At 47.2% G+C, this 141,676-nt stretch overlaps 2 protein-coding genes, 4 non-coding genes and 1 pseudogene across 14 annotated transcripts; 4 read left to right on the forward strand and 3 right to left on the reverse strand.

Moving 5' to 3' along the window:
* Positions 1 to 16,567: 16,567 nt before the first annotated feature.
* On the reverse strand, positions 16,568 to 55,855 carry CILP (cartilage intermediate layer protein). Of its 3 annotated transcripts, XM_030814572.1 has the most exons (9): positions 55,827 to 55,855; positions 51,777 to 51,859; positions 28,352 to 28,444; positions 27,462 to 27,731; positions 25,971 to 26,150; positions 24,953 to 25,267; positions 24,051 to 24,159; positions 22,549 to 22,706; positions 16,568 to 19,663 (listed from the first exon to the last, which is right to left on the reverse strand). In XM_030814572.1, the coding sequence occupies exons 3-9, from the start codon at positions 28,431 to 28,433 to the stop codon at positions 17,295 to 17,297; spliced, it is 3,483 nt and encodes a 1,160-aa protein (XP_030670432.1). In that variant the 5' UTR covers positions 28,434 to 28,444; positions 51,777 to 51,859; positions 55,827 to 55,855; the 3' UTR covers positions 16,568 to 17,294. The 3 variants fall into 3 exon arrangements, with proteins under 3 accessions (XP_030670432.1, XP_030670431.1, XP_030670433.1); XM_030814571.1 differs by lacking the exons at positions 51,777 to 51,859; positions 55,827 to 55,855 and adding an exon at positions 30,373 to 33,711; XM_030814573.1 differs by lacking the exons at positions 28,352 to 28,444; positions 51,777 to 51,859; positions 55,827 to 55,855 and adding an exon at positions 26,898 to 26,990 and having other exon boundaries at positions 27,462 to 27,512.
* On the forward strand, positions 49,541 to 49,647 carry LOC115835585. Its single transcript, XR_004030626.1, has one exon. It is a non-coding gene; the product is annotated as a U6 spliceosomal RNA (small nuclear RNA).
* Positions 54,725 to 107,277, reverse strand: PARP16 (poly(ADP-ribose) polymerase family member 16). Of its 7 annotated transcripts, none has more exons than XR_004030541.1 (9): positions 106,643 to 107,277; positions 90,989 to 91,126; positions 86,604 to 86,810; positions 83,933 to 84,104; positions 81,727 to 81,868; positions 80,319 to 80,400; positions 78,474 to 78,550; positions 68,730 to 68,841; positions 54,725 to 55,103 (listed from the first exon to the last, which is right to left on the reverse strand). XR_004030541.1 is itself a non-coding variant. In XM_030814577.1 (6 exons), exons 1-6 carry the CDS (start codon positions 106,814 to 106,816, stop codon positions 80,262 to 80,264), a joined length of 915 nt encoding a protein of 304 aa, XP_030670437.1. In that variant the 5' UTR covers positions 106,817 to 107,277; the 3' UTR covers positions 79,430 to 80,261. The 7 variants fall into 7 exon arrangements, 3 of the variants coding, with proteins under 3 accessions (XP_030670437.1, XP_030670435.1, XP_030670434.1); XR_004030542.1 differs by lacking the exon at positions 54,725 to 55,103 and adding an exon at positions 55,881 to 55,919; XR_004030544.1 differs by lacking the exon at positions 78,474 to 78,550 and having other exon boundaries at positions 80,319 to 80,397.
* On the reverse strand, positions 105,857 to 105,987 carry LOC115835744. The gene has a single exon (XR_004030767.1). It is a non-coding gene; the product is annotated as a small nucleolar RNA SNORA24 (small nucleolar RNA).
* Positions 107,278 to 116,950: 9,673 nt separating the features above from the next.
* On the forward strand, positions 116,951 to 117,066 carry LOC115835809. Its single transcript, XR_004030818.1, has one exon. It is a non-coding gene; the product is annotated as a U5 spliceosomal RNA (small nuclear RNA).
* A 685-nt stretch (positions 117,067 to 117,751) lies between these two features.
* On the forward strand, positions 117,752 to 123,324 carry LOC100587516 (annotated as a pseudogene).
* Positions 123,325 to 125,588: 2,264 nt separating this feature from the next.
* LOC115835808 lies at positions 125,589 to 125,704 on the forward strand. The gene has a single exon (XR_004030817.1). It is a non-coding gene; the product is annotated as a U5 spliceosomal RNA (small nuclear RNA).
* Positions 125,705 to 141,676: the final 15,972 nt, after the last annotated feature.

Raw genomic sequence — 141,676 nt, forward strand, 5'->3', positions numbered from 1 at the left:
TTTCCTTTTATAAATGAACTGAGGTCCTCTAACACCCAATTTAAATTCTTTTCATCCCACGCCCACCTTCTTTTTCAATTGTGTCACATTTTCTTCTCATAAAAATAAAGAAGAGATTGTTCGCCAAAACCTATAGATTGCTGTAAGCAAGCTGAGTAAGTGTTGCTAAATCGAGGCTCAGGCTAGGGGAACCACTCCAGTAAGACTTCCTTTTCCCTGTCTATTCTAGGGAATTGACTACGCATTCATTCAGTCAACAAACATTTATTAACCACTAGTTACATGCCAGACACTGGGGAAATAGCGCTGAATTTTTAAAAATTTTCCTCCTCTCTTGGAGCTTCCAGTCTAGTGGAGAAAGATAAGACAGTAAGTAAGTAAAATATACCGGTAGTATGATGACATGGGAATATCCTTATATTGTTGTGTAGCATATCCTTATATTATTTCCAGAATCATTGGATATTTAATTTTATTTACAGGTTGATGTGTGTTTAGACTTGTATTCCCAATTGGACTATGAGCTCTTTGACGCAGGTACTTAATTATATTTGGGGCCGGGTGCAGTGGCTCACGCCTGTAATCCCAACACTTTGGGAGGCCGAGGGGCAGATCACTTGAGGTCAGGAGTTTGAGACCAGCCTGGCCAATATGATGAAACCCTGCCTCTACTAAAAATACAAAAATTAGCTGGGCATGGCGGTGGGTGCCTGTAATCCCAGCTACTTGGGAGACTGAGGCAGGAGAATCACTTGAACCTGGGAGGCAGAGGTTGCAATGATCCGAGATTGCGCCACTGCACTCCAGCCTGGGCGACAGAGGGAGACTCTGTCTCAAAAAAAAAAAAAAGTATGTATATATATATATAACAAACACAAAAAAAAAACACACACACACACACACCACACACACACACACACACGGGCAGAATCCATAGGAGAAATTCAGTAAATACTTGATTAAGTACTTATCTTCCAGCAATACGTTTGCTTAGCAGAATCATGGGATGGTGTCTTCATGAAATACAACACATGGCCGGGTGTGGTGGCTCACGCCTGTAATCCCAGCACTTTTGGAGGCTGAGGCAGGGAGCAACCTGAGGTCAGGAGTTTGAGACCAGCCTGGCCAACATGGTGAAACCCTATCTCTACTAAAAATACAAAAATTAGCAGAGCATGGTGGTGCGTGCCTGTAATCCCAACTACTCCGGAGGCTGAAGCAGGAGAATTGCTTGAACCTGGGAGGCAGAGGTTGCAGTGAGCTGAGACCACACCACTGTACTCCAGCCTGGGTGGCAGACTGAGACTGTCTCAAAAAAATAAATAAAATAAAATAAAATCCAACACATAAGCAAGCAAATTACAATGTACAAAGAGGTGAGTGTTAATACACATAAGTTCTATAAACGTAAACAATGATTAATCCAATTTTTTGGGTTCCCAAAAGGAATTCCCAGAGGTTGCCTGATTAGCAGAGTATAGACTTTGCCCTAGAAAGTACAAAACAGGGAGCTGTACACAACTTAGTTTAACTTTTCCTCAGCAATGTGAACAAAGGTCATGTAGCTTTGGTATGAGGCTGGTGATGGTTTTATCACACAGGCCGCAGAAATTGGGTAGTTTCAATGCATTCCTCTAAAACTATGCTCTGTAGGTCAGAATTTACTGATAGACTATTGGGATCAGCACCCAATAAGCATGGACTGAGACACTAACTTTGTGGTAGGCTCTTTGATGTTATAAGTCTTGTAGTGGTATTTAGACCAGAGAACTTGTACCATGGGGATAACCAAGACTTCCCAAGTGGTATTTGAGCATAGGTGGGGGTCAAGTTTAAATAAAATAACATCCATGTTAGAAATGGTTCAGATGTTGAAGATCATTCTTTAGGAGCCACTTGGCTGTTTGGCAAAGGAGCATGTTCTGTTTTACAAGTGTATATTCTCTGACCTGAATTTCACAGGTTGGAAGAGTATCCTTGCTGCATGGTGTGTGGCAGAGTAGCCATGAGATGGAGCAGAACTTGGGGTCTGAGCAAAGAGTACTGGGGCTCCAGAGGCTCACTGGACTTCTCTCTCACTTGGCACTGCATAGATAACCTCTGGTCGGGTTCCTATCAGGCCATCCTCTCAAGTTATGAATTCAAAAGCACAGAGCCGGCTGGGCGTGGTGGCTCACACCTGTAATCCCAGCACTCTGGGAGGCCGAGGCAGGTGGATCACGAGGTCAGGAGTTTGAGACCAGCCTAACCAACATGGTGAAACCCCATCTCTACTAAAAATACGAAAATTAGCTGGGTGTGGTGGCGTACTCCTGTAATCCCAGCTACTCAGGAGGCTGAGGTGGGAGAATTGCTTGAACCCAGGAGGCGAAGGTTGCAGTGAGCCAATATCGTGCCATTGCACTCCAGCCTGGGCGACAGAGCGAGACTCTGTCTCAAAAAAAAAACAACAAAAAACCCCAGAGCCATCTGAGATTATCCCTGTGAGAAAATGGATCCTCCACCAGGAAAGTGATGGCACATACTTGTGGTCACATCAGCCCTTCCACATCACACCTACTTTCAGCTGTTTTCTGACAGATTAATGACGCTTTAAAAAGAAAGTCAAGTGCAGTTTTCCAGCTCAAATAGTTTACACTGGAGGAGTTAACTCCTTGAGTTATTTACTTTTTGCGAACTACATAGCTGAAGGCACATAACTTTTTTTTTGAGACAGAGTCTCCCTCTGTCACCCAGGCTGAAGTGCAGTGGCACCATCTCAGCTCACTGCAACCTCCGCCTCCCAGGTTCAAGTGATTCTCCTGCCTCAGCCTCCTGAGTAGCTGGGATTACAGGCACGTGCCACCATGCCCGGTTAATTTTTGTATTTTTAGTAGAGGTGGAGTTTCACTATGTTGGCCGTGCTAGTTTCAAACCCCTGACCTCAAGTGATCCACCTGCCTCAGCCTCCCAAAGTGCTGGGATTACAGGCATGAGCCATTGCGCCCAGTCAGGCACATAACTTTTTATGTCTTCATTTTATATAAAACTCTTTTTCTTTTGTCTTTTTTTTTTTTTTTTTTTTTTTTTTTGAGATGTGTCTCACTCTGTGGCCAGGCTGGAGTACAGTGGTGCAATCCTGGCTCACTGCAACCTCTGCCTCCACGGTTCAAGCAATTCTGCTGCCTCAGCCTCCTGAGTATCTGGGACTACAGGTGCGCGCCACCACGCCCAGCTAGTTTTTGTATTTTTAGTAGAGACGGGGTTTCACCGTGTTGGTCAGGATGGTTTTGATCTGTTGACCTCATGATCCGCCCGCCTTGGCCTCCCAAAGTGCTGGGATTACAGGTGTGAGCCACCATGCCCAGCCCTCTTTTTCTTTTATACTTGATTTTACCTCCCAGCATTATGAGTTGCTACAAGAAATATTTTAACAAATTAGAGTCCATGAGTCTTAACTCACTCAATATTAGCCCTGAATTTTTTAGATGAGGAAACAGGCCTATTAAAAAGGCAGAGACTTGACCAGGGTCACATAACAAGTGAAAAACAGAGAGAATAGAGCTGGAGTCTTCTGGCTTTAAAACTATTTCTCAAGCTTTTCTTTTTTAACCCAAGACTCCTTTTGATAAACATAAAAATCTCACTTCTCGGCCAGGCGCGGTTTCTCACACCTGTAATCCCAGCACTTTGGGAGGCCAAGGCAGGTGGATCACCTGAGGTCAGGAGTTCCAGACCGGCCTGGCCAACATGGTGAAAACCCATCTCTACTAAAAATAGAAAAATTAGCCAGGTGTGGTGGCGCACGCCTGTGATCCCAGCTACTCGGGAGGCTAAGGCACGACAATCGCTTGAACCCAGGAGGCAGAGGTTGCAGTGAGCTGAGATCGTGAGAACGCACTCCAGCCTGGGTGACAGAGCGAGTCTCCGTCTCAACAACAACAACAACAACAAAAAAATCTCGCATGGACACAGGAAGGGGAACATCACACTCAGGGGACTGTTGTGGGGTGGGGGGAGGGGGGAGGGACAGCATTAGGAGATATACCTAATGCTAAATGATGAGTTAATGGGTGCAGCAAAACAACATGGCACATGGATACATATGTAATAAATCTGCACATTGTGCACATGTACCCCCCCCCAAAAAAAAAAAAAATCTCGCTTCTCCTCTCCTCCACCAGAAATTCTGGCACATCCTCTCAGAGTCATCATTCTTTTGGGAATCTTTGTCTCTGAATAAAGACATTTTTTTTTTCATGGCCAAACACTGCTCCTTCATATCAGCAGACATTGATTATCCCTGGAAGGATATAAATATAAATATTGAGGAACTCAATATTTTAAAAGATAAGGACCTGCATCTGTAGGTGGTGTGAACTCAAGATAATATTAACACATCGTATTGAACTTTATAACTTACAAAGGGTTTTCACATCCACTTTCTCATTTGATTATTACAACAACCAAATGAGATACTGTTATTATCAGCATTCAAGTTTTGCAGCTGAGAAAATCAAGACACAGAGGGTTTAAGTGACTTGCCCAAGGTCACAGCAGAACCAAGACTTAAATCCAAATCACCATATGGGTTTCCATTACTTCTCTGTATCTTATTCCAAAAGCTGATGAGATTTTAGGGGTCTGCAGAATCTCTACCCCCTACCCAGGAACATCTCACATCAAGAAATAAAAATCTGCCCTCCTATTAAGGAAGTGACCCACCATCCTTCCTTTTCTTAAGAATTACTTTGGTTGTAGCCGGGCGCGGTGGCTCAGGCCTGTAATCCCAGCACTTTGGAGGCCGAGGCTGGCGGATCACGAGGTCAGGAGTTCAAGACCAGCCTGGCCAACCTGGTGAACCCCGTCTCTAAAAATAAAAAAATTAGCTGGGCGCAGTGATGCATGCCTGTAGTCCCAGCTACTCAGGAAGCAGAGGCAGGAGAATCGCTTGAACCTGGGAAGCGGAGGTTGCAGTGAGCCGAGATCACACCACTGCACTCCAGCCTGGGCAACAAAGTGAGACTCTGGCCCAAAAAAAAAAAAAAGACTTACTTACTTTGGTTGTTTGTTAAAATACATTAGGCCCCTCTCCTAAAGGTTTTGACAAAATAGTCTGGAGGAGGGCTCAGGAATCTATTTTTATTGCTGGATGCTAGAATCAGGAGATGCTGAGGTTTATTTGCAGAAATGATATGTTTCCACTGTGCTGACAGAAGTCTGGGCCTTTTTTTCTCAAGGTCTCTTTTAGGCTCCTTCCAACTGCTACTACTTTCTTCCTCAGGGAGTCACTGCCCAACCTTGGTATTGTAGGGTAACCAAGAGGACTATAGCGAGGCGCTCATCATTTTCCTGGGCCTGTCTTTGGGGGCTGGAGGTAACCTTAGATAGCATGAGGTCCCGCTTGTCCCCAATTAGACTCCCTCTTGTTCCTCATCCTGATGTTCAGGGAGATGGTCAGCAGATGGTGCTAACTTACCACCCTTCCCTCTTTGAATCCTGTGGGGGCATTCTTAAAATTAATCCAGTGGAACTTTCAGTGTATCAAATCTTGAAGACAGTGCTAGAGAATTCTTGTTTGTATTTACTAAAGGGCACAGATGTCAGGAGTAGAAGGACTGGTGTGTGAATCCCAGCCGAGTTCCTTAACAGCCATGTGACCTCTGGTAAGTAAGTTAATTCCATAAGCCTGTTTTTCAACTATAAATTGCGGTGCTCTTGACCTCCTAGAATTAATGTGAGGAATAAATGATCCCTTGGCACTTGCTATAGTGAGTAGGTGCTTACTAAGTAATAAAGATATTTTCCTGTGCAATGTTGTGAATTATGGCTTTCCCTTTATGCCTTTAAAAATTCCTTTAAATAAAAAATCAAAAATATAAATAAACAATGAGTTGCATACAAAATTTAAAAATCAAAAAAATAAAAATAAAAAATTACTTTTTTGGTCATGCTTCTTAGCCAGCTAGTTGAGGATCTTACTCTATTCAGAATACGTTAGCATTGTGAGGAACTTGCTTGATTTCAAATGAAACACTTAAAAAGAGATGAAAGAGAGAATATGAACTCTTGGCTTATAAGTCCTTTCCAACTTCCAATTCATGTGCATTAACCATAATATTAGATAATAAAAGTGATTAACAGTTATACTCACCCACTGGCTGGGGCTGGGACTACAGGCGTCCGCCACCAGGCCTGGCTAATTTTTTGTATTTTTAATAGAGACGGGGTTTCACCGTGTTAGCCAGGATGGTCTCGATCTCCCGCCTTGGCCTCCCAAAGTGCTGGCATTACAGGTGTGAGCCACTGCGCCCGGCCCCAGCCAGCAAATTCTTACATCATGGTTACTATGTACCAGTAACTAATATATACTATACTCATGTTCAATTGATCCTCATAACAGCTTCATGAGGTACATTTTAAGTCTATATAGTTGAGGAAACAGAAGCATATAGAAGTTAAATAACTTATCCAATATTTCACTGTAAGTAAAAGAACCAGGTGGTGTGATTCTAGAGTCATGCATTTAACTACTGTACTATACTCTGTAGGACTCACTATTAGATCATCCTGGATGAAACACACTTCTTATTGCATTGTTGGGCCCACAAAAAGTAATAAAATTCTCCAAGAACATGCATGCAAACTCTTATGTTACTACATAGAATTAACATTTATCATGTAAGTGTTCTAAGCAATCAAAAGTAAACTCAGGAATTGAGGTTTGTTGTTGTTGTTATTTTTTCAGAGATGGAGTCTCTCTCTGTCGCCCAGGCTGGAGTGCAGTGGCGTGATCTTGGCTCATTGCAACCTCTGCCTCCCAGGTTTAAGCTATTCTCCTGCCTCAGCCTCCTGAGTGGCTGGAATTACAGGCATGCACCATCACACCTGACTAATCTTTGTATTTTTAGTAGAGACGGGGTTTTACCATGTTGGCCAGGCTGGTCTGGAACTCCTGACCTTAGGTGATCCACCTGTCTTGGCCTCCCAAAGTGCTGGGATTACAGGTGTGAGCCACCCCTGGAATTTTTTTTGTTTTGTTATGGTTTTTTTTGTTTTGTTATGTTTTTTGTTTTGTTTTCTTTTGTTGTTGTGTTTTGTTGTTGTTGTTTGTTTGTTTGATACGGAGTCTTGCTCTGTCGCCCAGGCTGGAGTGCAGTGGCCTGATCTTGGCTCACTGCAACCTCCGCCTCCCGGCTTCAAGCGATTCTCTTGCCTCAGCCTCCCAAGTAGCTGGGACTACAGGCGCGCGCCATCACGCCCAGCAAATTTTTGTTTTTTGGGGTGTTTGTTTGTTTGTTTGTTTTGACACAGAGTCTCGCTCTGTCGCCCAGGCTGGAGCGCAGTGGCGCATCTCCACTCACTGCAAGCTCCGTCTCCCAGGTTCACGCCATTCTCCTGCCTCAGCCTCCCTTGTAGCTGGGGCTACAGGTGCCCGCTACCAAGCTCGGCTAATTTTTTGTATTTTTTTAGTAGAGACGGGGTTTCATCGTGTTAGCCAGGATGGTCTCGATCTCCTGACCTCGTGATCCGCCCGTCTCGGCCTCCCAAAGTGCTGGGATTACAGGTGTGAGCCACCATGCCCAGCAGGAATTTGTTTTACGTGAGCAAGCAATTAAGCAATTAGAGACTATCAAAAGTGACCAGATAGGCTGGATGTGGTGGCTCACACGTGTAATCCCAGCACTTTGGGAGGCCAAGGCAGGCAGATTGCTTGAGACCAACCCGAGCAGCATAGTGAGACCCAGTTGAAAAAAAAAAAAAAAGTTAGCCAGGTATGGTGGTGCACGCCTGTGGTCCCAGCTATTTGAAAGGCCGAGGTAGAAGGATTGCTTGAGCCCCAGAGGTCGAGGCGGCAGTAAGCTGTGATCACGCCACTGCATTCCAGCGTGGGTGTCAGAGCAAGATTCTGTCTCAAAAACAAAAAGTGACAAGATGATTTTGAAAAAAATCATCTTCCCCACCTAAAAAAAAACAATTGAAAATGAAGAACCTAATTGTTACAATTACATGGATACATTTAATTAGTATTTTACCCAGCTGAAAAGAGAGTTCATGGATTAAACAACAGATCTAAAGACATTATCCAGAAACAAGGAGATGGAGTATATGAAATTATAAGAGTTGTGGAGAATAGAATGAAAAGGTCTAAGATATGTCTAATTATAGTTCCTGAGAGAAGAGCAGAGAAAGTAAGAGAACAGGCAATATTTAAAGAGTCTAAGAATTTTCCAGAACTCATGAAAGACATATATCTACTTGTAATATGTATATGAATTCATTTCTGTAATATGAATTCATAATACAGAAAGTACAATGTTTATCAAGCAAAATAATTAAAATGAAATAAATATAGTCAGATTTATTTCACAATACGAAAGACAAAATATCTTTAAAAACTGTCAAAAGAATAAAAGAGGTCACTTACAAGGAAATGACAAGTGGACGGCAAAGTGGATGTAATGTTACTTAACACTAACAGTGGAAACTAGAAGATAACTGTCAACCTAGAGCTGTGTAGTGGCAAAACTATTTTCAAGCATGAGGACAAAATAAAGGACATTTTCAGATAACTAAAAACAGAACAAAGTTGGAGGACTCACATGTCCTAATTTCAACTTATTACGAAGCTACAGTAATCAAAACAGAGTGGTACTTCATAAGAATAGACATATAGAGCAAGAGAAAATAATTGAGAGTCCAGAAATAAACCCTCACATTTACAGTCAATTGCTTTTTATCAGAAGTGCCAAGATTATTCAGTGGGAAAAGAAGAGTCTTTTCACTAAACCGTGGCAGGTCAACTGGGTATCCATACGCGAAAGAATGAAGCCAGATCCTTTACCTCATACCATATACAAAAATTAACTCAGAATGGATCAAAGACTAAATGTAAGAGCTAAAACTCTTAGAAGAAAATATAGGGCTAAATCTTCATGATCTTAGATTAAGCAACAAGTTTCTTAGACACTAGAAGTATAAGCAACCAAATAAAAAATATATTAGACTTCATCAAAGTTAGAAATTTTTGTGCTTCAAAGAAAACTATCAAGAAAGTTAAAAGGCAACTCACAGAATTGGGGAGGGGGGAGGAATTCTGCAAATCATGTATTGATAAAGTCCTAGTATTCAAAATATATAGAGAACTCTTACAACTCAACAATAAAAAGACAACCCAATTTTTAAAATGGGCAAAGGATTTGAATGCACATTTCTCCAAAGAAGATTTACACATGATCAATGAGCATATGAAAAAGTGCTCAGCCGGGCACGGTGGCTCACGCTTGTAATCCCAGCACTTTGGGTGGCCGAGGCGGGCAGATCACGAGGTCAGGAGATCGAGACCACGGTGAAACCCCGTCTCTACTAAAAATACAAAAAAAAAAAATTAGCCGGGCATGGTGGCGGGCGCCTGTAGTCCCAGCTACTCGGAGAGGCTGAGGCAGGAGAATGGCGTGAACCCGGGAGGCGGAGCTTGCAGTGAGCCGAGATTGCGCCACTGCACTCCAGCCTGGGCAACAGAGCGAGACTCTGCCTCAAAAAAAAAAAAAAAAGAAAAAGTGCTCAAGGCCAGGCACGGTGGCTCACACCTGTAATCCCAGCACTTTGGGAAGCCGAGGTGGGCGGATTATCTGAGGTCAGGAGTTCAAGACCAGCCTGGTCAACATGGTGAAACCCTATCTCTACTAAAAACACACACACACACACACACACAAAAGAATTAGCCAGGCATGGTGGTGGACACCTGTAATCCCAGCTACTCAGGAGGCTGAGGCAGGAGAATCTCTTGAGCCTGGGAAGCAGAGGTCACAGTGAGCCAAGATCGTGCCATTGCATTCCAGCCTGGGCGACAGAGCGAGACTCTGTCTCAAAAAAAAAAAAAAAAAAGAAAAGGTGCTGAAGATCACTAACCATTAGGGAAATGCAAATCAAAACCACAATGAGACACCACTTCACAATCATTAGGATAGCTATAATTTTTTAAAAAGCAGAAGTTACCAAATGTTTGCAAAGATGTGGAGAAATTAGAACCCTCTTACATTGCTGTCGAGAATGTAAAATGGTGCAGCTGCTGTAGAAAACAATTTGGCAGTTCCTGAGAAGTTAAACAGAATTACTATATGACCCAGGAATTCCACGCCTGCATATATACCTAAGATAATTGAAAACATACGTTCAAACGAAAATGTCTGCATGAATGTTCATACCAGCATTATTCATAATAAGCAAAAGGTGAATACAACTCACATGTTCAACTAGTTAGATTAAATGTGGAATGGTCATACTCTGGAATATTATTCAGCCATAAAAAGGAATGGAGTAGTGATACGTACTCCAACATGGATGAACCTTGAAAACACGCTAAGTGAAAGAAGCCAAACATAAATGACTACATATTATATGATTCCATTTATATGAAATATCCAGAACAGGCAAGTCTATAAAGAAAGTAGCTGGCAGGGGCTGTGGGCAAAAGGGATAGGGGGTGACTGCTAATGGGCACCTGGTTTCTCTCTGGGATGAAAATATCTGGAATTAGAAAGTGATGATGGTTGTACAACCTTGTGAATATACTGAAAACCACTGAACTGTACATTTTAAAATGGTGAATTGTGGCTGAGTGCAGTGGCTCACACCTGTAATCCCAGCACTTTGGGAGGCCAAGGTTGGAAGATCGCTTGAGGCCAGGAGTTCAAGACCAGCCTGGACAACATAGCAATACTCCATCTCTAAAAAAAAAAAAAAAAATCAGGTGTAGTGGTGAAACCACTTTTGCAAAATTATGACTGAGACAGTGAAAGAGATCTAACTTAACTGACTCCTCCTTGCTTCTAACCCCAAGCTTTCCTTGTTCATTCCTGGGCATAGGCTGAACTAACTTGGGGAGAAACAGTATATAGTTTATAGTTTAAAACAAAGATGGTAGCTTTCCCAAAGCAGACCTCCTTCTTGCCTGGGGGCTAGATTGCCTCTGTAGGACTGACATTAGCCACAAGATTAGAAATTATGGTTTAGGAGTCATGCAGCTGGAGGCTACAAGATTCTGATCCTCCCTAAACTGCTCCTAAGATCAGTGCTTGAGATATTTTGCAGACCCTGCACTTGAGGGATCAGCTGGCACCAGCCAGATAATTAACTGGCTCATCTGATCTTGTGACCCCCCCGCCGACCCAGGAACTGACTCAGTGCAAGAAGACAGCTTCGACTCCCTATGATTTCATCCCTGACCAGTCAGCACGCCTGGCTCACTGGCTTCCCCCCACCCACCAAGTTGTCCTTAAAAACTCTGATCCCTGAATGGTTGGGAGACTGATTTGAGTAATAATAAAACTCTGGTCTCCCCACGCAGAGCTAGCTCTGCTTAAATTACTCTTTATTGCAATTCCCCTGTCCTGATGAATTGGCTCTGTCTAGGCAGCAGAGAAGGTGAACCCCTTGGGCAGTTACCGTGGTGCACACCTGTAGTCCTAGCTACTCAGGAGGCTGAGGTGGGAGAATAGCTTGAGCCCAGGAGTTCGAGGCTGCAAGTGAGCTACAAGGTGCCATTGCACTCCATCCTGCATGACAGAGCAAGACCCCACCTATAAATATATATAAGTAAATAAATTGTGAATATTATGTGATGTGAATTATATCTCAATTTTAAAAACCTGATGGTTCTGCCAACAACAGACTGTCACTAAAATAATTTCTAAATGATATTCTGAGGGAGCCGGGCGTGGAGGCTCACACCTATAATCCCAGCACTGTGGGAGGCTGAGGCGGGCGGATTGCCTGAGGTCAAGAGTTTAAGACCAGCCTGGCTAACATGGTGAATCCCCTTCTTTACTAAAAAAAAAAAAAAAAAAAAAAAATACAAAAAAATTAGTCCGGCGTGGTGGCGCACACCTGTAGTACCAGCTACTTGGGAGGCTGAGGCAGGAGAATCACTTCCACCCGGGAGATGGAGGTTGCAGTGAGCTGAGATCACGCCACTGCACTCTAGCCTGGGCGACAGAGGGAGACTCCATCAAAAAAAAAAAAAAAAAAAAAGATATTCTGAGGGGAGAAGAAAAATGACCTTCAAAGCAAGAGCTGAGATGATAAACATATAAAATCTAAACAAATACTGTATAAAATAATCATAAATTTACTTTGAAGAGTGAAAAAACATAAAATAGTGTTTAGAGTTAAAAATGCTGTTATGCATAATAATTCAAGAGAAAGCACTAAAAGAATAGAAATAATGTAAAACTTTTAATTTGATAGACCAAAGAAAACTGGAATAAGAAAAATATTAATCCAAAAGCTGACAGGAAAAGAGAAAAAGTGGCCAGGCGCGGTGGCTCATGCTGATACTGCCAGCACTTTGGGAGGCCAAGGCAGTTGGATCACCTGAAGTCAGGAATTTGAGACCAGCCTGGTCAACATGGTGAAACCCCATCTCTACTAAAAACACAAAAATTAGCCAGGTGGGGTGGTGCACGTCTGTAGTCCCAGCTACTCAGGAGGCTGAGGCATGAGAATCGCTTGAACCTGGGAGGCAGAGGTTGCAGTGAACTGAGATTGTGCCACTGCACTCCAGCCTGAGTGAAACTCAGTCTCAAAACAAAACAAAACAAAAAGGGATAAAAATAGAAAACACCAATTAAGATGGTAAAAACAAGTCCAAATATATCTGTAATCGCCATATGAATTTACTAAATTCAGTAGTAAAAGATTGTCAGGTTGGATAAAATAAACTAAAATCCAGCCATAATGCTGCTTACAAGAAACAGATCTTTAAAAAGGCACAAGATTAAAAGTAAAAAGGTGTACTTGAGCAAATACTAAAATAAAGTTGGAAGCTATGTAATTAGACAAAATAGGCTTTCAGACAAAGCATTATAGGAACAAAGAACATAACCATATAATGTTGATTAAACTCACAAGAAGGTGTGAAGAATTAGTACTAAATATGCACCCATTACAATAACCTCTAAATGTATAAAACCCAAACTGAGGACTCATAGGGAAAGATTGCCAAGTAGAAGATTTCAACAAACCATATATTTACTGAACAGAACAATTAAGCTTGAGTTAATGGCCTTATGTGGAGCATTGCACCCCAGTGATTAAAGAATACACACTTTTTTCTTTTTTTGAGACAGAGTCTCATTCTGTCACCCAAGCTGGAGTGCAGTGGCCCGATCTCGGCTCACTGCAACCTCTGCCTCACAGGTTCAATCGATTCTCCTGCCTCAGCCTCCCAAGTAGTTGGGATTACAGGCCCGTGCCACCACGCCTGGCTAATTTTTGTATTTTTAGCCATGTTGGCCAGGCCGGTCTTGAACTCCTGACCTCAGGTGATCTGCTAGCCTCTGCCTCCCAAAGTGCTGGAATTGTAGGTGACAGCCAAGGCGCAAGGTCTTAGGACTGCCCTTTATGCCACACCCCCACCACGGCCACAGTTGATTGGGCTAGAGGCAAACTGCCGCTGGGCCAACCAGATTGTCTCTCCAAGGAATTTGATTGGACAGCAGGATTGCCCTCTATTTCCCACCCCTGCCATGGCCACGGTTAATTGGACTAGAGGTGGAGCCCCAATTCAAACTGGGCCAATCAAATTTGGTCTTCAAGACAGAGCTATTCATTGGCTTGAGATGTAAATAGGGCAGCCACCTTCTGTGAGCCCAGAGGAACAGAGAAAGCATATCTGCAAGCAGAACCAAGGGTTCCTACAGAAAGGAAAGACCACACAGTGAGAGGGAGAAACTGCAAGGTAGACTGAACAGAGAGAGGGGCCAAGAAGAGAGAGAAATTGGCCGGGTGCGGTGGCTCATGCCTGTAATCCCAGCACTTTGGGAGGCCGAGGCGGGCGGATCACTAGGTCAGGAGATCGAGACCATCCTGGCTAACACGGTGAAACCCCGCCTCTACTAAAAATACAAAAAAAAAAGTTAGCCGGGCATGGTGGCGGGCGCCTGTAGTCCCAGCTACTCGGGAGGTTGAGGCAGGAGAATGGCGTGGACCCAGGAAGCGGAGCTTGCAGTGAGCCGAGATCGCACCACTGCATTCCAGCCTGGACAACAAAGCGAGACTCTGTCTCAAAAAAAAAAAAAAAAAAAAAGAAAAGAAAAAGAAAAAAAGAGCATGTAACCCAAGATTGAATTAGAAATTGAGAGAGCCAAAGCCACTGAGCATGAGAGAAGACAAGATAATTGAAACCAGAGAGAGTGATTACCTGTATTCTGATGGCTCTGCAGTTCTTGGTTCCAGTCCTTCCTGAGGTTACCTGGCACCCCTGTTACTTGTAATCAAAAGACTGCCAGTGCACAGTCCCACCTCTATTCTTTGGCTCTAGCCAACACCTTTACCTGAAACCCCATCTACCTCTAATTTTGCATAAGTCCTCTCAATCCTTCCGGACTCTGTTATTGTCCCAACATCTTGGTGGCATTTTTCTCTTATCACCCCAGCTGCTAGAACTCTTTGAACTTGAGAGAACATTGTTTGAAAACTCCCTTGTTTGTAAACAGAAACAACCTGATCTGCTCATCTACCTGCCTGTTCCCTTCCTCCATGCCATACGGTACCCACCTTCATAGAATTCGCACTCAGTAACTGGGTGATCAGTAGGCTGAGACTGAAATGCTAGGGCTTTCCTGAGATGAGCATTTTGTCCATCCAGTGTGCAGACTCCACAGGGGAACAACCGATGAATCAACAGTGGTTTGATGAACTGAAAGCATCCTGGGAATGGTGCTATTAGCCTCACTGAAAATCATGAAAAGGGCTTTAGAAATCCTTCATTTGTAGGTGAGTAAATTGAGGTCCAGGGGAAAGTTACACAGCTAGCAAGGAGCACATTTGATTTTGGAGGCAAGACTCTTAGGAATTAAGTATCATGAGTTCAACTCAAGAATGCTGGCTAGGCTGGGTGGCGGTTCACACCTGTAATCCCAGCACTTTGGGAGGCTGAGGCAGGAGAATCGCTTGAACCCCGGGGGCAGAGGTTGCAGTGAGCCAAGATCGCACCACTGCACTCCAACCTAGGCGAAAGAGAGAAACTGCGTCTCAAAAAAAGTGTTCCCTTGTCTGAAAGAGAGGTATCTGCCTGCGAGCCCCACTCAGCCTGCAGTCCCTGGTTTTGCACATCTGTTTCTGCTTGTGCCTCTTGCTCCTGACAGCCAAACCATTAGCAGGCCAGCTCCTAGCTATCATTCAGACCTCAAATTAGATGTCACCTTTTCTAAGAAGCCTTCTCTGACCACTGCTTCCTCAAAGTCTGATGCCACGACATGTAGTATATTTTGTACTACCTCATAAAAGCTTGTCTACTTGCATACATGGTTTGGCACTCAATAAATGTTTGGCGAGTGAGGGAAAGAGTCAGGCATCAGATGTTGTGTGCTGGAGTCCATTTATTCAGGCCCTCAATTGAGAACAGCAAGGAAAGTGCCCTAGAGTGGGGAACCAGTCAGCCCACCTTCCCCAGCACCCCCTCCCTGTGAGTTTGAAGGGAACTGGTGGTCAGGTTGAAGCAGCAGGCACTCTGGCTCCTGAAGTGGCTGGGGCGACAGTGCTGCAGATAGCTGTACACTGACAACAGGGGCAGTCAAGCCTCCCCAAGCAGTCAGTGAGAGCTGCTTCCTGGGAGCAGTGGGACAGATGTGGAGTCTGGAAGTGGGTCAAGTTGCAATCACAAGGCCACTAGTCCTCACTCCTGCAGATGCTTGCTTTTTCTGTGGTTATTGTGATGTGCTCAGCTAGAGAAATTTCTAATTGATTACAAACCAAATTCCCAGGAGCCGGGCAGATGGTGATCCAAGAGTACAAATCCAGCCCAGGCCAGAGATGGGTAAAGGAGCTGCACTAGGCTGGCCAGGGCATCAGGGAAGGCTTTTTGTCCTGATTGTAAACAGTATCCTCTCTTCTCCCAAACCCTTTGGCCTCTTGCCTGACAGATTCTGGAGGGGTTGGGATAGGGGCAGTGAGTGCATCCTATCCAACCCCACACCCCACTACCCTGACTGTAGTGCCGCTGAGATTGCTCTGGCACCACCTACGGGCCTCTGATTTACTATTTTAAACCAAATACCTTTTCCAAAACCAAAACTCTGCCCGTTTGGACCACTTGTTTTGCTCCAGGGACAGGGTCTGTAACACACAACAGAGATCTGGTGTCTGGAAAAGTTGAACATCTTTAGAAGAGCATAAAGAAAAAAGTAAAAGCCCATCATTTCTGAGTGAGGCCAGCCAGCCCAGCTGGAGAAGGCAACAGGCTGTTGGGGGAGCCAAAGGACCACTTGGCCAGCTTGTCAGACCCTGGGCCAAGCCTTGTATAAGCTCCAAAGTATTGGAAAGAAGGAAAGAAAAAAATCGGGACGTGTTTTTAGTCTTGCTCAGGAGCCCAGAACATGCTCACAACTCCAGGAATCTGCTTTTTTCTGCAAACGGAAAATGTGATCCATGAGAACAAACTTGACTGCTGGAGTGTGTGCCTATGTTGCCCTGCCCTGTAACTTAGGGGGCCAGGACTTAGACCACCCGTGACTGCTTTCCAGAGTCCCCTGTACTCCTCTGAGCAGCTGGCTCACTTTAATAGTTAAAAGACAGGACAGTGGCCTCAGAATCCAAATACAGAATATGCATTTATTGACATCTGCCCTGGGCTACACTGGGTTTCTAGCAAGAACAAAAGCGAATGCAAAGGGAAACATACAAATACAATTAGCAACCTGGTGTAATTGTGGATACCAGGAGATGTTCTTTCCAGACTTGGTAGAAGAACTATGATTACCCTATATTTAATAGCTTAACTTTGAATGTGCACTAGAATTCCAAATTTAGCAAAGAAATAAGTTATTTACATTTCAAGTAAAAGTATTGTATTTTATTTCTTTATTTCACCACAATTTATATGTATGAACTATGATCAAGGCTTGCTTACGTCCTGTGGAGCAAGGCCAAGAAATATGCTTTATATTGGTTATTTGATCTTCAGCATCAGATTATCACTATTGCAGAGGTGGGCAAAACCATGCAAAAAGAAGAGGAAGTATATTTGCATTAATGGCATTAAATGAAGTACAGTTGAAGCTAAAGTTTTACCAGTGGCCAATTTCTGTGTGTTTCATTTAAAGAACAGTTTCACAAAGGGGCTTTATTGTGCCATTTTGGGGGCCAAGTGCCAATCAGTATCATGGGACAAAGTAAGTAAAGGCATGAAGAAACAAACAAGCAAATTGCACGAAAACAGATGTGCTTAAATTAACCAAGTGACAGTTTGTGTGTCAGTCTTACAATGGCTGTCACATGAAATGAGGGGAGAAGAGAGTGACGTACCACAAAACTTAGTTGATCAGGGGCTGTTGAGCAACTGTAGGAAATCTCAGAGAGGCCACCGCTCCACGCTGGCGCTGGCCACCCCTGCTTGCTCGCTGCTGCCTTCTTGAGGGCACTCTTCCTTGGACAGTGCCTGCAGCAGGGGACCGCGCTGGGGTGCTTTGGAGGTACTGGAAGGCACTCTGGCGGCCTACTTGCCTCTCTACACAGTTGAAGGTGAGGGCTACTCCCACATTGCTCTTCATGATTCTGGAGGAGCCATCGGATGTGCCATCAAAGCACCGGCCAAGTGCGATCTCCTTGGCTGTGCGAGGGTCCTGGTCAGTGACAGTGTAGATGCCATAGTTGTGGCCCAGTGGGTCCAAGGGTGCCAGCATGGTGTACTCACTGGTGTCATTGTTGACTGCAAGTGGCAAGTGGTTGACCAGGTACTCATGCAGCATGGGGTTCACACTGGCTCGACGGCAGCTGCCCTGGGGGATGACCTTCACCAGGGTGCGGTCCACACGGTCCTGATCATAGAGCATCCCACTGCACTTGAACTCCAGACAGGCAGCTGAGACATTGGGCTGGTCCCTGTCCCGAGTGCTCCTCACATCTCGGATTCCATACAGCTTCCCCACTGTCCGCCGATGAGTGCCCCCCATGTTGCGGGATCGCACATTCACTTCCAGTGGCCCCACAATCTTCACCTTGATATAGCAGGCCCTGAATTCCATCGGCTTTGGCCACCATGCCAGATAGTCTTCAGTCCAGCTCATAGGGTCATCTTCATTGAAGGGGACTGTGTTGTAGTCATATCGATCCCCCTCAATCTGGTAGAACCGGAAGTGGGCTGCACTGGGCGGTGCCTCTTCACATGCCCGGAGGTTCTCAAAGGCATAGATGGGCCCATTGCTCTCCTCAGCTGAGTTGGGCCTTGGCTTGGCCATGCTAATCTGGAAAGCTGTCTTTTTAACCCGTGGATCCTCATGGTCCGTCCGACGGTAGTTGAGCTTGTTGAGATAGGGCTGAGGGACGCCAATTGCATTTGGGTTGAATTTAGGAGAAGACTCCACTGCTTGCAGTTCCTCCCCAGCCAGGCTTGCCAAGACATAGGCAGAGTAGGCATCAGGGGACTGGTCATCACAGAAGGCAGGCACACAGGCCCCATTGGGGCCTGTGATGACACTGTCAAAGCGGCCCCAGGCCCTAGGGTTGGACAAGAAGCCAGTTCTAGGCTCCAGGTTAATCACAGAGATCACAACCCCCTGGATCTGCTCACTAGGCAAGAACCTCTCACTCCGGTAGGCCCTCACCTTAACAAAGCACCGCCTGCTTTCAGGAACATCCAGGTTAAAGAGCCTCCTCTCACGAATCTCCATGTTGCCCACCAGAAAGGTTCTGTCTTCTCTTTTGTTCCTCCTTTGATTTTCAAATTTGAAGTCCCCTTCCTCCTCCCACAGCCCTGTGTCTGGATTGAGTGACCAGAGTTTCACTGTGGATATGTGCTCTGGCATCTTGACCTGGGTCGAGTCGAGGTGGACCTTCACTTTGCCAGCATTAAGTGGCTCTGAGGTGACCTCATCTCTGAAGTCCACAGAGAACATGCCATACGTCCGAAGGGGGAAAGTGTCTCCTTCGTCATTGATGAAGTTCAGGTCACTCTGGGCAGCTGTGGCTGTGGAAATATTCCGGGGATCCAGGAAGGTCACACTGGCCTTCACTTTTCCTGTGTAGGGCTCCCCATTCTGCCTGTAGAAACTCCTGGATGGAATCTCCAGTTCAGCCATGGGGTCTTCACCAACCATTTCCCCCAGGGGGATGATGTTGGTCTCCATGGCTTCCAAAGTGATGGGCTCTTTCCGACGAAGCATCTTGATTTCATGGAACACGGCACTCCCCTTCTTGTTGAAAGGTAGCACTTTGGTGGTGTTGACGAACTTCTGCAGCCTGTCCACAAATGTGAGCACCAGCCTCTCAGTGTCCTGGGGGACATGGAGGGTGAAAGTGCCCTTGTAGCCAGTCATGCTTACACGGCTATTCCCCATGTACACATGGCCAAAGCGCATGGGCTCCCCATTGTCAGCAGCACTGACACGGCCCCGCACGATGCTCCGAGTTTCTGTACACCGCTGGCAGCTGCACTCCTTGGCCACCTTGGTGGGTAGCGTGTAGCCACTGCACTGGATCTCTTTCTCCTCTGTCTTGGAGATGCCACAGCAGTTCTGCACAGCATCACGGCACCTGATCCCATTATCCTGCTGCCCTACACAGGTCTTGACAGGGCAGCGTCCCACGTCATAGTAGAAGGAGTTGGTGGCTTTCTGAAAGCAATCATGGGGCAACCGGATAAGATAGCTCTCAGGAACTGGGTTGCAAGGAGTCTCGTCAGGTGCTGTGGAGGGAAATGGTGTGGAAATTACGATGTAAGTTTACATCCTACACAAAGAGTACCTCAACCTCACCTCTCTACAGTATTCTGTGGTTTTCAAAGGACTTGTATATCCGTGACTCTCATTCTCACAGAACTCTCTGAGGGAGATGGAACAGCTATTATTGGATTGAGTGACCAGAGTTTAGGAGAAGACTCCACTGCTTGCAGTTCCTCCCCAGCCAGGCTTGCCAAGACATAGGCAGAGTAGGCATCAGGGGACTGGTCATCACAGAAGGCAGGCACACAGGCCCCGTTGGGCACACGGGGAAACAGAGTTGGTTGATGAGACCACTATAGTGGCGGTTTGTCTCAATGGAGGGGTCTCAAAAATTTATGAAGGTGTTTTGAGTTATCACCAAAATTGGGGATGCTACTGGCATATTGTGGGTAGGGGCCATTGATGTTCTATGTCCCGCAATGCCTGGCACTGTTCTACATAAAGAATCTCTGTGTTGTGAATGACTTTCACATATCCCGCCAGACATTCATGTAGGTAGAAAACCTGTTTAAAGTGATCAGAGCTTTGGCCGGATGCAGTGGCTCACACCTGTTATCCCAACAATTTGGGAGGCCAGAGTGGGTGGGTTGCTTGAGCCCAGGAGTTCGAGACCAGCCAGGGCAACATGATGAAACCCTGCCTCTACAAAAAATACAAAAATCAGCTGGGTGTGGTGCACATGCCTGTAGTCCCAGCTACTCGGGAGGCTGAGGTGGGAGGATTGCTTGAGCCTGGAAGGTCAATGCTGCAGTTAGCCATGAATGTGCCACTACCCTCCAGCCTGGGCGACAGAGCAAGACCCTGTCTAAAACAAATTAAAACATCAGAGCCTAGTATCTTTTACATGGCTGTAACCATATACTGAATTTTTCAAGAATGCAGCTACCATATAAATTGAGCTAAGATTATACTTTGTTTAGCTCGGAACAATACCAAGAATTGTTCCTCATCTCAGGAAAATCACGTTTCTATAACACCATTACCTAAGGACTGTGAATGCCAGAATGATACCTCCAACCATCAGCATTTGTAGCGGTCATGTTTATGGTGACCCTGGATTTAAGTGCAAGTGGCTAACTTCTTGGTTTGTCTTCTCGTGTCAATGTGCCCAAGCATTTAGATATGGGAATACACACTATTTTGTATTAAAATTAAAAAAATTTATCCTTTGTTTTATAGTTAGGACCATGCACATATACATTTGGAAATTATATGTAGTTATCTGTAAATTTAACTTCAGAATAATAAAATGGTATTAAAAATTACTGTAGCAAACAGGGAGCCTTGATGTGATGGGTTGGGACCACTGCTGAGGGCTCCATATCTCTGCCAACGTCCAGAGTACTCTGTGTCTTGTCTGCCCTGAGGTCCGTTGCTCAACTTTTTAAGAGTCTGAAGTAGTCCAGGATCCTTCCAATACATTCTGTCCTTTTCTGCATTTTGTTTTGTTTAGGCCAAGTACTAAGCTATCTTCCTTCCTACTCATTTTCTAAAGACAGGCCCCTGATTGGTCTTTGGCCTCTAATCTCTCCCCATCCAGTTCTCTTCTTGAAGCCAGCTCTAGATCACCCTTTCTTGTAAAGCCCCCTCAGTTCCCACTTCTATATCTTTACCCATGCTGGCCCCTCAATCTGGAACACCCTCACCTCCACATACACAATCCCTGCCCATTCTTTAAGACCAGGGGTTCTAACCTTGGTTGCAAATTGGAATCACATGGGGAGGTTTTAAACTATGCATGTCCAGGCCACATCTCAGACCAATTAAGTCAGACTCTCTGGAGGTAAGACTGAGGCATCAGTATTTTTTAAAATCCAGTCAGGTCATACCAATGGGCAGCCAAAGCTGAGAACCATTATTTAAGCCCCAGCTGGAAAGCTGCTCCCTCAAGTAGCCATCCATGGTCACTCCCACCTGGGAGGTATCTACCATCTATTAGAGTTCACAGCTCCTTATATCCTATTTTAGCTGCATTTTTCTTTTCTTCTTCTTCTTCTTTTTTTTTTGAGACAGTCTTGCTCTGTTTCCCAGGCTGGAGTGCAGTGGCGTGAACTCGGCTCACTGCAACCTCTGCCTCCTGGGTTCAAGCGATTCTACTACCTCAGCCTCCTGAGTAGCTGGGATTACAGGCACGTCCCACCATGCCTGGCTAATTTTTGTATTTTTAGTAGACGCAGGATTTCACCATGTTGTCCAGGCTGGTCTCGAACTCCAAACCTCAGGTGATCCATCCACCTTGGCCTCCCAAAGTGCTAGGATTACAGGTGTGAGCCGCCACACCTGGACTTAGCTGCATTTTTCTATCTTGTTTGTCTCTTATTTACATGTCTTCACTCCTCCTCAAATGATGGCTCCATGGTGGTAGGATTCAGATCTGTACCATCGTTATGTCCTAGAGGTCCTGGCACTGTGCACAGTGCAGAAAAACCTGAGCTTGGCCAGGCACGGTGGTTCACGCATGTCATCCCAGCACTTTGGGAGGCCGAAAGGGGTGGATCACTGGAGGTCAGGAGTTCAAGACCAGCCTGGCCCACATGGCGAAACACCATCTCTACTAAAAATATAAAAATTAGCCAGGCGTGGTGGTGCACGCCTGTAATCCCAGCTATTCAGGAAGCTGAGGCAGAATCACTTGAACCCGGGAGGCAGAGGTTGCAGTGAGCTGAGATGGTGCCACTGCACTCCAGCCTGGGTGACAGAGTGAGACTCCATCTCAAAAAAAAAAAAAAAAAAAAGAAAAGAAAAGAAAAAAGAAAAGCCTTAGCTTTTACTGCATAGTTATGCACACCGGGGTGCTCAGCCAGCCCTGTTGCAGACCCAGGGCCCCCAAGGACCCAGGCAGGCTTACCTATGACAATCAGCTGGGCAACCTTGGACTTCACAGCCCCAGCATCACTCTGGGCCTTGCAAAAGTACTCCCCAGCCTGGTCCTGCTGCAGTTTCCTCAGCACCAGCTTGCTCTCATGCTTGTAGAGGGAAGGATCCAGCAATGTGTCATTATGATACCTGCAAGGGATGGAGAGGTGGAACCTGAATGGGCAGTGGGAGGGCAGGTATTCCTGGAAAAGTGCCAGGAGCAGGCAGCCAAGAAGACAGATGATGAGTGGGTTCCCACAAATGTCAATATCCAATATCACCTTTGACTTGGCTCATCCAAGAGCACTAATTGGGAAACAAGGAGCTTGGTTCTAAGTCCCAGTCCTACCACGTACCTGGCTGGGGATGCTTGGACAACCTCCCCCGCTCCATCCCACCAATCTGTGCTTCAGCTTTCTGGTATATAAAATGTCAGCAATGACTTCTAGCTGACTTCACAGGATTGTTGGATGGGTCAAATAAGACAGTGGCTATAAAATGTTTGTGAAGGATAAACGACTCACAGCCATAAGGGATTCTGCCCTTGTTTGCATTTTTTTTTTTTTTTTTTTGAGATGGAGTCTTGCTCTGTCGCCTAGGCTAGAGTACAGTGGCACGATCTTGACTCACTGCAACCGCCACCTCCCAGGTTCAAGCGATTCTCCTGCCTTAGCCTCCCGAGTAGCTGGGATTACAGGCATGTGCCGCCACACCCAGCTAATTTTTGTATTTTTAGTAGATATGGGGTTTCACCATGTTGGCCAGGCTGGTCTCGAACTCCTGACCTTAAGTGACCCACCCTCTTCGGCCTCCCAAAGTGCTGGAATTACAGGCATGAGCCACCATGCCTGGCCCCTTGTTTGCTTTTATTGGGAAAAGCAGGACCTGGGAACTTTGTTCTGTGTCCTGATGATATACAAGTCTAGACCCCAAGACCAGAGATGCTCCAGGGGACCCCAGCTTTTTTTTTTTTTTTTTTTTTTTTTGAGACAAGGTCACACACTGTCACCCAGGCTGGAGTGCAGTGGCGTGATCACAGCTCACTGCAACCTCTGCCTCCTGGACTCAAGTGATCCTCCTACCTCATCCTCCCGAGTAGCTGGTACTAGAAACACAAGCCTGCACATCTGGCTAATTTTTTACATTTTTTATAGAGACAGGGCTTTACCATGTTGTCCAGGCTGGTCTAGAGCTCCTGGGCTCAAGCAATCCACCTGCCACAGCCTCCCGAAGTGCTGGGATTACAGGCATGAGCCACTGTGCCTGGCCAAAGGGTTCCCCCAGCTTTGAGGGTACAATGAGAGAGCTTGCTGGTTGTCTGGCTCCCAACCCCATGGCTCCCATTTGTAAGTCCCAACATCTGGGCTCTGTACCACTGCCTTACTTGTAACTTTATTCTGTTGGTTATTGTTCTTATTAATAAGTCCAGACCCAATGCAAGAAGCTGTGGTTTTCAAGAGGAGAATTGGGCAGGGTAGCTAGCAGAATACGCACCAAAAATACTTGTCCGGACTGGGCTTCCCTGTGGCCTTACAGCACAGGGACACGCTCTGCCCGGCTCTCCGTGCTTTTGTCTCAGGGTTCATCACCATGTATGGAGTCTCTGGGACAGAAGATGAGAAATAGCATTTTGGGTTTGTGTGTGTGTGTGACAGGTTCTACAGAGCCTTGCTCCCTCAGGGTCTTTGATGGTGTGAAAATTGTAAGGCTTCGCCCCTACCCCCAGCCCATCTCCATTGGTCCTAAGGGAATTGGTTCAGAGTGGAGTCTATCCTTCCACACCCCCCATCCTGGGACCTCTCCCATGGCCTGTCAAGCAGCATCTGGGTGGGTCAGTGGTGAAACAAGGGGACCTTGTGTCAGCCAAGATTCCTAGGCACTACCATTGAGACAGAACTGACTGTTTTGAATAGTGCAATATGCATGTTCTGCTGCCTCTGGCAGAATTTTCTGGCCATCCTGCACCATTTCTGAACTTCCCAAGCCTTTCTCTCTGTGACCTCCAAACCTCACTATATTGTATTGACTGTTAATAAGGTGGCCAGGGAAGACCTCATATATTTGAGGGAGCAAGCCATGCCAATATCTATGGGAAGAACATTCTAAACAGAATACATGCAGCAAGCATAAAGGACCTGAGGCAGGAGTGTGCCTGTGTGTTTGAGGAGCAGATAGGAGCCCACTGCAGTTGGAGTAGAGTGATTTGGTGTGGAGCGAGTAACAGGAGAGGTGAGCAGAGAAGAAATAGAGGGCCAGATAATACAGGGCCATGCGGGCCATGGTAAGGATTTGGAGTTTTACTCCAAGTTAGCTGGGAAGCCAGCTTTTAGCACTATAATCCCTTTATTTAAAAATCTGGACCTTCTCACCAGCCCTACCCCAGAGAATTTAGTTACCTGCCCTCACAAACTCTGCCTTGATGGTGGCTGCCTTCAGGCTAGTCTTGGGCATTGTGCGTACAATGGGGGCAAACTTGACCTTTGTGATCTTCAGGATGCTTTTGCCATCAGGGCACAAGCCAGGGATTCGGAATCTCCCATCACTGTCTGTCTGGGTCAACAGCTTCGGCGTCTTGGTCAGCAGGTAGACAGTGGCCCCTGAGGCTGGGGCACCTCCAGGAAGGGAGACAGCCCCATGAAGCATGAAGTCCTGGCACATGCAGGCATCACAGTCAGCATTCACCTGGCCCATTGGGCAGGTCAGGTCACAGGCTGTGGGACAAGGGGCCATATCAGCAGGGATTCTATGGATTCTGGCATTCCTTCAGCCACATCACTGATCACTTCCTCTCCTCCTTGGCCTTTGCTACCCTCCCTTATCAGCCTGCATGACTAACTCCTACTCATCCTTTAAAACTTACCCCAAGGCCAGGCATGGTGGCTCATACCTGTAATCCCAGGACTTTGGGAGGCCAAGGTGGGTGGCTCACCTGAGGTCAGGAGTTTGAGACCAGCCTGGCCAACATGGTGAAACCTCATCTCTACAAAAAATACAAAAATTAGCTGGACATGGTGACACACACCTGTAATCCCAGCTACTAGGGAGGCTGAGAAAGTAGAATCGCTTAAACCCAGGAGGCGGAGGCTGGAGTAAGCCAAGATTGCGCCATTGCACTCCAGCCTGGCCAATGGAGCAAGACTCTGTCTCAAAACAACAACAACAACAAAAACTTAGCCCAAAACACCTCCTCTAGGAAGCTCTCCTGGATTCCCCCAGGCTATGATAATTGACCCTGCCCTGTGTTCCTGTATTATCCTGTATATCTCTCATTAGGACACATAATAGATGCTCAGTTAATAGTGGTGAGTAAGTATATGAAGGAATCCATCAGTCTCAAACTGACCCTCTAACTCCCCGCTCATTCTTTAGCCTCACCCACCACACCCTGCCCAGTGCCAGGAGGGAGAGTGGTACCTGCACAGTCCTGGCCCATGCAGTGCTGACCCTCTTCGGTGGCCTCACTGCACAGCGACACCGTCTCTGCCAAGCAAGTGCGTGTGCGAGTCTGGACCCCAGTCTGACCACAGGCAGCTGAGCACTTGCTCCAGGGAGACCATGGGCTCCAGATGCCCTCTGTGTCTCGGCGCAGGGATCCTGCAAAGTGAGATCAGCAGACACGGTCTGATTTCCCTCTTGAGGGGACTCTGTCAGGAAATCTGACCCTGAGGCTGTTTCTTCTCTGGTAAAGACAAGGTTTCCATTTATGTCATAGATGTCACTGATATTTATATTTACTGCAATGATTTTTCCAACAGATGGAAGTCAAAATTCTTGAGGAAGTGAGGTCTCTAATTTGCACAGAGGCACCATATGGGCTAGGGGTGGCCCTGAGCAGTGCTTGTTGGCCAAGCACTGGGACTTTGATATGCTGTCCTAGGATATGCAGGGATAGCACCATCTTTCTTCTTCACCAATGTGGAAACAGCCACATTCTCCTATGGAAGGACTCCCTGGGAAGTCAGGGACCCTTGGGAAGTCGGGGCCTGCAACATGCAACGACTTGGACAAGAAGTCCCTTTCTGCCCACCTTCCTCACCTCCGGCCTGAGGCCTGTGTACAAGAATGGGGTCTTCACACCTTGCTCAGATCAGCCTGAGCTCCCACCCCAGATGACCACCCACCCTGAGCTCCCACCCCAGATGATCACCACTGGCGTCTGGGCCTGGGGGATCTTGTGGCACCCTAAGGGAGAAGATCCCCATCCAAGAAGGGAGCAGGCCTGCTCCCCGTAACATCTGTATTATCCGTGGTGGGAGGGGATATAAATGCATAGACTCTGCAAACACGGACATGGTTCAACCCCAGCTCTGCCTTATCAGCTATGGAATCGTGAGAAGTTACCTAGATTCTCTGAACCTCGTGTAACTTGTCAAGATGGAGATCTCTCAAAGGTCAGTTGTAAAGGTTGAATAATGTGGATAACTAGCACAGTATCTGGCACATAGGAACAAGAATAGAAACTAACACTCAGTGAGCATTTACTTGGGTTAAGCCTCTGCATTCATACCATTTAATCCTCATTAAAAACCCCTATGAAGACTTACTATTACCCAGGTGTCACGTATGAGAAACCTGAGACAAAGAGAATTTCAGAAAATTTGTCTAGGGGACACGTCATATTGCAGGCTCAGAATTCAAACCCAAGCAGCCCCACTTCAGAGCCTGTGGTCTTCACCATGGTGCCACTCAAACACAATAAAATAGGTTGAATAGAGAGTACCCATAAACACAAAACACAATTGGGAAGGTTCTGGCACTAATGGCACTACTTGGTTATTATTAGAGAGTCCAAGCACACGCATGTGTGTGATGCTGAGAGTTCTGGTGGCCAGAGGCAGGATCCCCCTCTCCCTGAGTCAAGGCTAGTGGGAAGTAGCGGGTGGGGGTGGGGGTGTTCTGGCTTACCTGGTGGGCAGAGGAAGCGTACGGTGTAATTAGAACAGTTCTGGCCAGGCCGCTGCTCCCTGTTGAGGCACCAGAAACCCTCACGGGGACTACCATGGACCACCTGGCCAGTGCTGCCCGCAGGTGTCCAGTCAGTGGTCCGAGCCTCTAGCCGCAGGGGACGGGCACATACACGGTCCCCATAGTAGAAGCGAATGGCGTCCAGCCGCTCATAGTCGCCCTTCCCGCCTGGGTAGTCAATGTTGAACCACGTTGTCCACTCACCAGGGCCTGAGAGACATAGCCAAATTGTGGAGGAGCTGTGATCCTGGTGCGCTCCAGTTCTCCTTTCCCTCTCACCCACCCCCAGCTGGCCTCAGGCCCTGTCACATTTGTCTCTCCAGTATCTCTCCGATCCCCTCTTACACCTGCCACTGCTGAGGCCTCCATTCAAGCTCTCATCAGCCTGGCTGAACCATGTCAGTCACTTTCTACATCAAGGCTCCTCGTCAATGTCATTCACACCCATCTCCAACCCTGCAGTCAGGGTAAGCTTTCTTCATGTGGCTCAGGCCACATCACCTCCAGCTGTAAGATCCTCTAGCTAGGCATTCAGGGTGCTGGTGAGCTGTCCCCAACCATCTCTCCATACTCATCTCCCCACTCCCTTCCCACCAGCCTGTGCTCTGGCCCCAGCAAGCTCCACAGCATTCCTGAAAGGTATCAGGCAGATTCCTGATTCTGAGCTGTCTTATATACTAAGTTCCTCGGCTGGACAGAGATGGAGGCCAAATGCTTGTAAAAGTGGGTTTCCATGGAACCCTGACATCATGCCCTGGCTTCAGAGATCCACTTAGGAAGCTCGTTAAAGGCTGCCCCTCCAGCCCCTCCCTGCTTCAGCCACAACTCACTCTCCAGGGTGTCGGCAGGCTTGGCAAAGATGCTGGGGTTCCTCTTCCCAGGCTGAACTCTTCTTACCGACTGGGTGAGCATCGTCTGTCTCCCTGAGGGCCAGGAGGAGAAGCTAAGTGAGAGGCCAGGACTGGAAGTTACAGCATTCCTCAAGATGCAGGGAAACAGTGTGAGGTAGTGGATGGAGCATGAGCACCGGGCATGGGTTCAAACCCCGCTCTGCTACTTACTGCTGTGCAATCTCAGAAAAGCTTTACTCCGCTGAGCCTGTTTCCCCATAAAATAGGAATGCACTAATAATTGCTGCATCCTAGGGTCCTGGTGCGTTATTCAGGTGATAATGAATGTAAAGAGACCTGGCTTGTAGTGCACACTCAATGAATGGTAGCTCCCTTTTCACTCTTGTTCTAGAAATGGATTATCAGATGCTCCTGAGCAGCCAGTGGCCTGGGACTTCTGCTTTCGTGTCTGCACCTAACCTTCTTGGCAAAATGGAGCTTTGTTTTCCTCATCTGTAAAATGGAGATATTAATTCCCACCTCGCAGGGTGATTCAGTTGGCATGAGGATTCCATGAGCTAGAAAGTAAAAGCCTCTGAAGTATATGCAGATTGACAGTGTGAGCTCCTGAGGCTCTGCCACTTTCTAACTGTGTGACTTTGGACAAGTTACTTAACCCACCTGACCCCATGTTCTCTCATCATAAAATAAGGATAATAGTAGCTCCTGCCTTAGAGGATTGTGAGGATTAAATAAGCTCATTCATAAAATCCACTTAGAACACCTAGCACATAATGCATGCTGAATAAGTGTTAGCAACTTCTTTTAGCTCAACGCCACAATAGATGGCCATTTACTTTCCCTTGGGAGTCCACCCTCCCATAAAAGACTCCTATGGCCTAATTGGGGCAGTGGTCCTCAATTTTCCATACGAGGCTGGCAGGGACTGCCTGAGGATGGGTACAGGGTCCTCGGGCCACAAGCAGTTCCAGCTGTACCCTACCTGAGGCTGGGTTGGGGTCTCCAGAATGGGAAGGAGAATGTGGAGCAGAGGGCTGCAGAAGCTTTGACAGGCAATTAACGCTTACTCCAGGAGCCAAATCAGAATTCTCTATGCTGCTTAATTGGGGTGATAGGAGCTCTTTTAATCAACCTAATCTGATCTCCCCTCAGATGGTTGAATGTTAATCATCTTCATAAGCAGCAGCTGTCAGGGTGGAAAGAGCAAGGCAGGAGGCAGGCACACACAGGGGTTGGCTCCAGGCTGAGACAGCCTTTGTTCCTGCATTTGTAGCCACAAATACTGCAAGGCAGACAGCTTTAAAGGAGGGTTTTGAGCTTCTTTTTTTTTTTTTTTTTTTTTTTTTTGCTTTACCTGAGTATGTGCTTAGCAATCAGGAGAGGAAGGGGAGGAGGTGGGAGAGAGTGTGCAGGGGAGGGCTGACGCTTAGATGCCTTGGGAAGTCTTCTGTTCCACCAGAAAAATTCTTTCTACCAGTTCCTCCCAGAGCTCAGTATCTCCAGAGGATGCAGTCAGAGGGCAAGGAGACCGGAAGGGGTTCTGGTGTGTCTGTGAAATTTGGCAGCAGGGTCTAAATGAAATTGAGTTTTGGGCCAAAATAATTTTCATAAAACTAAAAACAGACCAAACCCCAAACCTGCTTCTGAGATTTCACTGATCCCCTGTGATTCCCTATTACTTTGGCTGCCAGGAAGCTCAGAGCTCAATTTAGTACTCGGGGGCTAAAAATAACCCTCTTATCTTTTTTTCCTCCCTCTGAATGACTGCTCATCCCTCTTCTCATATAAAGGTTCTGTTTTGTGAGTTTTAATAATGGGAACAATCTCAAGTTTTGGAGAAAAACAAACAGGGTATAAATTATGAATAAATCCATAAAGTGGCCTCAGTTTCTTAAGGCCTTGCTGTGTCTTGAGGCAGATGCATAGTTCAGTCCCAGACCAGACACAACCTCACTGTGGCAAGTGGAAGATTTGGGAGCCAGCAGATACTTAGCCTATACCCAACACAGATGTGACTTCCAGGACCAGGAAGGAGAACACCCAGGCCTTGGTCCCCACCATCTTTCCCCCAAGCCCCGTGGGAACGTGGCAAGAGGTAGGTGAGGATGCTTCACAGAGTCGCTGACTCTGGAATGCGGTCCCCTGGGAAGTTTCTCAGATCCAGTGACCTGTAAAGAAACAAAGCTTGTCAGGTTTCATATTTCTGAATCATCGCTTATGGCTCAAGCAGAAATACTTCTTGACCTGTCAAGGAGGGAAAGGTGGACAGAATGATATGAGAGTGACATCTGCCTGAGTTGTGAAACCAGGTAGCTTGGGAGGTGCAGAGGCTCAGAATCTGAGTTCATATGAGGCAGACTAGGTTCCATCCCTGGGGGTAGGCTCCAGGGCCCCACATGGAGATGGGGCACAAGGACAAGCAGGGGCGAGGAGGTTCCTTGCCAATGAGGAGAGTCCAGGGCTCACCCCCAGCAGCCTCTTGGTGACTCATTAGTCACTTCTAAGACCCAGGCCTGAGGGGCATTTGTTTTGCCATCCTTTGATGGAGTTCACACTCTCGCACAGGCGGGTACGTATTAAGGCCATGAAGACTTGGCTCCGACTCCACTGGCCTCTCATAAGGCAGGCTGGCTGGAGGGTGCAGATGCCTCGGACATACCACCTCCATGAACACATTCCCAGATGTGCACGAGCTGCAGCTGGAACACATTTCTGGCCTTTTTGTTTGGGGCCTGACTGGGAGTTACACAGCCAGGAGCCAGCTGACGGAAAGCAAAGGGGATGCACTGTGAGAGGCCAGGGCTCCCCAGTAACTGCTGAGCATGGGTGAGGAACTGCAAGGGTCAGGAGAGGAAAGCAGGCCTGGGACAAGGGCAAGGAACCATGGGGCGTGCGTGGCCCAGGCCGCAGCTGAGCAGAACATTTTTATGTCTCCCCAGAGCTCCGGCCAGCCCAGAATCTGACTCGTTTCTGGGGATTCAAAAGTGGTTCCCTTCAACATCCTAAGTCCAGGGTGTGGTAGGAAAGGGAAGAGTCCTCCTCTCTAAAAAATACACATATCTGAAAACACTTGGATATTCCAGGGGAAGAGCAAACCAGTCCCATGCTGCAGACCTTCTAGCTCTAAAAACACTAGCCCCACCACTACCTGTTTCTCAGATGAGGGAGCGGAGTCACCAGGACGTCCCAAAGTCCTCCACATTGTGTGTATCACTCTGGGCTCCAAGCAGGGAGCTGAGCAGTCTGCTGGTCTGCACCGCATTCAGCCTGAGCCTGAGCCTGCTCCAGGGATGTCTGGAGGCTGAGGTGGCCTGAGACACCTTGTGGAAAAACCATTTCCCATCTGGCAGCCCACAGAGGTTTCTCAGCATCCCCGCCGTTTCCTCAGCATATGCCCTGATGGTTAGGCTCGCCATCCCACGCTCCTCAGAACACTTGGACAAAGCAGACTGGCTGACCGCAGGGAATAAAGCAGGGCACCCAGAGGTATGGAAACCCTAAGTGGGACCATCTGGGGGTTCCTGTCCTCAGGTGGGGGAGGAAGAGGACTTTGGGCCAATGGGGGAAAGCAGATTCCCAAGCAGAAAGGGAGTCTTCTCTGTGGGAGATGAAGGATCAGGCAGCAAAAAGTCGGGGGAGGTGGGGAGAAGGGAATGGGGTAGTCGGGGGGAGGGCAGGAGCAGTTGAGTCCAGCAGTGGGGTGCAGGGATGTGGTGAGGGGAATAGGAGTGGAGCTCACCGTGTCTTGAGCAGGACTCCTCAGCTGGGGGTCCAAGCCTTCGCCTCTCCAGCAGTCCAGTGCCGGCCTTATATAGCACAGCTGGTGGCTCAGCCTGTGGCAGCCAGCCAGGGGAAGCAGCAGCGAAACCAGATCTGAGCATGAGCCTCCCTCTCCCCTCCCCATGTCCCCTTGCAGCTCACAGAGGCCAGGATTTTATGGCTGGATACTAAGGAGGAGATGCCGCAGGACCTGGTGATGGGCCGGGTGGGCAGCGGCCTGGGGTATCACAGTCCAGAGCAGAGAGAGGGGTCAGGAGGTGGGCTGGGCACTGGAAACAGCCCTGGGAAGGGGCCACGGGGAATTCTATATCTGAGCAGCATTTCATGGCCCAGGGGATGGTGTGCTCTTGCCTAAGCCTAGCTTGCTGCTGCCCCACATTCTCCTGGCCCCGGCTCGCCCACACAGAGAAAAGACTTTGCTGGTCTTAGCACATACTCCAAACACTCTTAGGCACATAGGCCACCTTGGCCTCTCAGCTGGGTGTGTCTGGTCTGAGTTGGGCAACTACTCAGCTTCTCTGACTTCTGAGGGAACACTCAGGGAACCTCAGAAGGGATGAGGGACAAAACAATTGTGGGGCATAGGTTGTCAGCTGGTGAGAACAGTTCTTCCTTTCTCCCCCCACCCACTTCCATCTGAGTGCCTGCTGGTACCCACTGAGACCCCAGGGCTCTAGCATGTGGACTCTTCTGAGACCCTGATGCTCATATATGTGCATGCGTGTGAGTACGTGTCTGCCTTCAGGTATAGGCATCCACCAGCATGTGAACAGCCAGTCTTACCCATAGGGGGCGTATGCAGCTGCATATGCTTTAAGGCTTCACACCCCCACTCCCGGCCCCTGGCCCCAGCATGAGGTTATCTGTTTACACAGACACTGGTTCTCTAATTTTAGCATGTGTTAGAATCACCTGGAGGGCGGTTAAAGCAGATTTCTGGACCCCACACCCAGAGTTTCTGATTCAGTGGGGCCTGAGACTTTGCATTTCTAACAAGTTCCCAGATGATATTGATGCTGTTGGTTCATGGATCACATTTTGAGATTGACTGGTCACATTGATAGAGCCCCAGTTGAAGGAAGAAGATGAAGAGCGAGTGTACTAAGGACCACAGTGGGAGCTTCCCAGGTCCTGCCTCACGTAGCAGGCTCATCTAGCCTGGGCTGGGCTTCCTGCCTCATGCCAGCAACTGGAAATGGAGGCCTGGTCCCGTGGCCGTCCACACCAGGGTCAGCTCACTCTCTCCACATACCTTTACCAAGCTCTTATTCCCAGGCTCTAGACTGGGCACTGGGAAGGCACAAGAAAAGAGATGTATCCTTGCACTCGGAGGAAAGAGCCTCACATGGAAATGACCCCATAGTACAACAGTGCATACCCACATGCCAGAGAGCGCCGTGTGTGTGTGTTTATGCCTTTTCCTGTGTGTATGTGTCTTTCCGTGTGTGTGTGTATGTGTGCGTAAGAGCTGTTTTCTCTGAGTATTGCCTTTGACAAGATATACTGGGAGGCTGGGTGCAGTGGCTCACGCCTGTAATCCCAACACTGTGGGAGACAGGGGCAGGTGGACCACTTGAGGTCAGGAGTTCAAGACTGGCCTGGCCAACATAGTGAAACCCGTCTCTACTAAAAACAGAAAAACTAGCCAGGCATAGTGGAGTGTGCCTGTAATCCCAGCTACTCGGGAGACTGAGGCAGGACAGTGGCTTGAACCCAGGAGGCAGAGGTTGCAGCGAGTCAAGATCGTGCCATTGCACTCCAGCCTGGGTGACAGAGTGAGACTTGGTCTAAAAGAAAAAAAAAAAATCTGCTGGAGAAGAGAGTGGGGATGGAGAAAGGACGCTGAGCAGCAATGGTTCCCAAGTAGACCTGGGGCACAGATCTGATTTGCTTTATCTCCTGGAGCCCCGTCTCCCTCCCGGCCACCAGCCCTTGGTTCATAAGCCCTGTAGTTGGCCCCAGCCTGATCCAACTTGTCAGAGCCAAGCCATGACTCAGTTTCAGCCATGGCTTTGACTGCAGACGTCTGAACTGAGTGAACCCCATGTGAAATCTGATGGCCTAAGGAATAGACAGACAGACAGAGGCTGAGCCACAATCCCCAGATCAAAGGGCAGGAGAAAAATAGAAATTTGGAATTCAGAAGCCTAGTCCTGGCTGTTTCTGATTCTGATATGTGACCATGAACTAGCAAGAACCCAAGTAACCTTGGGCCTCAGGTGTGCAACAGGAGTTGGACTGAGTGAGTTTGCAGGCCCCTGCCAGCTCTGAGATTGCAAGGTTTGAGATATACAGATGCTCTTTGACTTATAGTAATGTCCCAATAAACCCACTGTAAGTTGAAAATATCATAAGTAAAAAAATACGCTTAATGCACCTAACCTACTGAACATCAGAACTTAGCCTAGCCTTCCTTAAATATGTTCAGAACACTTACGTTAGCCTACATTAGCCTACAGTTGGACAAAATAATCTAACAAAAAGCCTATTTTACCATAAAGTATTGAATATCTCATGTGATACATTGAATACTGTACTGAAAGTGAAAAACACAATGGTTGTACAGGAAAGTAGTTTCTACTGAATATGTGTCACATTTGCATCATCATAAAGTCGGAAAATTGTAACTTGAATCATCCTAAGTTGGGGACCATCTGTACTGACAGCAAACAGAGCTGGGAGGAGAGAGTGGAGGGAACGACTGCTCCTAGGTGTCTGGCAGAAGTCAGAGAAGCCAGTGTGGAGTCAAGGTCAGGAGGAAGGCCAGAGAAGCAGATATGACCACCAAGGCTGGATAAGGACAGCAAGAGAGATACACAGGAAAGGAAGGTAGTGGGAGGTAAACCAGAGTTCAAGGTCAGGGTAATCAGCTGCTCTCCAAGGCCTTCATTCTGTGGAATGCCAGGGTGGGTGACAGAGGCCTCCCCAGCCTCCCAGTCACCTCCATCTCTTTCTGTAGTGGGAGGCAGGGTACTCTATGGGTGAGGATTGGGCAAAGTGGAGTGTTTTAGACCAGGATTCCTGCCTGGGTCTCCTCATTCAGCCCAGCACTCACACTGAGGCCCTCACTTACCTAGCCCCAAGTGGTCAGTGCGTGTTAATATGGTAAGTACAGGGCTGAGGGCTGGGTTCCAATTCCACCGTGCCATTTCTGTCCACCTGTCTCATATCTTGCCTCCTCCCATACTCCCATCAGAGTCCTTTCCTGTCTCCAAGTAGGAATGAGCTGTGGGCTAGACTGGGGAAATCTGTGTCTGCCCTGACTCTGTCTTCCCAGGACTCCTTTTGTGGGGGGAAGCTATTGCTGTCCTCAGCCAGGACCCCAGAATACAGAGGGCTTCGGAGGTGGCTGTAGGTCTAGACTGTCCAAGGCCCGGCCTGGGTGGGTCAGCCTCAGCCACAAGTAGCCATCTGGGGCTTCTGCAAGCCAGGCTACTCTGCAGCCGCTCCAAGCTTCTGCCTGGAACATGCTGGAAACCCATCAATCACCCCTATCCCTGCCCAGGGGATGAAGGGACTTGGAGCCCAGCTTAGCTAGGCCACCTGTAACCCAAGCCTATAGCCAGGAGTCCACACCCTGCAGTGGGGAAAGGAGCTTGGGAACATTGGGAGGGTTCTGACCTGATCCTGGTGGCTCCAGAGGAGGGTGCTCTATCTCTGACTCTCTGACCACCTGCCTGCCACCTCCTGTTGTCACCCCCTGTGGCTGGAGGAGGCCTTGGAGGCCTGCGAGGGGACAAGCAGCTGATGATCCTTGAAGAATGGAAGCCTTGGCTGTAGTTCTGAGTGACCATCAGTGGCTGCTGCCCCACTGCCTGGGAACCCAGAAACCCAGAGTCCAGGGTGGTAGAGGGGTCTCACCCTCTGACCAAGTTGCTCTCCTCCCTCTCCTGGGTACCGTCTGTCACTGTTCTACCTCTGTGCCTTTATAATTTTATTCTCCAGCTTCCCATCTTGAAATACGGCCCTTCTCCCTCACCAGTGTGAATGTCCTTCTTCAAATCCCTGTCTCGGTGTCCTCCTTCCTGCCCTCTGTGACTACCCAGGCCCATCTTGAGTATTTCTTCCTCAGATCTCAGATAATAATACACAGTCACATGTAGATGACACTCTGTCATTTACAAGGCACATTAGTGGTGATCATCTCATCTTCAGTCTCACAGTCAATCTGTGAGGCAGGGATCAGCATGCCCATTTTACAGAGGATGAACTGAGGCTAAGAGGCATGAAGTCACTCAGCTATGGTAGGTCTTCGGCTCCAAGTTGCCCCTGTGAACCAGAGGTCTAATGTACACCTTGTCATAGGGTCCTCAGCTCAGAGGACTCACCATGGAAGTCACACCCCAACTGTAGGCTCCTCAGTGGGCACATGCCTAGAACAATCTGTCCCATCTGCCTGGCACACACACCCTGCTTCCTGTATATATGCTAATTCCAAAGATGTTCCCATCTAACATAATCCAGCTATCTACCACATTGTGGTGGATTAAATATGGCCACACATTCTTTGCAACTCTTCCATTATGAGGTGGAGCCTATTTACTCATTCCTTTGACCTGGACTGACTTTGTGACTTGCTTTGAATAAAGGACTAGAACAGAAGTGATGTTGCATAAGTTCTGGAGTTTAGGCCTCAAGAGACCTTACAGTTTCCACCATCACTCTCTTGGAACATTGTCAACCATCTAAGGAAGTCAGTCTATCCTACTGGAGGATGAGAGACCACGTGGATAAGAACTGAGACCCTGAGCCAGTGGCCAGACAGGTGAATGAGGCCATCTTGAACTTTCCACCCATGCAGTTGCCTGAGAAAGTCCAGATGAGACCAACAGAGGAATGGTCTGGACCGTGATTCTGTACAGCCAACCCACAGAATCATAAGAAATAATAAATCATTGTTTTAAGCCACAGAGCTTTGGAGTGGTTTGTTATGCTGCAATAGATAACTGATACACTAAAAGTAAAAGCTCTTTCAGTTGCAAGTAATAAAGCACAGCTCAAAATGTTTGTTTTTTTTTTTTTTGAGACAGAGTCTCACTCTGTTGGTCAGGCTGGAGTGCAGTCACATGATCTTGGCTCATTGCAACCTCCACCTCCGGGGTTCAAGTGAGTTTCCTGCCTCAGCCTCCCAAGTACCTGGGATTACAGGTACATGCCACCACGCCTGGCTAATTTTTGTATTTTTAGTAGAGACTCAGTTTCGCCATGTTGGCCAGGCTGGTCTCGAACTCCTGACCTCAGGTGATCTGCCTGCCTTGGCCTCCCAAAATGCTGGGATTACAGGCGTGATTCACCATGCCCGGCCTCAAAATGGTTTAAGCAGAAAAAGAATCTGATGGTTCTGATGATGGAAATCTTGGTAAAAGTTGGATCTAGGTACTCAGACAACATCATCAGAACTTTTCTTTTTCCATATCTCAATTGCTTCCTCTGGGATGGCTTTATTCTCAAGGAGGCTGTAGCAATCTGTATTTTCCAAAGATGGCTGCAATAGTATTTCCCCTTCCTTATGTTCTCATATAATGTAACTACACTAATCCATCATCAGCAGATAGAATCTAATCTTCCTCCCCTTGAATCTGAGCTGGCCTCATGACTTGCTTGTAACCAATAAGATAAGGTCTACTTTTTTTTTTTTTTTTTTTTTTGAGACGGAGTTTCTCTCTTGTTGCCCAGGCTGGAGTGCAATGGTGCAATCTCAGCTCACCACTCCCTCTGCCTCCCAGGTTCAAATAATCCTCCTGCCTCAGCCTCCCGAGTAGCTGGGATTACAGGCATGCACCACCACACCTGGCTAATTTTGTATTTTTAGTAGAGACGGGGTTTCTACATGTTGGTCAGGCTGGTCTCGAACTCCCGACCTCAGGTGATCCGTCCGCCTGCCTTGGCCTCCCAAAGTGCTGGGATTACAGGTGTGAGCCATCGTGCCTGGCCTTTTTTTTTTTGAGACAGTCTTAATTAGCCAGTCGTGGTGGTGGGCACCTATAATCCCAGCTACTTGGGAGGCTGAAGCAGGAGAATCACTTGAACCCAGGAGGCGGAGGTTGCAATGGGCTGAGATTGTGCCACTGCCCTCCAGACTGGGTGACAAAGCCGGACTCCATCTCAAAAAAAAAAAAAAAAAAAAAAAGTCAAGAGTCATGATATGAAGAAACCACTTTAATAGCTGTCAACCTCAGAGTTTACCCATCATTTGTTCCGTTCCAAACCCACCTATGTAACCCTTGCCATCTTGTAACCATAGCAACACACTCCAGAACAGTTGAGCAACACTAAGCAACCATAATAACTCCAATTTAGGAAATAGGAGAAAAGAAAGAAACCTTCAGCACCGCACATGCCACACTGGTTGCTGCGAATACTGCAGCCTACTGATCAGCACCTAGTCTTATAAGCGTGTGCTTACTCAGCGGCCATAGGTGGGAGAAGATTCCCAGAGAACGGGCTATGATCACAGCAGATACTCCAAAACGTGCTCAGTAGAGCTCTCCGCCCTCTGCATAACATGCTCACTGTGGTCACCCCAGAATGCTTCTCAAGCTTAAAGCAGGGTCACCTCAGTGTTCCTATGACGGATTCAGTCCAGTCAGGGCCTTATGTTCACACACAGAATCTAAAGCATCCACCATGCTTATCACAGTGTGTTCACACACACCCTAGAGGCCCCAGTGTTTTCACCACTGACTACAGAATTCATGCAATGTCACCATGACATTCAACAAATTTACCATAGTATATTCACAGTCCATAGTGTCTCCACCACACTTTTATAGTTTGCTCACATCCAGTGACATTGTAGTGTTCACCGCATGAACCAGCTGAGTTCCTATTCTATATGTGCACGTCATAGTGTTCATACAGTGCCCCCTGTATTTCTCACGAACATCCACATTCACAATTTTGTATAGGATTAGGGGGTGCACACTCACCCAGGTGTTATCTCAAGAGTGTTCATCCTCCTCTGGCTATTCACACTCACCATGGGTGTGCCCTGGGTGTTCTAGGGCATAAACTCACCCATGCACCCACCAGACTCTGCTGCTCTCCTTCCCATGACCCGAGGCCTCTTCATGACTCCCTTGAGAGGTCCCAGATGGCTCTGGGTGTGGTGTGGCTTCAGCTCTGGCCAAGATGCTGGCAGCCCAGAAAAGCCTGCAGCAGTGACAGGGGCGGCCTTGGTAAGGGATGAAGTGAGGTGGATGCTGGGTAGATGCCCTCTCTGGCTATATGTTCTCCGGACACGTGGGTATTTTAGTGGTTAGAAAACACAGCTGTGAGAAGTTGAGTGGGAGGAGCCGCCCTCTTTCCAAGAAAAATCTTCGCCCACACAGCACCTGGGCCATAAGGGTTTGGTCCCTCCCAGGTCACCACCAGGACTCTAGCCCAGGGAAGGTGAAATGGAGGTTAGAAAGGCTGGGTCGCCCTTGGCGACTGGGCCTACACAGATGGGGTGGGACAGCGGATGGGACAGAGACAGACATGTGGCCCTGCAGAGACCATTCTTAGTGGGTTTCCCTTTTTTCCTCAGAAGCAAGGCAGTCTTCAGTGTGGCCGAATCAGGGCAATGTTTTCTGTAGGAGAACGAGAGATTCAAGGGCAGGATGCTGGGCAGTGACAAGGAAGACAAACAAAAGGGAGAAGGAATTTGAATCCCACCCCCAATTTTTAAAAGTTGAAATTTTTATATTGTAAAATTCAATCTTTCGGATCTACAATTCTGTGATTTTTGACAAATACAATCATGTAACACCATCACAATTAAGATAAAAAATATTTCCAAAACCTCAGAAGTTTCCTTTGTAGTCAACCCTTCTCCCCATCCCCAATTGCTGGCAACCACAAATCTTTCTTTCACTGTGGTTTTGCCTTTTTGAGAATGTCATATAAATGGAGCCATATGGTAGGAGCCTTTTGAATTTGGTTTCTTTCATTTAGTATAATCGTCCATGGTGTTGTGTGTATCAACCGCTCATTCGTTTTTATTGCTGAGTAGTATTCGTTGCATGTATGTAGCACAATTTGTTTCTCCATTTCCCAGATGAAGGACATGTAGATAGTCTACAGTTCTTCAGTTTTTTGTTTTGTTTTTTGTTTTTGTTTTTGTTTGAGATGAGGTCTCGCTGTGTTGCCCAGGCTGGAGTGCAGTGGTGCGATCTCAGTTCACTGCCACCTCCGCCTCCGGGTTTAAGTGATTCTCCTCCCTCAGCCTCCCGCGTAGCTGGGATTACAGGCTCCCACCACCATGCCTGGCTAATTTTTTTGTATTTTTAGTAGAGACAGGGTTTGCCATGTTGGCCAGGCTGGTCTCGAACTCCTCACCTCAGTGATCCGTCACCTTGGCTTCCCAAAGTGCTAGGATTACAGGTGTGAGCCACCGCGTCTGGCCAGTTCTTCAGTTTTTTTTAAAAAATTTTATTCTTATTTTTTTGAGACGGAGTCTCGCTCTGTCACCCAGGCTGGAGTGCAGTGGCACAATCTTACTTCACTGCAATCTCCCCCTCCCGGTTCAAGTGATTCTCCTGCCTCCACCTTCTGAGTAGCTGGAGACTACATGCACCACCACGCCTGGCTAATTGTTGTATTTTTTTTGGGAGACGGAGTTTCACCATATTGGCCAGCCTGGTCTTGAATTCCTGACCTCAGGTGATCCACTGGCCTCAGCCTCCCAAAGTGCTGGGATTACAAGCATGAGCCACCGCGCCTGGCCCAGTTCTCTAGTCTTTAGCAAGTACATTTTAGCTATAATTAGTATACAGGCTTTTGTGTAAACATGTTTTTCATTCCTTTTGGGTAAATACCTATAAGTAGGCTCTATGGTAAGTGTGTGTTCAACTTTGTAAGAAACTGCTAAACTGTTTTCCAAAGTGATTGTACCTCTTACATTCCCACCAGCAATGTATGAGTTCTAGTTGCTCAGCATTCACATCAGCACCTGATATTGTTAAGGTTTTATGTTTGATTATTTGTTTTTAGCCATTCTAATAGGTGTACCGTGTGATCTCATTGTGATTTCAATTTGTATTTCCCTAGTGACCAATGATGTTAGGCATCTTAATTGCCATTCATATATCTTCTTTGATGAAGTATCTGTACAGATATTTTGCCCATTTTGTAATTGAGTCATTTCTTTTTTCTTTTTTGGAGACAGGGTCTTGCTCTTTTGCACAGGCTGGAGTGCAATGGCATCATGATGGCTCATTGCAACCTCCACCTCCCAGGCTCAAGAGATCTTCCTGCCTCAGCCTCTCAAGTAGCTAGGACTACAGGTGCACGCCACCACACCTTGCTAATTGGGTTTTATTTTTTGTAGAAATGGGATTTCATGTTGCCCAGGCTGGTTTCAAACTCCTGAGCTCAAGTTATCCTTCTGCTTCGGCCTTCCAAAGTGCCTTTTATTTTCTTATCATCGAGTTTTATGTGTACTTTATAGATTCTGGATACAAGTCCTTTATCAGATATATGTTTTGAAAATATTTTTTCCCAGTCTATGGCTTATCTTTTCCAATTGATCAATTTTTTATTTTATGGATTGTGTTTTTGGTGTTGCATCTAAGAAATCATTGCCAAATCCACAGTTGCAAAGACTTTTTCTTCTATGTTTTTGTTTTTGTTTTTAGAGACAGGGTCTTGCTTTATTGTCCAGGCTGGAGTACAAGTGGTGTGAGCATAGCTCACTGCTGTCTGAAATTCCTGGGCTCAAGCAATCTTCCCGCCTTGGGCTCCCAAAGTGCTAAGATTGCAGGCATGAGCCACCCCATTCAGCTCTCCTATGTTTTCTCTGGGAGTTTTTTAGTTTTAGGTTCTACCTTCAGGTCTATGATTCATTTTGAACTAGTTTTCATATATGATGTGAAGTATGGGTCAAGGTCAGGTGCAATGGCTCACCCCTGTAATCCCACTACTTTGGGAGGCCAAATTGGAAGAATCACTTGAGCTCAGGAGTTCAAGAACAGCCTGGGCAACATAGTGAGACCCCATCTTTACAAAAAATAAAAAAAAATCAGCTGGGCTGGGACCACATGCCTAGGATCCCAGCTACTCGGGAGGCTGAGGTGGGAAAATCGCTTGAGCCTGGGAGATCAAGGCTGCAGTAAGCCATGATCACACCAGTGCACTCCTGCCTTGGCGACAGAGCAAGACCCTATCTCAAAAACATAATAAATCAATAAGTAAATAAAAATTTAGAAAGAAGTATGGGTCAGGGTTCATTTTTTTACATGGGGGATGTCCAGTTGTTCCAGTACAATTTGTTGAAAGACTATCCTTTCTCCATTGACCAGCTCCTTTTTTTTTTTTTAACACTATGGCTTTTCAAGGCATTGACCTCAGCACAGCACCCTATTGCTTTCTCAATGTATGAAGGTCAATAGTGAGGACAAATGCCTTTCTTACCTAATTTCAGAACGGGGCTGCGTATGCTCAGGTAAGACACAGACTGTTCAGTGGAACAGCTCTTTGGGCTCTTACTGACAGCCCCTCTGCTCTCCCCAGGACTCATGTCTGAGTCCTGAGAACAGCACCAGGAGACCACTATGATTGCCAAGGACATGGCTGGGTCTAAAAAACTGCTCCTCCCCTCCAATGACTCTTCTATTTCCCAGAAGGCTCCTGAGCCAGATAGTTTTGTTGTTGTTGTTGTTTTTGTTTGTTTTGCTTTGTTTTGTTTTAGACGGAGTCTCGCTCTGTTGCCCAGGCTGCAGTGTAGTGGCGTGATCTCTGCCCACTGCAACCTCTACCTCCCGGGTTCAAGCGATTCCCCTGCCTCAGCCTCCTGAGTAGCTGGGACTACCGGCATGTGCCACCATGCCTGGCTAATTTTTGTATTTTTAGTAGAGACAGGGTTTTGCCATGTTGGGCAGATTGGTCTTGAACTCCTGACCTCAAGTGATCTGCCCGCCTTGGCCTCCTAAAGTGCTGAGATTACAGGAGTGAGCCACCATGCCCGGCCTGGGCTGGATAGGTTTTAAATCTTCTGCACTCAATTAACCAGCCTCAATCAAACAGAGGGAAAATGCCCTGAGAGTGCATCAGCTGCCTTCATCTTTCTGCTACTTCACTCATCAAAGCTGTTGTTGAAACCAGGTGCCGTGGCTCACGTCTGTAATCCCAGAACTTTGGGAGGCCAAGATGAGAGGATCGTTTACGCCCAGGAGTTTGAGACCAGCCTGGGTGATATAGTGAGACCTCATCTCTATTTAAAACAAAACGAAAGCTGCTGTTGATTTTCATTTCAGCCTGAGCCTGATCATAATTAGTGGGGAAAGCACACAGTGTGAGGTATACCAGAATTCTACCAAGACCTGGGTCCTGGAGCTGCTTAGGAATTTGAGTCAGGCTCAAACCCAGGCCAGGTCTAATTTCCAGTCCTCTGATCTTCCTGTTTTATCACAGTGGCCTTTCACACAGGATGGTAGGGAGAGTTGGTTGCTCTCTGTATTTGGTGGACCTGGATCTTCCCTCTAGGGTGCCAGGGAGATGTGGAGGCTCCACACTCTGGGAGCAAGGATGATGATTCACCCAGGCCATCCTGAGGAAAAGGGGTTTTGTTGTACAGAACTCTGAGTGTATGTATTTGTGAGTGACTGCACGAGAACATGTAAGCCTGGTGGGGTGTGTCACAGCTTGTATATGCCTATGCCCAGCTCTGATCCCCAAATGCAGTGTGACCTTAGGCATTTCACATTCCCTCTCTGGACTTCAGTTTCCTCCACAGTAAAATGAGGCGATTCAGTGGGCGGGAAAGCGCATGATAGAGTCTGCATAACATCAACTGAGAGCCTCTCTGCCCCTTGAAATCCAGATGAAATTGCTTTCAACCCCACTGTCTCATGGCCAGTGGACACCAAAGCCCTCAAAGAACATATCAATTCCAGGAAGCCTCCTCTGCTTCTCAGCCTCCTCCACTTTGGGCTCGGGCTTTCTTTTTTTTTCTTTCTTTTTTTTTTTTGTTGAGACAGAGTCTCGCTGTGTTGCCCAGGCTGCAATGCAGTGGCACGATCTCAGCTCCCTGCAAGCTCTGCCTCCCCGGTTCATGCCATTCTCCTGCCTCAACCTCTCGAGTAACTGGGAATACAGGTGCCCTCCACCATGCTTGGCTAATATTTTTGTATTTTTTAGTAGAGATGGGGTTTCACCGTGTTAGCCAGGATGGTCTCGATCTCCTGACCTCATGATCTGCCCGCCTTGGCCTCCCAAAGTGCTAGGATTACAGGTGTGAGCCACCACGCCCAGCCTTTTTTCTTTTCTTTTCTTTTCTTTTTTTTTGAGATGGACTTACACTCTGTCACCCAGGCTGGAGTGCAGTGGCATGATCTCGGCTCACTGCAACCTCTGCCTCCTGGGTTCAAGCAATTCTCCTGCCTCAGCCTCCTGAGTAGCTGGGACCACAGGCATGTGCCACCATGCCTGGTTTTATTTTTGTATTTTTAGTAGAAGTGGGGTTTCACCATGTTGGTCAGGCTGGTCTCGAACTCCCAACCTCAAGTGATTTACCTGCCTTAGCCTCCCAAAGTGCCGGGATTGCAGGTGTGAGCCACCTCGCCTGGCCTCCAGGCTCAGGTTTTCTATCCCATTCCACAACTTCGGTATGAAGCTCACGCCCTTTAGTTCCCACAACAAGCAGTCATGAGCAGTGAGCTTTTGTGGGTTGGTAGACTTGACCGAGGGACACCAGCTTTCTCCCTCCTCTTCCTCTCCGACGACTGCTCCTCGCACCTCTTTCCAGACCCTTCTTCCTCTTTTGAGCAGAGCAGCTTTGCCAGGCTCTGAAGCCCCGTTTCTGCAGATCCCCAACCACCAGGGGCCTCATCTTCAACCCCCAGTTCTTATTAAAGCATTTTGCTCACAAGAACAGCTCTTTCACTGAAAATTCTGGTACATTCTCCACTACTTTGTACATATGTGATATATGTATATGTGTAATCGTTTATGACTATAGGTGTGCCTGTACCCTAGTGTGTGTGGTGGGCAGTGGTAGATGGAAAATAATTCTGAGACATTATCCACTACCTTATGTTTGTACCTTGCTGCATATATGATGTGGGCAGTGGGAAAGGAAGCCCCCATGGGGGGAATTAGTCCGTTTGTTTGTGTCTCTGTGTCTCTTTTTCCAAATACAGAGTTAACTCCCAAGAGCATGTACCCAAACACCAGCTTTGTGCAAATTCTAGAAATATCTATTTGTAGCAAGACTCAGCCCAGGTACTACCCACTCTGGGAACCCTTCCTCCTAGTCTTGGGCTGAACTAATTGTCCCTTTTCTGTCTTGCACAGTTCCTGTATACCCCTCCAGCAAAGCATTTGTCACACTTTACTGGCATTGTTTTTTTGCCTGCCCCATCTCTACGGTGAAACTCCTAGAAGACAGGGACCATGGCTCACTTTCCCTCAGCATCCCAGCACCCAGAATGTTCAGAATGTGTGTGGACTGGGCTGGCCTGGCTTCGCACATTCCCAGTAAGATATTTCACTTTCAATGGCTACACACCCCTATGCCCACCACCCTCTCTGGAATGTGGGGTAAACCAACTTATACACCAAGGGGCTTTTCTCTTGGGGTCATCACCCAAGGACCTTCCTCTGGCCAGGAGAAGTTTGCCTTAACCCTGAAGATGGAGGCAGCCTGGGATACAGGGCGTGGGCAGCCCCCTGGCTGACCCCCACTGTACCGTCCACCACAGGGACATCCCTCCTCTTTTCCGTACTTTCTGGCCCTGGCGCGAACCTTGTTGGCGCCAGTGGGCTTTTAATATTTTCCATTCCTGGCTGGGATACAACATTTCACCTCAAAAATGCTTCCTCCCCCTCACCAAAGGGCGTGTCTTTCCAGTGAGAGGAACCGGAAACTGGATGTGGAGGTTCTGGACCCACCCGTATTCTGGGGCTTGGAGGAGCCACAGTCCAGCCCTGGAGAAAGAGGTGGCAGAAATGTCTTCCCAGCCAATGAAGTGAGTTCCCAGGCTTGCCCGAGGCCTCCTGGACCCACAGGAAGCCTGGATCCTCAGTGACAAAGCAAGGGGCCACCTGCTTGCTTCCATCTGAGACTCAGCCCCTGCCCTCCACTTGCCCTCTGACCTTGGCCAAGTGGCTTCACCTTTCTGAGCCCCCATGGCCCATCTGAACAGTGGGGATAATGACAATATCTAGCTTTCAAGGTCCTTGTGGGGCTCTAATGCTGCACATTCAGGTTATCTGAGGAGCATTAAAAAACACCCATGCCCCGCTCAGAGATTCTGATTTAATTGCTCTGGGATAGGGCTTGGATGTTGGTATATTTCAAAAACCCTCCAGGTGATTCTCACTCACAGCCACAGTTGACAACTAGTCTTTGATGGGAAAGCACTTTCTTTTTTATTTTTTTTGAGATGGAGTCTCACTCTGTTGCCCAGGCTGGAGTACAGTGGCACAATCTTGGCTCCCTAAAACTTCCACCTCCCAGGTTCAAGCAATTCTCCTGCCTCAGCCTTCCAAGTAGCTGGGATTACAGGTATGCACCACCATGCCCAGCTAATTTTTGTATTTTTAGTAGAGATGGGGGTTTCACCATGTTGTCCCAGCTGGTCTCGAACTCCTGACCTCAGGTGATGTGCCCACCTTGGCCTCCCAAAGAGCTGGGATTACAGGCATGAACCACTGCGCCCGGCTTGGGAAAGCACTTTCTAAGGTGACCTGTACAGGTGCCAGCTGCTGCTTTGATGATCAAGGGCATCATAGCACTCATTTTCCCAAAAATATGACCCCAGGGATGCCAGAAATCCCACTGAAATGTGGTGGAGGGAAAGCACTTTGAAGGGAAGTGAGGGGTCCTCCAGGTGAGTTCTGTGACTTCAGGATTCCTACCTGCACACAAGCAGGTGCCTTAGAGCCACCAGCCCTGTCCCAGGCCAGGACCCGACACACCTACCCTGCTGACCCCTTCTGCTGGGCAGGCTAGGTCCTCTCCAGAGAGCATCTGGGCTTGTAGCTGACCAACAGCCTGCTCTCCCCACCCACTCTCCCCAGATCCTGGAGAGTGGGTTGTGGGGTCAAGGTCACCTTGTTCCCTTTTTATCTCCTTCACTGCACTTGAAGGTAAAGGGCAGCAGTTGCTAAAGAATTTAACATGGGCTAGGCGCGGTGGCTCATGCCTGTAATCTCAGCACTTTGGGAGGCCGAGGTGGGTGGATCACCTGAGATCAGGAGTTTGAGATCAGCCTGGCCAAAAATGGTGAAACCCCATCTCTACTAAAAATACAAAAAATTAGCCAGGCATGGTGGTGGGCGCCTGCAATCCCAGCTACTTGGGAGGCTGAGGCAGGAGAATTGCTTGAACCGGAACCCGGGAGGTGGAGGTTGCAGTGAGTCGAGATCGCACCACTGCACTCCAGCCTGGACTACAGAGCGAGACTCCGCCTCAAAAAAAAAAAAAAAAAAAAAAAAAGAAGTTAAATGTGGGGAGAACCAGTTGTCTGTGCTGGGGGAGGAGAGGGTGTTTGGGTGCTTCGTGGAGAGAGCCAACATCTCCTTTCCTCCTCTTGAGAAGAAAGGATCTGCAGACAGTTCCACAGCCCAGAGGGAGGAAAACAGCTGAGAGCCAGGCGCCCTGGGAAAAGGCAGCAGAGAGCCCCACTGGCTGAAGATGCTCAGTCTCTCACCGTGACCAGTGTGTCCACCTGCCCTGGTGCCATATCCCAGAGTTGCCATGTTCTTACACAGAGGAAAGAATAGCCTCTGTCCAGGGGAGGCACAGCGCCTGTCTCGGGGAGCTTCACCCAAAGGCCAGGCCCCCAGGAGAGGGCCAGAACCCTAGGTGTCCTAGGCCCGAGGTTCTTCAATAAGGTTATTTAACAGACCTGGGGGCTAGAGACTCCCGTGGGAGACTTCAGCCCCAGGAGGAAGCGGCTGTTTTCCTCAGGCAAACTATGGTTGAGAAACAGGAGCTTTCTGGAGACATTATTCTTTAAAGGGTTTCTCACAGCCCTGTGTCCCAGGCTCCTGGCCAGAGGTGGAAAGGAGAGGGAGTGAGTGATGGGGAGCATGGTGCAGGGCACCGCACAGAAGGCAGGAAGGAGAGGAGGGTCAGCAGTGCCACCAGACTGAGACCCAAATGAGGGGGAGTCCAGGACAGGAGGCTTGCACAACCCACCACCTTGGGGTAGTTACAGTGCCACCCAGGCTCATTTTTCCAACTGAGGGCACACTGAAAGGAGGGTACATTGAAAAGTATGGGCACAGGGGAACTCAAGTCCCCTGGGCTGGGCTGTGGCCTCTTTAGAAGCACCTACAGCCTCAGCAAGGCCGGGAACAGGGAACTACTGAGCCTGAAAAAAACTTCAGTCTCAACAAGTCTGCCCCCAGTCCCTGGTAATGCTCAGGCTTTGTAGCCAAATGCGGATTAAAGCTGCCTCTACCACATGTAAGCTGCATTCACTGATTCATCCTACAATTAAAAAAAATCTTTTTGTTTTTGAGAAAGAGTCTGGCTCTGTCATCCAGGCTGGAGTGCAGTGGTGTGATCACGGTTCACTGCAGCCTCAACCTCCTGAGCCCAAGCAGTCCTCCCACCTTAGCCTCCAGAGTAGCTGGGACCACAAGCACACCACCATGCCTGGCTAATTTTTTTTAGTATTATTTTTTGTAGAGACAGGGTCTTGCTACTTCACCTAAGCTGGTCTCAAACTCCTGGGCTCAAGCAATCCCCGGTCTCAGCCTCTCAAAGTGCTGGGATTACAAGCATGAGCCATTGCACCCAGCCCCCTACAAATTTGTTTTGTTTTGTTTTGTTTTTCTTTTTTCATCATCTTCTTTGTGATAGTAAACAAATATTTTTAGCTTCTGCTATGTGCCAGGCCCTGAGCTAGGTGCTGGGGGTACAGAAAACAACAAAGTAGGCCGGGCACGGTGGCTTGTGCCTGTAATCCCAGCACTTTAGGAGGCCAAGGTGGGCGGATCACCTGAGGTTGGGAGTTCAAGACCAACCTGACCAACATGGAGAAATCCCGTCTCTACTATAAATAGAAAATTAGTCAGGCGTGGTGGTGAATGCCTGTAATCCCAGCTACACGGGAGGCTGAGGCAGGAGAATCGCTTGAACCCGGGAGGCAGAGGCTGCGGTGAGCCGAGATCTCGCCATTGCACTCCAGCCTGGGCAACAAGAGCAAAACTGTGTCTCAAAAAAAAATAATAATAAATAAAAAAAAAGAACGAAGTACCTTTGAGGAACTTACCCCATCGTCGGGGAGATGGAATGGTCACTATAGAACACTAAGGTAAATGTAGGGACAATAACATGCATGGGTTAATGTGGAGTACCTGTTTTGGGCCCCCTCTGGGCCATCATTCTGAGGGTGGCTCTCAGGGAAGGCTTCCTGGAGGAGGTATAATCATTTGAATTTAAAAAAACGAATGGCAGTGATCACTTTGGCAGCACATATACTAAAACTGGAATGATACAGAGAAGATTAGCATGGCCTCTACACAAGGATGACATACAAATTTGTGAAGAATTCCATATTTTAGTAAGAAAAACAGGCTAGGCATGGTGGCTCACACCTGTAACCTCAGCACTTCGGGAGGCTGAGGCGGGCGGATCACCTGAGGTCGGGAGTTTTTTTTTTGTTTGTTTTGTTTTTTTGAGACGGAGTCTTGCTCTGTCACCCAGGCTGGAGTGCAGTGGCGCAGTCTCGGCTCAATGCAAGCTCCGCCTCCCAGGTTCACGCCATTCTCCTGCCTCAGCCTCTCGGAGTAGCTGGGACTACAGGCGCCCGCCACTACAGCCGGCTAATTTTTTTTTTTTTTTGTATTTTTAGTAGAGACGGGGTTTCACTGTGGTCTCGATCTCCTGACCTTGTGATCCGCCTGCCTCGGCCTCCCAAAGTGCTGGGATTACAAGCGTGAGCCACCGCGCCCGACCAGTCGGGAGTTCTATACCAGCCTGGCCAACATGACAAAAGCCCATCTCTACTAAAAATACACAAAATTAGCCGGGCATGGTGGCATGTGCCTATAATCCCAGCTACTCGGGATGCTGAGGCAAGAGAATCACTTGAACTCAGGAGGCAGAAGTTGCAGTGAGCTGAGATCAAACCACTGCACTCCAGTCTGGGTGACAGAGTGAGACTCTGTATCCAAAAAAAAAAAAAGAAATGGTCCCAGGAGAAACCAGTAGGAAATAGGGGAAGCAGGACAGGGAAGAGGAACAGTACAAAGCAGCTACATTTTTTTTTTTTGGAACGGAGTCTTGCTCTGTTGCCCAGGCTGGAGTGCAGTGGCATGACCCAGTTCACTGCAGCCTCAAAAATCCCAGGCTCAAGTGATCCTCCCACCTTAGACTCCCAAGTAGCTAATTTAAAAAATAATTTAAAAAATATATATATATCAATAATTACTAAAAATTAGTAGTAATTATACTACTTTAATAGTGTGCTAACATCTTCCACTGTGTTGTGAATTTACCTATTTTTATTTTGCTTTCCTTACCTTTTTTTTGCTTTATATATATTTGTGTTATTAGGTGGGTATAAATGTAGGATTGTTCTTTCTGATGATTTGGACCTTTTGTCATTATGAAGTGACCCTTTTATCTCTCATAATGCTTTTGCCTTAAAGTCTATGTGGACTAAAATTAATATAGACATATCAATCTTCTTTGGTTAGTATTTGACAGATTCTTTTCATCCTCCTACTTTCAACCTTTCTGTATTCTTATGTTTTATTTAGATATGCCTTTTTTTTTTTTTTTTGGATGGAGTCTTGCTCTGTCACCCAGGCTGGAGTGCAGTGGTGCCATCTCAGCTCACTGCAAACTCTGCCTCCCGGGGTCAAGTGATTCTCCTGCCTCAGCCTCCAGAGTAACTGGGATTACAGGCACCTGCCATTATGCCTGGCTAATTTTTATATTTTTGTAGAGAATGGGTTTCACCATGTTGGCCAGGCCAGTCTCGAACTCCTGACATCAGGTGATCTCCCTGCCTCAGCCTCCCAAAGTGCTGGGATTACAGGCGTGAGCCACCGTGCCCAGCCTAGATATGCCTCTTGTGAACAGCTTATAACTGGGTTCATTTGCTTTGTCTAGTCTAGCAATCTTTGTCTTTTAACTGAGGCATTTAGTCCATTTACATTTATTAATATACTGATATGTGCATGTGTGCGCACACACATTATTTATTTATGTATATCCTATTGTTTTGTATTTTCCCCACCTTTTCTAAGGTTTCCTTTTCTATTCTTTTTGGCTTTCTTAATTATTCTTTATTTCATTTTTCTCCTTATGTAGTTTGCAAATTATACCTTTTTTTTTTTTTTTTTTGAGAGTTTCGCTCTGAGTCACCCAGGCTAAAGTGCAGGGGCACGATCTTGGCTCACTGCAACTTCTGCCTCCCCGGTTCAAGAGATTCTTGTGCCTTGCCCTCCCGAGTAGCTGGGACTACAGGCGCACCACCACTCGCAGCTAATACTTGTATTTTTAGTAAAGATGGAGTTTCACCACGTTGGCCAGGCTGGTCTTAAACTCCTGACCTCAAGTGATCTGCCCATCTCAGCCTCCCAAAGTGCTGCGATTACGGGCATGAGCCGCCACGCCTGGCCTGTGTTTTTAAGCCCATAAGACATTGTTATTAATGTTAATACAACGTTTGTTTAGACTTACCCACACATGTACCATTTTCTTTGTTCCGTGTTACTTCTTGTCTCTCATTTTTTCCATCTAGGATCACTTTTTATTTCTGCCTGCTGGTGGCAAATACAGTTTTTGTTTGTATCGTCATTATTTTTTCTTACTTTTAAGATATCTTTTCACTGATTTTATAATTATTTTAAAAAAATTTTAGTGCCAATGAATTCTTGCTTATTGTTTGTACCTACAGTTGTGTCCTCCAGCTGCTGTGCCAGCTTAGACTACACTGTCACCTACCTCCTAAAGCACATAGCAAAAGAGGGCAAGGGGGATGGGCATGGTGGCTCAACACTGGTAATCCCAGCACTTTGGGAGTGGTATTTTTCTCTTAAGAATAGGGAAATTGGCTGGGCGCGGTGGCTCACGCTTGTAATCCCAGCACTTTGGGAGGCCAAGGCGGGCAGATCACGAGGTCAAGAGATAGAGACCACGGTGAAACCCCGTCTCTACTAAAAAAATACAAAAAACTAGCCGGGCGTGGTGGCGGGTGCCTGTAGTCCCAGCTACTCGGAGAGGCTGAGGCAGGAGAATGGCGTGAACCCGGCAGTGAGCCGAGATTGCGCCAATGCAATCTCCAGCCTGGGCGACAGAGCGAGACTCCGTCTCAAGAAAAAAAAAAAAAGAATAGGGAAATTAAGATAGGCATTTTTCTTTTCAGTCTGTTGGGAGGTAGTGGTGTTTATATCTAGTTCACACATTCACTGAAGTCCCAATTTTAGGTTTTTTAGACTTCCCACCTTAGAGGAGCCCTGAGTTTCTCTCAGTAGTGTGTATTGGAGTTTGCTCCGATCAGCTCACAAGAACCAAATATTTTTCGTGCCAGTTCTTAGTACCACTGACAGCTTGAAATCTATGGTGGGAACATTTACCTAATGGAAATCAACAAAAACTGAAACACTAAAAAATGTGTGTACAACATTGTGCTTATAGTTAATACTGAACTGTACACAAAGCAGTGCTTTGTTTTGTTGGAGAGCCAGTTACTAGCACACCACTGGTTCTCTCTAATCACTCACTCCCATGAGACCACGAAAATTCAAGTTCAAGTTTACTGAGTTAAAAATTACTCACTGGACCAGGCTCAGTGGCTCACACCTATAATCCCTACACTTAGGGAGGCAGAGGCAGAAGGTTAGCTTGAGCCCAAGAGTTCAAGAACTGCCTGGACAACATAGCAAGACCCCATTCTCCACAAAAAGAAAAAACAAATAAATAAATAAAAAATGGGCTGGGTGCAGTGGGTCACACCTGTAATTACAGCACTTTGGAAGGCTGAGGAGGGAGGATCACGTGAGAACCAGAAGTTCAAGACCAGCCTAGTCAACATAGTGAGAGCCCCATCGCTACAAAAAACAAAACAAAACAAAACCAAAAAAACAGTTGGGCATGGTGGTGCCACTGCACTCCAGCCTGGGCGACAGAGCAAGACTCTGACTCCAAAAAAAAAAAAAAAAAATTAAAAAGTTTAAAATTTTAAAAAAGTAAAATGATAAAGTTTCAGTCATGCAAGATGAATAAATTCTAGAGAGTTGCTGTACAGTATTGTGCTTATAGTTAATACTGAACTGTACACTTAAAAACCTGTTGGCCGGGTGCGGTGGCTCACGCCTATAATCCCAGCACTTTGGGAGGCCGAGGCAGGCAGATCACCAGGTCAGGAGATCAAGACCATCCTGGCTAACATGGTGAAACCCTGTCTCTACTACAAATACAAAAAAATTAGCCGGGCGTCTGTAGTCTCAGCTACTAGGGAGGCTAAGGCAGGAGAATGGTGTCAACCCAGGAGGCAGAGCTTGCAGTGAGCCGAGATCACGCCACTGCACTCCAACCTGGGTGACAGAGCGAGACTCCGTCTCAAACAAAACAAAACAAAAAACAAATAAACAAAAAAAAACCAAAAAAAACTTGTTAAGAGGAGCTGGGCACGGTGGCTCATGCCTATAATCCCAGTACTTTGGGAGGCCAGAGCAGGCAGATCACTAGAGGCCAGTTCGAGACCAACCTGGCCAACATGGCAAAAACCCATCTCTACTAAAAATACGAAAATTAGTGGGACATGCTGGCACGCGCCTGTAGTCCCAGCTACTCAGGTGACTGAGGCACGAGAATCCCTTGAGCCTTGGAGGTGGAGGTTGCAGTGAGCCGAGACTGTGCCACTGCACTCCAGCCTGGGTGACAGAGCAACACTATATCACAAAAATTAAAAAAAAAAAAAAATTAAAATTGCGAATAGGTTAGATAATAAAAAATAAAAATAAAATAAAAATGTCCAAAAGGCAAAAGTCAGTTTCATTGCTCAACTTGCCTTTGAATTCGTGACTTTTTTGGCCTGAGTATTCCTTACTTTCTTGCCAGCTCATTAGTGCATTAAAACAATTTTTTTTTCTTTTATCCATAATTGTTTTCAGAAGGTTATTCAGGGTACTTAGTCCACTTTAGTACCATAAAGTATCTTAGTATCTTAACGTAGATATTGAGATAGTTGGACTAGATCAGTAGTTCTTAACATTTTTTGGACACAGACTCGAGAATCTGATAACAGAGCTTGGATAACTTCTCCTCAGGAAAATGCACATACACACAGATGAAATGTTGTATGCTTTTACTCCCCTGAAACTATCCACGGGCCCAAGAATAAGACTGTTGCCCAGGTTGGTCTTGAACTCCTGGCCTCAAGAGATCCTCCCACGTCTGCCTCCAAAGCACTGAGATTCCCTGTAGGTGTGAGCCACTGCATCAGGCTCAGAGCTAACTTTTGACAGCCTCTCCACGTTTCCTGTGCTGAGCTAAGAGTTTCCAGGAGTCTCTCCTTGGGTGAGCTTGAGTTTCTGAACCAGGGCTTCCAGAATCTCCAAGACCTCTTGGGGGAGAAGCTGAGAGTTGTCAATTAAACCTTTCACAAAGCTAAAACACATGCAATGTTCCTTCAACCAGAGCTATCCACGTTTATTCATTCAGTGTTTATTGGCTCCTGGTCCAGCTGTCTACTGCTGCATAACATATCATATGTAAACTTAGTGGCTTATATAGTAATAACAATCAATTACATATTTCTCTCATGATTCTGGGAGTAACTGGGCTCAGCTAGGTAGCTCTTGCTCCGGGTCTGTCATGTGGCTGCAGTCATCCACAAGTGCTGGAATCATCTCAGCCTTTTCAGCACATGTTTGGCAGTTGATGCTGGTTGCAGGCTTGGTTTTCAGTGGGGCTTTTGGCTGGAACACCTACATGTGGCCTCTCTACATGTGGCCTTACTCTCTCTATGTGGCCTGGGTATCCTCACAGCATGGCAGGTGGGTTCTGAAAGGGAGCATCCAAAAAGAGATTTTAAAAAATTTAAAAAGGGACTGGGTGCAGTGACTCACGCCTGTAATCCCAGCACTTTGGGAGGCCAAGGCAGGTGGATCATGAGGTCAGGAGATCAAGACCATCCTGGCTAACACGGTGAAACTTCATCTCTACTAAAAATACAAAAAAAAAAAGGGAGGGGAGAGGGATAGCATTAGGAGCTATACTTAATGTAAACGACCAGTTAATGGGTGCAGCACACCAACATGGTACATGTATACATATGTAACAAACCTGCACGTTGTGCACATGTACCCTAGAACTTAAAGTATATATATAAAAAAAAAATTAGCCAGGTGTGGTGTTGGGCGCCTGTAGTCCCAGCTACTCGGGAGGCTGAGGTAGGAGAATGGCATGAACCTGGGAGGCGGAGCTTGCAGTGAACTGAGATGGCACCACTGCACTCCAGCCTGGGCAACAGAAAGAGACTCCATCCCCCCAAAAAAAATTACTAAAAAATAAAATAAAATAAAAATTTAAAAAGAGAGTGAGCCAGGAGGAAGCCATATTACCTTTTAGAACCTAGCCACGGATGTCACACAGCATTTCTGCCACATTCTGTTAATTAGATACAAGTCATTAGACCAGCCCATATTTAAAGGAAGGTCAATTAGATTCTACCTCTTGATGGAAAGGATGTCAAAAAATTTGCCAGTCAGGCATGGTGGCTCATACCTGTAATCCCAGCACTTTGGGAGGATGAGATGGGCAGTTTGTCTGAGCCCAGGAGTTCAACACCAGCCCAGGCAACATGGTGAAACCCTATCTCTACAAAAAAAAAAAAAAAAAAAAAATTAGCCGGGCATGGTGGTACGTGCCTGTGGTCCCAGCTACTCAGGAGGCTGAGGTGGGAGGATCACCTGAGCCTGGAGTCGAGGGGGCAATGAGCCATTTCATTGCTCAACTTAACTTTGATTCACGATGGCATCACCTCACTCCAGCCTGGGCAACAGAGTGAGACCCTGTCTTAAAAAAAAAAATTGCAGATATGGTTTTTTTGTTTTTTTTTTTTTGAGACTGGGTCTCTCTCTGTTGCCCAGGCTGGAGTGCAGTGGCACGATCTCGGCTCACTGCAACCTCCGCCTCTCAGGTTCAAGCGATTCTTCTGCCTCAGCCTCCCAAGTGGCTGGGATTACAGGCATGCGCCACCATGCCCAGCTACTTTTTTTGTATTTTTAGTAGAGACAGGGTTTCACCATATTGGCCAAGCTGGTCTCGAACTCCTAACCTCAGATGATTCACCCACCTCAGCCACCCAAAGTGCTGGGATTACAGGTGTGAACCACTGCGCTCAGCCCTGCAGACATGTTTTTGTTTTTTCGTTTTTGTTTTTTTGAGACGGAGTCTCGCTCCGTCACCAGGCTGGAGTGCAGTGGCGTGATCTTGGCTCACTGCAACCTCCGCTTTCCAGGTTCAAGCAATTCTCCTACCTCAGCTTCCCAAGTAGCTGGGATTACAGGCGCGTGCTACCACCCCCAGCTAATTTTTCTATTTTTAGTAGAGACGGGGTTTCACCATGCTGGTCAGGCTGGTCTCGATCTCGTGACCTCGTGATCCACCCACCTTGGCCTCCCAAAGTGCTGGGATTACAGGCATGAGCCACTGCGCCCAGCCTGCAGACATGTTTTAAACCCACCACATCCCCTTTCTGTTTGTCAAGCACTTAGAATAGAACAGTAAATACTACAAACCATGCCCTGTGGTGCTTACAGTCTAGTGGTAGAGCTAAACATTAATAAAATAACATTACAAATAGGTACACAATTATGAACTTTGATGGTGCTATGGAAGATGATTCCAGGGAGCCATGAGAATTTATATCACACATTTTTATGACCTAGACCAGGGACCCAAGAGAGCATTCTCTGCAGAAGAGACATTTGGATTGAGATCTGGAACACCATTGGATGCTAACTCAGTGAAGTGGGTTGAACAAGAACCTTCCAGGCTGAGGGGACACCAGGCCAAGGCCCTAGGGTAGGAGAGACAGCAGCCTGAGAGGCAGCTAGTATGTCTTGAGACAGCTAGCAGGGACAGGAAGTATGAAACAAGACCGCAGTGGTGAGCTAGGGCCGGGCCCCTGGGCACTGTAGGCTGGGTAATGGTATTGGTCTTCTGCATAAAAGTTGTGGGAAGCTGGCTGGGTGCGGTGGCTTATGCCTGTAATCCCAGCACTTTGAGAGGCCGAGGTGGGCGGATCATGAGGTCAAGAGATCGAGACCATCCTGGCCAACATGGTGAAACCCCGTCTCTACTAAAAATACAAAAAATTAGCCGGACGTGGTGGCAGGCACCTGTAGTCCCAGCCACTCGGGAGGCTGAGGCAGGAGAATCACTTGAACCCTGGAGGCAGAGGTTGCAGTGAGCTGAGATTGCACCACTGCACTCCAGCCTGGGCGACAAAAAAAAAAAGAAAGAAAAAAAAAAAGAAAAAAGGTGTGGAAAGCTGTTGAAGGGTCACATACTGGAGAGTGATATGAACAGATTTACAACTTAAAGATCACTTTGGCTGCTGTGTAGATGGCCCCAGCCAGACGCTGAGTCAGGCCTGGGAGGGCTGGGAACCTCCTATCTGCAGTTCCTCCCCTCCCCATGAGACTCTCCCACATAGGCTGAAACCAGCTGCAGCCTTGGCCCTATACCTCCTTGCCTGAGATTTCAGGCTGAGCACCCTACACTTAACCTACTCAGTCCCTCCTCCCAGACACAGGAAGTCCTGCCATTTTGCATTACTCGGTGAGTCACCCCTTATTTGTCAGACAGTGGGTGTAATGGATTAAAAGGTGGTCCCAAAAGATGTGTCTACATCCTAATTCCCAGAACCTGTGAATGTAACCAAATTTGGAAAAAGGGTCTTCATGGATGTAACTAATTAAGGATTTTGAGAAGAGGAGGACATCCTGGATTATCTGGGTAGACCCTAAATTCTATGTGTCCTTAGGGTCTTATAAGAAGTGAGGCACAGGGAGATTTGATTAGAACAGAAGAGGAGGAAGTAGTGTGACCACAGAGAGGGAGATTGGAGTGATGTGGCTATAAGTCAAGGAAGGCCAACAGCTGCCAGAGCTGGAAGGGTCAAAGAACAACATCTCCCCTAGAGCCTCCAGAGGGAGTACAGCCCTGCCAATGCCTTGATTTTGGCCTAGTGGTCTGATCTTGAACTTCTGGCCTCCAGAACTGTAAGAGAATAAATCCCTGGTTGTTCTAAGCCGCCCAGTCTGTGGTAATTTGTTACAGCAGCCACAGGAAATTGATGCAGTTGGGTACTTCTCAAGCTGCTCCTTCCTGATGAGCTGTACAGGCTCCCTCTCCTTCAGGGGACCTCTAAATGTTGGGGTGCCCCGGGCTCAGTTCTCAGACTCCTTTTTTCTCTATTCTGTGTCCCTATATGATCTCATCCATTCACTTGGCTTTAAAATACCATTTATTGGCTGGACGCGGTGGCTCATGCCTGTAATCCTAGCACTTTGGGAAGCCGAGGCAGGTGGATCACCTGAGGTCAGGATTTTGAGACCAGCCTGGCCAACATGGTGAAACCCTACCTTTACTAAAAATACAAAAAAATTAGCAGGGCATGGTGGGGCCTGTAATCCCAACTACTTGGGAGACTGAGGCAGGAGAATCACTCGAACCCAGGAGGCAGAGGCTGCAGTGAGCCGAGATCGTGCCACTGCACTCCAGCCTGAGCAACAAGAGCAAAAACTCTGTCTCAAAAGAAAAAAAAATTTATTTGCTAATATCCTCAAATTTTATCTCCATCCAGACCCTTCTCCTGGAGCCCAGCCATCCCCAGAGGTAGATGAAAAGAGAACTCTTGTTCCATGCTCACCACCACATCTGTCCCTGGCCCAGGCTGCCCCAGTCAGTCCATGCTCCAGTTGGAAATGTCATAGCTATCCTGGATTTCTCCATTTCCCTCATGCAGTTTATCCAAACTGCTAGCAAGTCTTGTCTTGTTGTTTAGGTCTTATAATCTCTCTCAAATCTGTCCATTCCCCTCTGCACTGCCATCACTGCAGCCACAGCATCTCTCACTCAGGTGACTGTGCCAGCTGCCTGATGACTCCCATGTCGACTCTCATCCCCCTCCATCCCTTCTTACAGCAGCCAGGGTGATTTTTTAAGAAACAAATTAGATCAGGTTGCAGTTTTTTGAATACCTTTATTGAGGTATAGTTGACATGCAATTAATTGCACACTTAAAGCGTACAATTTGCTAAGTTTTGATATATATCCATGAAAGCATCAGTATAATAAAGATAACAACCATATCTATGTGAAGTGGCTCACACCTGTAATCCAGGCAACTCAGGAAGCAGAGGCAGGAGCATTGCTTAAGGCCATGAGTTTGAGACCAGCCTAGGCAACATAGTGAGACCCCATTTCTACAAAAAATAAAAACCAATTAGCCAGGTGTTATGGCATGTGCCTGTAGTCCCAGCTACTTGGGAGGCTGAGGCAGGAGGATTCTCTGAGCATGGGAATTTGAGGCTGCAGTGAACTGTGATTGCACTACTGCACACCAGCCTGGGTGACAAAGTGAGATCCCGACTCAAAGAAAAAATGAAGGCCGGGCACAGTGGCTCATGCCTGTAATCCTAGCACTTTGGAAGGCTGAGGTGGGCGGATCACGAGGTCAAGAGATCGAGACCATACTGGCCAACATGGTGAAACCGTGGTCTCTACTAAAAATACAAAAATTAGCTGGGCATGGTGGCTCGTGCCTGTAGTCCCAGCAACTCAGGAGGCTGAGGCAGGAGATTCATTTGAACCTGGGAGGCAGAAGTTGCAGTGAGCCGAGATTGTGCCACTGCACTCCAGCGTGGCAACAGAGTAAGACTTTGCCTAAAAAAAAAAAAAAAAGAAAGAAAAAAGAAAAAAAAGAAAAAATGAAACAGAACTATACCTATGACCTCCGAAAGTTTTCTCACGCTCCTTTGAAATCCAGCTTTCCTTCCCCACCTCCCATCCCCAGGCAATCACTGATCTGCTTTCTGTCATTACCAACTAGTTTACGTCTTCTGAATTTTATGTGATAGAAAATAGTATGTACTTTTTTTTTTTTTTTTTGAGGCAGAGTCTCGCTCTGTCGCCCAGGCTGGAGTGTAGTGGTGCGATCTTGGCTCACTGCTAGCTCTGCCTCCCGGGTTCACGCCATTCTCCTGCCTCAGCCTCTCCGAGTAGCTGGGACTACAGGCACCTTCCACCACGCCCGGCTAATTTTTTGTATTTTTAGTAGAGATGGGGTTTCACTGTGTTAGCCAGGATGGTCTCGATCTCCTGACTTCATGATCCGCCCACCTCGGCCTCCCAAAGTTTTGGGATTACAGGTGTGAGCCACCGCGTCTGGCCTCTTTTTTTTTTTTTTTTTTTTTCTTAAAGACAGGGTCTCACTCCGTCACCCAGGCTGGCTTGCAATGGCGCGATCACGGCTCACTGCAACTGCAGCCTTGACCTCCTGGGCTCAAGCAATCCTCCTACATCTGCCTCCCAAGTAGCTGGGACTACAGGCATGCACCACGACATGCTCAGCTAAAGTTTTCTTCTTTTCTTTCTTTTTTTTTTTTTTTTTTTTTTGAGACAGAGTCTCGCTCTGTCGCCCAGGCTGGAGAGCAGTGGCACGATCTCGGCTCACTGCAAGATCTACCTCCATAGTTCACGCCATTCTCCTGCCCTCCTGCCTCAGCCTCTCAAGTAGCTTGGCGCCCGCCACCACGCCTGGCTAGTGTGTGTGTGTGTGTGTGTGTGTGTGTGTGTGTGTGTGTGTGTGTGTTTAGTAGAGACGGGGTTTCACCATGACCCCTGACTTCATGATCCGCCCACCTCCGCCTCCCAAAGTGCTGGGATCACAAGCGTGAGCCACCGCGCCCGGCCAATTTTTTTGTACTTTTTGTAGGATGGGGTTTCACCATGTTGCCCAGGCTGGTCTCAAACTCCTGAACTCAAATCAATCACCCACCTCAGCCTCCGAAAGTGCTGCAAGTACAGGCGCAAGCCACTGTGCCTGGCCTATATGCTCTTTTTTATATGGCTTAATAATTTTGAAATTCATCCATGTTCATTGTATCAGTACTTTTTTTATTGCTGAGTAATAAGTATTCCATTGTATGAATATATCACAATTTTTTACCCATTCACTTGATGATGAACATTTGGGCTGTCCAGGTTTTAGCTATTATATGCAAGGCTGCTGTAACCATTCATGTATAGGTCTTTGTATGAGCTTCTGCTGTCGTTTTTCTTGGGTAAATACCTAGGAGAGAAGTGACTGGATCATGTAGTAGGTGTATGTTTAGCTTTTTGAGAAATTGCCAAACTGTTTCTATTTTTATTTTTTTGAGACAGAGTCTCGCTCTGTTGCCCAGGCTGGAGTGCAGTGGTGCAGTCTTGGCTCACTGCAACTTCTGCCTCCTGTGTTCAAGCAATTATCATGCCTCAGCCTCCCAAGTAGCTGGGACTGCAGGCGCACACCACCACACCTGGATAATTTTTTGTATTTTTTTAGTAGAGATGGGTTTTGCCATGTTGGCCAGGCTGGTCTTGAACTCCTGACCTCAAGTGATCTGCCCCCATCAGCCTCCCAAAGTATTGGGATTGAGCCATCCCAAAGATTGGGCATGAGCCATCATGCCCGTCCAAACTGTTTTTTGTTTTTTTGAGATGGAGTCTCACTCTGTTGCCTAGGCTGGAGTGCAGTGGTGGCACAATCTCAGCTCACTGCAACCTCCGCCTCCCAGGTTCAAGTGTTTCTTCTGCCTCAGCCTCCCGAGTAGCTGGGGTTACAGGTGTGTGCCACCACACCCAGCTAATTTTTGTGTTTTTAGTAGAGATGGGGTTTCACCATGTTGGCCAGGCTGGTCTTGAACTCCTGACCTCAGGTGATCCGCTCACCTTGGCCTCCCAAAGTGCTGGGATTACAAGCATGAACCACCATGCCCGGCCAGTTTTCTAAAGTGCTTATACATTCCTACCACTAGTGTGGAACTGGCTATAGTTGTTTCACATTCTTGCCAACACTTCATATGGTCAGTCTTTTAATTTTCGCTTTTTTAGTGGGTGTGCAGTGGTATTTCACTGTGTTTTAGTTTACATTTCTTATAACCAAAGAGGATCCTTTCATGTGCTTATTTGCAATTTGTGTATCTTCTTTAGCAAAGTGTCCGTTGAAAATTTTTGTTCATTTTTTACATTAGTTTTTTGTATTGAGTGTATATATTTTTATGTATTCTAGATACAAATCATTTATTCTTCATCTATTCTAAGTATATAAGGAAGTTTTTTTAAAAATATATTCTAGATACAAGTCCTTTGTTGGATATATGTTTTGCAAATATTTTCTCCCACCGAGAGCTGTCTTTTCGTTTTTCTAGTGGTATCATTAGAGAGCAAAAGTTTTAAATTTTAATGAAGTTTATAAACCTTTTCACTGATTATTAGTGTTTTGCCCGACCTAAGGTTTTAAAGATTTTCCCCTACGTCTTCTTCTAGAAGTTGTATAGTTTTTGCTCTTGTATTTAGATTTGTGGCCCACTTGGATTAATTTTTGTGTATGGTGTGAAGTAAGGATAGAGGTTCATTTTGTTTGCCACGAGATATCCAGTTGTTCTAGCACCATTTGTTGAAAATACTATCTTTTCCCCAAAGGTACTTTGTCACCTTCATAAAAAATCAATTGATAATATGTGTATATCTCTATTTCTGGATGGCCTTTTCTTTTTCAGTGTTCTATATGTTTATCTTTACATCAATACCACACTGTCTTGATTATTGTAGCTCTGTCTATAGTCTTGAAATCAATTAGGGCCAGTAATCTAATTGTATAATACTTTAAAAAATTGTTTTGGCTATTCAAGGTCCTTTGCATTTCCACATACATTTAGAATCAGCTTGTTGTTTACTACAAAAAAAAAAGATTGCTGCAATTTTGATAGGAATTATTTTGAATCTATATGCCAATTTCAGAAAATTGTAATCTTGAAAACATCAGGTCATCTGATCCATGAACACAGTATCTCTCACCACTTATTTAGATCTTCTTTAATTGCTTGCACATCTTTTGTCAGATTTATCCCTAAATATTTTGGAGTTCTGATGGTATTCTAGATTGTTTTTATAATGTCAATTTCCAAGTGTTTTTTGCTTATATAGAGAAACACAATTACTTTTCATATGTTAATCTTATATCCTGCAACTTTGCTAACCTCAGTTATTCATTTTATTTATTTATTTATTTATTTTTTGAGATGGAGTCTTGCTCTGTTGGCCAGGCTGGAGTGCAGTGGCATGATCTTGGCTCACTGCAACCTCTGCCTCCCGGGTTCAAGCGATTCTCCTGCCTCAGCCTCCCGAGTAGCTGGGATTACAGGTGCCTGCCACCACTCCCGGCTAATTTTTGTATTTCTAGTAGAGACGGGGTTTCACCATGTTGGCCAGGCTGGTCTTGAACTCCTGACCTCAGGTGATCCGCCCACCTCAGCCTCCCAAAGTGCTGGGATTACAGGCATGAGCCACTGCGCCTGGCCCCTCACTTACTCATTTTAGGTTTCCTAGATTACTTAAGATTTTCCATATACGTGCCATTTATAAATAAAGACACTTTTACTTTTTTCTTTCCAAACTATATGATTTATATTTTTCTTCCTATATTGCATTGACTAGGACCCCCAGTATAATCTTGAATAGAAGTGGTAAGAACAGATATTTCTTGCCTCATTCTCAATCTTAGAGTGAAAGCATTCAATCTTTAACCATTAAGTATGATTTTGTTGTTGTTGTTTTTAGAGAGTAGGTCTGGCTCTGTTGCCCAGGCTGGAGTGCAGTGGCGTGATCTCAGCTCTGCAATCTCCACCTCCCCAGGCTCAAGTGGTCCTCTCACCTCAGCCTCCCAAGTAGCTGGGACTACAGGTATGCACCACCATACCTGGCTAATTTTTGTCTTTTTTGTAGGGACAAGGTTTCACCATGTTGCCCAGGCCGGCCTCGAAATCCTGAGCTCAAGTGATCCACCCTTCTTGACCTCTCAAAGTGCTGGGATTACAGGCGTGAGCAGCCATGCCTTCTTGGAATATCTCTGTCTGGTTTTGGTATCAGGGTAAGGCTGGCCTCATAGAATGAGTTGGGAAGTATTCCCTCCTTTTCAATATTCTGGAAGATTTTATATCAAGTGGGTATTATTTCTTCCTTAAATGTTTAGTAGAGTTCACTAGTGAAGGCATCTGGGCCTGGAGGGTTTCATTTTTTTGTGTGTGTGGGAAGGTTTTTAACTATTATATAAATTCCAGTACATATTTATTCTTGAATGTGTGTCACACTTTTGTGTAAACCCTCAGGGCCTTCCCCTCACTCCTCCCTAAGTCCTTACTGTGACTCCCAAGGCCCTGTCTCCTGTCTGGTAGGCTCCTGCCCTCCTCTGCAGCCCTTCCACATGCTGCCTTCCCCTTAAGCAAGAACCCCCAAGAAGCTTCTTGCCCACCTCTCTACTTAGAGTCTCACTGCCTTCCCCTCACCATGTTCCAGTAACATGGCTATCCCAAGACTATGCCAAGCTCTTCCCCACCTCAAGCCCTTGGCATTGCCTTTCTCCATCTGGAAAGCTCTTCCACAGGCTCTTTGCATGGTCGTTTCTCATTCTCAATCCCCAGGTCTCAGATAATGTGTCAGGAAGGTCTTCCCTGACTTTCGTTATATCCAGGGGATGGCCTGCTGGATACTATCTCCCACAGAATCTCATTTACTTCCTTCATAATATATAATATACAGATCACACTCCATCATTGTTTACTTACTATATAAAGACATACCCAAGACTGGGAAATTTATAAAGAGGTTTAATGGACTCACAGTTCTGCATGGCTTGGAGGCCTCACAATCATGGCGGAAGACAAAGGAAGAGCAAAGTCACATCTTACATGGCAGCAGGCAAGAGAGTGTGTGCAAGAGAACTCCTCTTTATAAAACCATCAGATCTCGTGAGACTTATTCACTGTCATGAGAACAGCATGGGAAAGACCCGCCCCCATGACTCAATGATCTCCCACCAGGTCCCTCCCACAACACATGGGAATTATGGGAACTACAATTCAAAATGAGGTTTGGGTGGAGACACAGCCAAGCCATATGGCTTACTTTCAGTGCCTTAAGAGCAAGGATCTTGTCTGTCTTGTTTATGGCTGTATCCCCTGCACCCAGCACAAGATCTGGCACAAACTAAGCATTCAATGACTATTTGTTGAATAAGTAGAGTAACAGGATGGCCTACTGGTCAATCAGGCTGTACATCACAGAAGCAGTGAGTCTCCTGTGAGCTAGTTGGTCGGTCTGAGGATTTGGTCAGCCTGGAGTAGGTCAGGCAGCTGTTGAGTGGGCCACTTACTCTGTGGGGTTGGTCTGTGTGAGTGACAAGCCAATTGCAAAGCCAGGTCAGGATGTTGGGGGGATACAAGAAGGAAAAGGCCCAGGCCTACCCCTAAGAAGATTCTTGCCCACCTCTCTATTTAGAGTCTTACTGCTCCCCATTCCCTGGCCAGGAGGTGACATGGGGATGGCCTGGGGGAGTGGGGAGGCTATAGAGCCTGTCCCAAACTGGCAGCTGCTCCTCAGTAATTCTGCTGCAGCGCTTTCAAATCCCATGAACCTCACCTCGTGGCTGCAAGGCTCAGGAAGAGCCTGTGGGGGAGGCATAGAGAGGGCTTTGTGGCTTCCTCGCCACCCTGCCTCCTAACCTCCCCTGACCTGGGCTCTCTGCTCATGGAAAGTCCCCCTCTGGACCTGGCTGCCTAGCCCCAGGAGACAGGCGGTAGGGCACGTCGCCACTATCTGTTCTCTGCAGGGGCAGAACATGAGCCTGTACCTCTAGGGGCCACTCCTTACAACTGAACCCACCCTATGTGCCCTTCATAGACCAGGGGAAGCCCAGCTCTCTGGCTGAGGGAGAGGCTTTGGATAGAAGTTGGATATGGGACAGTTATTCCCAGATCGCGCCAGGAACACCCCTGCTGTGGGGTCATGGATGTGGCTAGAGTCCCATGGAGTATGTGTAGGAGGGTGTCAGAGCTGCTTGTATGGAAGCAGCTGTTTGCAATAACTGGGCCGCAGCACCCAGGCCGCTAGCAATCACCGAGCTTCCATCCTGCTTGCTGACAAACTCCATGACCAGAAGGCCCCACTCATGGTGACATCATCCCCTTGCACGCTGCTGAGGGAAATGAGCTCAGGGCGGCCATCAGAGGCGGCCTGTTTACTTACAGGGACCCTGGCTGTCAGCAGCTATTTGACCAGACATTCCCTGTCCTGGCCAGCATGAAGCAGAAATTTCCTTAAACACATTACTTTGGCCACAACCCATTGCCTGCTCTCTTGCTTTCAATTTTTTTCAAAAGGAAAATTCCTAGTTCTGGCCCCAAACAGAGCAGCCAGATATGGTGAGGGGCCATCAAAATGACTCCCAGAGGGTCTTTTGCAGTTTAAGTTACTCCCATCTCCAGGGTAATTCCTAGAGCTGAGAGACCATCAAACCAATTATCTGTGACCCATGTTGGGGATGGTCATTGGGGTGGCCAGCATGACCTCCAGGCAGACCCTCTCCTTGCTTCCCTCAGGGCCTCGGCCACCCTGAGCTCACTTCCAGAGAATTTCCCAACTCAGCAACCCTGGCTGCATCCTAAACCCCTCCCTCAGTCCCTCCAGGTCAGGGATATTTTGGGAGAGCACAAGAGCTGCCAGTTTTAACAGGCTCTAGGGGATTCCCAAGATAGTCACCCCCAGCAACCCTGACTGAGAGGCACTATCTCTGGACCGCCCCCAGCTCTCCTTGTACCTGCTGGAACTCAGCCATTCCAGAGGCCTTGAGGGCACAGGGATCATGGAGGTCTCTTGGCCTCTCAGGTGCTCTATGATTCTCAGCCACCTGAGCCAGGAGCAGAGCGATGCGCTCCCAGCAATATCAATCATGGGAGGCAGACGCCCTCCGCCTGTCTGGATGTGCCCATACTGGGGCTGGTCAGGCAGGCACAGACATGTCAGGGAGCTTGAAGACTTACCTGACCCAGCTCTGCCCTGTGGCCTGATCCTATTTAGCTCAACATCCTGCCTCACTGGGTAGGGGCTCAGGAGCAGAATCAGGTCAGAAGAGGGTGTTGAACCTGTGTTTCATAGTACTTGTCTGTACATAAGACTGAGAAGATGTCAAGGATCCACATCAGAGAATGGGGTGAAGGGAGTGGCTCACACAGATCTCAGTTGGCAACTTCTTAGAAGGTACCAAAGAAAGGGCCAGATTTTCTCCCCCACTGTCCCCACCCCCAACCACCATAGGGCCAGAATTCCCTAAACATGTGGTTTACATGAATTCAATTTGTCAACATGTCTACTGAACCCAATATTTGTAAGATATGAAAGCTGGAAAGTCTGTAGATAAGAACAGAAGCTATTATTTATTGAACATCTACTATGTGCCTGGCATCATGCTCAACAATTTTTTTTTCCAAGGCAGGGTCTTGCTCTGTTGCCCAGGCTGGAGTGCAGTGGTGTGATCATAGCTCACTGCAGCCTTGACCTCCTGGGCTCAAGCAGTCTTCCAGCCTTAGCCTCCTGAGTAGCCAGGACTACCAGCACAGGCCACCAAGCTGGGCTAATTTTTAAAAAATTTATTGTAGAGACAGGGGTCTGGCTATGTTGCCCAGGCTGGTCTCGAACTCCTGACCTCAAGTGATGCTCCTGACTTGGCCTCCCGAAATGCTGGGATTACAGGCATGAACCACCATGCCTGGCCCATGCTCAACACTTTACACACATTATTTTATTTAATCCTCACAACAATCCTGATGAGGTTAAATAACTCCAAAGGACGCAAAATCCATATGGCAGAGCTGGGATTCAAACTGAGTTCTGTCTGAACCCAGAGCTTCTAAAATTAGGCATCTCCCAATTTGACCTCTAAAAAGTAATTAATTAACCCAGGAATCAATCACGCTTCTTCTGTAAACCACACAAGGCCTATACAGTTAATGATGAGGTAATCTAACCCTTTCATTCTACAGACGAGAGGCCAGATCATGGTGAGTCTAAGCTGAGCATAGGACTAGTATCTTGGACTCTTAGGTCACTGCCCTCTCACCACCCCAGCCTGTCTACCCAGGCAAGGGAATGGATGGCTGGAAAGCTGTGAGTTCTACCCTCTAGGAAAAATATATATGAACATTCACACAGACAGACACACAGAGACGTGTTATACACAGGCGATAACACACACAGGCACTTAGACCAATGGATTTTTTTTTTTTTTTTGAGATGGAGTCTTGCTTTGTTGCCTAGGCTGGAGTGCAGTGGCACGTTCTCGGCTCTCCACAACCTCTGCCTCCTGGGTTCACGCCATTCTCCTGCCTCAGCCTCCTGAGTAGCTGGGACTACAGGCGCCCGCCACCACACCCAGCTAATTTTTTGTATTTTTAGTAGAGATGGGGTTTCACCGTGTTAGCCAGGATGGTCTCGATCTCCTGACCTTGTGATCCGCCCGCCTCAGCCGCCCAAAGTGCTGGGATTACAGGTGTGAGCCACCGTGACCAGCCGGATTGTTCTTACCTCTCTACTTCCCACAGTTCCTTTCCGTGAGGCCCTTGTCCTGGGCCCACCCTTTAGATGGCCACACTCTGGCTTTACTCTGGCCACAGACACCTCTTCAAATTCCCAGTGCCTAGTATGGGGACAATCATAGAACAAGCACTTTAAGAATGTTTAAGTAAATTAGCAAATCATAAGTCAAGAATGAGTGAATGAATGCTTCTGCACAAATAGGCATATGTGCTTTCAGAGGCTCACTGACATATTATTTATACCAAAATAACCTCACAAGTACCCCCACAAACACACGTAGGCAGGTGGTAGACTAATTCAACTATGCAAGCAGTAGAGGCCCACACTTTCCCTCAAAGATATTCATATACATGGGCTTACACAGATGTGAATACTTACATACAGGGAAACACACAAGTACATACTTTCTACCGAGGAACCAGCTGCAACCAGCAATGTAGCTGCCTACACACACAAACCCAGAAGTCACACAAACCCACACTGATCTGCTCAGCTAGACAAAGGCAAAGCTGTAGGCCCAAAACAGACTGGGAGTGAGACATTTGTCCATAGAGACTCCTGGACTGCCCCTGGATCCCACACTGTCTGCCTCCTTCCCCTCCCCCGTCCCCCGTCTGCGGCCAGAGGGGGTTCCTAGAGGAATTCCTTTTGCAGACTGGCTGAAAAAGCCGGCTCTTCCTCCTCCCCCACAGACCCAGGCCAGAGTCCTAGGTCAGGGAAACAGATGTTATACGTTGGGGGGAGCTATGCCTTCCCAAGGACTCTGCCCTTGGTCCCCAGTTGCCTCCCAAAGCCTGGCTAAGGCCAGGCTGGATGCTGGACACTGGACTCTGGACGGTGGCAGAGCACACTCAGGTTCCACTGCCCCAGCTCTACTGCCGAATAGATGATTTAGGAGCATCTAGTGAACAGCACTTTTCCAGAAGCCTTGCTTCCTCAGGAAACAGCTCGGCCACCAGCCTGATCTTCAAAACAGGCCTAGGGGACGAAAACACTCCCGCTTCTCTGCAAAAACATGCAGAGCTCTTGCTTAGAGCCCCTAGCGTCATCCTAACCACGGCATCTCAAGGCTGTAGGAATTAAAGGCCGGTGTTCTGGTCCTGCTTCTGTCTCAACTCTGTGGACTGTGTCCACTTTTGTAAAATGAGCCATTTGAGTGTGATGACTTCAGATCTAGCTGGAATGGTGTAGGAATCTAATTCCCCAGGGAGCCCCTGGGGTGAAGGGGCTCCCATCCCAGGGACAGTGGCCCAGTGGGGGCCTCCTCTTAAGTGACAGTCATATTACAAACACAGGACTTGTGCCTGGAGTGGCTTGAAGCTGAGGTGCCCAGTGCTGGGGCAAAATGGGGACTCAGGAGAAATGTCTCGTTCAACCTGGAGACAGACAGCTACCTTCCTTCTCCCTCGTACCCACTCACCAGATCCTCCAGGCCTCTGCTGGAGGTGGACGAAGGGCTGCAGCCCCACCCAGCCAGGCAGGCCTGGAGACAGGAATGCTGCTCAGCCCAGCTGGCCAGACAGGGGTGACTGTTTATTCTCTGATGTGAGGAACATCTCGGGCAATCAGGGGGATTTGGCTGCCAGCAGCCCCTGGATGCAAGGTCTCAAAAATTTCAACTTAATCAGAGCAGGCTGATGGCTTGAGCAGGCAGTGGGGGTGGAAGGGAGGGGCCATCCCCTTCCTGCCCCACATTCAGTGCCATGTGTGCCTCTGGGCTCACCTCCTGGGTCTGCAATGATGGGGCTGGGAAGGTTACAGGAGATGAGCTCAGAGCTCTGATTGAGAGGGTGTCGGGGGACTTCCCATGGTTTCCACTTCTGACATTGCAGGTGCCTTCTGCTCATAAAATAGAGCAGAGCTCACAACCCCAGCCTGAAAAGGGAACTCGTTTTCTATCCACTGGGCCTGGTGTCGGCACTCTTGTCTTCCTATGCCACCAGCCTAGGTCTTCTTTGCTCAGACAGCCCCTCTAGCTGCAGCCTTGCATCTGCTTGCCTTTTTTTTTTTTTTTTTTTGAGACAGAGTCTCTCTCTGTTACCCAGGCTGGAGTGCAATGGCGCGATCTCAGCTCACTGCAACCCCCGCCTCCCAAGTTCAAGCGATTCTCCTGTCCCAGCCTGCCCAGTAGCTGGGATTATAGGCACGCGCCACTATGCCCAGCTGATTTTTGTGTTTTTAGTACAGACAGGGTTTCACCATGTTGGCCAGGCTGGTCTCAAACTCCTGACCTCAAGTGGTCCACCCACCTCAGCCTCCCAAAGTGCTGGGATTACAGGCATGACCCATTGCGCCTGGCCATGCCTGCCTTTCTTATTCCTCTAGAGTCAGCCCCGGTTCTGCCTCTTTCTGGCCTTTTCACCTTGCACAAGTCACCTCCAAAGCTGTTTCTTCTGTAAAATAAACAGAATAGTATCTGCCTTGCAGGGATATTGTGAAGATTAAATAAGATAATTCTTCTAATATGCACATCATGCAGGAGGCACTTGATACACGGTAGTGTCCTTTTCCTTCCTCCCTTCTCCTACTGCTGCAGACTGCATCTCTGGTCTTCCTGAGGGCCAGGTTCCTCCAGTGTAGTTTACAGCCACAGCTCTGGTCAGACCTACCCATTGCTGCTTCTGGACTTTGATGGGCCCTGGGGTTTCTGAGGCCAGAAGCCAGTCCAAGCTGACCAAAGGAGGCCCCTTGAGACTGAGGCTACAGAAGGCCCCAAAACACAGTGGTGCGTGTGTGTGTGTTTTTCCCAACTCTTATTTATTTAGAGACAGAGTCTCACTCTGCTGCCCAGGCTGGAGTGCAGTGGTGCGATCTTGGCTCACTTAACCTCCGCCTCGCTGCAACCTTTGCCTCCCAGGTTCAAGCGATTCTCATGCCTCAGCCTCCCGAGTAGCTGGGATTACAGGCGTGCACCACCATGCCCAGTTAATTTTTGTATTTTTAGTAGAGACGGGGTTTCACCATGTTGGCCAAGCTGGTCTCAAACTCCTGACCTCAAGTGATCCGCAGGCTTCAGCCTCCCAAAGTGCTGGGATTACAGGCGTGAGTCACCATGCCCCTGCCTCCCATCTCTTATTTTGCACAGGTTTGAGTGCCTTGTAGGGATAGTCCAGGGGTCAGGACAGTCAGACTTCATCAATCCAGACTCACTAGTTTGGAATTCACACCTTTCTATAGTTAACAAAGGACTTACATTAAAAATAATGATGCTCCAGGATGGCAAAGGATATCAGTTAAGATCTACCCACGTTTATTCCCCGTAAGACCCAACTTACTCTGTTAAATAAAAAGGAATGTATTTATTGGTCACCTAAGTGAAAAGTCTGGCTTCAAGCACAACTGGATTCAGCACTCAAACATCATCAGGACAGCAGCTCTGCTTTCCACTGTGTTGGCATCAGTCTGAGACTTTGCATGGCAGCCAGATGGCAGCCTCTCACATTCAGGACCACTGGAAATGCAAGTCTCTTTCCCAGGATCCCCAGCAAAACTTATGGTTCATTTTGATGAGATACTATTATTATATCAAAATGAGATAGTATTTTCTCAAAACTCGTGGCTCATTTTAATGAGATACTAGCTGGGTCACATGCCTAGGTTTTTTTTTTTTTTTTTTTTTTTTTTTTTTTTTTTTGAGATGGAGTCTTGCTCTGTCACCCAGGCTGGAGTGCAGTGGTGCCATCTCAGCTCACTGCAAGCTCCGCCTCCCGGGTTCACGCCATTCTCCTGCCTCAGCCTCCCAAGTAGCTGGGACTACAGGCGCCCGCCACCATGCCCGGCTAATTTTTTGTATTTTTAGTAGAGACAGGGTTTCACCATGTTAGCCAGGAAGGTCTCGATCTCCTGACCTCGTGATCCACCCACCTCAGCCTCCCAAAGTGCTGGGATTACAGGCGTGAGCCACCGCGCCCGGTCCACATGCCTAGGTTTGAATCAATCACTAAGGCCGGGAGAAGGCAACTCACTAATTGGCTTGGGCCTGAGTCAGTGCTCCACTTGCAGAGTGTGTGAGTGGAGGGGGCAGTCAGTCAGCTTTCCAAGACCAATGAGTGGGAAAGGGAGTTGGTTCCCCAGAGAGGAAGTTGAGGTATGGTACCAGGAAGGTGAAGGAACCCTGGGTGACAAGAACAACAGATGGCCTTATCCAAAGGAAATCGATGGCCAAAGAACTAAAAGGACAAATACTTTTCTAGCCCTTTAAAAATATAATTGATGTGCTAGTTTTAAATCCCTACAGACCTCTGATAGGCAATATATTATGGGCTCATTTGGGATAGCCTGCACTTGCTCAAGAATAAAACTGCATCTTTAAAGCAGCCTGCGATCCATGCTTCCAATAAATTGAGACTGGCCTTCCTGACCCACCAGTGGGCAGTTTGACTAAACTAACCAATGTCACCAGCAATGGCTGGAAAGCCTGGCAGCACCACATGCTGTTTTCACTGGGGTCCTCCTTTGGCCAAATGGGGTTAGAGCAAAGTTTGATTCCAGTGGCCCCACCCCTTGACAAGGTCAAAGCTCCTCCTGCCCTTGAATCCCTAGTGATTTCTCTTTCTCCACCCTCTCCTAACTCATTACTAAAACCTGCTCTTAGGGAGGCTTTGTTATCAGTCATTTGCACATGTGTATGAATAAGCTTCAAGTCAACAGTTTAGCCTCTCTCAGGATCATCTGCACTTTAAATAAAACGCAAGGCGGCTGGGCGTGGTGGCTCACACCTGTAATCCCAGCACTTTGGGAGGTCAAGGTGCGTGGATCACCTGAGGTCAGGAGTTTGAGACCAGCCTGGCCAACATGGTGAAACCCTGTCTCTACTACTAATACAAAAATATTAGCTGGACATGGTGGCGCATACCCGTAATCCCAGCTACTTGGGAGGCTGAGGCAGGAGAATCACTTGAACCTGGGAGATGGATGTAGTAGCGGTGAGCCGAGATTGCACCACTGCACCTCAGCCTGGGAGACAAGAGCGAAACTCCGTCTCAAAAAATAAAATAAAATAAAATAATGCAAGGCACTGTCCTTTCCACCCCACTAACCTCAAAAGGTATTTCTGGTGACATCGCAAATGGGACTCCCTGAATTCAAGCAACAAATGTCCACAACCTTCTTTGAAACCCCCACTCATCCACAATGTCTTGTCAATGCATTTTTTTTCTCAAGTCTAATTTCATTCTCTTTCTGCTAACATTCAACCATTACCCTCTACTGTGATAGGGAAGTTTCTTGTATCCTTGCACCCCTTTATTCACTCACTCAATAAACTCTTCTCCAGCACCCCACCATATCTTAGATACTTGTGTATACAAAGACTGCCTAGTCCCTGTCCTCAAGGAGCTTGCAGTTGAATTTTAATGCAGGAAACTAGATTTTTTTTTTTGAGACGGGGTCTCTCTCTGTCACCAGGCTGGAGTGCAGTGGCACAATCTCAGCTCACTGCAACAGAGCTCTGCCTCCCAGGTTCAAGCAATTCTCCTGCCTCAGCCTCCCGAGTAGCTGGGACTACAGGTGCACACCACCACACCCGGCTAATTTTTGTATTGTTAGTAGAGACGGGGTTTCACCATGTTGGTCAGGATGGTCTCGATCTCCTGACCTCAGGTGATCTGCCCACCTCGGCCTTCCAAAAGTGCTGGGATTATAGCCGTGAACCACCGCGCCTGGCCTAATTTCCAGATTTTTAACACAAGCAAAGTCTAGCCCCGTGGCTGATATAAAGTAAGTATTCAATAAATGCTGCTTCCCCTTTTCAGGGCTGCGGTATATGGACACTACAGCAGAACACTGGAAATTTTTGAAAAACCCTTTCCATGTGGACAAGGGCACCAGCCAGAGTGGGTGGAGACGGTGGTTTCTATCTTTACTTGGGAATGTCATGATTTGTTTTGGATGCTCCAAATGTCAGGTTGGAGATGCATGCAAAGGAGAGGGGCTTATTCTAACCAGATCAGGGCTAGAGGCAGCCCAGGACACTGTCTCCATGGTGCACAGCCCCAGACAGTTTGGAAACAAACAGAAACCCATCCAGAGGCAGGAGACTGACAAAGGCAAACACAAACAAAGGCCAAGAGATGGAAAACTCATGAGGTGGGGCACAGTGGAGAGGAGGCAAGTGGGGAGAGAGACAAGTGGGGGCTGTGGAGAGGGCTTAGAGAGGGGTGTGGTCCTGTTTTTGTGTGAGCTAAATCCAGCCCCAGGGCCTAAGAATCACCATGGCAACGGGACGAATGCTGCTGACTCCATGCCAACACAAGCCTCCTGGGCTTAGCAGGAATGGGCTCAGATGCGATGGGGCCACGTTCTCAAGAAAAATGTCTGAATTGGGCTGTTTAAATCACAAACTCTCCACCCCTCTCCTGGTTTTGTAGGCAATCAGTGTTTAATGAAATGAATTAAACAGAAATGACACAGAACCACTTCGCCTACTCTACCTCTCTCTCATACACACGTGCACTTATTCCCATAGAGTAAAACTCTTTCCCTTTCTGGTAGAAACTGACAGCTCATGGGATGCTGCACATTTTCAGAAGCAAGGACCTCACCTGTGAGAGGTTCCCCCTTACAATGGCATTAGTGACAGAGGACAGATGGGGTTGCTTTTCACAAGAACTTAGGCAGCTGGGGGCCCCTATGAGGTGGCTCCAACTAAACCACTTTCACTTTTCCCAGAGCTGCTTGGCCTATGGGATCTCCCTGAGATTTTGGGTCTGTGCTAAACAGAATGTTCAGTCTCGTGTAGGGCTTGTCTCCTTCCTGCCTCTCCATTCCCAGGTACCCAGAGGTCTCACACTATCCCCTAGTACACTAGTCCTGCGCTAACTCATCCATTAGACATGGTAGGCACCGTGCCTAAGGCCCACATTGCAAAAATGTTTTCTTTTAAAATTAGAAGAAAAAAACTTTTAAGTGGAAGAAAATGGTTTAGTACATATATTCATCTTTATATCAATGTAGTAATAAAATATAATTTTAAATACTCTTTTATGGAAGAAAGGGGGCCCAGAAAGGCAAAAGTACCCAGGGCCCATGGAAGTCATAATGTGGCTCTGCCCTAGTCTTCCCTCCTGCCCACTCGAACCCTCTAGACTCCAGAGTTTTCCTTCCCCCATATCAAAACGTACCTGCTATCTCATGTCCCTCCACTAACCCTGGAGCTCCTGGAGGGCAAGACCATTCTTTATGTATCCTCTGTGCCCACAGTCATATCAGGTATTGCGTTACCATTTCTTCTTTTTGCAGGGAGGGGGGTTGGAGGTGGGATGTATGAGGTGGAGCAGAAAACTCAGAAAAAAAAAAAAAAAGACAGGGCTAGGTTTGAAACAAATGTTGCCAGAATGAGAGGCCCACTCCTCAGCCCTCCTCTGTAGCAGTGAGCTAACGTGACAGCAGTCAAGCCAAAGCAGGGGTTCTTCACTTGAGACATATGGCCAGGTCTCGGGGAACAGAGAATTCCTGGAAACTGCAAAAACTTCCCATTTATGCAGTCTGACTTCATCCACATCCGCTATACTGAACTCCACTGAAACTGTTCCTGCTGAGTTTGCCAATATCTCCAATCCAGTAAATCCAACAGACACTTCTCAGGTATAACCCTGGTTTCTCAGCACCATTTGACACTACTCATCTAGCCCTCCTCTTTGGCTTCCATGACACTTTGCTATCTCAGTCACCTCCTATTTCTCTGGTCACTACTACTGTCTCCTTTGCAGGCTCTCTGCTCTGTTGGGCCCTTAAAAACAAGTGATAATAATAGCAGCAACTGATACATATCAGTGATTTACTCTGCCCTGGGCACTACATAAGCATCAATCCTTTTAATCCTCAAAGTAATCCTAGATCCATTCTCCAACCACCAGCTAGAGTGATTTTTCTAAAAACCGTATCTCATCATTTTCTTGCTTAGAACCTTCTAATGGCTTTCCTCTGCCCACAGCTTTTTTTTTTTTTTTTTTTTTTTTTTTTTTGAGACGGAGTCTCGCTCTGTCACCCAGGCTGGAGTGCAGTGGCGCAATCTCGGCTCACTGCAAGCTCCGCCTCCCGGGTTCACGCCGTTCTCCTGCCTCAGCCTCTCCGAGTAGCTGGGACTACAGGTGCCCGCCACCACGCCCGGCTAATTTTTTGTATTTTTAGTAGAGACAGGGTTTCACCGTGGTCTCGATCTCCTGACCTCGTGATCCGCCCGCCTCGGCCTCCCAAAGTGCTGGGATTACAAGCGTGAGCCACCGCGCCCGGCCTAGCTTTTTTTTTTTTTGAGATGGAGTCTCACTCTGTCGCCCAGGCTGGAGTGCAGTAGCACAGTCTCGGCTCACTGCAAGCTCCGCCTCCCGGGTTCACGCCATTCTCCTGTCTCAGCCTCCCGAGTAGCTGGGACTACAGGCGCCTGCAACCACGCCCGGCTAATTTTTTGTATTTTTCGTAGAGACAGGGTTTCACTGTGTTAGCCAGGATGGTCTCGATCTCCTGACCTCGTGATCCGCCCGTCTCGGCCTTCCAAAAGTGCTGGGATTACAGGTGTGAGCCACCGCGCCCGGCCACCCACAGCTTTTAAAGTCTTTCAAGATCTGGTCCCTGTCTACCTCTCCAGCCTGATTTCTCATCACTGCCTCTTTTACAACCTGCCTGCTTTTAACTTCTCCAAGAACTTCAGGTCTCTGCATGTGCTGTTCCTACTGCCTGAAACACTTTTCCTCCACCTTTTAGCCTAGAACCAATTCCTCTGGGGGAAGGAGATTGGTTATGTGATTGATGCTGAAATCAGTCTGCCAGGTTCAACTCCCAGCTCTGCCACATCCTAGCAATAAAACCTTGGGCAAACTATTAAACTCTCTGGCACTGGCTGGACATAGGGGCTCATGCCTGTAATTGGGAAGCTGAGGAGGGTGGATCACTTGAGGTCAGAATTTCGAGACCAGCCTGGCCAACATGGCAAAACCCTGTCTCTACTAAAAATACAAAAGTGGCCGGGCGTGGTGGCTTACACCTGTAATCCCAGTACTTTGGAAGGCCAAGGTGGGCATATCACTTGAGGTCAGGAGTTCATGACCAGCCTGGCCAACATGGTAAAACCCCATCTCTACTAAAAACACAAAAATTAGCCAGGTGTGGTGGCATGCGCCTGTAATCCCAGCTACTCAGGAGGCTAACACAGGAGAATTGCTTGTACCCGGGAGGCAGAGGTTGCAGTGAGCCAGACGTTGCAGTGAGCTGAGATTGCACACCACTGTACTCTAGCCTGGGCAACAGAGCGAGACTCCATCTCAAAAAAGAAAGAAAGAAAGAAAGAAAATAAAAATAAAAATACAAAAATGAGCCGGGCATGGTGGCATGTGCCTGTAATCCCAGCTACAGGGAGGCTAAGGCAGGAAAACTGCTTCAACCTGGGAGGCAGAGGTTGCAGTGAGCCGAGATTGTGCCACTGCACTCCAGCCTGGGTGACAGAGCAAGACTCCGTCTCAAAAAAAAGTGGATAAGGCTTGTTGTGAAAATTAATCAGTACAGTAAGGTGCCTTGCAATGTTACATGTGTCACCTGAGTATTTTCTGACCCTAGACTATGTTAGGACTCCTTGCCAAGTATTTCCCTAAACTTTATAATACCATAAACTCCCAACCTCACTCTTGAAATGTTTGTCCATCTGCCCACCTTGCCAGGCTGTCAGCTCTGTGAAAGCAGGGGCTTTCTGACTTTGATCCTGCTCATATTCCTAGTGCCTGGCATACAGTAGGTACTCACGTTTGTTAAGTCATTAACTAGAAGTCCAACACCTCCTAGATATCATATCCTGGTGATATATGCTCTCCAGCAAACAGCTAGTTTTGAACAAGGAAGGATGGAAGATAAGGTTTTTAACAACAAGGCATATAGGGCAGACTCACACTGAGGCTGAAAGCACTCACAAAGGCAACTTAAATCATTAAGAAAATATCTTTATTTATTCTGAAATGTTCCAATAATCAATGTAAAAACTGTGGTAGTGGCTCTTTCACAACTTTACAAATTATAGAAAAATGATTTTTCCTCTTCTTTACAGAAATCTCACTCCCAAATCATACAGGGCTCTATTATGGCTACAACCCAGCAGGAAGAAGGGAGCAGAGAATACAGCAAGGAGGGCTCCGGCTCTCTGGGTGGCCAGAAGGCTTTTCCTACACATTAAAGCCCAGGCTGAGTCCCAAAGACCTGTGTCCCCTCTGAAGGAGGCTCCATCCACATGGATCTGTGGCACACTGGGGCAGGCCTCTGTCTTGAAGGCCAGTAGGCCACAGAAGGCCTGAAAGCATGGCACTCATGGTTGCAGGCCATAGTCAAGGCAGCTTTGTGAGAATGAGAACAGGAGGCGAGCCTATAGCTCAAATCCCTTTCTCTAAAACACAGCCAGGAAAGAGGCTGTGGACACTGGCCAAACAGTGCACTAGGTTTAGAAATTTCCCCTTTTAGGCCGGGCGCGGTGGCTCACGCTTGTAATCCCAGCACTTTGGGAGGCCGAGGCGGGCGGATCACGAGGTCAGGAGATCGAGACCATGGTGAAACCCTGTCTCTACTAAAAATACAAAAAAATTAGTCGGGCGTGGTGGCGGGCGCCTGTAGTCCCAGCTACTGGGAGAGGCTGAGGCAGGAGAATGGCGTGAACCCGGGAGGCGGAGCTTGCAGTGAGCCGAGATCGCGCCACTGCACTCCAGCCTGGGCGACAGAGCAAGACTCTGTCTCCAAAAAAAAAAAAAAAAAAAGAAATTTCCCCTTTTACTCAGCTCACAAAGACTAATTTGTTAAACAGCTATTAAAAAAAAAATTAGAAAACAAACATTTGGTTCCATTTCGGCTGTAATCAGCAGTTGATAATTTTTAGAAAAAGATGACTTGAGTTGCTCATTAAGTCTGTATTTTTTATCAGGCCCCTGACTCCTTTCTTTCTCATCCATGGTTTTTTGGGGAGGGGGGCAGGTACAGCTGTAGGAGAAGGCTGTTTGTTGATTTGAGAAAACTGTTAAAATGTTTTGCACTCACATACAAAGGCTGATGGAATTCAAAAATGATCCCACTGATTTTTATGAGAAACATGACTGTTCCTCTTGGGTGTCTCAAGTCAAAACAAGGCAACTGCCTAGTGATTTATAGTTCCCACATTTTCCGCCTTCCAGAAAGCATTAGAGAAAGGGCCAACCTCCGCCAGGAGAGATTGTAAACACACCACTGACAGCTTGGACACTTTGTTTTTAAATGTAGCAGGGCTTTTTCCTTTGGCCCTGGCTGAAAAGCCAACTCCCTAGGACAGTTTAAGAAGGAGCAGATGGAAGGGCTCCCCTAAAACCTAAGAGTGAGGGACTAGTAGTCCCCGTTGACTGGAGTGTGGCTGGGAACATCATCAAAGGCAATCAATACATTTAGGGCATACGAAAATTGTCCTGTGGTCCCCCAACTGGCCCCTAGGCTCAGTCCGGCTGGACATGAGGCATAGGAGGTACAGAACAAGTGACCATAAGGCACACAGTTGAGGTAGCCCCCACACCAGGCCCAGAAAGATTATCTTTTCGCACGATTCCAAAAGTGTTGGAAAGCAGAGGAGTTGATGACACTCACTATGAGCAGCAGCAGCAGATACAGGGATATCATGATGGTAAACCAATGGCTGGAAAACCAGGAGAGCTGGCTTGAAGCCCTGCTTAAGAGGGAAAAAAGAGTGGTGTTGGCAAAAAGAGAAAAACATTTTTTTTTTAAGTGTGTACAACAAGTCTGGCTCTAAGAAGACAAAATGATGAATTTCATCCTTTGCCTGAGCCATGAAATGAAGCTTCGTGCTTTCTTGCTCAAGAAACCTGGGGCTGTTTGCCCGGGCACTGACACGCCTTTCAACAGGATATTTTCAAAATTCGCAAAGACAGCTATGCAATGAGCTCATCCTGATCTTCCCTTTTGTAGCTCCTCTTTTACCATTTACAACCCATCTTGGTATCTATAACAATGACCTAGCTCAGGGTGTCTGCCCAGATGGTGGCAGGTGGCAGGTAATTTAGCTAAAGTCTTTTCACTTTTAGACACATGCAGATATAAATCCAAGCTGGGGAAATCCTCTTTGGCCCACTAGGAGATGATCTAAACCACCTAAGTGTGCACTAAAGAGATGCTCCAGGGAGAAGTGGGAAAGGAATGGAATTTTCAAGGATAAAAAGTTAGATGATTTTAAACCAAAGCATAATGTCACCTGGACCCAGGCACTCTATATAGATTTCCCAAATTTGGACAGGGGTCAGGAGGAGACTTTACTGGTTTATGAAGTCTGGAAGCATGGAAACCACTGGTGTGTACAAGCAGGAGTGGGGATTATTTAAAGTGACCCCTTTTCCTGTCGTATCTACTCACCTGCTGCTGGCCCCTGCAAGAAGCACCATCATGGATTCCAACAATGCAACAAAATCTCAAGAGTGGCCCCCAACCCTGGTGAGCCCCACACATACTCCCACACTGCAGAGATGGAACTAGGCATCCACCAAAGCTGATAAGGTCTGAAGCCCCACATCTGCTATTGAGTTCAATGCCCTCATTTTAGAGATAAAGATGAAGCATCTCAGGTTCAGAGAGGGGCAGTCAGTGGTTCAGCAGCCACTGTGGGAAGCTACTGAGCCAGCCTGTGCACAATCACACCCGGTGTCCAGTCACTGCCCTGCCTCTCAGCTTAACCTCATCGGTGGGTCTCAGACTGCAATCATGGGCCTAGTGGCTAAGGGGCCACACTGTTTGGGGCAGCCAATTTGGACTCAGTCAGTCCCTCATGCTATTTGTGTTTACCAATCTTTCTCTCTTCTCACTGGAATACAGTCCTCTTAGGGTCAGGACCACATCTTCTCCAGATCCTATCTCTCACTTCTCACCGTGTCCAGCATGGTGCTTTACATACTTGACACCTGGCGGAGGTCTAAGGCTGATACCTACAACAACTAAGAAAGCCAGCACTCTGAATACAGCCATTAGTTGTTCTCCTGGACCTTACCTCTTGGGTGGCTTCTGTGAATACACCAGGAGGTACTTCACTCGCAGGAGCTGGTTATTGGTGACCACGAAGTACTTGGGAGGGATGTCTCCCCCTTCACTATGTTTGATTCTCGCTCGTCTGCGATCTATCTCCTTGGAATCTGAATACGGAGAGTAAAACACACCTTCACTGGGGGGAAATAGAACTAAGGAAGCACATTATAAATAGAAATAAGTCAAGCCTCCTGGTGCTGAGGGGGAAGAAGGCCTGGCAGGCTGAGGAACAGACCTGTGTGTGCATGAAGCAGCACTGAAAAAAACGGAGAATCTGGCAGGCAAATGGGAGGAGGAAAAAAAGAGTAGGAAAATATAAGGGATACAAGGAAGAAAAAACAAAACTCAACTAAGTGGGGAGAACAGAAGGAAGAAGCAAATTGATGGCCATAGCAAAGAAATACGCCGGGACTGGGAGCTAGGAACAGGACTTGATCTGAACAGGCCTCTTAACAGGCATTTTATATATATATATATATATATATTTTTTTTTTTTTTTTTTTTGAGATGGAGTCTTGCTTTTGTCGTCCAGGCTGGAGTGCAACAGCGCGTGGTCTTGGTTTACTACAACCTCTGCCTCCCGGGTTCAAGCAATTCTTGTGCTTCAGCCTCCCAAGTAGCTGGGATTACAGCCGCCTGCCACCACGCCCGGCTAATTTTTATATTTTTAATAGAAATGGGGTTTCACCATGTTGGCCAGGCTGGTCTCAAACTCCAGACACCTCAGCTGATTGGCCTGCCTCAGCCTCCCAAAGTGCTGGGATTACAGGCATGAGCCACCACACCTGGCCTTAAGAGGCATTTTAAATGAACCATTCTGGATTTGAGGTTCTTAGAACATTTATCTTCCACCCTTCGTATCAAGACTTGTTTTAAAACAAACAAACAAAAACCCTTTTCTTTTAATAACACAAAAAAGTTCTACAAAAAACTAGGAAGACCAAAGCTGCATGACAGCAGAGGTTGGAAGGTTTTGTTTTGATGTTTAATGTCACGGTTTGCAAACTTCCTAAGAATTATAAATGCAAATATCCATGCTGCCTGGTTTGGGAGGGTGGTGTCAGACCTGGGCCTGCATCTCAGAATTCCAGTTGTTTTACATTAGAGGCCAGAACAGTCAGTTTTCTGAATTCTCTTGGAATCAACAAGCCAGATCTTTTTTCTTTTTTTTTTTGGATGGAGTCTCGCTCTGTTGCCCAGGCTAGAGTGCAGTGGCATGATCTTGGATTACTGCAACCTCTGCCTCCTGGGATAAAGCGATTCTCATGCCTCAGTCTCCCAAGTAGTTGGGACCACAGGCACATGCCACCACACCCGGCTCATTTTTTTATTTTAGTAGAGACGAGGTTTCACCACGTTGACCAGGTTGGTCACAAACTTCTGACCTCAGGTGATCCACCCGACTTGGCCTCCCAAAGTGCTGGAATTACAGGTGTGAGCCACATCGCACCTGGCCCCAACAAGCCAGCTCTGGAGACTGGAATGACAGTTCTGTGACTCTTCTGCCTTTGTTGGAGAGCCACACAGTGGTGGGGGGAGACAAGGCAAACAGTCTCAGGGACAGAGTAGGGGAGTGGGATGAGGTAGCCGGTTAGTCATCACTCTCTGGAGAGCCCAGGACTCTCCAGCGCATTGGCTGCCCTTCACATCCCGGAGGGATCTGGCACACGCCGGTGTAGATCGGAGGGTCTGGACCCCGCATCCTTTGCTTCATTTAGCAAATATTTATTGAATATCAAGTACATACCAAGGCTTTCTGCTGATACCAGGTGCCCAAGAATGAATGAGACCTCATTCCTACCTTCAAGGAGCCCACGCACCAGCTTTATCACTCACTTTTTTAAAAAAATCAAATCTCTCCTCCTCCCGCAAAGCTTTCCCTGGCTGCTTGGACCCACCATGATTACTACTTCCTCTGAGCTGCCTCTGTGGGCCTCGTCAGCCTCCTTACCTGGCACCCCCTACCTACCCCCTTTAGTGAATGGTCTCCATTGAGTGTTCAATCTCTAAGAAGACTGCTCGCTCCTTGGACAGGACCCTGTCTGGCACTGCCCTGGATTCAGCCCAACCCTTGGGCATGCAATGGGTGCTCTACCCAACAGGTGGGCCAGCAAGAGCCTGTACACCCAACAGAGGCCTGTAGCCCAGGTCTGGACCAAGTGCTCACTCACCCTTCTTCTTGGTTTGGCACTTGACGTCTGGATGGTCAATGACCTCACACACGGCCACACAGCTAAGGATGGGGCCGAGGAGGCTGTGCTGCCACCCGTGGCCATGAGGGCTGTATATGAGGGCCAGGCTCAAGTCACTGGTGAGGTAGGTCCCCTCTCCGAACAAGGATGTCTGCAATAGCAAGGCCAATGGAAAAGAAACACAGACGGGTGAATGTACAGTTGGCATGGCAAGACGACACAGGTCTCTCTTCAAGAGTTGTAAACACAGAATGTACAACCCCCCCTTTTTGCCCCAGCAAGATACAGGATCAAATAATCCTGTGATATCATCACAGGGTTATTACTAAACACATTCCTGCCTGACAACAGTTTAACTGATTGTGGATTTGGCCATCTGGCCTGGCAAACTAGCAGTTCCTTGTGGTCAAGGTTGAGTGAGAAAAGCGTAGGTATAAGCATCCAAACCGACCTCGGTTTGAATCCTCCAGCAAGTGGCAAGTTATATAAACTCTCTGTGTCTCAGTTTCTAGATCTACAAAATAATGTTACTAGTAGCTCCTTTACAAGGCTGCCAGTGAGGATTAAATGAGGCAATATACATAAAAGAGTGGGACACCTGGCACATGTAAATAAATGAGGGGCCAGTACTCCACTGCAGGCCTTTATGTTCTAGTATATAAAGTAATTCCTGTTACATGAATGCAGTAAGCATGGTTACTCTGATGGGCTTGAAATGCAAAGTCACACCCTTAAGTACAGGGAAGGGGTCCCACCTGAGAAGGGAGGTAATCTGAGTCATTACCCCACGCAAGGCTGCCATGAGCAGTGGTGTACAAGAGTGGGAAGCTCAGTGTATCTCTGCCATGAAAACAGTATCAGTATCAACTGGCAGATGGACTCCCTCAAGCAAGCCCTTCATTGAAAACCCAGGCAGAGGGGCCATAGGAGGATTGATACGCTTTACCAAAGGATTTTTATAAGATGCCTCTAAGCAGCAAACTCCTGGGGGCACTAAAATGAAGGTTTAGTGTACAAGAGTATAATCTGCAGGCAACTTCTTCAGGCCAGCACCAGTGTAAAGGGGAAGCCCCTTGGATTCCAGTAGCCTGGACATAATGGTAAGCTGAGAGCCAGTGGTGGACTGAGAGATAGTGTAAACAAGCCCGTCATCCTTAGCAAAACCCAACGACATTAACCAGATACACCAGGGAAATATCTCCAGTCTCAGGGCTGCAGCAGCCACAACTGAGCCCATGGCTCATGGAGCCAGCTCCTCATAGACAAGGCAGATACTGCCATGACTGGGGGAAAGGCCTGCAGCTCCTCCAACTACCCTAGATGCCCCTCCATCAGCATATAAAAGCAGCTACCTCTTCCTTGGTACTTAGTACACAAAGAGCCCTTTGCATACACGAACTGTTTCAATCCTCTGACATATAAGAAGGAGGGTAATGGTGTCCTTTTTTACAGATGAAGAACCTGAGGCTCAGAGACTTTAATTTACTCAGGGCCATAGAGCTGCTAAATAAGTCTCTGTAGCTCCAGGGTCTGTCTGTAATGCTCCTCCTATACCTGAGGGGTAAAATAAATGCCTGCAGAGAAGTGGATAGGTGACTCTGTTTTGACTCATAAAAATGGGACAAAAGAAGCTCAAGCGGGGAGGGAAAGGACCTCTCCTCGGTGCATCTTGGCATATCTCTCAGTTTCTCCAAGGGCTGATTTCCTGGAGTTTGGTCCCCAAGGAAAGTGCTTCTCAAACTTCAATATGCATACAAATCACCTGGGGACCTTGTTGAAGTGTGGATTCCGATCAGGTGGTCTGGGCCTGAGATTCGCATTTCCAGCTAGCCACCAGGTGATGCAGACGCTGCTGGTCCAGGGAACACACAGAGGAGCTAGGGTTGGCTACACAGTGGGATCACCTGGAGAGCTTTTAAAGCAACTGATGCCTGTGCTCCACTCGGAGATTCTGATTTAATTGGTCTGGGATGCAGCCAGGCATTTGGGATTTTTTATTATTTATCTATTTTATTTTTTATTTTTCGAGATGGAGTCTCGCTCTGTCGCCTAGGCTGGAGTGCAATGGCACCATCTCAGCTCACTGCCACCTCTGCCTCCCAGGTTCAAGCGATTCTCCTGCCTCAGCCTCCCGAGTAGCATTACAGGTACCCACCACTATGCCCGGCTAATTTTTGTTATTTTTAGTAGAGATGGGGTTTCACCACTTTGGCTAGGCTGGTCTGGAACTCCCTCAGCCTTCCAAAGTCCAGGGATTACAGGCGTGAGCCACTGCGCCAGGCCTGGCATCTGGGATTTTTAAAAGCTCCCCGAGTGATTCTAAATATGCAGCCAAGGTTGGGAATTATCTTTAAATCGATGCTTTTCAAACTATAACCAGTGCAGGAATCACCTAGGGATCTTGTTAAAATGCGGGTTCTGATTCAGAAGGTCTAGAGTGTGCCCAAGATTTTGCATTTTCATAGGCTTCCAGGTGATGCTGCCACTGCTGGTGTGCAGACCACATTTTGAGAGAGAAGGCGTTAGTAAACCTATCCAACCCCACTCTATACCCCACCTGCAAACTCCTAGGGTTCTGAATCTCCCCCTCCCCACTCTCCCACCTCCATCCCTGCTTCCCCACATCAGCAGGGTGTCCCTTAGGCCCCACCTTGTTCAGATGGCAGTGCAGGCCATTGTGGATAATGGAATGGAAGTTTTCTAGGCGGCTACCATGAAAGGCATAGATTAGGTCTCGTTCTCCTTTGGTCTCATAAAATTTGGCGTTGGCTGGGTCAAAGTACTCAATTTCAAACAGGAAGTCCGGTGCGGGAACAGGCGTGTGAGGAGCCCCAGTCAGCTTTTGGATCTTTTCAAACTTGAAAACATGAAGAGCGTCAAAATTTTATTTGGGGAGCTGGTAAATGTGCTGCAAAAATAGCCCCCTAAACTCTCAGGCTTAACTCCCATGGACTCTGCTCATGAGAACAACAGGTTTCATGAGGATAGAGACATAAGCAAACTCAGAGCTTATAGCACAAGACTGCTTTTCTTTAATGACATTTTTCCCAGCTGGGTGCAGTGGCTCATGCCTATAATCCCAAAAGTTTGGGAGGCTGAGGCAGGTGGATCATTTGAGGTCAGGAGTTCGAGACCAGCCTGACATGGTGAAACCCCATCTCTATTAAAAATACAAAATTAGCTGGGTGTGGTGGTGCACACCTTTAGTCCCAGCTACTTGGGAGGCTGAGGCAGAAGAATCACTTGAACCTGGGAGGTGGAGGTTGCAGTGAGCCAAGATCACATCACTGCACTCCAGACTGGGCAACAAGAGTGAAACTCCATCTAAAAAAATAATAATAATAAATAATAACATTTTTCCCTACAGTAGGCTGAGAAGCATGAATTGCTCCTTCTAAGTGGAGATCACAGGGCTGGGCGTGGTGGCTCACGCCTGTAATCCCAGCACTTTGGGTGGCCGAGGCGGGTGGATCACGAGGTCAGGAGATCGAGACCATCCCGGCTAACACGGTGAAACCCCGTCTCTACTAAAAATAGAAAAAATTAGCCGGGCATGGTGGTGGGCGCCTGTAGTCCCAGCTACTCGGGAGGCTGAAGCAAGAGAATGGCGTGAACCTGGGAGGCAGAGCTTGCAGTGAGCCGAGATGGCGCCACTGCACTCCAGCCTCGGTGACAGAGCGAGACTCCGTCTCAAAATAAATAAATAAAATAATAATAAAAAAATAAGTGGAGATCACTTCTAATTTTCCTAACACTTTTTTTTTTTTTTTTTGAGACAGAGTCTCACTCTGTCGCTCAGGCTGGAGTGCAGTGGCGCCATCTCAGCTCACTGCAACCTCTGCCCCTCCAGGTTTTTTAAGCAATTCTCTGCCTCAGCCTCCGGAGTAGCTGGGATTACAAGTGCGTGCCACCATCCCTGGCTAATTTTTTTGTATTTTTAGTAGAGACGAGGTTTCACCATCTTGGCCAGGCTGGTCTTGAACTCCTGACCTTGTGATCCACCCGCCTTGGCCTCCCAAAGTGCTGGGATTACAAGCGTGAGCCACCGCGCCCAGGCCACTTCCTAACACTTTTGCATCTATTTCCTGCATTCCATTTTTACAATAATCTCATGATTATTGTAAAAATTCCCTCTCATCCTTGTCCATGCACCCCTCTGCAATGTGATTTTGCAGGTGGGATTCTACCAAGATCCCATCAAGAGATGGAACCTACTTCTCCATCCTTGAGGCTGTGCTTGGCCATGTGACTTGCTTTGGCCAATGGGACATTAACATATATATAGCAAACAGAGACTTGAGAAGGGCTTGTCTTTCCTTGTTTGCTGCTGAGAACCCCTCACCATTGTCCTGGCTTGTCTGCTATAGAGTATGAGCCTCACAGAGGAAGGCTTCCAGCATGGTGGCCGTCCCAGCTGAAGCCCCAGAAATGTAAGTGAGGCCACCCTAGCTCATCTAGCCAAGCCCAGAACCACCCAACCAACCCACAAAATCATGAGAAGCAATCAGCATTTGTTGCTGTTGTTTTTGAGACAGGATCTGGCTCTGTCACCCAGGCTGGAGTGCAGCGGTGCGATCATAGCTCATCGCAGCCTTGAACTCCTGGGTTCGAGCAATCCTCTATCTTCAGTTTCTTGAGTAGCTGGGACTACAGGTGCAACCACTATGTGCACCTAATTCTTAAATTTTTCATAGAGAGAGGGTCTTGCTATGTTGCCCAGGCTGGTCTTGAAATCCAGCCTCAAGCAATCCTCCCACCTCCGCCTCCCAAAGTACTAGGATTACAGGCACAAGCCACTGCCCCCTAGATCATTTCAGTGTTTTTTTTTTTTTTTTTTGAGATGGAGTCTTAGTCTGTCTCTCAGCCTAGAGTGCAGTGGCACGATCTCGGCTCACTGCAGCCTCCACCTCCCAGGTTCAAGCGATTCTCCTGCCTCAGCCTCCCGAGTAGCTGGGATTACAGGCATGTGCCATAATGCCTGGCTAATTTTTGTATTTTTATTAGAGACGAAGTTTCATCATGTTAGCCAGGCTGGTCTTGAACTCCTGGCCTCAAGTGATCCGCCTGCCTCAGCCTCCCAAAGTGCTGGAATTACAGGTGTGAGCTTGTAGAGTTTAGTATTATTTGGAATGGGAACTGTAGACCTGTGAATTTCCTCTCTATAGTAGTTACACCTACAGTCCCAGTTAGCCAAGACAAGCCAGGACAATGGGCCACACCTGGCCCATTTTAGTGGTTTTTTTTGTTTGTTTGTTTGTTTGTTTGTTTTTGTTTTGTTTTGTTTTGTTTTGTTTGTTTGACAGAGTCTTGCACTGTTGCCCCAGCTGAAGTGCAGTGGCGGCATCTTGGCTCACTGTAACCTCCGCCTCCTGGCTTCAAGCGATTCTCCTGCCTCAGCCTCCCAAGTAGCTGGGGTTACAGGCTCCCGCCACCATGCCCAGCTAATTTTTTGTATTTTTAGTAGAGACGGGGTTCCACTATGTTGGCCAGGCTGGTCTCAAACTCCTGACCTCATGATCCGCCCGCCTCAGCCTCCCAAAGTGCTGGGATTACAGGCATGAGCTACTGTGCCCGGCCAGTGGTTTTCAAATGGTAGGTCACAGACCAAAGCCAGTCTATGGCAAAGTTTTCTCTGGATTATGACTGAATGAGCAAAATAAGAGCAATATAAGAGCAATATAACAGACATATTGATGTAAGGTTGCCATGTACCTTTCTTTGGAAGAACTATTTGTTCTTCATTCTGAAGTCAAGGCCATCCTCCTTTCTTAGTACTATAATATCCTTTTATAAAATGATGATACATGGTAGGCTAACATACTTACTTGGGCAATACAAAAAGTTGACAATCCTGGGTCCCAATACCCCACGGTTTAACAGAAATTTAACTGGTCCAGAATCAAAAGTCTAGGAGCTATTTATTGCCTTATCTACTTTAGCACCCAACATCTAGTAGGTGCTTGATGCCCATATGAGTGAGGTAGGAATAAATGAATGAATAAATTTGAACTCAACAGATGACAACAGTGAAACCCAGAGATTCACTAGGAATTAGCCACCCAGCCTGGACCTGAATACAGATCTCCTGACTCCCACTCCAGGGCTCTTTATGGTATTTTAACATCTAACACAGAAGAATGTCCCTTAGATACCAGAATCCAAGGTACCAAATTCTACACCACATAGGAAAGATTTGTGTCTTTGGCAGGAGCTTGTAAAATTGAATACTGTTAAATTGAAATGAATTAAGTGATGAACAGTATGGGTAAGGGAAGAGCACCAGAGCAGGAATCAAGTCCTATACCCTGGTCCTTGTCATCCAGCCTGTCCCTGGGAGACCCCAGCCAGGCAAGGTAAACCAAATTATGGAATGTCTGACTTGCGCCAGAAACTGTGCTGGGGAGTGACACACGTTTTATCAGTGCCCCACTTTGAGGTAACTATCAGTATCTCAATTTACAAATGGGAAAAAGGAGGCCTTTTTCGATAGAAATGGGATTTGAACCCAGAGCATGAGGTTTTCCACTCCTTTGAGCTCTGCCTCTCCGTCTCCTGACAATTGAACTAGGTCAGTGTTTCTTAAGGTATGGTCAGGGTCACCCTAATCAGAATTACCAGCAGTGCTTGTTAAATAAAGTGAATCCCAACACATACTGAGCCCTTAGTATGTGCCCTTAGGCATTATTCAAAGTGTGAAAATTCATTCAATTCTCATAGTCAGTGCCCTGATGGAAGTATACTATTATCATCCCCATTTTATAGATGAGGAAGGGGAGGTACTGAAATGCACCTGGTACCTACTCAAGGTCACACAGCTGAGATGAGACAGAACTCAGCTTTGTACAGCCAGTGGGAAAGCTCCTGGGCCTGACTCCAGACACAGAACTAGAAAGTCTAAAGGTGAGGACCAGGAATCTGCATTCTCAAGCTGCCCAGGTCACTGGTACACAGGGAAGTCTCAGAGCCACTGGATTCAGTGCTGTCCTAGAGCCCTTAGGCCCCTAAAATCTGTGATCCTACAGACCAAAGTCTCACCTCTGCTTTCCCTGCACTGTGGATTGTCAGGACCTTTGAGGATAAAATCCAGCTCATCAGGTCCCAGGTCCGTTTGTGGTTGTCTCGGGAGGACTGGAGAAGTTCTTTCAGGTTAGGTAACTTGCTGGCATCTGCGAGCTGAAGCGACGGAAGAACTTCCATTAGCAAGGATCCAGGACACAGTGATAATCAGGGGCCCTCTAGTGGGAAGGCAGGCAATGTTCACTTGTTGCACGTCTTAAGGGATCTCCTGAGAGGAAATTCACAGGTCTGCAATCCCCTTTCCAAATAATACTAAACTTTACAAGCTCTAAAATCTGAAAGGTTTTTCTTTGGTGGGTTTTTGTTTTGTTTTGTTTTGTTTTGGAGACAGGGTCTCACTCTGTCGCCCAGGCTGGAGAGCAGTGGCATGATCTTGGTTCACTGCAGCCTCTGCCTCCTAGGTTCAAGCAATTCTCCCACCTCAGCCTCCCGAGTAGCTGGGACTACAAGCGCGCGCCACCACGCCTGGCTACGTTTCATATTTTTTGGTAGAGATGGGGTTTCACCATGTTGGCCAGCCTGGTCTCGAGCTCCTGACCTCAAGTGATCCGCCTGCCTCGGCCTCCCAAAGTGCTGGGATTACAGGCGTGAACCACCATGCCCAGCCTTGGTGGGTTTTTTTTTTTTTTTTTTTAAACTGTTTGGGTACCAAACCTGACCTGAGCTGATGTGAGGTTTAATCTTTACTTATCCCCTTCCTGTTACGATCGATGCATTCTGCTGCAGGAATATTAACGTGCCATGAGTATGGCATGTTACCCACTGGAGGTGTGACTGAATACATGATATAAGCACATGTGGGTAAAGCGCTACATTACAAAGCCTTTTCCTTTCTGTGTGAGAATTAGTTAACTTCTGTTAAGTTTTTCCCCTGGAGACTGGATAAACATAGTATGACAACTACATACGTAACCAGGCAACACTGCTTAAGGCAAAAATGACACAGCATGGTACACGGCATCTGGCCTGGGAGGAACTGTAAATGGGGAATGCATAACTTTGGGTTTCCCAGAGTGTGACAATGTTTTGTTGGAACACTGGCAGCTTTGTTGATGACATTCTCATGAGTGAGACCAGCCTCTGAGGAAAATGGAGCTTCACTTAGGCCAGAGCAGTTCCTGCACCCACCCCATGTGGATCTCATCTCTTTACTCCCAAGTTTTCACTTCTGGGGGCAAAGACTAGCTCTTGGACCTCTATGTGGACCGCTGCAAGGACTTCCACAGAAACAGAATGCTTGATGCTGTGCTGCTGAAAGCTGTCATCAGTCCTAGAGCCTTTGGATTTAAGCTGATGCCCTGTGGGACCTGTGATAGGACTCAGCCTAGTTGTCATTGCAGCACATTATTTACCATTCTAAAATCAGGAAGAATCGGAATCTTGAAACATATTCAGTGCCAGGATTTCTGATAAGGGACTGGGGACCTGGAATAACAGCAGCAAAGTACCTGTAGCTTTTCCTCATAAGTTATGACTGACTAGAGGTCAAACCTCTCCGGCATGGCATTTAAACACCTCTAGCCTAATCTCAACCCCTTACCATCCCCTCCGTCACAGACTGCTTCTATCCAGGAACATGTCTTGTTCCAAGAATATCCCTTCCCCCACCTCTACTACCCGGGCACTTCTGGCCCAAGAGACCATTCTCTCCTCTAAGCCCCTAAAGCCCATTGCCCCAGTTCTCCCTTCCGAGTATGGCCAGACACCTGGAGGTCAAGAACTGTCTTGTGTTTTTCCAATTCTCCTCTTTCCTGGATGCAGAGGAAAGAGCATGAACTGTGGAATCAGATCTTAGTTGGAATCTCTGTTGAGCTTCTATCTCCTCTCCAACAAAGGCACCTCTCTACCTCTCCATGGGGTTGTCAGGAAGATTGAAGAAGGTCACAGAATCTCAGGGCTTGGTCTATACGTGTCCATTTCTTTTCTTTCCATTTACATTTGTCCCCAGACAACACTGTCCTCCCAAACTCTGGCAATCTTTCCTTCTGCTTTGCAAGGGATGCAGTTGGCACTTCAAGAATACCTGTGGTGGCCGGGCGTGGTGGCTCACACCTGTAATCCCAGCACTTTGGGAGGCTGAGGGGGGCAGGTCGCGAGGTCAAGAGATTGAGACCATCCTGACCAACATGGTGAAACCCCATCTCTATTAAAAATACAAAAATTAGCTGGGTGTGGTGGCGCACACCTGTAGTCTCAGCTACTCGGGAGGCTGAGGCAGAAGAATTGCTTGAACCCAGGAGGTGGAGGTTGCAGTGAGCCAGGATCGTGCCACTGCACTCCAGCCTCATGACAGAGAGATACTCTCTTAAAAAAAAAAAAAAAAAAAAAAGAATACCTGTGGTTCTTTTCCATTTTTCTAGAAAATTGACTGTTACTGACTTTGGCAGTTTTTCTTAGCTCTGTAGTTGAAAATTAGAAACAGAGCCAGGTGTGGGGACACATGCCTATAATCCCAGATACTCAGGAGGCTGGGGTGGATTTCTTAAGGCCAGGAGTTAGAGACCAGCCAGGGAAACACAGTGAGATGGCTCTAAAAAATAAATAAATGAAAATTAAAAACATCTTAGGGCCACTTTATTTCTATTTCCAGAGATTCAATCAATAGCCTCATATATTGTAATAAAACTATCTCAGGTCGGGTGCAGTGGCTCATGCCTGTAATCCCAGCACTTTGGGAGGCCAGGGTAGGCGGATCACCTGAGGTCGGGAGTTTGAACCAGCCTGACCAGCATGAGAAACCCCGTCTCTACTAAAGATACAAAATTAGCTGGGTGTAGTGGCACATGCCTGTAATTCCAGCTACTCAGGAGGCTGAGGCAGGAAAGTCACTTGAACCCAGGAGGTGGAGGTTGCAGTGAGCCGAGATCGTGCCATTGCACTCCAGCCTGGGCAACAAGAGCGAAACTCTGTTTCAAAAAAAAAAAAAAAAACAACTATCTCTACAGGCCTCATGAGGTATCAGTGAAAATCTAATTTTTTTTTAATTAATTAATTTATTTTTGAGACACAGTCTCGCTCTGTTGCCCAGGCTGTGCAATCTCGGCTCACTGCCAGCTCCACCTCCCGGGTTCACGCCATTCTGCCTCAGCCTCCCAAGTAGCTGTGACTACAGGCGCCCGCCACCATGCCCGACTAATTTTTGGTATTTTTAGTAGAGATGGTGTTTCACCGTGTTAGCCAGGATGATCTCGATCTCCTGACCTCATGATCCGCCCACCTTGGCCTCCCAAAGTGCTGAGATTACAAGCGTGAGCCACTGCACCTGGCCAAAAAAAATCTAATATTTATTAAAAGAAAAAAGTTTTTTTGGAGACAGGGTCACGCTCTGTTGCCCAGGCTAGAGTGCAGTGGCACAAACACAGCTCACTGCAGGATCCATCCCACCCCCACCTGAAGTGATTCTCCTGCACAGCTAGGACTATAGGCACATGCCACCACGCCCAGCTAATGTTTTTAATTTTTAGTAGAGATGAGGTCTTGCTATGCTGCCCAGGCTGGTCTCAAACTCATGAACTCAAGTGGTCCTCCTGCCTCAGCCTCCCAAAGTGCTGGGATTACAGGCATGAGCCACCAAGCCCAGCCTACCTTTTTTTTTTTTTTTTTTTTTTTAATGGATGTGTGAGCCTGGGCATGGTGCCTTATGCCTGTAATCCCAGCACTTTGGGAAGCTGAGGCAGGCAGAGCTCTTCAGTTCAGGTGCTCAAGACCAGTACAGGCAACATGGCGAAACCACATCTCCACAAAACAAAACAAAACAAAACAAACAACAAAAGAAAATTAGCCAGGTGTGGTGGTGTACACCTGTAGTCCTGGCTACTTGGGCTGAGGTGGGAGGATCGCTAGAGCCTGGGAGGTAGTGGACGCAGTGAGCCATGATTGTCCTACTGCACTCCAGCCTGGGTGACAGAGTGAAACTCTGTCTCAAAAAAAAAAAAAAAAAAAAAAAAAAGGATGTGTGGAGTGTAAATGCTCCATGAGTATTGGTGCTATTTCTATGCCTTGCTTACTGTTCCACCCCGCCTGCTTCACCCCCAGGTTGCATGGCCTTGCATTATTCAGGGAGCATTTACTAAGCATCTACTTTGTGCCAGGCCCTGTGCTTATAGGAGGGGGCATTAGATTTAAAATGGGCCCCTTAATCAAGTGGGGAGGCAGAAAGGTAAATAATAATGACTTAAAATTATTCATTGTCACCGGGCATGGTGGCTCACGCTTGTAATCCCAGCATTTTGGGAGGCTGAGGCAGGCAGATCACCTGAGCTCAGGAGTTCAAGACCAGCCTGGCCAACATGGTGAAACCCCATTTCTACTAAAAACATAAAAATTAGATGGGCCTGGTGGCAGGCGCCTGTAATCCCAGCTACTCTGGAGGCTGAGGCAGGAGAATCTCTTGAACTCGGGAGGCAGAGGTTGCAGTGAGCCAGTGAGCCATCACTGCACTCCAGCCTGGGTGACAGAGCGAGACCCTGCGTCAAAAAAAAAAAAAAAAAGCATTCACTGTCATAACAAAGTTGGATACAAACTACTAAGAGGACAAGGTGGGACTTCTGTTGGGTAGGGGCTAAAGGAAAAGGGGGTGGGGTCGGGACCAGCTTCACAGAGGAGGTACTATATGATCTGGGTTTGCTATACGAAACCACAGAAGTATGAAAGTGCAGCATGGCCATGTAAGCCTGGGGGGGAAGTGGGAGGGTGCTGGCCAATGGGTTAACATTGGTGGCGGGTTGTGCAGTTCTCCCAGGCATCTTGGCGCTCTATTCCTCTACTAGCTGTGTGACCTTGAGTGAGATGTTTGACTTCCTGTGTCTCAGCTTTCTCAAATACATAATTGGGATAATATTAGTAGCCACTTCATAGGGTCTCAGTGGAGATTAATCAAGTTAAACAAGTGCTCAAACCAACAGGAAAGTATTAAGTACTCTAATGTTAGCGTGACTGCCATGACTGTCATCATTAACAACAGGTGATTCTGTGTGGCTGGAACCTAGAGTGTGGGGAAGTGGTTGCCAAGAGGAAGAGCGGGAAGGTGACCTCAAGTGAGGTCATCTCAAATGATCCTGTGAAGGACCTTGTACTCCACTTGGGAACCCCAAGCTTTGTTCTGTAGGTTATATACGGAGTCACTGAAGACACATCCCAAATGGTGTACCCTCAGGTAGCTACCCATACAGGACTGCTGCCTGCACAGTCCAAAGGACACTCATCCCCCTTCCTTCTTTTCTGTTCCTTGTTATCTCAGAGCCAGAGCTGAGTCATCTTCTCTCCCAAGATTACAACTATTCCCATCACTCCTGTCCTCAAATCCCACCTGTGAGTCACAGCCCTTGTCAACAGTCCATATCTAGGCCCAGAGAGCCCCACAAAAGGACAGTCAGCTAGCCAGGCGCCTTTCAGGGACTCAGTCTGGACAAAGGGGAGAGACGCCTCCCAGCTCCAAGCTGGACCCAGGCCTCTTCCAGGCCCTCTCACTGCATCTGCCCAGACAGGGTCCCTGCTGCATCCTGCCCTCCTTGCTCCCCACCATCAGTCCACACTCTTAAACTCCTCAACTGACCTTCTTTATGTCCCATTTCACTTTTCGTGTTACTCTGAAAAATAAATCTGGTTCAACAATTTAATAGGATTCTTCCTCTTGTGACTAAAACCTGTCTGCATTTTAGCAGGGCCTTTTGGGAACCAGGCACACAAGTAGGGTTGCCATTTAAAATATGCTCTGCCCGGTTAAATTTGAATTTCAGATAAACAACAACAACCACAACAACAAAAAAAACACTCATTTTTTTTTTAAAGACAGGGGACGGGGTCTCACTCTGTCACCCAGGCTGGAGTGCAGTGGCAAGATCACAGCTTACAGCAGCCTCGACCTTCCAGGCTCAAGCAATCCTCCCACCTCAGCCTCCAGAGTAGCTGGGACTAAAGGTATGTGACATCATGCCCAGCTAATTTTTTGTACAGATAGGGTTCCACCATGTTGCCCAGACTGGTCTCAAAACTCCTGGGCTCATGCAGTCCACCAGCCTCAGCCTCACAAAGTGCCGGGATTATAGGCATGAGCCACTGTGTTCAGCCAACAAAATTTTTTTTAGTATAAATAACCCATGCAATATTTGGGACATATTTATACTTAAAATCCCAGCAGTTTGGGAGGTCGAGGTGGGTGGATCACCTAAGGTCAGAACTTTGAGACCAGCCTGGCCAACATGGTGAAACCCTGTCTCTACTAAAAATATAAAAAATTAGCCAGGCGTGGTAGCGGGCACCTTTAATCCCAGCTACTCGGGAGGCTGAGGCAAGAGAATCGCTTGAAGTGGGGAGGTGGATGTTGCAGTGAGCCGAGATCACGCCACTGCACTCCAGCCTGGGCAACAAGAGTGAAACTTCATCTGAAAAAAAAAAAAAATTATTGGTTGCTCATCTGAAATTCAAATTTAACTAGGTGGCCTATATTTTTATTTGCTAAATCTAGTAATCTTACCCTTAATAAGGCCCTTAGGAATCCAGTCTGGCCTCTTTGCCTAACAGTACCTCCTGCCACCAACTCTCTCCCCACCCCCAATGCTATTCCTCACATGACCTATGGCTTTCTTCCTCTGTGCTTCTGTGGCTGCCTAGCATGACATCCCACTGAGTCTTCAAGGCCAGCAGTCACCTCCCATGTGAAGCCTTCCCTGACCACCTACAACCTCTGTACTCAACAATTGTGTTCTATGTTCAGCAATTACAGCAGAGCCCCATGTTGGTACCTGACCCTCTGGGGCCAACTCAAATCTAGTTGGGACAAACACTCCCTGAGGCCAACCACATCTTACTTACCCTGGAGCCCCATGCCAGCCTGGAACCTGGCATGAAGTTAAGAACAAAAGAGTAATAGCTATTTATCTGAACCCTTACAGGTGCCAGCCACCAGAATAAATGCCTTGCATGAATTTATTCTGTTATCTCGTGTTATTCTCATAACCTGTTTTGAAGATGAGGAAACTGAGGCTTGGATATGCTCAGCACCTTGCCTAGGGGCACACAGCTATTCAGTGGCAGGGCAGGAATATGAAGCCAGGTGGCCCAACTCCAGAGTCTATTCTCCTGCCATACCCTCCTACCAAATGGAGAAATTTAGTGGTGGACTGAATATTTTAGCCCAAAGGAACAATTCCAGCAGAACTTTAAAGAGGCTGCTTTGGGAAGCTAATCAGGTATGATATTGGAATTCCCCCCAATCCCAAAATAATACAACTGAGACAGCTACTGGCTGTACCTAAGCCAAAGGCAGGGAGAAAGATGTATGTAATATGTAGTATAGGGGTATGTGGAAGAAATCATCATCTAGGCAAGCATTCTGAATCACACATCAGTACACGGCAGTGGAAGGCATTTGCCAACTGGATCCAGGAGAATAATTGTTCAAGAGGAAGGCAGGCATTTCCAGGGATGGGGAGGGTTTCCCACTCCAGGTAGGAAGGAGCACAGCAGATGGGCAGAGAAGTGAGCAGTGTGTGTCCCAAAAAGTGCTCCTGGGCTCAAATGTCCCCCAGGGCCTGAGAGGTAAAGAGAATGAGTAACAGAGGAGTCCGGGAAAGAGTTGTGAAGACTGTGTTGAACTGGTGACTCCGGCCTCCATTAGTCGGCTAAGGCCAACCAACCCTGAGCTCCAACTGCTTCCTGCCCTAGGGCAACCTCCACCAAAGGTGGCAAGGCCTCAGATTTTTGTTTCAAAAAGAAATCAACAAGCTGTCTTTTTAATTTCCCAATTTCTAAAAAGCTAGAGGACAAACAAAACCCGTCAGCTCACAGGCAACACATCTGCAGCCTCTGCTATGGGGAATAAGGAAGGATATAGCTGGAGAGATAATTGGGGGAATCTGAATGGTGAGCAGAGCTGAGAGCCTCAGGAGTTTGGGAAGAGAAGCCTCTTAGGAAAGAGGTAGTTTGGGTGAATAGGCCTCACAGGGGAAAGAGAGGACCAATGAGCTACAAGGAGGCAACTCAACCGCTTTGCTTTAAGCAGGAGCAATCACCTAGAGAGCTCCTGGGGAGGAGGTGGCCCAGGAATCTGTGTTTACAGATGTGGGTACAAGTGATTCTTATCATCAGGAAAAGCTGGAGATACTCAGGTTTAGATCTTAGAAAATGTTGTCCCAGAAAGGTGTGGCACAAAAGAACAAACATCTGAAAAACATACTTGTCTAGGAAAGTGTCAGAGGTCATAGTTACTAGATGTGGGTGGAGGTGCTGAGAAGGAAATGAACCAAAGGTCTGCCAAGGTCACCATTTTCGGGACCACGGTGACACCCAGAACAGTGGGGCAGGTGCGATGAGTGGAGCTGGGAAGCTGCTGAGATGAAGGCTGAAGAGGTGGACACCACAGGTACAATTTGCCTTGCACAAACTTACAGTATGAAAGGCCAGATTTACCAAAACAGATTAGGGATCAGAGTCTACAAAAGAACTCTTCACAGGAGGAGCCAGCATGGGGACCCTAAAGGGTTCTCCTAGGAAGCAGGGGTTCTCCTAGGAACTTCTAAAAGTCCCAGTGCCTGGGAGCAAGAGTGGTGTGCCATCACCACATCCAGTGATTAGCTGACGGTGATGATAATAATAAAACCTACAACCCTGAGCTGTTAGGAGGATTAAATGAGCTATGTGTAGAAACAGCTCAGGACAGCGCTACGCAAACAGTAAGTGCTATTAGTGTGGTACAGGTGTTGGTTGCTATATTATCAATCAAATGCCCCCTCTCTGCTGCTCACCAATCTGCTGAGGAAAGGTCTGCATTTCTGGGATGGTTGGAAGGAAAGAGATGGCTGGTCCTGGAGGGATGGATCCCACCCCTTCATCCTCCATATCACCATCCCATTAGCTGATCTCTTTCTAGACACATACCTACCCACTGACAGTCACATCAAATTACATGTATCTATGTCTGTATCTGTATATTTTCAGACCTGTGTACTTTTTCTCCTCCACTCTTCAGATGCCATCTTTGAGAGGAGCAGAGAAATAAAAAGGTAATCTGAGAGATCAAGAATCTTACCTTGAGATATCAAGTATAGACCTAATAGGCACTTTTATTTTATCATTTCTTCACCATCCAGCAGGTATGGGTGCTCATGAAAATGATCAAATCAGTTAATAGAAAAATAGAAAAGCTACATATTATCTGTAAGCAAACAAACAAAAAATCTCAATGCCCAGGCTGCACTTTAACCAATCAAATCAGAATCTCTGAGGAAGGGGCTCAGACGTCAGGTTTTTTTTTTTTCCTTAGTTTCCCACGTGATTTCAATGACAGCCAAGGGTGACAGGCTTGTAAAGAATGATCTTTCCAAACTGGGCTCAGTGACACAACTCCTGCTTGAGACCAGGAGTTTGCAGACCAGCTAGGCAACATAGCGAGACTCCTGCCCTTTTTCTTTTAATCTAATAATAATAATGATCTTCCCCAGTTAATGTCAATATTCAATTTCCAATATGGAAATAAGCATCGAAAGCCTTCCTTAGAAAGGTTAGCCATGAGCCGGGTGTGGTGGCTCATGCCTGTAATCCCAGCACTTTGGAAGGTGGAGACAGGCAGATTGCTTGAGTCCAGGAGTTTGAGACCAGCCTGGGCAACATGGTGAAACCCCATCTCTACTAAAAATACAAAAATTAGCCAGGCGTAGTGGTATGTGCCTGGAGTCCCAGCTACATGGGAGGCTGAGGTAGGAGGATTGCTTGAGCCCGGGAGGCAGAGGTTGCAGTGAGCCAAGATCACGCCACTGCACTCCAAACTGGGCAACAGAGCAAGAACCTGTCTCAAAAAAAAAAAAAAATTAGCTATGGACCAGCAATTTCACCTCTCAGAATGTATCCAAGAAGACAACAGATATAAACAATGATTAATGTAGAAGGATGTTTATCAAAGTATTATTTATAAAAGCAAAATTTTAAAATTATAAAGAAACCCAAAGGAAGGACTCCTAACTGCTAGGGAGTGGAGGCACAGAATAAGGTGGAAATTTCAGGTGTATCTTAAAGAATGAGAGGGAGTTTGCTTCAACAAAGATGGGAATGGCATTAGGAGGGGTCAGGACAGAGAGGAGCTTATATGTGCTTTAACCCAGACACTGGGGAGTCATGGTGTCTAGACAGTGCAAGCCAGAAACCAGAAAGAAGAAGGAAAAAAAAGAGAAAGACTCCTTACTCCTCCAGGACCAGGAGGCCCAATTAGAGCAGTTTGGCACCCCAAATGAGAACAGAGTAAGCTTCATGCAGTGCTTTTCAGACTTCACTATGTGTACAAATTGCCCAGATTTGTTAAAATGCAGATCCTGACTGGATAGGTCTGAGGCAGGGCCTGTTTTTCTAACGAGCACCCAGGTGAGGCTCATGTTGCTGGTCCTCAACCACACTAAGCAGCGAGGGCCTGGAGCTAACACAAAGGAGCCATTCCCACACACTTCCCACCCCCAGAAAGGGTCTACAGGCTAATGGAGAACCAGAACATGCTACTTCAGAAGGGAAAACAGAACAAAAAACTTTACAGCTGCGACTGTGTCAAGTGACAAACCAGAAGTTTGGAGGCCAATGGTTAAGGGGTATAGGGAATCCCAAGAATGTTACAGGTTCTCTCATCCAACCATAGTCCCAAAAAACAAGGTGAGAAATCCTGAGCCTGGGTATTCAGCACACACACAATGTGATTCCTCAAACATTTGATAAGTACTTCCCAGGCCAGGCACTGGAAATACCAAGAGCTCCCAGTGTAAAATCAGAGAGCTGGCCAGGCGCAGTGGCTCATGCCTGTAATCCCAGCAGTTTGGGAGGCCAAGGAGGGCGAATCACCTGAGGTCAGGAGTTCAAAACCAGCCTTGACCAACATGGTGAAACCCTATCGCTACTAAAAATACAAAAATTAGCTGGGCGTCATGGCATCTGCCTGTAATCCCAACTACTAGGGAGACTGAGGCAGGAGAATCGCTTGAACCCAGGAGGCAGAGGTTGCAGTGAGCCGAGACCGCGCCATTGCACTCCAGCCTCAAAAAAAAAAACTCCGTCTCAAAAAAAAAAAAAAATCAGAGAGCTTATCAGCACGAAAATGGTCTCAAAATAAGACACCTCAGGGATAATTTGGGACTTTGGGGACAGTGGTAAGAAAAGGCTAGTTCAGACCTAAAGCCAAGAGCTTGGTTCAGCAGTGGGGAGTTCTCAGGAAATCACCAATCAATAAAGTAATTTAAGTCACAGCTCTAATTTTTGGAAACTGCAACCCTTGTGTTATAGTTGTGTAATAACACCTCACAGTGTGGAGAAAGATTTAAATGACTGAAAATGGTAAACTTTCACATTACTTCCTAGTGCTTTTAGCTGAACAAGTGAAAGTGAGAGACTTTTTTTGAGACAGGGTCCCACTTTGTCACCCAGAATGGAGTGCAATGGCATAATCACGGCCCACTACAGCCTTGACCTCCTGGTTCAGGTGAACCTCCCACCTCAGCCTCCCGAGTAGCTGGGACTACAGGCATGCATCACCACACAGGCTAATTTTTTGTAATATTTTTATAAAGACAGGGTTTCGCCATGTTGCCCAGGCTGCCTTCAAACTCCTGGACTCAAATGACCCGCCCCAGCCTCCCAGAGAGCTGAGATTACAGGTGTGAACCACCGTGCCCAGCCAAGAGACTTTTTAACAGCTCCATACTTTCCTTCTTCAGTTAACTACAAAATGATCTAGCCAGTCAATTCCAGACCTGATTCCGTTTTCTTTAAAAGTTAGACTTTGATTCAGATACAGGTCCAGATGCCCAGTTCTCTGCATCATTTCAGTAACTCATGTGACATGTGGCAAAAGGAGGCCTAAAGTGTGTTTATCTAAGAATGTATGCATATCCCCAGAAATGGTGCCAGGCCCCACCTGTGAGCAGCCTTGCTGCTGACGGCCATGCCTACAGACAGCCAAGAATCTATGTGGTCTGGGCTATTTTCCTCAACAATGGTGCCCTATAAGGAATATGGCAACAGAACTGGATGGTAAGAATCTGTGTTTCTCCAGTAGCCCTCAAGAAAAAGGGTAACTGTCTGGGACTGGTACAATAAACCCCATGGGAGGGGCAGTCTGTCTCTATAGAGGAGGTGGCTTTTTGGGGCAACCTACGTTGCTGATGCTCTCTTAAGGGATTACAAGTGGGGCGAGGGAGAGCGGGGAGGATGGGCCCCAAACAGAGCAATTGATACCTTTGCAGAGGGGTGAGGGATAGAGTGAGATCTATCAGGGGCACTTTTACTTTACTGGTATCATTTGAATTTTTTATAATGAGAATATATTCAAACATTACTTGCATAATTAAAAATAAATTTTAAAAAGTATGATCAAAACAACTCCACAGGCCCCTTTGCATGTATCCCATATTCACCAAACAAACCTGATTCCATTTGCCAAGACCTTCCAGCAGAAAGAAAATAAGTTGAGCATTCTAGTCCACTTGGAGGTATGTTTCTTGGTAAAAATTAAAGCTGCACTGTGGCCAAGTGCAGTGGCTCAAGCCTGTAATCCCAGCACTTTGGAAGGCTGAGGTGGGAGAATTGCTTGCGCCCAGGAGTTCAAGACCAGTCTGGACAACATAGTGAGACTCCATCTCAATTTTTTTTTTTTTTTAAAGCTGCATTGTGAGTTTGATCCCTCTGACCCCAAACACTCCTCCCAAACAGGTCCCTCTCTCACCCTGCCACCACAGATGTCTTTCTGGATCTCACCCCTATGCCCTCCCCTGCCCAAGGATAAAAATTTCCACAACGTAGCAGGACATGTGTAGCCCTGCATGCTCCATAGGCTGGCCTCATCTCTTCCTGTTCCCCACAACAGTCACACTAAATCACAGTCTTGTCCTCTGTAAGCTCACACCTCCTGGCTTTCTGACCATCCTGCTACTCCTCCTGGAATACTCTTTCCCTCTTCTCTGCTCTTGAAGTTCTGCCTTAGGACTTGGCAAGGCATCAGCCTCCACCCCTAGATGGTGTTCCCTGAGCCTGGCCCACAGCTGAGAGCTAGGGAGTGTCCTTGCTCTGGGCTTCCATGTTGCACAGCGCTTACCTAGTATGAGAGGTTAACACTGTTAACCTCTCCACGGGTTAATCCTGTATCCTTAGCACCTGTCCCATAGCAAACACTCCGTAAGTATCTGTTGCCAAAACTGAAGGAAGTTTCGTACCCAAGGCCCTGATATAACACACTCAGAAAATTGAGTGTCTGAACCTGCAAGAACAAATCTCGAGGGAAGTCAGTCAATTTGCCTCTTTCTCCAACCTCCCACTTCCGGTACCCTGAAACGCCTGTGCACTGTGGTCACCACTTGAGATGCCCTCAACACATCATTAGGTGGGCTACCAGGACCAGGTCGGGCCAGGAGGCTCAGCCTTTGTCCCTCAACCTCCTAGGAATGATAGCAAAAGAGTAACCAAACACTGATGATTTCATCTGAGATAACGCTAAACACATGTTGATTCTAAATACCTCCTTCAATCTATCAATGTGGTTCATGCCATTAACTGATTGCCTAATATTGAACTAATTTTGCATTCCTGGGATGAACCCAACCTGGTCATAAGGAATTACCCTTTTTTATACATTGCTAGCTTTAAGATCCTAATACCTTGAAGATAATTTTTGCATTTATACTCATGACATTGGCCTATAATTTTCTTTCCTCTTTTTTTTTTTTTTTTGAGACAGAGTCTCGCTCTGTTGCCCAGGCTGGAGTGCAGTGGTGCGATCTCGGCTCACTGCTACCTCTGCCTCCCAGGTCCCAGTTCAAGCAATTCTCTTGCCTCAGCCTCCTGAGTAGCTGGGATTACCGGCATGCATCACCATAATGGTGAGACAGGGTTTCACCGTATTGTCCAGGCTGGTCTTGAACTCCTGACCTCATGATCCACCCACCTCAGCCTCCCCAAGTGCTGGGATTACAGGTGTGAGCCACCGCACTCGGCCTATAATTTTCTTTTTTTGTATCACCCTTATCAGATTTAGGGTCAAGGTTATGCTAGCCTCTTTTTTAATACTCTGTGTAAAACTAGGAATTACTTATTCCCTCAGTGATTGCTACAACTCACCAATGACACCAGCTACGTCCAGAGTTTTCTTTGAGGGAAAATCTTTGACTACTAATTCAACGTCTTTTTTTTTTTTTTTTTTTTGAGAGAGAGAGACTTGCTGTGTTGCCCAGGCTGGAGGGCAGTGGTGTGATCACAGCTCACTGCAGCCTCCACCTCTTGGACTCAAGCCATCCTCCCGCCTCAGCCTCCCAAGTAGCTGGGACTACAGGCGTGCACCACAACACCCAGCTAATTTTTAAAATTTTTTTTTTGTAGAGACAGGGTTTCACCATATTGCCTAGGCTGGTCTCAAACGATCCTCCTGCCTTGCCTTCCCAAAGTCCTGGGATTACAGGCATGAGCCACCCAGCCTTTTTCTTCTTTTTCTACAATAGTTTAGAAAAGTTAGCCCAATAACCTGGCACCCTCCAGGTTTGTTTTGTCTTTTTTTTTTTTTTAATGGAGTTTCATTCTTGTTGCCCAGGCTGGACTGCAATGGCGCAATCTTGGCTCACTGCAACGTCCATCTCCCGGGTTCAAGCGATTCTCCTGTCTCAGCCTCCAGAGTAGCTAGGATTACAGGCATGCGCCACCACGGACAGCTAATTTTTTGTACTTTTAATAGAGACGGGATTTCTCCATGTTGGTCAGGTTGGTCTTGAACTCCCAACCTCAGGTGATCTGCCCGCCTTGGCCTCCCAAAGTGCTGGGATTACAGGCATGAGCCACCGAGCCCGGCCCCTCCAAGTTTTTAACGGTGAAGAATGTTACTTGTGCAAGTCAGACTCTGATACCAATTAAATGGTGACAGCTTTGCTGGTAAACAAGAATATGCTCTTCCATGGCTAGGAAGGGAGACTGCCACACTTGACAGGTCCCAAAGATACATGGAGTTCAGTGTCTTTAATGAATATCAGCTATTGGCTATTTCAATTTTCTTCTTTTTATTGAATCGATTTTGGTAAGTTATATTTTTCTAGGCAATTCCAAACATTTGGATTATAAGGATAACTGGTATCTTGAATGCTGACCCAGAGGTGAACTCTGCAAAAAAAGTGGCTGGTGAATCAGAGAAATAACAGCTTACATATGTACTGGATGTTACCGTTTATAAAAGTACTGCCCATAGATCACCTCATCTGAAGACCAAGGTGGCTTTGGTGACTTTTTGGTGTCTAATTATTTGCAAAAGGATGGATAACTTTCTAGCTAAGCAAAACAGCTGATTCACATCAACCCTATTCCTGGCCAGGCTAGAAAATCTGTGGAGGACTATGCAACTATTCCTCACTTCAGTCCCCGGAGTCATTTGTCATTGACAGGAGAGAAGCTGCCACCAAGTGCCTTGGGAGTGAGCGTTGACATGAGGGTGTTAGGAGTGTTCTTAGCTCACGGAAACCTTCCCCAAGGCAAGGCAAGGCCAAGCTGGGAATGGAAAGTCTGGGGGCTGTCATGTTTACTAACGCGGATGGAACTGCCTCTACCTGTGGTTCCACAGGGCACTTGGTCCAGGACGCTGCGGGCAGGGCCAGGACAAAGCACACTCACCAAGGCTTCAAAGTCCTTACAGTCGCCGCGGGCGTAGGACGCGGGGAAGGGCCGCAGCACCGAGTCGCGCTTGTAGCTCTGCAGGGCCGAGGCGAAGAGGCTGCACCGGAGGTCGGCGGCCAGCATGTCGCGGCCCGCCGCCTCCCTGGCGGCCGCCCAGCCTGAGGGCTGCATCCCAGGTCACTCCGCGTTGCCGGGGGAGACGCGCTGGTTAGGGGCAAGGACGAGCGTGCGTTCAGCGCGGGGGCTGGGACTGCGGACAATGGGCCGTCAGGGGCCGGGTTCCCAAGCTTGGGGTGGAGCTAGGCAGGGGGCTGAGATGACTGGGGTGAGAACGTGCCGACAAGGGTCCTCCGCCGGGGTCTGGGCCGCGGCTCGCTGCCGAGGAGAGAGACCGAGGCCTGGACCGCGGGTCGGCGGGGAGGTTGGGCCCAGGGATAATGGGACCGGGGTTGGTGGAGGGGAGGAGTTCCCGGCCTGGGAGAGGGACTATGACAATAGAATGACAACCGCGGGAACGTGCTGACACGTGTCCTCCGCGGAGGCCTGGGGCGGGAAGCAGCCCCCGGGGGACGGCGGGCAGAGCCCACTCTCCGCGACGGGCGAGGCTGCTGCGCCGCGCGCGCCTTCCTGCCCCGCCTCCCGCCGCGCCGCCGAAGTCCCGCCTCTCGCCCAGCTGCCCACGGCGCCACCTGTCTTCCGCCTGCAGCTCACGTCAGCTTGCCTTGCCCGGCCTACGTCCCCTCCCGCCGCCGCGTTCCCACGCTGCTCCGCGCTCCGCCCGGCCCAGCCGACGGCCCGCCCCTTCGCGCGCCAGCCAGCTCCGCCGTACGGGTTGTGCCCGCCCCGCCCAGACCCCGATCACCCGCAGCTACGAGAGTTGCCGCCGGCAGTGTGTGCCGGGCGACGTCGCCCACGCCCCTGCCAGCCATCCTCACAGCAGCCCTGGTAGAAACTGATGTGGGCACCGTCTCGACCCGCCCCTGTACTTGTCTTTGTCCCAGCTCTGCGGGCTGAGCCTACTTCTCTTCCTTGGGGTATTAATGCTACCTATTGTCTCTCTCTTGAATCGTTTCCCTCCAAAACTGCACATAAGGAGCCATTTAACACCCAGGGAAACTGAGGCTTAGAGTGCTGCAGTGCTTGCCCAAGATCCCACAGCCAGATGGGTAAATCTGGGATTCACACCGAGGTCTTTGGAAAACCAAAAGACTTTTCCTCTGCTTTTCAGCCTCCAGAATTCTCTGAATTGCTTAAGTCTCTGGCCTCAAATGCCCCAAGATCCTCCTTGGGAGGCCTCTCTGACAGGGAGCTTGGGGGAGAGCAGAGGGGCATTGACTTAACTCTGCTGGAGGGTAAGGACTAGACTCCCATCCCCTCTCCCTACTCAGAACCTTCATTAGAGAAAACCCCAAAGTGTGACCTCATGGTCACATGCAAATCTAAACACAGACCATTGTGCTTAAACCAACACACCGCACACACTCCTACCCTGCAGGATCTTCTGAGGAAGAAACTTCTCCTGCATCCAGGCTGTGCTGGGCCCTGGGCTCAGAGGAGAGGTGGTCCCATGCCATTGGATTGCATCTATGACTTCGGGAGGTAGGGCGAAGACTGGTCCCCCAGACACCACAGAGCTTCCCATCTTCTTTTGCCAGGTAAAGGTTGGGGGCTGCTCCCAGGAGCCCACATCAAATCTCTGTTTGCTCTGAGGCCTAGAACCACAAGACCCCTAGTGCTTCAAAAGCCCTGGGGGTCCTCATAGGACCCAGGAACTCTAAGGTGGCTTCTGAAGCTCAGACCCCAGGAAGGGAGAGCTTGGAGTGGGGCAGGAGACCAGAGAACCATCTCTCATTCTACCTCTTCTTCATTGCAGGCCCTTAGACAAAAGCCACCCTCTGATACCTCCTTGGCCTCAAGAATTGTTTGTTGGGTGGATATATAAAATTTGCTTATCCGAAGATATTTCTCACATATGATATGAGAATCATAGTGATAATATTCACATCACAGGGTGGTGTGGAAGGGCCTCTGATGGCCAGGATTCTCATGACCTAGCTCATGCAGAATATTAGAATTCTTTTTAAATCTTGTCAATTCCATAGACACAAAGTTGAGTTGAATTGCATTATAGTTTTAATTTGCATTTACTTGATAGTGAAATTGAATGTTTTTATGTTTACTTTATTCTCCTAGATTTTATCAGAATTTGCTAAGGTGGTCTCAGAACCACATTTCTTGTGGAGGGGTTTCAGCCCTGCTTATATAAATTTGATATAATCCACAGACCATACAATTCACCCATTTAAAGTGTACAATTTAATAGTTTTTAGTACATTCACAGATATGTGCAACTGTCACCACAATCAATTTTAGAACATTTTTATCACCTCAGAAAGAAACTCTCTACACTTAGGCTATCACTGCTCTACCCACCCCACCATGTCGCCCACTCCTAAGCAATCACCAACAAACTTGTTTTTTGTTTTTTAAGAGACTGGGCCTTGCTATGTTACCTCGGCTAGAGCACACTGGCTATTCACAAGCATGATCATAGCACATTGCAGCCTACAACTTCTGGCCTCAAATTATCCTCCTGGCTCAGCCTCCTGAGTACCTCGGACTACAGGCTCACACCACCACACCTGGCTTAGAGAACACATTTTGTTTACTCCTGTCCTTTTAAATTCATTGAGGTTTGTCTATTGCCTAGCATAAGGCCTATCCTGGAGAATGTTTCATGTGAATGTATAGTCTGCTGTTGTTAGGTCAAGTGTTCTATGGATGTCTGTTAGGTCTAGTTGATTTATATTGTTTTCAAATCTTAGATTTCCTTGTTGATCTTCTGTTTATTCTATTCATTATTGAAAGTGGGAACCAGGCACGTGGCTCACACCTGTAATCCCAGCACTTTGGGAGGCCGAAGCGGGCGGATCACCTGAGGTCAGGAGTTCGAGACCAGCCTGGCCAATATGGTTAAACCCTGTCTCTAATAAAGATACAAAAATTAGCCAGGCATAGTGGCACATGCCTGTAGCCTCAGCTACTCAGGAGGCTGAAGCCCGAGAATCGCTTGAACCCGGGAGGCGGAGGTTGCAGTGAGCCAAGATCATGCCACTACACTCCAGCCTGGGTGACAGAGTAAGACTTCGTCTCCAAAAAAAAAAATCACTGACAGGAAAGATATCCACCTGAACAGGTTTTTAATGCAGATGAATGCCCTATTCTGGAAGAATATGCCACAAAAGACATTTATTAGTAAGGAATAAAATCGAGCACCAGGATTTAAGGCAGAACAGGATAGGCTAACTATTGCTCTGTGCAAATTTGGTCAGGTTTATTATCAGAACTTCCCTTATCTGTAAAGCTGATAACCCCCAAGCCTTGAAGAGAAAAGATAAACACAAGCTGCCACTCTTGGTACAACAAAAAGGCCTGGACAACAAGAACCCTTTTTCTGGATTGGTTGAATGCTTTGTCCTTGAAGTCAGGAAGTATTATATCTTACCAGTAAGGAGCTGCCTTTTATTTATTTATTTATTTATTTAATTTATTTATTTATTTATTTATTGAGACGGAGTCTTGCTCTCTTGCCCAGGCTGGAGTGCAGTGGCACGATCTTGATCTTGGCTCATTGCAACCTCCACCTCCCAGGTTCAAGCAATTATCCTGCCTCAGCCTCCTGAGTAGCTAGGATTACAGGTATGTGCCACCACGCTTGGCTAATTTTTGTATTTTCAGTAGAGATGGGGTTTCATCATGTTGGCCAGGCTGGTCTCGAACTCCCGACCTCAAGTGATCCACCTGCCTCAACCTCCCAAAGTGTTGGGATTACAGGCGTGAGCCACCATGCCCGGCCAGCAGGAGCTTCCTTTTCAAGTTCTTTTGATATTGGACAATGTTCTTGGCCACCCGGAACCCCTTGAGTTCAACACCGAAGGTGCAAGTGGTCTACTTGCCTCTAAATACGATGTCTGTAATTCATCCTCTAGATCACGGGGTCGTAAGAATCTTTAATGCTTATTACACCCGGTACTCTATGGAAGCGATTGTCAACACTATGGAAGAGGACCTCAACCAAGAGAACATCATGAACGTCTGGAAGGATTACACCATTGAAGATGTTGTAGAAAAACACGTGAAGGCCATCAAACCTGAAACAATAAATTACCGCTAGAGAAAAATTGTGTCCAGATGTTGTGCATGACTTCACAGGATTTATGACAGAGACTGTTAAGGAAATCACGAAAGAGATTGTGGATATGCAAAAGAGGTGTGTGTGGGGTGAAGGGTTCAAGATACGAATCTTGGAGAAATCCAAGGGCTACTAGATATCACACTAGAGGAACGAATAGAAGATGACTTGGTGGAGATGAGTGCCTTCGAACCAGTGCAAGACAATGAAGAAGATGTAGAAGACGCAGTGCCGGAGAACAACTGACATTAGACAATCTGGCAGAAGTGTTCCTAGTATTCAAGACTGCTTTTACAACGTGGACCCTTCTATGATATGGGCACTGAAACTAAAGCGAGTATGCCTGCCTCTCCTGCCTCCCTTCTACCTCCACCTCTTCCTCCTCTGCCACTCCTTGGACAGTAAAACCAACCTCTTCTCCCTGTCCTCAACATACCCAACGTGAAGACAGTGAGGAAGAAGACCTTTACAATGACCCACTTCCACTTAATGAATAGTAAATATATGTTCTTTTTGTGTATTTAGTGGGTTTTTTTTATAGTAAATATATTTTCTCTCTTTTTTTTTTTTTTTTTTTTTGAGACAAGGTCTCACTCTGTCACCAGGCTGGAGTACAGTGGTGTGACCTCACTGCAACCTCTGCCTCCCAGGTTCAAGCAATTCTCGTGCCTCAGCCTCCTGAGTAGCTAGGACTATATAGATGCATGATGCCATCCCCAGCAATTTTTTTTTCCTTCTTTTTCTTTTTTTTTTTTTTTTTTTTTTTTTTAGTAGAGACAAAATCTCGAACAGGCTGGTGTTGAACTCCTGGCCTCAAGTGGTCCTTCTGCCTTGGCCTCCCAAAATGCTGGGTTTACAGGTGTAAGCCACCATGCCCAGCCTATTTTCTCTTCTTCTTTAATAAAATTTTCCTTCCTCTATCTCATTTTGTAGTAAGAATACCATATGTAATACATTTAACACACATAATATATGTTAATCGACTGTTATCTGTAAGGCTTTCAGTCAACAGTAGACTATCTGTAGTTAAGTTTAGGGGGAGTCAAAAGTTATATGCATCAGCGTGGTGGCGCACGCCTGTAATCTCAGCACTTTGGGAGGCCGAGGCGGGCGGATCACTTGAGGCCAGGAGTTCTAGACCAGCCTGGCCAAAATGGCAAAACCCCGTTTTTACTAAAAATACAAAAATTAGCTGGGAGTGGTGGCACATGCCTGTAGTCCCAGCTACTCAGGAGGCTGAGGCAGGAGAATCGCTTGAGCCTAGGAGGCAGAGGTTGCAGTGAGCCGAGATCAAGCCACTGCACTCCAGCTTGGACCACAGTGAGACCCCATCTCCCCACCAAAAAAAAAAAAAAAGTTATATGCAAGTTTTCAACTGCGAGAGGGGTCGGCACCTTTAACCCCCCCATGTTGTTCAAGGGTCAACTGTATATCTGTTGTTTTTCTTTTCTGAGATGGAGTCTCCCTCTATCGCCAGGCTGGAGAGCAGTGGGATGATCTTGGCTCACTGCAACCTCCACCTCCTGGGTTCTGCCTCAGCCTCCCTAGTAGCTGGGACTACAGGTGCGTGCCACCACGCCCAGCTAATTTTTGTATTTTTAGTAGAGACGGGGTTTCACCGTGTTGGTCAGGGTGGTCTCAATCTCCTGACCTCGTGATCCACACACCTTGGTCACCCAAAGTGCTGGGATTACAGGTGTGAGCCACTGCACCCAGCGCCTTTCTTTCTTTTCTTTCTTTTTCTCTCTCTTTCCTTTTTTTTTTTTTTTTTGACGGAGTCTAGCTCTGTCGCTCAGGCGGGAGTGCAGTGGTGTGATCTCAGCTCATTGCAACCTCCGCCTCCCGGGTTCAAGCAATTCTCCTGCCTCAGCTCCCGAGTAGCTGGGATTACAAGCACACACCACCATGCCCGGCTAATTTTTGTATTTTTAGTAGAGACCCGGTTTCACTGTGTTGGCCAGGCTGGTCTCGAATTCCTGACCTCGTGATCCGCCCGCCTCGGCCTCCCGAAGTGCTGGGATTACAAGCGTGAGGCACCGTGCCCGGCCTTTTTTTCTTTTTGAGACAGAGTCTCGCTCTGTCGCCCAGGCTGGATTGCAGTGGGGTGGTCTTGGCTCACTGCAACCTCCATTTCCCAGGTTCAAGCAATTCTCATGCCTCAGCCTCCCGAGTTGCTGGGATTACTGGCGCCCTCTGCCACACCCGGCTAATTTTTGTATTTTAATGGAGATGGGGTTTTGCCATGTTGGCCAGGCTGGTCTCGAACTCCTGGCCTCAAGCAGTCTTCCCGCCTTGGCCTCCCTAAGTGCTGGGATTTCAGGTGTGAGCCACCATGCCTGGCCAGTTGGTTTTATGTTTTATGCATGTCTTATATATTTTATGCTCCTTAAACAGGCACTTCACCAAAGAAGATACATGGATGACAAATAAGCACTTGAGAAGATGCTCAACATCATTAGTCATTAGGAAAGTGCAAATTAAACCACAGATATACCAGTACACACCCATTGAAGTGGTTTAAATTTAAAAAATAAAACGAACAATTCTACATGTTGGAGAGGATACGGAGTAACTGAAACTCTTATACATTGATGGTGGGAATAAAAACTGGTAACTACTCTGTTAAAACAGTTCTTACAAAGTTAAACATCCACCTACCATAACACCCAGCAATACCCACTTCTAGGTGTTTAGAGAAGTGAAAACTCTTGCTCAGACAAAAATCTGCACAAAAATGTTTACAGCAGCTCTGTTAGCAATCACTAAAAACTGGAAATGACAGGTGGATGGGTAAATAAATCATGGTACAGCCATACAGGAACAGAAAGGAATGCAACAACATGAGTGAACCTCAAGGCATCATGCTGAGAACAAGAAGCCAATTCGAAGGGTATGTACTGCATGTTTCATTTAAATGTCGGAAATGGCAAAAGTAGTGATGGAGGACAGGTCAGTGTTTGTAAAGGATTACAAGTAGAGGAAGGTGTGACCACAAAGAGCAGCATGAGGAAATTTTGGAGTGGTGAAACTATTTTGTATCTTAATTGTGGTGGTGATTATGCAAATCTATGTATATGTTTAAAAAATCATAGATGCACTCAGTATGCAGTGAGGATAAAATAAAAAATAATAATAATGAATTTAAAATCATAGATCTGGCCAGTTGTGGTGGATCACGCCTGTAAAAAAAATACAAAAAGTAGCAGAACATGGTGGCTTGCACTTGGAGTCCCAGCTACTTGGGAGGCTGAGACCTGGGCAACAGAGAGGCCCTGTCTGTTACAGTGGCTCACACCTGTAATCTCAGCACTTTAGGAGGATGAGGTTGTGGGATTGCTTAAGGCCAGGATTTCGAGACCAGCCTGGGAAACATAGGAAACCTGGTCTCTAAAAACAAAACAGGCAGTGGCTCAAGCCCGTAATCCTAGCACCTTGGAAGGCGGAGGTGGTCGGATGCCTTTGAGGCCAGGAGTTCTAGACCAGCCTGGGCAACATGGTGAAACCCTGTCTCTACTAAAAATACAAAAATTAGCCAGGCATGGTGGCCACAACTGTAGCCCCAGCTACTCTGGAGGCTGAGGTGGGATCGCTTGAGCCAAGGAGGTGGAGATTGCAGTGAGCTGAGATCGCACTACTGCATTCCAGCCTGGGTGATAGAGTGAGATCCCGTCTCAAAAAAAAAAAAAAATTTTTTTTAAGACAAAAAAAAAGAAATCATAGATCTGCATACCAGAAAAATTCCATTTTACTGTTAGTTAATTTACATTTAAAAATAATTGCATGGAAGTATTATTTACAATAACCAAGAGGTGTAAACAACACCTGTCCATCAACAAATGAATGGGTAAACAAAATGTGGTGTAACCATATAATGGAATATTATTCATCCTTCAAAAGGAATAAAATTCTAGGCGGGCACGGTGGCTCACGCCTGTAATCCCAGCACTTTGGGAGGCCAAAGCAGGCGGATCACCTGAGGTCAGGAGTTCGAGACCAGCCTGACCAACATGGTGAAACCCCATCTCTACTAAAAATACAAAATTAGCCAGGTGTGGTGGCGCATGCCTGTAATCCCAGCTACTCAGGAGGTTGAGGCAGCAGAATCACTTGAACCTGTGATGTGGAGGTTGTGGTGAGCCGAAATCGCACCATTGCACTCCAGCCTGGGCAACAAGAGCAAAACTCCGTCTCAAAAAAAAAAGGAATAAAATTTTGACGCATGCCACAACGTGGATGAACCTTAAAGACATTATGCTAAATGAAATAAACCAGAGACAAAAGGACTAATATTCCAGATTCCACTTATATGAGGCACCTAGAAAGGCAATATCATAGAGACAGAAAGTAAAATGGCAGTTGCCAGGGGCTGAAAGAGGTGAGAATGGGGAGTCATTATTAAATGGGTTTTGAGATGATGAAAAAATTCTGAAAATGGAAAAGTAGTGATGGTTGCAGAACAGTGTGAATATATTTAATGCCACTGAATTGTACACTTAAAAATGGTTAAAACGGTAAATTTTATGTATATTTTATCACCATAAAAAAATTCAAATGCAGGCTAGAAAACACGTTAAAATACACTATATATAATTATATAATACATATTACATATAATTATATATAATATAATTATATTCTATATTATAATTAGAATATAATTATATTCTATATTATATAATTATAGTCTAATTATATAATTATAATTAGAATATATAATTATATTCGAACTGAATATAATTATAAAATATAATTATATTCAGAAAATATAATATATATATATAATATATATATATAATATATATTATATATATATAATATAGAAAATATAATAATATTCTATATTATAATTAGAATATAATTATATTCTATATTATAATTAGAATATAATTATATATTATAATTAGAATATAATTATAATAAAAAGATAATTATAAATATAATTGATATAATTATATTAATTATTAATATGACATTACATTATTTATATAATATATAACATATATTATATATTATATAATTAACATAATATATACTGTATATAATATAGTATATATTATATATTTATATTTATATATTATATATATGCAAAATCTCGTGGAGAAAGTAAAAGAAGAGCTGGCAGCTGTGACTCACGCCTGTAATCCAGCAACTCCAGAAGCTGCGGCAGGAGGCTCGCTTGTGGCCAGAAGTTCAAGACCAGGCTGGGCAAGAAAGCCAGAACCCGTCTCTACGAAAAATACAAAAATTAGCCAGGTGTGGTGGCGCGTGCCTGTGGTCCCAGCTAGTTGAGAGGCTGAGGTGGGAGTATTGCTAGGAGGGAGTTTTCTAATAGTTGGGGCGAAGAGGGGCAGTTAAGAGCAAAGGAATGGTTAATACATATTCCAGATAGTGACTACCCATGTAGCGAGTGAGGGGTATGATGGGGAAATGGGCCAACGAGGGCTTCAAAGATGTTAACAATATACTTTTTGAACTGGATGGGAGACATCAGTGTTTTATTACTTTTCTTTGATTTATATACGCGCATAGACGATATACATTATTTACAAGATATACTTAAAAATCTTTAAGATGTTTCTATTTTTATTTTAGAGACAGGGCTTAAAAGTCCTGGACAATTAGCCGGGTGCAGTGTCGTGCGCCTGTAATCCCACCTAGTTGGGAGGCTGAGGCAGGAGAATCGCTTGAACCCGAGAGGTAGAGGTTGCAGTGAGCAGAGATCGCGCTACTGCACTCCAGCCTGGATGACAGAGTAAGACCCTGTCTCAAAAAACAAAAAACAAACAAACAAACAAACAAAAGTCCTGGGCAGCAAGGCCTCCGCTTCGCCCCCTAAAGGTTGCCCCAAGAGTACCGTGTGACTGCTAAGATATTTCCGGAGTCTAAAGACGATTATTCAGGTCTCATTTGCATACCCATAATACATTGCAAACAGTATTTTTTTCGGAAAAAAACAAATTTCTATATTGCTTGGCATTTCTAAGTGTGAGAATTTTACATGCAGAATTTTTTTGTATGAACTTTCTCAGGTAGTAACCCTTGGGATGAGTAGACACCATCAGTGTGCTAGGAATTGCAGTTACCCGAGAATTGAGTTACGTGAAACAAGTAATATACTCTAGTTTCTCTTCATTTGCGTATAAATCTTTCGCCTTTTACTAAAGATTTCCGTGGAGAGGAACAACTTGAGTGTTATTTCAATTTTTTGAGGCTTTGCTTTGGCAAGGCTATATGTATTAGTTCAATGACAGACTTGTTTTTTTTGTTTTATGTTAGTTGTTTTTTGTTCACAGATGTTTTTGATAGTATCGTGGTGTGTATTGAAACACTACCTGTAAATCTTATATGGTATAAACGTTGATACTTATTTAGGTGTTTCTTTATTCTTACGTACTGGTAGTTATTTCTGCGTGTGTTTATCTATATGCGGCTTGTATATTCATGCTTTTCAACTTTTTGTGATAGGCAGTTGATATACAAGTAGTACCTCCTCTGGGCCTCTGGGGTTTTTCTTTTAGTCAAGGCTGTTTGGAAGATGCGTGTTTTACTTGTAATGTAGAGTATTTAGTTCATTTTTTTTGCAGCACTGTCAGGTTGAAATACGATGTGAGGGCCAGGCGTGGTGGGCTCACGCCTGTAATCCCGGCACTTTGGGAGGCCGAGGCGGGCGGATCACGAGATCAGGAGATCAAGACCATCCTGGCTAATACTGTGAAACCCCGTCTCTACTAAAAATAAAAAAAAAAAAAAAATTAGCGGGGTGCCTGTAGTCCCAGCTACGCGGGAGGCTGAGGCAGGAAGATGGCGTGAACCCGGGAGGGAGCTTGCAATGAGCCGAGATTGCGCCACTGCACTCCAGCCTGGGCGACAGAGTGAGACACTGTCAAAAAAAAAAAAAAAAAAAAAAAAATACAATGCGAGGTATAGGTGGAATTTTTAATTTTAAAAGCCACATTAAATAGAATGGAAAAATCCAGTAATCCAAAATACTATCATTTGTGTATGTAATAATTATGAGATGTTTTACATTATTTTTTGCTTATACTGTAGTCCTTTCTTTGGTAGGTAGGGTTAATCTTATTTATTTTTTGAGACGGAGTTTTGCTCTTGTTGCCCAGGCTGGAGTGCAGTAGGGCGATCTCGGCTCACTGCAAGCTCCGCCTCCCAGGTTCACTCCTGGCCTAATCTTACATAAATAAGAGACTTAAATGCACTTTCTTATCAGCTCTTTCCTTTCTGCAAGCCATTATTTGTTGGAGTCACTGCTCTGTTCCAGAAGTTTCTTTGCTTTGCTTAGTATGACTCCAGCTTTTCATGCTACTTATTTTGGAGAAAGTTTAAAAATTTTCCACATCTAAAGGGTTCTGTATATGCAGTGCCCTTACGAAACGCCTGTGGGTAACCGAACTCCAGGACATTGCCAGCACATGCACTCCTGCCCCTTCCTGGCTGCAATCCTTTCTCTAGCCCATGAAGCCAGACACTAACCTGACTCTTCGGGTACCCTTTAAGACAGGGTCTTGTTCCGTTGTTCAGGCTGGGGTGCAGGGGCGCAATCATGGCTCACTGCAAGCTCCGCCTCCCAGGTTCAAGCGATTCTTCCTGCCTCAGCCTCCCGAGTAGCTGGGACTACAGGCGTGTGCCACCACACCTGGCTAATTTTTGGATTTTTAGTAGAGACAGGGTTTCACCATGTTGGCTAGGCTGGTCTTGAACTCCTGGCCTCAAGTGATCCACCCGCCTCAGCCTCCCAAAGTGCTGGGATTACAGGCAGGAGCCACCGCACCCAGCCTAAATTTTTAGTGATGTAACAGTTTTGAGTACAATGCACAAGATACCCATCCTTTGCATCTCTTTAAACTTATATTGTAAGTTATCAGAAGAAAGCTGTAGACATGATCTTTACAATGTGCAAGAGGTACATACATTTTCAAAATTCTTTTCGGATTTAAGGGAAGAAGATATTTGACGCCACGACCATAACGGGTGGGCCTTGTGGTCAGAACTGAGCACTAAATGGAAGTCGCACCGTCTTGTGGCCATCGCGGAGGCTGCGGCAGAAATGAGCAAGAAGTTCCAAGAATGGAGGTAACTCGTAATAGAAACTGAGACCTAGAGGCCCCCCACTTCCTTCCCTATAGGGAGAGTCTCTCTTTACCGAAAAATTTGAAAAGATTTAATGTTGCTTCTACAAGAGAACCTGCTTCTTGTAACTGTGGGCCCTGGCATCTGGTCACAACAAATAGAAACCAGAGAACAATGTACAAGAATGATTTAACGTGTATCTGTTAGTGTAGGCTGGCCACAAGTGGCTTACACCTGTAATCCCAGCACTTTGGGAGGGCGAGGCGGGAAGATCAGTGGAGACCAGGAGTTCAAGACCAGCCTGGCCAACATGGTGAAACCCCTTCTCTACTAAAAATACAAAAGTTAGCCAGGTGTGGTGGGGCGCGCCTGTAATAATCCCAGCTACTCGGGGGGCTGAGACAAGAGAATCACTTGAACCTGTGAGGCAGAGGTTGCAGTGAGCCGAGATTGTACCACTGCACTCCAGCCTGTGTGACAGAGTGAGCCTCTATCTAAAAAAACAAAAAACAAAAAACAGGAGAATCGCATGAACCCCGGAGGCGGAGGTTGTGAGCCCAGATCACGCCACTGCACTCCAGCAGTGTCTGTCTCAAAAGAAAAAAAAAAATTAAACAAATAAACAAAAGCCCCATTAATGTTAGTGTAGATTGATCAACACTATATGAGATTAGAGCAAAATCATTTGGTAATCCCATGAATGCATAAACATATTTGATAAATTTAAACATCTATCCATTTTTATATATAGTATATACATATATTTAATATATTTATATAATTTAATTTAATTTTACTTTTGATACAGAGTCTCGCTCTGTTGCCCAGGCTGGAGTGCAGTGGTGCAAGCTAGGTTTACTGCCACCTCCACCTCCCGGGCTCAAGTGATCCTCCCACCTCATCCTCCCAAGTAGTGGAGACTACAGGCTTGCCCCACCCTACCTGGCTAATTTTTGTATTTTTTTTGTAGGAACGAGGTTTCACCATGTTGGCCAGGCTGTCCTCGAACTCCTGGGCTCAAGCCATCCTTCAGCCTCGGCCTCCCAAAGTGCTGGGATTACAGGCATGAACCACCAAGCCCAGCTATGTTTTAATCTTATTACAATAGGAATAGATGGGAATCTGCTTAAAGTAGAATAACAACCAAAAACATCACTCATAACGAAGTGTTGTCAACTTTCCCTTTAGAGTCTGGAAGACGACAAAAATGACAGTATCACTGCTTCCATTCAATTTTTCACTAAGGGCCTTGCCAGGAAAGTAAAACAAGAAGTCAGGGAGAGGGAAAGGTATAACGAGTGAAAAAAGAAAAACAAAATTGTTATTCTCCATCCATATGATTATCTTCATAGAAGATCCAAAAGGATTTGGAAGTATACTGTTCAATATGGTAACCACTGGCCATATGTGGCTCTTGAGCATTTGAAATGTGGCCAGTCTGAATTGAGATGTACTGTAAGTATGAAATACACACTGGATTTTTTTTTTTTTTTTTTGAGACGGAGTCTCGCTCTTTCACCCAGGCTGGAGTGCAGTGGCACGATCTTGGCTCACTGCAACCTCTGCCTCCCGGGTTGAAGCAATTCTCCTGCCTCAGCCTCCCGAGTAGCTGGGACTACAGGAACATGCCACTGCGCCCCGCTAATTTTTGTATTTTTAGTAGAGAAAGTGTTTCACCATGTTGGCCAGGCTGATCTTGAACTCCTAACCTCAGGTGATCCACCCACCTCAGCCTCCCAAAGTGCTGGGATTACAGGTGTGAGCCACTGCGCCCGGCCAGTTATTTCTTAAATTAGCATGAATTGTTGCTGGAAATTGAAGTGCAAGCCACACCATAAGTAATGGATCAGGGCGAGTCCAAGCTTTGGATTCACAAGTTGTAGAAACTCCATGACCCTCTATGGAGGCTGGCATGGCTAAAAACAAGTTAACTTTCCTTTCAGTTCTTTTAAGAGCGAAAGCTATCCAGGACCCTTCCAGAGTAAAAGAACAAAGGCCAGCAGATGAATGTCCCCTAAAACACGGGAGTATGGAAACACTCTCCCCCAAGGCTCAATGCGGGGAGAGCTCAGTGTTCAGAGAACCCACCCCTTAGCCCCTTGCTAAATCCTATGAGGTGTAGCTATTACCGTCTGGTGAGAACTTTGCACGGGTTTAATTTCCCATTACTTTGTGACCTATAGCAAGCATGCAAGACTATCAAAACAAACGTACACTGCCTGGCACAGTTGACTCACACCTTTAGTCCCCACGTGTCTGGAATTAGTGGGTTCTTGGTCTCACTGATTTCAAGCATAGATCCGCGGACCCTCGCGGTGAGTGTTATAATTCCTAAAGGCGGCGTGTTCGGAGTTTCTTTCTTCTGGTAGGTTCGTGGTCTTGCTGGCTCAGGAGTGAAACTGCAAGACCTTCGCGGTGACTGTTACAGCTCTTAAGGTGGCACGTCCGGAGTTCTTCCCTCCTTCTAGTGGGTTACTTGTCTCACTAGCTTTAGGATTAGACACTGTAGGCCTTCAAGGTGAGGGTTATAGCTCAAAAGCGCAGCCTAAACCCCAAGGAGGGGGAAAAAAAACCACTGCAGAAGAGAACCCCACAGGGTTGCCATTGCTGGCTGGGCAGCCTGCTTTTATTCTCTTATCTGGCCCCACCCACATCCTGCTGATTGGTCCATTTTATAGAGAGCCGATTGGTCCGTTTTGACAGGGTGCTGATTGGGGCGTTTACAATCCCTGAGCTAGACACAAAAGTTCTCCATCTCCCCACTAGATTAGCTACATACAGAGTGTCCATTGGTGTATTTACAAACCCTGAGCTAGACACACAGTGCTGATTGGTGCATTTACAAACCTTGAGCTAGATACAGAGTGCTGATTGGTGTATTTACAATTCCTTAGCTAGATATAAAGATTCTCCAAGTCCCCACCAGACTCAGGACCCCAGCTAACTTCACCCGGTGGATCCTGCACGGGGGCCGCAGGTGAAGCTGCCTGCCGTTACCGCACCGTGCGCCCGCACTCCTCAGCCCTTGGGCGGTCAATGGGACTGGGCGCCGTGGAGCAGGGGGCGGCACTCGTCGGGGAGGCTCGGGCCGCGCAAGAACCCACGGTGGGTGGTGGGTGGCGGGTGGCGGGTGGCGGGTGGCGGGTGGCGGGCGGCGGGCGGCGGGCGGGGGGAGGCTCAGGCATTGCGAGCTGCAGGTCCCGAGCCCTGCACTGCGGGGAGGCCGCTAAGGCCCGGCGAGAAATCCACCGCAGCACCGGTGGGGGACCCGGCGCACCTTCCACAGCCACTGGCCCGGGTGCTAAGCCCCTTACTACCCGGGGCCAGCGGTTCCTGCCGTTCGCTCCGAGTGCGGCCCGCCAAGCCCACGGCCACCTGGAACTCTAGCTGGCCCGCAAGCGCAGTGTGCAGCCCCGGTTCCCGCCCGTGCCTCTCCCTCCACACCTCCCCACAGGCTGAGGGAGGCGGCTCCGGCCTTGGCCATCCCAGGAAGAGGCTCCCACAGTGCAGCGGCGGGCTGAAGGGCTCCTCAAGCGCGGCTGGAGTGGGCGCTGAGGCCGAGGATGCATGGAGAGCAAGCGAGGGCTGGCCCGCACGCTGTCACCTCTCACCAACGCTTTCAGAAGCAGGAGTGGGAGGATCCCTTGAGCCCACGAATTCAAGACCAGCATGGGCAACATATCTTTCAACATAGAGACCCCCATCGCTACAAAAAATTAAAAAATAAAATAAAATTAGCCCAATGTGGTGGCTTGCAGACTATAGTCCCAGATACTCGGGTGACTGAGGCAGGAGGATTGCTAGAGCTGAGGCAGGAGGTGCTTAAGCCCAGTAGTTTGAGGCTGCAGCGAGCTATGATTGCAGCCCTGCACTCCAGCCTGGGTGACAGAACCTGTATCAAAACAAAAACAAATAGGCATGGCTACAATAACCTTCCAGCAGTCAAGAAGATGACTTTCAGCCAGTACCCCTATAGCAACCTCTGCAAGGGCTTGGGGGCCTTGCTCTCAGAACAGGGCTTTCATCTTAAGAACAAGTTCCTGACCTACTTCCCCGGGAGGAGCACCGAGGATGGCCTCAAGCACGAGTATTTCTTCGAGATCGCCCCCTCCCCCACTGACCCCTCGATGTTCCCCACGTGGCCCGCAAAGAGTGAGCAGCAAGCAGTGTGTGAAGTGGAGCACCAGCACGCCCCCACCCGACCCGCGCCCCGCCAGGGAGGCCTGGGCTACAGCCAGCTGGGTGACGACCACCTGAAGGAGACTGGTTTCCACTTCACCATCACGAACCAGGGCGCCTCGGTCGCGGGCCCGGCTTCAGCCTCAAGTTCTGGCAAGGTCAGAGCCGACTCCAAGTCATGGGGAGGATTCAGCCCAAACCACGGGGCAGCTGCTGCGGCTGAGCTGCCTTGAGTCTCAGAACTCCTCATCTTTATTTTTGTGTTCCACATTTTGTTTTTGTATTCTGGTTTGTAAATTTGTGGAATTAAATCACATTTTCCTTGTTGTGGGAGGGAAAAACCAAGCAAGCAAACAAAACCAGATGGATGTTTGCTCACCAATGAGCCACATCAAAAGAAGCCGGTACAAAAGGCTACATGTTGTATGCTTCCTTTTATATGAAATGTCTGGAATGGGCCTATCAGAGACAAAGTAGATTAGTGGTTGCCAGAGGCTGGGTGAATGAGCAGGTGGGAAGTAACTTCTAATGGGTACTGTTTCATTTTTCGAAGTGGCAAAAACATTCTAACAGGGCGCGGTGGCTTACCTGTAATCTCAGCACTTTGGGAGGCCAAGGCGGGGAGATCACTTGAGGCTAGGAGTTCAAGACCAGCCTGGCCAACATGGTGAATCCCTGTCTCTACTAAAAATACAAAAATTATCTGGGCATGGTGGCAGGCGCCTATAGTCCCAGTTACTCGGGAGGCTGAGGCAGGAGAATCTCTTGAACCTGGGAGACGGAGGTTGCAGTGAGCCAAGATTGTGCCACTGCACTCCAGCCTGGGGAGCAGAGCAAGACTCCGTCTCAAAAAAAAGAGAAAAACAATAACAAACAGACCCAAAACAAAAAATTCTAAAATTACATTGTGGGGATGATTCTACAACTGTGAATATACTAAAAACCACTGGATTGTATACTTCATTTATTTTGAGACGGAGTCTCGCTCTGTCGCCCAAGCTGGAGTGAAGTGGCACAATCTCGGCTCACTGCAACCTCTGCCTCCCGAGTTCACGCCATTCTCCTGCCTCAGCCTCCCAAGTAGCTGGGACTACAGGCGCCTGCCACGACGCCTGGCTAATTTTTTTGTATTTTTAGTAAAGACGGGGTTTCACTGTGTTAGCCAGGATGGTCTTGATCTCCTGACCTGGTGATCCGCCCACCTCGGCCTCCTAAAGTGCTGGGATTACAGGCGTGAGCCACCGTGCCCGGCCGAATTGTATACTTTAAGTGGGTGGATTGCTTGGCTTTTAAATTATATCCAGTAAATCTATTTTTAAATGTATTAGACAAATTTGAATTACATGCATGTCAAATATGATTGACTTGCTAGCAAAGGAGCAGCAACGTGAAAAGTGTTGGTTCAGAGAAGGTGTGAAAGTCGGGAAATGAAATGTTTACACCAGCGGCTGTAAAAGTCTTAGAGCTGGCTGGGCGTGGTGGCTCAGGCCTGTAGTTCCAATTCTTTGGGAGGCCAAGATGGGAGGATTGCTTGTGGCCGGGAATTCCAGACCAGCCTGCACTGCTTTCCTTTCACTGGTTGTCCAGTGAGCACATTCCTTAGAAAGGAATTCCCTGTAGGCTGGTCAGAGCCGACAGTGTAGCTCTGAGGGGGAGAGGACAGCACTATTTTTAAAAATTATTATTTTTTGTAGAGATGGCAGGTCTGGAACTCTGGGCCTCAGGCGATCCTCCCGCCTAGGATAAGGAGACACGAGGTCTGAAACTGGAATAGCAAGATTGCATCCCCAACAGCAGCGTGGGGTCGGGCAGGAAACCTGAAACAGAGCGCGCAAGTTCCAATTTTAAACAGGACATTGCCAGGAATTCTCAAATGGCATACAAAATTCAGTATATCCCCGGAGTGCACGGTTAAAAATAACATCAGAACGCCCCTGTGTCGACCACACAGTTTAAAAAAACGGAAATTGTCAAACTTTTTAAGCCCCTGTGTGCCCTTCCCCAGTCACACCTCTCGCTCCTCACCGAAGGGAGGAACCACCATTCTGAATTCTGTGTCAATCATTTACTTGCCACTTTTTTCTCTTTCAATTTAATAGCAGTCTTTATTTAAAAGAAATCAAACTCATACGTACAAATACACAAAACAGAAAACCCGAGTCTCTGACCAGGAAAGCGTTATTTTCCAGCCAGCCAGTCTTCGGCTTCGCCCCCTAACGGTGACATAAGGCAGTCTGTGAAATGCTCCGTTCTGGAATCAAAAGATTGATCCGATTATTTGCATACCCATAATGCACTGCTCACAGTACAAATTTAAAACAGCAAAATCAAACATTTTTATTCTACGCATATCCTGTGAAGATTAGACTTCTGTTTAAACAGTATTCTTAGAATTTTTTCTAAGTATAGAAGCTTGGCATTAACTAGTCACCATCACTATACTAGGAGTTTCCGTTACTCGAGAGACGAGTTACGAAGTTACGGAACATACTCTGGTTTCTCTTCAGATCGTATAAATCTTTCGCCTTTTACTAAAGATTTCCGTGGAGAGGAACAACTCTGAGTCTTAAGCCAATTTTTTGAGGCCTTGTTTTGGCAAGGCTACATAAAACGGTTCAAAAAGTAGAAATTTGTATTTTCCGTGTGTGTACTAAGATTTGCTTTCTGGTTACACGTTTTGGGGAGTTAAGCTTATTCATGGTTTTCGGTTGTCTTTGTGAGTTCCTTAATCTTTCGTGCGTTTACGCTTTGTGTTTAAGTGCGAGTGATATTTCTTCTAATGAAGTTCTTTCACAGCAAGTTTGGAGTATTTATTTTGGTATCACCCGTGTTTTCCTAAGAAAGGTTCTTGTAAGTCTGCTGTCTGGCCGCAGTGGTTTGTGCCGGTAATCCCACCAATTCGGAGGCCAAGGTGGGGGGAGAATCACTTGAGGTCAGGAGTTTGAGATCAGCCTGGGCCAACATAGTGAAACACTGTCCCTACTAAAAATGCAAAAATTAGCCGGACTTGGTGGCGGGCGCCTGTAATCCCAGCTACTCGGGAGGCTAAGGCAGGTTAATTGCTTGAACGCGGGGGGCGGAGTTTGCAGTGATCCGAGATTGTGCCACTGCACTCCACCCTGGGCCACAGAGCTAGACTCCATCTTAAAAAAAAAAAAAAAAAAAAAATTGTACACTGTTTTCTTAGTCTTCTGAATCCTGTGTATATTTTGCATTTAGCACATTTCAATTAGGACTAGCTGCATTTCAAGCGCTCAATCGGCACAGGTGGCCAATGACTAATAATTGCCCTGCGCACTTCTGTTAGGTATAAAACGTTTGAACAGAGCAGTGTATAGATCCGTTCTCCCTTCCTGTAGGTTTTGGGGTTTTGCCAGATTTTGGCCATTGGAACTCCTTTTTTTTTTTTTTGAGACGGAGTCTCGCTGTCTCCCAGGCTGGAGTGCAGTGGCGCGATCTCGGCTCACCGCAAGCTCTGTCTCCCGAGTTCACGCCATTCTCCTGCCTCAGCCTCCTGAGTAGCTGGGACTACAGGCGCCTGCCTCCACGCCCAGCTATTTTTTTGTATTTTTAGTGGAGACGGGGTTTCACCGTGTTAGCCAGGATGGTCTCGATCTCCTGACCTTGTGATCCACCCGCCTCGGCCTCCCAAAGTGCTGGGATTACAGGCGTGAGCCACCGCGCCCGGCCGGCCATTGGAACTCCTTGAACCTGTGCAAGACTTTATTTCCTTAAAGTGTGGAATGGAATGGCTGGGTCTTAGGGCAGGTAGGTACCTGCATAATAATTTTTCCCCAAATTATGTACTTATTTGCATTTCCACAAATGGCCTATTATATTCCCATTGCTTCTCACCCTTACTGGCTTTGAAATGCTCAGAAGTTGCCGGGCGTGATGGCTCACCCCTGTAATCCCAGCACTTTAGGAGGCCAAGGCAGGCGGATCACCTGAGGTCAGGAGTTCGAGACCAGCCTGCCCAATATGGCGAAACCCCGTCTTTACTAAAAATACAAAAAATTAGCCGGGCATGATGGCAGGTGCCTGTAATCCCAGCCACTCGGGAGGCTGAGGCAGAAGAATCCCTTGAACCTGGGAGGCAGAGGTTGCAGTGAGCCGAGATCGTACCCCTGCACTCCAGCCCAGGCAACAAGAGTGAAGCTCCATGTCAAAAAAAAAAGTAAAAAAAAGAAATGCTCGGAAGTTAATCTTTGTCCATCTGGTAGTTATGAAATTGTAACTTGTAGTGGTTTTTAAACGTTATTTTATTTTTTTGAGACAGGGTCTTGCTTTATCACACAGGCTGGAGTGCAGTGGCATGATATCCTCTCACTGCAGCCTAAACTTCCTGATTCAAGTGATCCCACCCCAGTCTCCCAAGCAGCTGGGACTGCAGGCGTGCACCACCACCCCGGCTGATTTTTTTTTTTAATTTTATTTTGTTTTTATGCTTTTTGTAGAGACAGGATTTCTCCATGTTGCCCAGGCTGAACTGCTCTGGATCTTCTGAGCTCAAGTTATCCTCCCACCTCAACCTGCCAAAATGCTGGGATTACAGGTGTGTGCCATTTTGCCTGGCTTTTTTTTTTTTTTTTCCCTTGCAAATGTCTAATCTGCCAGCATTATAGTAGTTTTAATGTACATCTCCCTAATTACTAATGAGGTTGAACATCTTTTCAAAGATTTTTTTAGCCATTCATGGTTTCTCCTGTAAAATGCCTGTTTGTGCCTTTTGCCCGTTTTTTTCTTAGATGGTGAATCTTTTTCTTAGTGGGTATAGTGGTTTTTTACACAGCTTCTAGACTTCAGAAACTTTAAATAGTAATTCTTTGTTGGTTATGTGGTGCAATTACCTTCTCCCAGTTTACAGCTTCTCTTTTTGCTCTTACAGAGTCTCTCGGCGACTGGTTTTAATGTCAGATTGATTTGGTTTTTTTTTTCTTCATTCTCATTTGTACTTTTGTGTGTTTTGTTTAATAAACAACTCACCATCTCAAATTATTAAATAATAATCTATATCTTTTTAAGTGATGTCTTTCTTTTTTTTTTTTTTTTTTTTTTTTGAGACGGAGTCTTGCTCTGTCGCCCAGGCTGGAGTGCAGTGGTGCAATCTCGGCTCACTGCAAGCTCCGCTTCCCGGGTTCACGCCATTCTCCTGCCTCAGCCTCTCCGAGTAGCTGGGACTACAGGTGCCCACCACCACGCCCGGCTAATTTTTTGTATTTTTAGTAGAGACGGGGTTTCATCGTGGTCTCGATCTCCTGACCTCGTGATCCGCCCGCCTCGGCCTCCCAAAGTGCTGGGATTACAAGCGTGAGCCACTGCGCCCGGCTAAGTGATGTCTTTCATATTAAGTCCTTGATTCCTCTGGAATTGAGTTTTTATGTACAGCGTGAAGTGTGAATCTGGTGTTATTTTTCCCCTGGAAATGATTGGCAATTGTCCAGCACTGTGTATTGACTTGGTACCTCCTTTCCCTAGGGATATGCAGTGACATGTGTCCATGGGTCTGTTTGTCTAACCTTGAGCCAATATTGCACATCCTAATTAGTATAAGTTTATAATAAGACTTAAAATCTGGTGGATGTCATCTCTCTACTTGGTTTTCTTTTTAGTAGTAACTTGGCTATACTTTCTTCTTCCAAAAATGTTTAGAATTGTCTTCTCGATTTCCATTAAAATCCCTATTGCGTCTGAATTAAATCTATAGATTGATTAGGGAGAATTGAATCTTTATATTATTAATGGACATGATTTGTGTCTCCATATGTTTAGATCTTCATTATTTTTTTATTTTTTATTTTTTCGAGACAGAGTCTCACTCTGTCGCCCAGGCTGGAGTGCAGTGGTGCGATCTTGGCTCACTGCAACCTCTGCCTCCCAGGTTCAGGTGATTCTCCTGCCTCAGCCTCCCAAGTAGATGGGATTACAGGTGCCTGCCACCACACCTAGAAAATTTTTGTATTTTTAGCAGAAACGGGGTTTCACCATGTTGGCCAGGATGGTATCGAACTCTTGACCTCATGATTTGCCCTCCTCAGCTTCCCAAAGTGCTGGGATTACAGGCGTGAGCCACCGCACTCAGGTCTTCATCATCTTTCAGTAAAGTGTTATAATTTTTCTACTAAAAATCTCACACTTTTTGGCTGGGCACGGTGGCTCACGCTTGTAATCCCAGCACTTTGGGAGGCCGAGGCGGGCGGATCATGAGGTCAGGATATCGAGGCCACGGTGAAACCCCGTCTCTACTAAAAAATACAAAAAATTAGCCGGGCATGGTGGCAGGCGCCTGTAGTCCCAGCTACTCGGGAGGCTGAGGCAGGAGAATGGCGTGAACCCGGGAGGCGGAGCTTGCAGTGAGCCGAGATTGCGCCACTGCACTCCAGCCTGGGCGACAGAGCTAGACTCCGTCTCAAAAAAAAAAAAAAAAAAAAAAACTCATACTTTTTATTAATTTCTAAAATAACATCTCCTAACTGTACACTGCGGTTGTATAGAAATTCAGTGAACCTGTATGGGATCTTATATCTGGCAACCTTACTTGATTTATTAACTCTAATCTATGTGTAGATTATTTTCAGTTTTCTGCCTATATAATCTTATTATCTGGGGATATTTTTTCAATTTTTCCTTTCTAATATTTATAATTATTTTATTTATTTATTTATTTTTGAGAAGGAGTCTTACTCTGTCATCCAGGCTGCAGTGCAATGACGCAGTCTTGGCTCACACAACCTCCGCCTCCCGGGTTCAAGTGATTCTCGTGCCTCAGCCTGTGGAGTAGCTGGGATTACAGGCGCACCCCATCACATCCAACTAATTTTTGTATTTTAGTAGAGATGGGGTTTCACCATGTTGGCCAGGCTGGTCTCGAACTCCTGACCTCAAGTGATCTGCCCACTTCAGCCTCCCAAAGTGTTGGGATTACAGGCGTGAGCCACTACTCACGGCCTCAATTTAGTCTTGTATGTAGGACTTTTCTTTTTTTTCTTGAGACAGGGTCTCCCTCTATCAACCAGGCTGCAGTACAGTGGTGTAATCATGGCTGACTGCAGCTTCTACCTATCAGGCTCAAGTGATCCTCCTACTTCAGCTTCCTGAGTAGCTGGGACTACGGGCATGCACCACCATGCCCAGCTATTTGAATTTTTTTGTAGAAACAAAGTCTCACCATGTTGCCCTTGCTCTTGCCTCAGCCTCCAGAGTAGCTGGGATCACAGGCATGTGCCACCATCCTCCCGTGGCTAACACTAATTCACCTAGGAGCTATTCACACTCCTTCCCTTCTTCCCTCCATACTGGGGGTAATTTTTGTATTTTAGTAGAGACAGGGTTTCACCATGTTGGCCATGCTGGTTTCGAAATCCTGACCTCAAGTAATCCACCTGCCTCGGCCTTCCAAAGTGCTGGGATTACAGGTGCGAGCCACTGCACCCAGCCTGAGGCCAACATGGTGTAACCCTGTCTCTTCTAAAAGTACAAAAATTAGCTGGGGGTGGTGGCAGGCACCTGTAACCCCAGCACTTTGGAAGGCAGATCGAGGCTGGAGGATTTCTTGAGTCCAGGAGTTCAAGACCTAGCTTGGGTAACCTGGTGAAACCAGTCTCTACAAGAAATTAGCCAGGCATGGTGGCAGGTGCCTGTAATCCCAGTTACTCGGGAGGCTTAGGCACAAGGATCGCTGGAGCCCCGGAGGTGGAGGTTGCAGTAAGCTGAGATCATGCCACTGTACTCCAGCCTAGGTGACAGAGGGAGACCTGTCTCAAAAAAAAGAAAGAAAGAAAGAAAGAAAGAAATCAGGCCAGTTGCATGGCTCATGCCTATAATCCCAGCACTTTGGGAGGCCGAGGCAGGCAGATCATGAGGTCAAGAGTTCGAGACCAGCCTGACCAACATGGTGAACCCCGTCTCTACTAAAAATACAAAAATTAGCCAGGCGAGGTGGTGCCTGACTGCAATCCCAGCTACTCAGGAGGATGAGGCAGGAGAATCACTTGAACCCGGGAGGCAAAGGTTGCAATGAGCCGATATCACGCCACTGCACTCCAGCCTGGGCGACAGAGCGAGACTTCGTCTCAAAAAAAAAAAAAAAAAAAAAAAAAAGGCCGGGCACGATGGCTCACACCTGTAATCCCAGCACTTTGGGAGGCCGAGGCGGGCGGATCACGAGGTCAGGAGATCGAGACCATCCTGGCTAACAGGGTGAAACCCCGTCTCTACTAAAAATACAAAAAATTAGCCAGGCGAGGTGGCGGGCGCCTGTAGTCCCAGTTACGCAGGAGGCTGAGGCAGGAGAATGGCGTGAACCCCGGGGGGCGGAGCCTGCAGTGAGCCGAGATCGCGCCACTGCACTCCAGCCTGGGTGACAGAGCAAGACTCCGTCTCAAAAAAAAAAAAAGAAAAAGAAAAAGAAAAGAAGTGGCTCACGCCTGTAATCTCAGCACTTTGGGAGCCCAAGGTGGGCAGATCACTGAGCCCAGGAGTTTGAGACCAGCCTACATGGCAAAATCTTGTCTCTACAAAAAACCAAACCAAAACAAAACAAAAAAAAATTTGCCAGATGTGATGGTGCATCCCTATAGTCCCAGCTACTGAGGAGGCTGAGGTGGGAGATCACCTGAGCCCGGGGAGGTCGAGGCTGCAGTGAGCCATGATCACACTACTGCACTCCAGCCCGGGTGATAGAGTGAGTCCCTGTCTCAAAAAAAATAAATAAATAAAAGAAGAAGAAGAAAAAAAGAAAAAAGAAAAGAAAGTCTCACTATGTTGCCCAGGCTGGTCTCAAACTTATGGGCTCAAGTGATCCTTCCACCTCAGCCTCCCAAAGTGCTGGGAGGTGTGAGCCACTGCATCCAACCATTTTTCTCTTTTTTTTTTTAACAATGGAAAGAAAGTTTTTGCCATGTTGTTTCCCCAGGGTGGGAGGCTGTGGGAGAAGAAAACCCATGATTTTAAAAAGCAGAAAAAAAGCCACGGGACTTCCACCTCCTCCCTGTGGCACCTGGAAGCAGTTTTGGTGCCACTCAGAGCCTATTTCATCATCAGGGAAAGCAGGTCTTGTGCTGATGCCCGTCTGGGTGGCTGTTGGGGACTGACTGACAGAACATGCCTGGGAAGCCTGGGCCATTGGTTAACTGTCACCTCAGCAGGCAAGGAAGGCTTAGTGGGGACCTGGCTGTGGACTCTGGGGACTTCCCCTTCGTGGGAGATGCATACCCAGGAGTCTGCACCCCTTTGTTGCCCCCTACCACCCTCACCCCATTTCCCAGTGGCTCCAGAGTAGATGCTCCCTGCAAGATTTTCCAGCCCAAGGGGACAGCCTGGAAACATGGCTTAGATCACCTTTATTGGTTTCCAGCAAATTAAAATTTATCTCTCAGAGAGGAAATGAGGGGCTGGTTTTTTTTTTTTTTTTTTCTTTTTTCCTTTCTCCTTCTTAATGGGCCCTGATGAAGGAAATGAATGCGGGGAAGGGATCAGAAATACGATCCACCACTCGCCGGCACAGAAAGGTCAGGGGGCTCCCTGCGCCCTTAGACGGGCAGCTGGGCACAGTATATTTTATTATATAATTAACCTTGACCCTTCTGGGTTCAAAGAGAGAGATTAGTTAGAAATAAATCAATAGTCTGGTCTGGTCACTTCAAAGGCCACAGAACACGCTGGAAAATTCCACATTGGCTCAGTGTGTAAATTGAAATAGGCTATGCAATGCTTTTTTAAAGGTGGGAGGGGGCTTTCGGTCTAAAATTGAAATTAATTGTGTATCCGCTTCCTTTAATCAGGCAATCAGGAGTCTTTATTGTGTATCTTGTGGGGGTTGGGGGGAGGCCTGGAGACAGCATTGTGACCTCCGAGTGACCGCTGCGCCAGGCTCCAGGACAACAGGCATCTCTTCAAGCCTAGGGAGCACCTCCCTCTGGTAGCAGTGTGCGGTCATTTACTGGACGTCTGGAATTCTCCGAATCACCCAACCATCACCATCGCAATACATGGCATTTATTGAGTGCTTACTTTACACCAGGTGCCAAGGATTTTCCAGTTATTTTCTCATTTGATCCTCATAACAACCCAATTAGATAAGCACCATTATTATCTCTATTACCAATGAGGAAATTGAGCTTCAGTGTGGCTGAAGATACAGAGCCACTCTGAGGTTTTCTCTTTTTTTTTTTTTCTTTTTGAGACAGAGTCTCACTCTGTTGTCCGGGCTGGAGTGCAGTGGTGCCATCTTGGCTCACTGCAACCTCCGCTTCCTGGGTTCAAGCGATTCTCCTGCCTCAGTCTCCTGAGTAGCTGAGATCATAGGTGACTGCCACCACGTCCAGCTAATGTTTGTATTTTTAGTAGAGACGGGGTTTCACCATGTTATGCAGGCTAGTCTCAAACTCCTGAACTCAAATGATCCACCCACCTCGGTCTCCCCAAGTGCTGGGATTACAGGTGTGAGCCAGTGCACCGGGCCAAGGATTCCTTTTTTTTTTTTTTTTTTTTTTTTTTTTTGAGACGGAGTCTCACTCCATTGCTGGGCTGGAGTGCAGTGATGCAATCTCGGCTCACTGCAACCTCTGCCTCCTGGGTTCAAGCGATTCTTCTGCCTCAGCCTCCCGAGTAGCTGGGACTACAGGCGTGCGCCACCACTCCTAGCTAATTTTTGTATTTTTAGTAGAGACGGGGTTTCACCATGTTGGCCAGGATGGTCTCGATCTCTTGACCTTGTGATTCGCCCGCCTTGGCCTCCCAGAGTGCTGGGATTACAGACGTGAGCCACTGTGCCCAGCCAAGGATTACGTTTTCTTTTTTTTTTCTTTTTGAGGCCGAGTCTTGCTCTGTCACCCAGGCTGGAGTGCAGTGGTGCGATTTCGGCTCACTGCAAGCTCTGCCTCCCGGGTTCACGCCATTCTGCTGCCTCAGCCTCCTGAGTAGCTGGGACTACTAGGCGCCCGCTACCACGCCCGGCTAATTTTTTGTAATTTTTTTAGTAGAGACGGGGTTTCGCTGTGTTAGCCAGGATGGTCTCGATCCCCTGACCTCGTAATCCACCCACCTTGGCCTCCCAAAGTGCTGAGATTACAGGCTTGAGCCACTGCGGCGGCCTCTTTTTTTTTTTTTTTCGAGTTGGAATTTCGCTCTTATCCCCCAGGCTGGAGTGCAATGGCGCGATCTCGGATCACCGCAACCTCTGCCTCCCAGGTTCAAGCGATTCTCCTACCTCACTCTCCCAAGTAGCTGGGACTACAGGCATGCGCCACCATGCCCAACTAATTTTGTATTTTTAGTAGAGTTGGGGGTTTCTCCATCTTGGTCAGGCTGGTCTTGAACTCCCGACCTCAGGTGATTCACGTGCCTGGGCCTCCCAAAGTGCTGGGATTACAGGTGTGAGCCACTGTGCCTGGCAAGGATTACGTTTTCTAAGGACAGGTGTGGTGTCTTTACCTCTTTATGACCCATCAGTGCCGCCGTGGAGTAGCATTAAGAGCCTTAAGTGGCTCTAGCTGGAGAGGAACAAGGAAGACATCACGAGGAGCTGTGTTTGTCGGGATCTGGAGAGAAGGGGTAGTGGGAAAGAGTGGTTCCAGGCTGAAGTAACAGCCTGCAGAGAGGCCGGGAGGCAGCGCTATGCATGGCGTATCCGGGAGAAGCCAGGAGCCGAGCTTGGCGGCTTGTACCTGATGATAGGAGCAAAAAATTAGGGTCTGCTCTAATTAATAACAACAACAGCAAGCACAGAACTCAGTGCTTCATGCATCCTGACTCTCTTACTACTCACAACCTATGAGGTAGGTGCTCTCCTTATCCATAGTTTACAGAGGAGGAGATAGTGGCACCAGAGGCCAAGGATGCCACTTGGTCACACAACTGAACCGTGGGGAGCAGGGATTGCAGTCCTGAGCCCACACTCTTTTTTGAGACCGAGTCTGGCTTTGTTGCCCAGGCTGGAGTGCAGTGGCGTGATCTCAGCTCACTGTAACCTCTCCCTCTTGGGTTCACGCCATTCTCGTGCCTCAGCCTCCTGAGTAGCTGGGACTACAGGCGCCCACCACCACTCCCAGCTAATTTTTTGTATTTTTAGTAGAGACGGGGTTTCACCACGTTAGCCAGGATGGTTTCAATCTCCTGACCTCGTGATCCGCCCGCCTCGGCCTCCCAAAGTGCTGGGATTACAGGCATGAGCCACCACGCCCGGCCGAGCCCACGCTTTTAACCACTGGGCTACGCTGCCTTTTGTGAGGGGACCTTGATTGCTAGGCCAAAGGCACTGGACTCCTCTGGGAGCAGTGTGGAACTGTGGTAGGTTACAGACCCAGCCTGCATTTTAGGATGTGCCCAACCTCCTCAACCGTCCCACTCAGGGAGGGAGGGGGCCCAACATTCCTGGGTCTCTTCTCACTCTTCAAAAAGAAAATCTCCCTTTTAGTTAATTTAGACCGCCGCCCCTCCTGCCCCACCGCCCCTGACTGGGCTCCCCGTCGTCTTTTCCTCCATACATAGATGTAAGTTAACAGCATGGGCTTCGAACAAGGAGTCTGAGGTTCCAGCCCCAGCTCCACCACCTCCCTTCTCGGAGCCTTGGTTTCCTCATCTCAGATGGGAGGATGACAGCAAGGCCCAGCTCTACCCACTGCACGGCTGTGAGAGACGCACATGAGGTGATAACGGAGGTGTCTACAAAATGCCCTAAGAAGCCGGGCGCGGTGGCTCATGCCTGTAATCCCAGGCCTTTGGGAGGCCGAGGTGGGGTGGATCACCTGAGGTCAGGAGTTCGAGACCAGCCTGACCAATAAGGTGAAACTCTGTCTCTACTAAAAATGCAAAAATTAGCCGGGCATGGTGGCACGCGCCTGTAGTCCCAGCTACTCGGGAGGCTGAGACAGGAGAATTGCTTGAACCCGGGAGGCAGAGGGTGCAGTGAGCCAAGATTGCACCATTGCACTCCAGCCTGGGCGACGGAGCAAGACTCCGTCTAAAAACAAACAAATGCCATAAGATGTAATAACTAGCTGGGTGCCATAGCTCATGCCTGTAATCCCAGCACTTTGGGAGGCCGAGGCAGCTGGATCACTTGAGCTCAGGGGTTGGAGACCAGCCTGGCCAACATGGCGAAACCCTGTCTCTACTAAAAGTACAAAAAAATATGGCCGGGCGTGGTGGTTCACGCCTGTAATCCCAGTACTTTGGGAGGCAGAGGCAGGCAGATCACTCGAGGCCAGTAGTTTGAGACCAGCCTGGCCAACACGGGGAAATCCCATCTCTTCCAAAAAATACCAGAATTAGCCAGGTGTGGTGGTGGTGCACACCTGTAGTCTCAGCTACTCAGCAGGCTGAGGCAGAAGAATTACATGAACCTGGGAGGCGGAGGTTGCAGTGAGCCGAGATTGTACCACTGCACTTCAGCCTGGGTAACAGAGTGAGACCCCGTCTCAAAAAAAAAAAAAAAAAAAAATAGGCCAGGCGTGGTGGCTCATGCCTGTAATCGCAGCACTTTGGGAGGCTGAGGTGGGTGGATCACCTGAGGTCAGGAGTTCGAGACCAGCCTGGCCAACATGGTGACCCCTCATCTCTACAAAAAATACAAAATTAGCCCGGTGTCGTGGCACATGCCTGTTGTTCCAGCTACTTGGGAGGCTGATACAGGAGAATCACTTGAACCCGGAAGGCAGAGGATGCAGTGAGCCGAGGTCACGCCTCTGCACTCCAGTCTGGGTGAGACAGAGCAAGACTCCATCTCATAAATAAATAAAAATACAATACAGGCCGGGTACAGTGGCTCAGGCCTATAATCCTAGCACTTTGGGAAGTCGAGGTGGGCAGATCACCTAAGGTCAGGTGTTCGAGACCAGTCTGGCCAACATGGTGAAACCCGTCTCTACTAAAAAAATACAAAAATTAGCCAAGTGTGGTGGTGGGCACCTGTAATCCCAGCTACTCAGGAGGATGAGACAGGAGAATCGCTTGAACCCACAAGGCAGAGGTTGCAGTGAGCTGAGATTGCATGACTGTACTCCAGCCTGGGTGACACAGTGAGACTCCGTCTCAAAACAAACAAAACAAAACAAAAACAGTACAATACAATAATAAAAAAAAAAATAGGCTGGTTGCAGTGGCTCACGTCTGTAATCCCAGCACTCTGAGACGTGGGCGAATCACTTGAGGTCAGGAGTTTGAAACCAGCCTGGCCAACATGGTGGCTACTAAAAATACAAACATTAGCCAGGCGTGGTGGTGGGTGCCTGTAATTCCAGCTACTTGGGAGGTTGAGGTAGGAGAATTGCTTGAGCCAGGGAGGCAGACGTTTCAGTGAGCCAAGATCGCGCCACTGCACTCCAGCCTGCATGACAGGATGCTACTTCTGTAATAACAGAAGTAGCATCATTATCATTGAGAGGACTCCATAGGGGCTCCTTCCCTTCCCTGAGGAAACTCTAGGCTATCTGACCCTCTCAATGACTTCCTGTCAACCTGGAAACCATGTAAGGCTTTCTTCAGACACATCAACCCCACAAAAAGCATATGCTCTAGAAATTTAGTGGTCATTCATATATTTATTGACCATCTGTTAGGTGGCAGGCCCCATGCAGCAAATGGAAGCCTTGGGCCTGCTCAGTGAGTTCCCCGTGCACTTGCACACCTCCCAAGCTTTGCTCATGCTGTGCCTGCAGCCTTGGATGCCCTTTCCCCTGTTTCCACTCCTTCTTTTCAAAGCCTTCCTTAATCCAGCACTTCAGGATCATTTCCTTCCGTTTCTACAATGTGCTGCCGGTACTCACCCACATAAGTATTTGAATAGATTGCAGTTATTTGTATTCAAGCCTATAGATTGTCAGCTCACTGAAGGTCTGTCTCTCTCCTATGGGGCCCAGCGCATCTTAATCGCTGGGCTCAATTAGTCACTGGTAGGGATCAGGCCTCTGTTCCCGTGGCTGTAATCCTTGTTAATTCCACTGGGTGGCAGCAAAGTCCCCCAGTCACAGCCCTCCCAGGAGCGCAGCTTCCAGGCTGCAATGCTTGGAACCAGAGGCTCCCTGGGCTCCAGGGAGGCCAGGCCAGCTGCAGGAGGCCCCTCAAGCCCGCCCGCCCTCCCGCCCTCCCTCCCTCCCTTCCTTCCTCCCTTCCTTCCTTCCCCTCCTTCCTTCCTTCCTTCCTTTCCTTCCTTTCTTCTTCTTCTTCTTCTTCCTCTTCCTCTTCCCCTCCTCCTCCTCCCTCCTCCTCCTTCTCTTCTTCCTCCTCCTCTTCCTCCTCTTTCTCCTCCTCTTCCTCCTCCTCCTTCTCCTTCTCCTCCTCCTTTTTTTTTGAGACAGAGTTTTGCACTTGTCGCCCAGGCTGGAGTGCAGTGGCGCGATCTTGACTCACTGCAACCTCTGCCTCCTGGGTTCAAACAATTCTCCTGCCTCAGCCTCCCAAGTAGCTGGGATTATAGGCGCCTGCCACTGCGCCCGGCTAATTTTTGTATTTTTAGTAGAGACGGGGTTTCACCATGTTCACCAGGCTGGTCTCAAACTCCTGACCTTGTGATCCACCCGCCTCGGCCTCCCAAAGTGCTGGGATTACAGGTGTGAGCCACTGCACCTGGGTGCTTGCTTTCTTCTTTATCCCGCTCCCCTTTCCCTGGCATTCCTCTCCCCACCTCCCCCCAGCTTAGGGTTGCTTTGCCCTGCCTGCTCCAGTTTCTCTGCCTATTACAATGGGATCATTTGAACACTTAAACTGTGCACTTCACTTACATGAACTCAGTGAATCCTCTCAACCTCTTTTTTTTTTTTTTTTTTAATAACAGCTCTATCAAGGTATAATTCACGTTCCATGCAATTTGCCATTTAGGTGAACAATTCAATGGTTTTTAGTATATTCAGGATTGTGCAACTATCATTACAATTTTAGGATACTTTCATCACCCTCAAAAGAAACCCTGTACCCATTAGCTGTCATTCCCCATTTTCTCCCAACCCCTAGCCCCCATCAATCTGCTTTTGGTCTCTATAGACTTGCCAGTTCTGGACATATCCTATAAATGGAATTGTACAATATGTGGGCCTTTGAGACTGGCTTCTTTCACTTAGTACCTGTGTAATGTTTTCCAGGTTCATCGATGTTGCAGCACATATTCGTTTCATTTCAGTATTTTTTTTATCTGCTAAATAATATCTCATTGTGTGGATTGACCACATTTTGTTTCAGCATTCATCAGCTGATGGGCAGTTGTTTCTGCCTTTTATCTACCATGGCTAATGCTGCTGTGAACATCAATGTACAAATTTTTGTGCAAGCATATGTTTTCTTTTTTCTTTTTCTTTTTTTTTTTTTTTTTTGAGATGGAGTCACTCTATCACACAGGCTGGACTGCAATGGTGTGATCTGGGCTCACTGCAACCTCCGCCTCCCAGGTTCAAGCGATTCTCCTGCCTCAGCCTCCTGAGTAGCTGGGACTACAGGCATCCACCACCATGCCTGACTAATTTTTTTTTTCACATTTTTTTATTTTTTTTATTTTATTTTTTGCACACAAAACAATAAACATTTTCTAAAAGTACATACGAGCAAAAAGATGTATATCAAACATATTAGGAAGGTTGCACATGGGAAGACGAGGAATAGAAATGGGGGGTGGGAATTAAAGAAAATAAATGAGAGAGGGACTTTGTATGGATCAATGATAATAACTCAATCCTCTATTTGACAAAGAAGAAGGAGAAGGAAGAGGAAGAAAAAGAAAGTGGGATAAAGGATCAGAAAGGGAGGAAAATAGAAAAAATTAGAGTATGACTCCAGGGTAGACCTGTTTTGTTGTCGCTGGGTTGGTTGGTTGGTTTGTCTGTTGTATTTTTCATATGTTTCGCCATGTTGGCCAGGCTGGTCTCAAGCTCCTAGCCTCAAGTGATCAACCCGCCTCAGCCTCCCAGAGTACTGGGACTACAGGCGTGAGCCACCACGTCCAGCCCCCACATTGCTTCTGGCCTCTGTGGTAGACCTCCCAGACAGGGCGGCCGGGCAGAGGCGCTCCTCGCTTCCCAGACGGGGTGGCCGGGCAGAGGCGCTCCTCACATCCCAGAAGGGGTGGCCGACGCCCGACTAATTTTTGTATTTTTAGTAGAGACGGGGTTTCACCATGTTGGCCAGTCTGGTCTTGAACTCCTGACCTCAAGTGATCTGCCCACCTCGGCCTCCCAAAGTGCTGGGATTACAGGCATAAGCCACCATGCCAGGGCAAGCATATGTTTTCATTTCTCCTGAGTATACAGCTAGGAATGAAACTGCTGGGTCGTAAAGTAGCTACATATTTAGACTTTGTTGTTGTTGTTGTTGTTGTTTTGTTGTTGTTTTAGGTTTTTTCGTTGTTTTTTCGTTTTGTTCTGAGACGGGATCTCCCTCTGTCACCCAGGCTGGAGAGCAGTAGTGCCATCATAGCTCACTATAACCTCAAACTCCTGAGTTCAAGTAATCCTCTAGCTTCAGCCTCCTGAGTAGCTGGGGACTACAAGCATGAGCCACCACGCCCAGTCTGAGTTAGTTTTTTTTTGTATGGTGTAAAGGGTCCAGATTCATTTCTTTGCATGTGAATATCCAGTTGTCCTAGCACCATTTGTTGAAAGACTATTCTTTCTCTACTGAATTCTCTTGGCACCCTTGTCAAAAGCCAATTGACTATAAATGTGAGAGTTTATTTCTGGATGGTTGGTGCTATTTTATTGAGATACATGTTTACCCAGATGCCAGTACTACACTTTCTAATTATTGTAGCTTTGTAGTAAACCAAGAAAGTATGAGTCCTCCAACTTTCTTCTTTGTTTTCAAGATTGTTTTAGCTATTTGGGATCCCTTGCATTTCCATATAAATTTTTGAATCAGTTCATCAATTTCTGCAAAGAACCCAGCTGGGTCGACAACCCTTTGAGGTAGGGGCATATTATCTCTATTTTACAGACAAGGAAACAGAGGTGTAAAGAAGTTAAATCATTTGCTCACGGTTACACAACTAGGAAATAGCAGAGCCAGGGGTTCAAACCACATCAGTTGGACTCTAGTGTCCACAGCCTGGGCCATGGCCACCACCTTCTTAGCTCCAGAGGGTGCCGTGTTTCTCACTAGAAGACAGGGAACAGTGACAGCTTGTTGCTCTCAATAGCAGGGCACTGGCTCTGAGCTCTGCACTAGCTCCCAGGTGGCAAAGGGCTGAAGGCATGTGGCCAACTGAGCCACCAGCTGAGTTGGAGAAGATCCCCCATATAAGGTGACACCTCAGCTAGGCATGGAAGGGGACATCTCACTGTTCTCTGATCCTGCTGGGGCTCTGGTTCTCCTCACCCCAGCCTCAGCCCAATAACTGGGGACTTGGTGGCCATGGGAGAGATGACCTCAAGCTTCCAGGCACAAAACTCTCCAATTCTTGACCCAAGACACTACTATAGCAGCCGGGACTGAACCAAAGTATTCTTTCTTGGTAGCTTTGTGACAGTGTCCCCAGTACTCCCAGTTAGACACTCTGATTCCTTCAATGGTTACGAAGAAAGTGCTGGCAACACAAGTCCACATGATGGGGAGCCAGATTTTGAGGCAATGAGACAAAATGCAGCATAGGGCAT

Source organism: Nomascus leucogenys, chromosome 6 (genome assembly GCF_006542625.1).
Source record: "Nomascus leucogenys isolate Asia chromosome 6, Asia_NLE_v1, whole genome shotgun sequence".
In the NCBI taxonomy this organism is placed as follows: Eukaryota; Metazoa; Chordata; class Mammalia; order Primates; family Hylobatidae; genus Nomascus; species Nomascus leucogenys.

Bases quoted from the DNA above. Each gene is read 5' to 3' on its own strand.
- CILP (XM_030814571.1), bottom strand. From the start codon at position 30,433: ATGGTGGGGACCAAGGCCTGGGTGTTCTCCTTCCTGGTCCTGGAAGTC. The intron at 28,445-30,372 runs GTATAGGCTAAG...CCTGGCCCTCAG, and splicing joins GGAAGTCACATCTGTGTTGG to GGAGACAGACGATGCTCACC. The intron at 25,268-25,970 runs GTACCACTCTCC...CTTGTCCCACAG, and splicing joins CATGGGCCAGGACTGTGCAG to CCTGTGACCTGACCTGCCCA.
- PARP16 (XM_030814574.1), bottom strand. From the start codon at position 106,816: ATGCAGCCCTCAGGCTGGGCGGCCGCCAGGGAGGCGGCGGGCCGCGAC. The intron at 91,127-106,642 runs GTGAGTGTGCTT...CCGTCGCTTCAG, and splicing joins GTAAGGACTTTGAAGCCTTG to CTCGCAGATGCCAGCAAGTT. The intron at 86,811-90,988 runs GTGAGACTTTGG...CATGTTTTCAAG, and splicing joins ACAGTGCAGGGAAAGCAGAG to TTTGAAAAGATCCAAAAGCT.